Source organism: Oreochromis niloticus, linkage group LG17 (genome assembly GCF_001858045.2).
Source record: "Oreochromis niloticus isolate F11D_XX linkage group LG17, O_niloticus_UMD_NMBU, whole genome shotgun sequence".
Lineage (NCBI taxonomy): Eukaryota > Metazoa > Chordata > Actinopteri > Cichliformes > Cichlidae > Oreochromis > Oreochromis niloticus.
Window position 1 is genome coordinate 2483177 of NC_031981.2, and position 144179 is coordinate 2627355.

A 144179-nucleotide genomic window follows, 5' to 3' on the forward strand; every position below is an offset into this window, starting at 1 on the left:
AGAATTTTAATGAATGATGAGTTTGTAGCTCATTGTTAGAAATTATAAATATTCCACTGCTCAAAGCAAAATAAAATAAAATAAAATAGCTACAGAATTCTATTTTATTTTGCAATGTCATAATACACGGTGACAAAAGGTGATACAAATTAATTAAATACTAAAGTTGAAAATATTAACTAACCTAGTAGGCTGCTTAGTTATGTTGACCGCGGAACTATTTCTTTGGTTTGATCGCCATCTGGCGGCCAGAACACAAACTGCAGCCACGGGGCGGCATTGAGTCAGCGGAAGTCAAAGTAACGGCGAGGGAGGAAAGAAGGAGGAAGCCAGGAAGCCGCCTGTCTGCCAGTGACAGCCCACATCAGAGAAAAGCGCTGCAGAAATAATTTTAAAAAAGGATTTGAGCGCGAACGCTTCTGCTTTTCCGTTTAATATAAATCACCCGAATAGCCGCAGACATGTCGAAGAATACCGTGTCCGCACGCTTCAGGCGAGTGGACGTGGACGAATACGACGAGAACAAATTTGTGGACGAGGAGGACGGAGGAGAAAATCAGCTGGGTCCTGACGAGGCAGAGGTGGACTCGCTCATCAGACAATATCCTTTACGAGACTAGCTAGCCTGCCCGTTAGCCTACACGACGTGCAGAACGAAAGTGCCGCGGTGGCCCGAGCAGTGTGCCCGTAAGGCTCAGATTTATCCGCACACTTCAATTAGCTTTCGGGGATGCTAGCTGCATGGATGGGCGTTTAGCTAGCAGGCCAGTCACTGCCCCGACTTGCCTGACAGTCACATTCCAGGGATTGCGCTCCAAGATGGAACAAGCGGGTGTGCATCACTATTACTGAGTTCACCCTCCTGCGGAGGTCTACTTCCTCCCTGATGCAGCAAGTACATTTTAGGGTGTGGTGAACTCGGCATCTCGCAGAGGGTCGTCACAGCTTTGTAGGCCATATACGGCTCGAAGGCGCTCCACTTCCCCATTGAGCAACGCCTCCCAGCGCGTGTTACAACAGAGAAAACTCAAAACATCAAAGCAAAACCCAATCAAGCAATCTTGAGCAATCGCTGTATAACAGAGGTGTGCCGGTACGGTAGCTCTTTATTTAGTCATACGAGAAATCTCCCCCTCTGTGTCCGGTAGGGATCAATATCCACATTCAAGTAAATGACTGGACCCTAAACAGCTTCACTGTGTAAGCAGTCAGGCTTCATTCACTTCGTGGCTCAAGAGTTGGCAGTTTGTCTTGTAATCGGAAGGTTGCCGGTTCGAGCCCCGGCTTGGACAGTCTCGGTCGTTGTGTCCTTGGGCAAGACACTTCACCCGTTGCCTACTGGTGGTGGTCAGAGGGCCCGGTGGCGCCAGTGTCCGGCAGCCTCGCCTCTGTCAGTGCGCCCCAGGGTGGCTGTAGCTACAATGTAGCTGCCATCACCAGTGTGTGAATGGGTGGATGACTGGATGTGTAAAGCGCTTTGGGGTCCTTAGGGACTAGTAAAGGCCATTTACCATTTATTCGTACAAGTGCCTTTTCCCCTATGCCTGAGCAATTTTTACTACCATGGACTGTAATAAGGTCGAGCGTCTTTATGAAGCATACTTATGGCTGATTAGTGTAGAAAACCTCTAATCAGGAGCCTAAGCAATACTGCAAAGAGAATTATTTGGGCAGGAAATGGAGCTGTGGAAGGTGTTTAATAAATTTATGATGATTTACAGGAGCTGCGGGGCTATCCATTTACTGACAGGAGGACACGCATGAATGCATCTGTATTACTGAGGGCAGTGAACTGATGCTAAAGCTGATTTCACTGAAAGACTTTGTGGTTCGCTTTTAAAATTGGACTGCACTGATTGTGCAGCTTGTTGTTCTTCATGAGAGAACAAGGCTAAGGCTAGTTTATAATTTTCTGTACATCGGTTGTGATGGAGGGGTGAGTCTTTGCTGTGCTGCTTCCTTAACCTTTCCCGCACAGGAAATCTCCTGGAGGCTTTACACGCAGTACTGAAGAACCCACCAATCAACACAAAGAACCAGAACGTCAAGGTGAGCTCGGTTTTCCTCGTCAGCAAAGCTTCAAGCGCCAGCACATTTTAATGCATCACTTTGAGAAACTTTATTATTCGTAGTATTAGCAGTAATATTTGGTTCTTCTTAAGCTCTCCAAAGTTAAACAATACAGCAGAAAGTAGCAGATCTTCAGCACCTTATAGCAGAGGTCCTTTCAGGGTGTGTGCAGCTCAAGGTCAAGGTCTCGCCTGGTAATCTGGCTGATGTGGCAGTGGTCGATGATTTTACAGCCAGATATACGAACTAAGTGAAATGTGTAGCGACTCTGGCCTTCAGCCGTCTGTTCTCTCCTGGCCAGGACCGTGCGGAGGGTCTGGTGCTGAAGGTGCTCAGCTCCTTCAAGAGTGGTGACATCGAGAAAGGCGTACAGTCTCTCGACAAAAATGGCGTGGACCTGCTGATGAAATACATCTACAAAGGCTTCGAGAGGCCGTCAGAAAACAGCAGCGCAGTCCTGCTGCAGTGGCACGAAAAGGTAAATATTCCCACCTCACTGTGGGATTTAATGAGAAATTCCACACAAGGAATTCCCCAGCATCATATTGCGCCGAAACAACAGACAAGGTCAACTTTTCCCACACGGATACTCGTTGCACACTGAAAACACCCAAAGGGTCTGATAACTGTTTCTCAACTTCTAAATTTCGACCACCACCTTTTTCAATGTTAAATATTATTGTGCTAAACCAGGCTATGAAAATCAGTTGTAGGCCTTGCATTGTGCTTTAAACTTCATGTTCTTAATCTTCTTAGGTTAAAAACATACAGATCGGGTCATTATTCGGTCTGATACAGCAGATTAGTGTTGACTCCTATTGACTTTAGCCTGTGCACATAAATTAGCTCGGGGTTAATAAATCGTCCAAGCCATCCAAGTCATTTTCACACATGCACTACAGCCTGAATGTAGTGGCAATAATAATTTTGTTTATAGAGCACGTTTCATTACATTGAAACTCAATGTTCAGAAGACAAACCTGTAGACGTTTACAATGCAGTGAAAGCAGCACAGTAAAATCAAACAAATCAAGAGTACTTGTTAAGTACGATTTTAGTTGGTTTATTATTATCAAAACCAGTTTTTCTCTTCCTGTGTTCTCAGGCCCTGGCAGCTGGAGGAGTGGGAAGCATCGTCAGGGTACTGACGGCGAGGAAGACGGTGTAGAAGACGAGCAGCTTACTCCACATCCCTGACAGAGAGACGGGGCGGTACTCTGTATTGCTCTGTTTATGTAACAGATGGCATAGGGACTAACAGGAAAACCAGATTTTTAACCCAATTACATGTTTTAAAGCCAAGACTTTGTTTTTTTCTTTTTTTCTTTTTTAAAAAGGAAATAAAGTACAGTCTGGCTCGTATTAAGTTAAAAATGGATTTTCCTGTGGAGTCCCGTGCATGGTCATAGCTTAAATCGTACTTCTCACAGGGTGCTACAGATCATTTTGTACCCATGTGTCTGCTGATTCCCCAACCTGTTAACCTTTATGTCGACATCATTCTTGTGCACTGTGTGCCCAGCGGTTCCCAACTTACGAGAGGTAAATGTTAGTAAAACTGCTCATAATCGAAATGCATAAAGCAGGGCTGTTGGTCAAAAGCAGCAGAAACCAGATTGCTCCCTGCTTGTCAGAAAGGCCACCGCTGCGCGCACACGTTCATAGGAACAAACATGTTTTTCCATCCTCCGCCAAAGGTTTCAGGAATTTTGTCTGTGAGGAAACACTCCGAGTGTTTGGTTTCCATCATCAGAGACTTCCTGATGGAATAAAAGCCAGGCTCCGCCCCTCTCGCTGTAACACTTGAGCAGCGAGAGCTGCTTGAAAAGCACAGTCACAGACAGAGGGTGGTGGATTTGCACTGGAGGAGGGGCCGGGGGGGATTCATCCATCTATCCCCTCGTGCTGCCCCAGTTAAGGATTATATTACCCACAATGCATCTCCACCGCCACTCTTTATTAATCCCACTTTGCTTGTGACCCCTCTGCTACTGAACAGGGCATTAATGTGGCTCTGCTGGTACTGTTCATCGGAGCGGCTGTTCTCTGGAAAACACGCCACCCAGAGAACGTGCGCTCACGCAGTTTTGTTTTTTTAAAGAACTTTTTCACTATTTAACAGAAAAACATTAATCTAGGATCAAACATTATCCTTTGTTTTCTTATTGTTCTGAGTGAGGTTATTTTCGCACCGCTCAGAGTTAAAAACACTGTTCGCAGACCTGACACGCCGATCGGTAAGATGTTTCTTCTTTTTTTGTGTGTGAACTGACGGGGAATGAATAATTTAAAAAACAGTATTTTCAGTATTCACTTGAACCTTTCATATCTTTCATTTTTTTTTCATTGTTTTTTTTTTTTAAGATTTCAGTAACTTTTCTGTTTATCCTGAGAGTTTGTCTTATAATAAGAAAACACATTTGTTACCACACAGACTGACTTTTCCCACACATTTTACATAATTTTCATCCGCCTTATCAGGTAGATGACATGTTGCCAAATGTTTTATTTTCGCTTTTATGGAATAACGTTGCTCACATCTGTGATTTAGTTCAGACCTCGTGTGTTTAAAGAGTAAGTGGTAGATTTTATTTAATTTTATTTTTAAACCACACAGTATATATGAGCATGAAAGAGACGCGTGTTGCGGTGAACTTGAGCAGCTTGAGCTTTGCTCCGAGTGCAGACGTGATGATAGTTCCAGCGTTCGGTTCCTTTCTGCTGGTTTTCAAACACAGAGTTAAAGTTACTCATAGATTTTTATTTATTTGTTCATTTTTTTAAATATAAAACACAAGTCACTACAGTTGTGTTTTTTTCATCACCAGTTGATATTTAGACATGGGCTGTCATGTTTGAATACTGTCATCAGCGATGATGCATCCTGACATCAGACACCTTCTCTAATGCAGTAATGACTAGATTTAAGAGCTTCATGTATTTCTAGTCGGCGATGCTCTTTTGGATGAGAAGATGATGGAGCGCACCAAACTGATGTACAAACTGCCTTACTCAAATGTTCCTTTTTTATGTTTGTGCTTTTGGAAGAAAAAAAACAATAAATAAAATGTGTGAATGCTGAGTCTTAGTTGTGTCGGGATTATTTTGAATTGTTTCACAACTAAGTGCCAAAAGTTCAATTTTTGAGTCAAAGATAAAGACAATGGTTGAACCGTACAGGTACAGAAGTGAGCGCGCAACGTCTGAGGCACACTTTGGGGTGACTGTCCATGATAGATGATGCTTTACAGCAGAATATACACTTAATCACATGGTAACAGCCCAGTGCATTTAGGCATGTACATGTGATCCTGCTGAGCATCAGAATAGGAAAGAAATGGGAATTAAGTGACTTTGAATGTGGCACAACGAAGAACAGGAAACTGGGATGACTGGAAAAATGGTCTGATGAGTTTCAGTTACTGTGGATGGAAGGCCTTGTATCAACTGCTCAGGCTGTTGGTCCTGTAATTATTTGGGGATATCTCCTTGGCACACTTTGGGCACCTTTGTACCAGCTGAGCATCATTTGAACACCAAAGCCCACCTGAGTATTGCTGCCGACCACGCTTTATCACCACAGTGCTCCCATCTTCTGATGGCTGCTTCCAGGAGGAAATGCTCCACGTGACAAAGCTCAAATTATGTGAAAGGTTTCCTGAACATGACGGTGAGTTCACTGCAGCCTGCACGGTCACCAGATCTCAATCCAATAGAGCGCTTTTGGGATGGGGGGGACGGGAGAGTCGCATCGTGGGCGTGCAGCCGACAATTTAGCAACTATATGATGCTCTCATGTCAACCAAAACCTCTGAGGAATATTTCCAGGGCAGTTCTGAATCTGTGCCATGAAGAATTAAGACAGTTATGAAAGCAAAAGCAGGTCCAACCTATTATCAACAAGGTGTGGGTGTATAATCAACAACAGCATAGCTTCAAAATGATTTACGCTATTAAACATTTTTAAATTTAATAATTCGGACATTACTTTTATTTGATATTGCACATGATTATCATTAATCTACTTTAACTGATAAGATTAATACGTATCTCTGAATGGCCTTCGAGTGTATCTGTGATTCGAAGCTTTGCATACGGCGCTCGGATCTACACGTGGCACACTCCGTCAAGATCGGGGATGTTTTGTGCAGCAGTGCTGTACTTGCATATATAATTCGTAAAGTCAGCGTTTATCTATTCATATTCGATTTTTATTACAAAATGGATACGGTACGTACAAGTGTGGCATTACATTATGAGAAAAACGTATGTACAAATCGTAAAAAAATACATCTTGGCACCAGCTGCTGGGTGGATCATTGCACTGATGATGTAGAGGAGCAGCTGATGTGAGTTTCTGCCTGAGGCATTCGTGCGCCAGTACCTGAGCACCAAACCCGAACAGTGACGCCTCCGCTTTGGCAACTGATGGCGCAAAGGTGGGACCCGTCTTCCATTTTTCATGTTTGAGTTAATAATAGGTTGATGTAAATGAAAGAGAAGCTAGGATGTTGTACTCTCTGAACCGGTGGTGTTTCGGTTTGGAAGAGTTGAATCTAACGTGTCTTTTAAATAAGTCTGAAGAGTCAGGAGATGATTGGCTGAGAGGTTTGGGAGGTTTCTGGGGATTAGAACTGATAAATAGTTGGAAGTTTCCTCATGTAAACATCCAGCGGCCTACTTCCTTACATCTTTAGGGCCGTATGCACCGGCTGGCCTCTCTCACACACTCGATAATCTTTTTCCAGTCTGTTTACTGATGCGGTCGCATCCACTAACTCTCACCATGCCACTTTTTGCAGCACTGCACTCAGAGGACGTAGCCACTCGGATCATTTAAAGTGTTTTCAGTAGGGGTAGGCAGAGACAGCGATGTAGACGATGAAGGTCGTCTGGTACTCGATGCCTCCGTCTTCACTGTAGGACAGGGCTCGGACCTTCATGCGGTACGTGCGGGGCTCTCGTAGCGGCCGCGTGGTGAACAGCACTCCCTTTAGGTTCTCATCTCGCAGAGCAAACGGTAACGCGAAATCCTCGTCCACCACCAGGAAGCTGGTCCTGGGGTGCATCACTCCATCCTGTGTGTAGGCCACCAGCCTGATGAGGTCCTGGTTGGCTGCGATGCCAAAGGGAAGCGACAGCAGCTTGTACTCCAAGGCGTACGGGCTCAGTGCGCACTCCAGGTCATTTGGCTGGCAGTTTCTCAGACAGAACCTACAAAAAGAAAAAAGTTAACTTTGGTTGAATATGGTGCTGGTGGGCCCAGGAGGGGGAAAACAAAGGTTTGGTGTAAAGGCGATGTGAGAAGCCCAAAGAAGAAGGTTTTACGCAGAAATCTGCTACAATTTGAAGAAAAAACAAACCGCCACCCGTACTTATATCTGTAGGATATGATAAAATATGATCATTTTCTCTGAAAGTTCAGAATGATCACGTTTTATGTATCTGTGTGCAGGTTTACCCTGTGACTGGGTCCCTCTGGTAGTTTGGGGGACAGGGAGTGTCAATACACTGGTAACTTCCTCTCGTGTTGAAGCACATTCGATTCACTCCACACTGGATGTTCTGTTCCAGGCACTCGTCTGTGTCTGCGGCAGACGAGATACAGCAAACAGCTCGTCACATACACGCTACAGTAAGCACAGGTCACACCTTGCTTGAGGGTAAACTGCATGAGTTCCAGTGAACAGGTGGATTGCTGGTAGATAAAGCGAGCAGACCGAGGTTCTCACCTTGACAAGTCTTGCCGTTGGTCATGAGGCGGTAACCAGCGGGACAGAGACACCTGTAGCTTCCTGGTGTGTTCGTGCACTCGTGCTGACAGGTGTCCCTCACTTCACACTCATTGATGTCTTTTTGATGTCACGCACACACAAAAACAGCCACAGAAGGAACATCAGATTTCAAGACCCCACTCTGCATTTACAGCAAATTCTCAGGCAGTAATGAAATGCTGAACTTTCCTCGCCCTCATCTCAACCCTGCCTCTTCTCCATAGTTACCTAAGCAGCGGTGACCCCTGGGCTCAAACCCCTGCTGACAAGCGAGGACGCTCTGATGTGAGGAATGCACACGCATCTCCCTGCGGCTCCGACTCCTGTAGCGCCCCCTCACGGGGGCTGCGTAGGAGTGGTAGCTCTGGGAGGCCAAGTTGTGGTAGAGCATCTGGCTGGAGCCGCCGCCGGGAGCGGACTGAGAGGTGCGGAAACTGTACGAGTAACTTTCGTAGCTGGGCAGCCGCTCAAGCCCAGCGCAGGACTTGCCATCCCCCAGCAGGTGGCGCCCCGGAGGGCAGGCGCACTTGAAGCTGCCGGGAGTGTTGATGCACTGGTGGGCGCAAGGCTGAGGAAGCCGCTCACATTCATTTACATCTGCCCTCGGCACAGAGAAAGACCAGCACCAAGAAAAGGTGGAAGGACAAAGTGACAGAAAGGAAGGTTGGAAATTGTGCAGAAGTAAAGAAAAAAGAACAGAGTGATGAGAGGAGCACAGGAGGAGGTGCAGGCCATGAAAACAGAGGAGATGAGGGGAGAAAAGGGGATATGCAAGTTACCCCGCTGTATAACAATACATTTTCATGTCAGGGACACAGAAATGTATTGAAACTAATGCATACAGGTTTAATTTGAATGAGAGAATCGCTCCTTCTCATAAATAACAAATCATAATTTTCACATTTTATCTGAAGAAGTACATCAGATATGAATTATGTTAAAAAAAAACGTTCCCAGTTCATTTAGACTATCTGAATAAAGCAGACATCAGTGCTGAGTGTTAATGTCCCAGCAGCATCAGGGTACATATGCCATCACAAAGCGACGCCAGGAAACAGCCAGACCCAAACATAAAGGTGCTGGAAACACTTTGATAGATCCGAACTGGAGGAAATTAAAAGAAGGAAGTGACAGACAGAGCTGTGAGGTGATGGTGCTGGTCTTTTTACGGTTGGTGCAAAATAGGAAACCTTTTTTTTGTTTTATGTATTCCTTTCCCTCCTTCCTGTTTCCCTAACAGCTGTAACACAGTAGCATCATCTTAAACTGGTGAAGCCTCTGATATCATGCAGCACTGTTTCTTTGCAAAAAGCAAGATTTTTGTTTGTGTTTAATAGAAAGAGTTAATCGGCAGTTCTCACTGAAGCATTTGGTCATTTAAGCAAGCAGTGGCACGATATGATTGCAGCAGCTATTTTAGGCTTTCTGCAGAAGTGAGCCAATCAGCGTCAGAAAGAAGAAAGTGCATTTCTAGAAGCAAGCAAGCTGATGGGAAATGTAAGGAAAGAGCACTGCATTTTTATTTTACTGCTCTGGATATTCATGCTTGGCTAAGTAGCCCAAAGTAATCAGAACGACACAGCAGCAATGAAAACATCGCCTGCAAAGGGTTTGATGTTATAGCGTACTGGATTCAATTCAAGGGAGAGACACGTACCGACGCAGGGCCGTCCTACTCCCTGGGATCTGTAACCACGGGGACAGGTACAGTGGTAGCTGCCTCTGGTGTTCTCGCAGATCTGGTTGTATCTGCACTGATGGGTGCCGTCTCTGCACTCGTCAACGTCTGCAACAGGCAACAAGAGACCAAAGTGCATCACCTCATGAAACACAATATATATATACGCTAATCAAAAAAGTGAAAGAAACACTTCTTAATTAGTCAGTTAAACTTCTGGACTATTGATGTGGTCAGTTACGTAGCAGAGGGGGGTTGTTAATCAGTTTCGGCTGCTTTGGTGTTTATGAAATTAACAAGAGCCGCAAACAGGATTGATTTCACAGCTGGAAGCCTCTGACGTTTCCCCCTCCTCATATTTCCTGACTGTTTTTCACTAGTTTTGTGTTTGGCTAGGGTCAGGGTCACTGCTGTTAGCGTGATGTGATACCTGGACCCCACAGAGGCTGCATTGGTTGTCCAGCTCCTCCAGGACGACACAGAAGATGGCAGAAGATTTACAGTGTCTCCCAGCTCACTTTCAAGAGCATGGAGGAGAATCCAGGAGACACACAGTTACTCTGGACCCATCAGCGGGACAGGAAACTGCTACTTTGTGTGGAATTTTTTCCTTTTGATTTCCAGGGTTGAATTCAGCCCTCTACGTTGATCCGTTCACTCCTAACACATTACCCAGTCTGTATCAGTACAGATATGCTGCATCTTTTTTTTCCCCCACTGAGAATAGATGTTTCTTTACATTTTTTAAACAGCGTGTTAGTAACTACTCTACAGTTCTTCAGTAACACTCACCCACACATGTTCCATTGCCACCCTTGGTCATACCACTGGGGCAGAGGTCAATACAGATGTAACCACCGCGTGTGTTTTTACACTGCTGATCAGAGCGACAAACCCTCTGCCTGCACTCGTTTATATCTGCGGTGAGAAAAAAAGAGAAGTTTGTGGTTCCAGATTTTGTGATAAATTGTTTTATTTTATGTAGAACATTAATGGAGGGGAGCGCCTCTCTCACCTATGCAGCGTCTGCTCCTGAGAAGAAAGCCTGGCTCACAGGCACAGCGGTAACTACCGATGGTATTCAAACAACGCTGATTACAGGGATTTGACTCCTGGCACTCGTTCACATCTGAGCAACAAAAACATGTCCCGCTATTTTTAGAAAGTCAAATCAATTAAAAAGGAAAGGAATGCTCAGTTACAGTCAAACCTGTACAGCTGTAGCCGTCAGCTGTTCTCCTGAAGCCACGCCCACAGCGCATGACGCATCTGTAAGAGCCAATGGTATTCTCGCAGTCTTCTGCGTCGTGGCACACATTGTCACCTAGCGAACACTCGTCGATGTCTAGGAGAGAGGAGAGAAGAGGCTTAATGGTGATTTGCTGCCGCGTTGGGTCAGTAGGCGGCTGAGAGTTTTGTACCCTGACACGTCCTCCCGTCGGCTGAGATGGTGAGGCCTCGGGGACAGGAGCAGTAGTAGGTGCCCATTGTGTTGTGGCAGGCATGTGAACACGGGTTCCCAACCTCACATTCATTCTCATCTGCAGCACAAAGATAAACACGAATACGAACAATCAGAAACGATCAGATGTTATAATTATGAACCCATCAATATATCGTTTTCTTAGGTGCAGTTTTTCGGGGTTTGGGGGTAAGTACAAGTGTATTGTGATTAGCATTACCTGCACAATAAGGCCCGGCAGCCACCAAAGTGAAGCCACGAGGACACTGGTTACTGCGATCACCTGGAGTCACGTTAACGCAACTTTAACTTTAGCTTATGTTTGGTGAAAATGCAACAAAGTATTAGGCAATAGAAGTTGAAACATCTTTTGCGTTCACCTTTGGAGATACTAGCTTGTATGCTATACTCCAAGACTTCCTCCAGTGGGTGGTAGTGTGCACTGATGGCTGCGGCCCTCAGCGTCTCTACCAGGTAAGGCATCTTCCCCTTGGACGGATCATAGGAGACAGTGTGGTTCCAGGTGTAGGGCACGCTTTCTTTGTCGATGCTGAACATGCGAGTGGACAGAGCGTAGAGCTGACCTGGTCCCGTCTGGATGTAGTCCTCTGTGTAGTCCTGGGAAAAAACCCCAAACAGAAGAGTGTGCATTTTTATTATTCAGTTTAGTGTCTGTCAGATCGACCTTAGCTTTAGTTTCTTTCCTCGCAACGTGTGACATTAGACTTTAAATTGTTTTTATTGGGTTAAATTGAGTTTTTGTGCGTATATAAGAATCTGGTCATAAATCTATGAGTTATACAAGACGGGGGACTTGATTTGCTGGTGGGAAGTTTAGAGATGACATATGGCTAAAAAAAAAAAGAGAGAGAGAAACAAATAACGATAAATTGATGTTTTCTAAAATAGAGGCGTTCGCTGTATTAGATTTCCAGTGTTTTCTATGGTTTAAATTTCCAGAAATGTAATAAAACCGTTGTGTAAATATACATGAACTGATGTGTTTTAGTTGTACACAGGCCAATAAACATATGCATATTTCTTTCAGTCCCTATATTAGTTTATTAGCTGGCTTAGTAATATTCCCATTGCCTATTTGTGTACCTTGATGCTGATGAGAGCATGTGAAGGCAGCTGTAGGATGTGTCCGTTCACAACGATGTCCAAAAGCAAAGCGCCGTCAGAGTCCAGGCCCCTGACAATGTGGGTCATCCTCAGGATCTCGCCTGCCACACAGTCACATATCAATCTTTCCATATCACACAGCTGTTTCAAGGTTTTTTGACTCCGTATTGAACCCATGAAATCCCACCTGTGGCAAACTCCACCTGTGTCTCTCGCCTGAAGATACCCCCTGTTAGCGTGTAGCCATTGACTGCCTCTCCTACTTCATGCGCAGTGGTCCAGTAGACGGGGTTCAGGATGGAGATGAGCTTCCTCATTGCAGGACCTTGAAATGATTTTAAGGTCTTACATTTATTAGGAGTTAAAGAAAACAGCTGACTTTTGGATGGAGGCAGGAATTAGAGTGCATCATACAACATTTAAAAGCAGAAAAGTGATACAACCAAACAGCTAATGGAAAACTGACCTAACGTCCTTGGTACATTAGAGATTGTGGCTTTGATGATTCTGCTGCCATACTCGCTGTTGGTGATGGAGGCATTGAGGATGGAGACGCCAAACTCGATATCATTAATGTTCCCTATAATGCTTCCTCGGGCCTTCAGGGGCCCACCTGATCAAAAGAAACGTGCATTTAAATGTAGATACAGCAAATGAACACATGAACCACACATGAGCAACCTTTTTTTTTTAAAAGAGATACGTTACCTGGGCAGGCCTGAGTATTGCACCTGGACAGCTGAGTAGAGTCTCCTGGACACGGCCGGCCACCGTCGCTTGGAGACGGACTGTCACAGAGCCGAACACGTGTCCTCTGTCCTCCTCCGCAGGAAGCAGAACATTCTGCCCATGGCTGCCATGAACCCCAGGTACCATCAACTGCAAGGATACAAGTAGTACAAGTGTACACACCAGTACACAAATCACAGCAATGGAGCAGTCATAGGGGTAATTTAGTCTTACAAGAGAACCAATACCACACGCCTGACCGTGACACAGGCTGACTCACCGGGGCACTTGACGGTGCTGCATCTCTGTATCTGTGTATCAGCACCTGCACAAGCTCTCCCACCGTAGGCGGGTCTGGGGTTGTCACAGGTCCTGTAGCGCCTCATCTGACCTCCGTTACATGTCTTGCTGCAGCTGCCCCAGCTGCTCCATGGACCCCAGTTACCACTGACTAACACACAGTAGTGCAAAATGACAGATCCATAAAAGAAAAGACACAGATACACAGATGTGGAAATGAGCGTATCTAAGCAGTCATTAGCAGTTCAGTTATCTCACTGGGGCAGGGGTCGCTGTTGCAGAAGTCGATTTGCACATCGTTGCCCTCACACTGTCTGCCACCGTGCTGAGAGGCGGGGCTGGCACAGAGGCGTGTCCTCTGTCTAGTACCACCCCCACAGGAAATACTGCAGGCTCCCCAGCTCACCCAGGACGACCACTTTCCATCCACTAGAGGACACAAAGGGTATAAAACTGAAATCTGCTTCGTTTAACGAATCTTAAATCCAGGCCCGAGCTGAGATTTTTCCAAAGCATAATCCCGTCCTTACCGGGACAAGGTTTCTCCTTGCACATTTGTGTTTGGGTGTCTGTGCCCACGCACTGTGATCCATCAAATGCTGGAGGAGGGTTGTTGCAGAGGCGGATCCTGGACTGCACGCCCCTACCGCAGGTCTCGCTGCATGGGCTCCACGGTAGCCAAGAACCCCAGTTACCTCCCACTATAGGAGCATAAATCTACAGTTCATTATACATATTTATATATATACAGCAGAATAAAGCAACACAGTGCTGCTAGAAAAAACCCCAACAGATCTGCAGTTTAACAAGAGGAAAAAATGATGGAAATCAGAAAAGAAAGTTGAATTAAATTTGGAAATGATAATAATAATAATGATAATGCATTTTATTGGAGGGCACCTTTCTAAAACCCAAGGTCACCACACAAAGAGAAAAAGATATCAATAAAACAGTAGATTAAAATAAATTAAAATACAAAAACAACTAATAAAAACAAAAAACAAATAAACAAGAAATGACATAAAAAACATGGATGTTTGTTTCATGAATATTATTAGACCTGTTTGTCCACACAGGCTAACCTGCTGCCCAAAGAGCTGGAGTTTCATCAAAAACTAGAATATTAAGATATTTATACTGTAGCAAATACCCTCAAGTTAAAGTTCTCTTTAATGCCGGTGGTTCTCTTGTTTTTAACTGTTACAAATAGTGTTTAACAATTTCCCTGCATGTGTGCGCCTGCACATGCAAATGCATTTCCTCACCCGGACATGGTCTGACCCTGCACATGACCACGTCCACTGCCTTCCCCTCACACGGCCTGCCTCCATGCTGAGGCGGAGGACTGCTGCAGGTCCGGACCCTGGTTCTGTTGCCCTCACCACAGCTACGTGAACACTCCTCCCAGAGAGACCATTCTGACCAGTTGCCATCCACTGTGCAGGGAAGAGAGATTCGGTACCACATGTGACATTTGCACACGGCCTCCTTTGTAAACACTTAGTTCTAGGCCCTGTTTTAATCTCACCTGGGCAGGGTTTTCCTTGACAGCTGCGTGTCTCTGTGTCTGATCCTGCACAGTGGCGGCCTCCATTTGCAGGTAAAGGTTTGTTACACTGCCTGAGCCTCTTCTGGTTGCCAACACCACATGACACAGTGCAAGGACCCCACTCTGCCCACTCCGAGAAGCCGCCATGGACTGAATAGAACATTAATTAACTTTGGCACTTGGCTTTAGGTCCCTTTAGACACCAAAATATTGAAAGCATGTATATGAACTGATTTTGCTATTTCTGATTGCAGATGTAAGTATAAACTAAAAACTGCTCACCCCGTACGGTAAGAGTGACCTTGACCAGCACTGATCCAAGCAGGTTTCTTGCTACGCATTCATACTCCGCTGTGTCCTCCTTTTGTGCACTGATGATCCTGAGGGAGCCATTAGATAAGGCAGAGAAGCGGTTGTTGCCCAGAAGGGGGCGCCCCTGACGAGACCACTCTATCATGGGCGTAGGCTCACCCTCCGCCTGACAGTTGAGCACAGCCGTGGTTCCAGCATCCACTACGGTCTCCACGGGTTCTACAATGATTGCGGGTGCACCTGGAAGAGCAGCGTGCTTTATCAGATCTACCGCTGAAACAAAACGCTATAATTAAAAATACTGCAGCCTGACACGGTTAAACACTCACTGTGTAAGGTAAGTGTGACACTTCTCTCCACCACACCAGCATCATTTGTCGCCACACACATGTAGTTTCCCGCATCTTCACTCTGCCACACACATTGTAAATGAAATCACAGTGAACCACAAGAATCTTTTCCAAAGCTCACCTTTGTATTACACAAAAGAGCTCTTAGTCTCGTCTGCTTCCTACCACGGTGCCATAGATGGCCAAGGAGCCGTTGTCCAGTTGACGGATTCGGTTGCTGATCTGGATGTTTATTCCATTTTTGCTCCACTGGATGGTTGGCAGGGGGTCTCCTCGAACCTCACAGTTCAGGATTGCATTACCGCCCAGGGGTTCAATGCGGTTGGAGTGAAGGTCCCCATCGATGACAGGAGGCTCTGAAGAACAGGCAGATCAGGTCGAGTTTAGAGCAGCTTAGAGAGATGCAATAGCATCAAAATAGTTAATGAAAGCGTGCTTTTACCCTTGACATAGACAAAGGCCAGCGACTTGATGGTTCCCACATCATTTTCTGCCACACAGGTGTAGGTGCCGGCGTCGTCTTTGCTCACTCTCTCGATCACCAGCTCACTGTGACCGTTTGTTTGATCGTAGTGAACTAAAGCATCAATGGCAGAAAAGAAATAAAATGAAATTACAAAAATTAAGAAATAACGAAAGGAAACCTCTCCGTTTATCAATGATTCATACCTGGGATGATGTTGTTATTAAAGGCCCAAGTGATTCTGGGTAGGGGGATGCCACTGACTCCACAGAACAGCATGAGGCGCTCTCCTTTGTTCAGGGCCACGTCTCCAAGAAGCTCAGTGAAGATGGGATGTGTATGAACCAACAGGGTGACGGTCCAACTGTCCTGGCCGACTGAATTAGTGGCAACACAGGTGTAACTTCCTGCATCTTCAGGCTGGTTCACCAAAAGGAGGGGGCAGCATGAAGGGAAACTCGTGCATTAAATATGATCAAAACAAAAAACAATTCGGTGTTTCTATTTTTACCTGAGCACTGTCAATAACCAGCTCACCAGATGGCAGGATTGTATACTCCCCCACGCTTTCGCTGACAGGACTACCTTCCTTTTCCCAGGACAGTTTTGGCTGAGGGACACCCTCTGCCAAACACACAAGCTGGACCTGACTGTTTTCCACCACCACGACCTCCTGCTCTCCACCACGAATTAATGGAGGAACTGCAAGAGATGGAGGATAAAACCAAGTCATCCTTTTTATCTTTGCTTTGCTTTGTTATACAGTCCCGATTAAAAGTTTAAGACGAGTTTAATTGCATGCTCAAAAAATGTTTTATCTCACTCCCATTTCTTCTTGTTGCACGTTGAAGCTCTACGTGGAACCTTGTTAAGATCCAACCATGCAAAATAGGATTTTTTGCCATTTTTCAATGGTCTTAAACTTTTGATTGGGACAGTATGTCTAGGTGTGAGTATAAAATCTGAATAATGCTGTGTTGAAGAAGCAGAACTACTGGAACATGTAATGTTTTTATAGAACACCATCCATCCATCCATACATCATCCATCTACGCATCCATCCATCCATCCATCCATCCATCCATCCAATTCAGGGTTACAGGCCTATGGCAGCTGTCACAGAACTGTTGCAGGGCTTTATAGAAAACTTTAACACCACAAATGTAGTGTGATGTGATTGACTGGAACCTACTCTGCACAGTAAGGCTCATTTCCAAGCTGACAGTGCCCGCTGCATTGGCAGCAGTGCAAGTATATCTCCCGGCATCACTCGGCTGAATGAAGGCGATCTGCAGAGATCCTGAACTGAGGACCCTCAGGCGTACAGTTTCACTCAGCACGCGCCCGTCTTTGTGCCACGTGACCGAGGGGGGAGGGGAGCCGTCAGCTTGGCACTGCAGCATCACAGAGGAGTCCACAGGTGCCAAATATTCCCGAGTGTCTGAGCTGATCACTGGAGGGACTTCAGGTGCAAGGAGAAATATGTGGGGTTAGTACATTAGTATATTTGTTGGGAAACCTGAATTTCAGTGACTTTGGGTGCATTTTGTACACAACTGGTATTATGATCGTGAGGTTGAAATTTCAACATACAAGTACCTACCTTGCACTCTGAGTCTGGTCTTGCCGAGCGCAGTGCCAGCAGGGTTTTGAGCCACACATATGTACATTCCAGAGTCTGACAGTGTTGCCTTGGAGATCTGCAGACTTCCATTAGGGAGTATGGTGGACCTACCACCTAGCACGAAGCCAGAACCAAAATTTCATGACTGATTGCTTACACCAACTGACAAACACAGACAGAATTATTTACCTGTACTGGGTACGTTGATGCCCTCCTTCTGCCAGGTAATGGTAGGGCTGGGTGAGCCTGTGGCCCTGCAGGGCAGACTTACGGGGTTATTCAGGATCACATCCAGTGCTGATGGATGGGACTGAATTACTGGAAGCTCTGAGAAGAAAGAATAGAAAATAGTGATGTTCAAGAACAAAAGAATAAACCTCCAAACAAACCAAAAAATAAGCCTCTCAATCAGAATCAAGAGCTCTAAAATAAAAATCATTGAAGCTGTGAACCCTGAATAATTAGTTTTTTTACCCTGGACTGTGAGCTGCACGTGGCGGTGGGTGGAGCCTGCAGCGTTCTGAGCTGTACATGAGTAGCGTCCAGCATGAGTTAGCTCGGCTGAGGTGATCTCTATCGGGCCTGAATGTAGATCGACACAAAGAGCAGATAAAATATTTAAAGACAGGTATAGAAATCCTCATCGACATGTTATCTACAGCTAAAAATACATACAAAGTAACCTGTGGCATTTTCCCTTTAGCAGACTCTTATCTTAATTTTTGTGTTATTTGTAGTCAAATTTAAGGCCATTAAAAAGGGAATTTTACGTTTTAATCAAACTTTGGTTTGGTGATCTCGGGAAAAAAAGCGTCTGGACTTCTTTAAGTTTCTGACCTTTTCTGTGCATCTTTGCTGAGTTGAGGAAAGCCCAACTAGAATAATCACATGTTTTAAGAGCTTTCTTTACTCGCGTGTGTTCCTTTTGTTTCCCTTCTGGCTTAGAGGGAACATTTTCTGCCCAGTGATGTAGGATCCTGATTACTCCAAGTTTGTGTTCCATGGGGTGGTGGGAGTCGGAGAGGAGGTACTGGTCTGTGTGTGGGGGCTTCCGGTAAACTTCAATGTTGAGGTTTCCATTCCCTTCAATGCGCACGGCGCAGTCCAGGAAAGGCAAACTGCATCTTTGTGTCTTCACTGGTGAACTTTATGTTTTTATCCACTGAGCTGATGTGAGCAGTGAAGGATTCTACTTCCTGGATTTTGATTTTGACCCAGGTGTCATCAACATACCTGTATGGGAGGCTTTTTTCCCACTTCCTCCATGTTAAGTTTGGCTACAATAGGTGACACCAGGGAGCCCACTGCACATCATGTTTTTATCTAAAAATCCTTTTTGTAATTAAAATATGTGGTGGTAAGGCAGAGCTCTAACAGTGTGCAAATCTGAGTGGGTGGAGCTTGTTCTGTTTTTTCAACGAGCTGTCTTGTCTCAGTAAATCACATGATAGGGTGGAGCAAGGATTCACCCAAACCTTGGCTAATTGTGACCCACACCTGTTTTCACACCATGACTCGTGTGATTAGGCAAAGGATCAATAGGGGGTCCAGGACCCTCCTAGGGACACTCCCACAGGGCTTAAAATCTCGGACTCTCCACCAATTGCTCTCAGAACTAAAGAAGGTGAAACGTCTTCAAGAAACTTAAAGAAGTCCAGACGCTTTTCTTTCCGAGCTCCTTAGACTACGATGACCTGGATGACTGAGAACCTTCACAGACACTTTGGTTTGGTGGGTTTATCAGCAGTGGGTATATTTAAAACAAACAAAAATATGAGTCTGACCTGTTGCCAGGATGCTATATCCAAGACCCTCTTCGGGCAGCTTCATGCCATCTTTGCTCCAGTGGATTGTGGGCTCTGGGATGCCAGACGCAGTGCATGGAATGACCACCGGGGACAGCCTGGTCACGACTAACTCTGTGAGTTCATCTGCTATTGATGGAGGAACTAGAGGAACAGATGCAATATGAAAATCCACAATGTAGAATAAACTCGTCACAGATGAATGATCCATTACTTATTAGAAAGAAAAATAACTAAAATTAACACAATGCAAAAGGAATCTGTAAATAACTGTTGTGTTACCCACCGTTCACAGTGAGGTTGATGGATCTGGTGTCTTCACCTGCCTCATTAGAGGCAACACACTGGTACACAGCCGTGTCCTCCACTGTGGGCGCTATAACTACCAGCGAGCCCGATGACAGTAATCTGGAAACGATTAAGAGATGTCGTTAGTATTTGTATACACTTAAAATTTGCCAGTTTTGTTTTTTTCTGAGACAAATTTTAATATCTTTCACTAGGAAAGAGAAGGAGAAAACTTGGGATCGACCTGTATATGTTCTGGTTCTGGTCTGTGTTTATAAGTCGGCCATTTTTCCTCCAGCTGGCAGTGGGTTTAGGTATGCCTGTAGCCTCACAAGACAGAGTGGTCTGAACGTTGACTATAACTGTGACATTAGTGCGACCATCAGCGATGGAAGGAGGCACTAAAAGAAAGGAAGCAGTAGTAAATTAATTGTCATTTGAATGCATTCTTGTGTCTTCTGTGGTACATATTTGCCACCCACCATATACTTGCAGATCCACTCTCTTGCGTTGAGTTCCAGCCTGATTGGTTGCCATACAGAGGTAGCGACCGGTGTCGGTCACCTGAGCGGAGTTGATGCGCAAAGACCCATCCTCTGCAAACGTGTACCTGCACACGTGTTCACAACATGAGTGAAACGCTGAGTTTGGCAATGTGGAATATATGTGAAGGTAGAAGAACTATGACAAAAGTAGCTGTTCGAGACGAGGAACTTACCTGGGATTGTTTCCTGCCAATATTGCTCCATGTTTCCTCCAGGTGACCTGAGGTGGTGGGACTCCACTCACTACACATTCAAGCATTGCTGGCTTGTTGACGTGCACCGTCACTGACTGGGGTCCGTCCTTGATAGCTGGGGCCACTGAGGGGACAGGTGTTATTGGTTTTTGAATTTTTATTTAACTCCATAACTAATAAAAGAGGGATTATTTTTTATAAATACATAACCATACCATTGACAGTCAGGTTAAACTTGCGTGTGGTCTGGCCAGCGATGTTACTAGCCACGCAGGTGTACTGAGCTCTGTCGCTGAGCTCTGCCATGTTGATCTGCAAGTAGCGGCCACCAGACAGAACACGCACACGAGCAGAGGCCTGCACAACGGGGCGAATAAGGTTATTTACCTCACCAGGTATCATCATGTTGCTATTCTTCTTTTGTATGACTTCTGACCTGCAGTGGTTGGCCATCTTTGAGCCAGGTCAGCGTTGGAGGTGGAACAGCATCAGACTTGCACTCTAAAGTCACCTGTCTGTTCTGCAGCACTGACATATCCCGAGGTGTACTGTCTCCCACAATGTTAGGAGGAACTGAAAAGGCAGACAAAAGAGCTCTAACCGTCTGTAGCCCACTATCAATCAAACTGTGCACACATGTGCATGACAACGGGAAACAACAACAAGCAATTCAATAACTGTAACACTGTAACTTCCCTTTTGTATCTGTAATGAAAGCAATTTAATTGAAAGGCAGCAACCATTTTCATAAAGTTAAACAGTTTGCATATTGCAACGTCTATGTTACCCACCATGCACTCGAACTAGGAAGTCCTTGTCATCATCTCCCGCTGGATTGTTTGCTAAGCAGGTGTATCTGCCTGTGTCCTCCAGCTGAGTGTCAAAAAGTGTGAGAACAGTGGAAAAAAACACACAAAAATCATTCATGTACACTCTCTGGTCTCTTTTAGACACACCTGTTCAACTGGTATTTAATGCAAATATCTAGTTAGCCGATCACATGGCAGCAACACAGTGCATTTAGCCACAGTTAAGCTCAAACTGAGCATCAGATTAGGGAATACTGGGATTTTCCCACACAACCATCTCTAAGGTTTACAGAGAATGGTCAGAAAAAGAGAAAATATCCAGTGAGCATCGGGGCAAAGGAGACTGTCTGGTGAGAGAACTACATCATAGATCATCTGACAAATGTGTAGCAACTGCGTGACGCTATCATGTCAATATGGACCAAAATTTGAGGAATAATTCCATCGCCTTGTTGAATTTATGAAGAATTATTAAGGCAGAAGGGATCCAAACATCTAGCTCTAGCAAGGTGTACTAATAAAGTTTGCAGTGAGTGTTTATATAAAAATCACACGATGCTGTATGAGCAACACAATTTCACTTTAACAATCCCGAGTCTCTGACCTGTGCTGAGGCCACATGGAGCACCTTTCCTCCCTGGAGGAGGCGCAGGCTGTCTGTCTGTGGGAGCGGGCGTCCATCCTTGAGCCAGGTCAGAGAGGGTGTAGGTATACCTGCGGCCTCACAGTGGAGCTCCAGGACATTATTAACCACCACAGACACTTCTGCAGGTACACCAGAGCCCTCGATGCGCGGAGGATCTTAGAAAGTACAAGTAACGTTTCTTTAGTCGTCCATGAATCAGCAGCTGAAGCTGGATAATGGAGAGCTACAGTCTGATTGAACTCACCCATAACTTTAAGGTTGAAGTGACGTCTCGCTTCACCAGCAGTGTTGTTAGCCACGCAGGTGTAGCGTCCCGTGTCGCCAACCTGAGCCTGTCTAATACGAAGGTTGGTGTTCGAGTTTAGGAGAACGACGTGGCGGTCGGGGACTAGAGTTGCTCCATCTTTGAGCCAGGAAACGGTGGGTGTTGGGGTCCCATCAGCAATACACAGCAGAGAAACCAAGTTTCCTCCGACCACAGTCACATCCTCTGTGCTCCCTGCTCCATCCAGACCGGGAGGGACTGAGGAGGGTAATTTAACAACTCGTTAGCCTTTGTTTCTCAGTTTGCCTGGAGGATATCTGAAAAGTATGAATAAACATGAAAGCTATACAACTCTAGAACATGCAGTCGCTTACAATTTCTTGCTGACGTAGCAAGTTTTCAGACTCACCGTGCACCTGCAGGTTATAATGTTTGTTGTCCACTCCTGCCCTGTTTGATGCAACGCAGGTATATCGTCCACCATCAGACACCTGGATGCGTGCCATCCTGACAGGAAATTTGTACGATGTGTAAATTTCTTGACGTTTAAGATGTTTCATATTTAAACCAACCCCCCATTTTTAAATCTTTTCAATTTTCAATGAAGAAATTGTTTTGATGATTTGGAAGATTATAAAACTGGAGTCGAGATAAGAATGTTTCAGACTAATACATTCGCATATTTGCATTCAGAAGAAAGAAATTCATCCTCCGCGCACTGTCTGCAGACGTACCGAAGGACTTGCCCAGCAGAGAGGAGACGTATGTGTGAGGAGACTGGCAGAGGCAGGCCATTCCTCAGCCAGTTTAGCTGAGGCAGGGGGGAGCCTGTTGCGACGCACTCGATGCTCACAGAACTGTCCAGAACTGCTGCGAGCTCCTCAACAGCCCCACTGTTGCCTACGATCACAGGCGGCACTGGGAGACGGGAGGCAGTGTCCGTTATAGAGCGTTGAAAGAATATTTGCACCAAAGATATGCGTTGTATATGAATCCTGAATTAAACCCACCATACACGTTCAGATTAAATATCCTGTCCTCTTCTCCTGCAGCGTTAGTGGCCACACAGGTGTACTTGCCGCTGTCAGCAGTCTGAGCTCGTAGTACAGTGAGTTTGCTGCCATTTCCACTGATCCTGAACATACATACATACATTTGCCTCATTGTAAAATATGTCTTGTACATGTATTTTTTGTATATTGCACATTGTGCTATTCTTTACCTGAGCGCCTTGCTTCCCGTACTGTTGATGGCTTCCCCGTCCTTCAGCCACTGGATGGTCGGAGTTGGGGCTCCCTGAGCTTGACAGACCAACTGAATGGTTTGATTTAGCAGGACTCCCATTTCACTGGGTAGCTCTGATCCAGAGATACTGGGAGGAACTAAGAGCAAATTACCTGGGTTAGCATAGCTGTGTGTAACATAGCTAGAAAAAAGTGGGCAAATGTCATATTAAACCCTATGGATTAAGAATGGGATGCCGCTCAAGGTCATATTCATAAAGGGAGATGAGCGAATATGTTTGGCAATATAGTGCATCTTCTAGAAAGGCATAGCAGGGTTTTAAAGATAAAGATGTTCATCTACCTTGTATGGTTAGGCGGTACCTCTTGTAGGCCTTGCCCTCCACGTTGGAGGCCACACATGTGTAAGTGCCGCTGTCAGCGAGCTGCGACCGTGCGATCTGCAGTTTGCTGCCCCCTGAGAAGATGTGCATCTCCAAAGACTCTGAGTTCTCTAAAGGAAATATGAAGTTCGTGTGTTTTTTTTAATAAAAAAAGGATAACATTAACGGATGAAAAACTTTTTTTGTGGTTCAGTTAAACCTGCACACAGGCTTACCTATGGTGCGCCCGTTTTTCAGCCAAGTGAGCGTGGGTGGAGGGATTCCACTCGCGTCACAGTTAAAGATGACCGGATTACTGATGGTTTCTACAACTGTCTCCTCTGCTGGGCCATCGATACTGGGAGGTACTGAAGAGAGAAGAAATTTAAAGAAATATCTTTAATATTATTCTGCAGGTGGACACTGGTTGAAATAGGTTCCTGGTGGATTTTCAGATTTGTAAAAATGTATATATTTAGGAAAGACTACCATAGATGTTCAAGTGGAAGTGCTTATCCACTTGCCCGGCAACATTGGTGGCCATGCAAACGTACTGTCCTGTATCAGACACCTGAAAATTACAGACAGATGCAAAACACATAAAAAACATAAATAGTTAATTCAACACTTTGGCTAGGTGCTTTTTTTTAATCCAGCAAACACATCGCTGGTTTCCATTCGTCTCTCACCTCTGAACCTTTGATCTGGAGGATCTGTCCCTCAGCCAAAACGCGCAGGTTGGCTGATTCTGTCACCACTCTGCCGTTCTTATACCACGTGATGACGGGAGGAGGGACAGCATTGGATTCACACTCCAGAGTTACAGATTTCCCAACGAGCACATTCACCACCACAGGAGAGTCCCCGCTATTGTCTCGGATGCTGGGAGGAACTGGAGGAGGAGGTAAATCAGCGTCAATTAAAGGAAACGCACAGAGCGTACACTGTGCAATAAAACCATCGTAGAAACAATCTGACCGAAAACAGTGAGGTAGATGTGTTTGTGAGCCTCTCCTGCTGCGTTCAGGGCCACACAGCTGTACTTTCCTCCGTCGGACACTTTTGCTTTCAGGATTTGTAAAGTACGTCCACCTGCAGGCACACGCAGACACAGAGAAACAGTGTTTTTATGTCATTTTATCGTCTGCATAAAGGTATTTTTTATATCGTGAGTCTATAGGTGAAAGTAACTACTACACAGTACCCGGCATGATGAGTGCATTGGTGTTAGCTTGAATTGGGCCCCTGTCATTGAGCCAGCCCAGTGTTGGAGGAGGGAAGCCAGTAGCTTCACAGGAGAGAGCCACAAAGTTGTTCGCGACCACTGTCACATTCTCAGAACTCAGGCCGATAATGGTGGGAGGCACTTAACGAAAAAAAACGAGGAACATTCAATAAAGCAGAAAGAAGACAAAAATATTTAATTTGCCGTGATCACATGACGGAAAAGTATTTTACTACATTTTACATTTGTTTATGTTGTGACACATTTAAGCTGAAAAGGAAAAGGGAGTAACTCACCATGAACATTGAGATTAAATATTTTTTCTGCACTTCCAGCCACATTTTCAGCTGCACACACATAACGCCCTGTATCCGATACCTGAGCCGTCAATATCTGATGGAGAAAAAATGTTGTAAAAATTACCCAAGGTGCATTGATACTGACATGTTTACATAAACATAGCAAGTAAAAGAAGTAAAAAGAAAAATTACAGTTATTTGCATTGTTTTCAAGATATCGAACCTTGTGTGGGGTATGGGAGGTTTAAAAGTACAAATCTAATCTGTCTGTGTTTCCTGGTTGTTACCTGAAGTGCTCGCCCATTGGACAGAATTCTGTGCAAGCTGTTGGAGGTGATTGGCTGGTTGTCCTTAAACCAGCTAATTTTGGGGGCCGGGTTTCCATCCACATGACACTCCAGTTGGGCAGTTTTATTGACCAGCACTGTGACTTCATCAGGCAAGTCGCTGTCTGTTCCACGTATGGTTGGAGGCACTAGTGCAGAACATATACATACATGTGAACTGTTCTCTGTTAAACTGATCGATACTTGTACCACAGAAAAAAACAGTGTTTTTACTCACATAGCACTCTAACATCATACTGGATGGAGTCCTCGCCTGCTTCATTGACAGCCACACATGTGTACCTGCCTGAGTCCTCAATCTGGGCCCTGGGAATCTGTAGCACGCGCCCTCCTGAGGATAAAGCAGTAGAAAATGTGTATGGAATAAATATCATTCACATTTCATCTCTTTCTTACAGTTTTCGTCATCTGTCTCACCTGGCAGGATCAGAACTTTGTCATTCGATCTCAGCAGATGTCCGTCTTTGTACCAAGTGAGGGTCGGAGGGGGGACGGCGTTGGTCTCACAGTACAGGGAGATGGGATTGTTGAGTATCACGTCTCGTGCATCAACTCCAAAGCCCGAGGAAGATGTGGTATCACCATCTGCACCAGGCCTGTTAAAATTAGGTGGAACTGAGCAGCGGGGAAAAAAGAGGACAGTTGTTAAAACCTTACTTTATGCATTACATTACTAACAGGAGGAAACACCATCAGGTGCATGGTTGTGCATTTATGTAGTGTCTTTATTAAATAATAGTCGCAGTTAACACATCTGCATTAGTCAACCCAGTTCACCTTGTATATTTACATCAAAGTCCTTCTCATCCTCTCCAGCTATATTAGTGGCTACACAGGTGTAGCGGCCAGTGTCTGACACCTGAGCATGTTTGATCTGAACGATCCGACCGTTGGCTGTAACAGACACGTGGTCATCTGACTGCAGGATCTGTGCAGAGAAAAAACTTTTTTTTTTTTAAACCTTTAATCCCACAGCTTTAAAAACTGTGAAAATATCCCAGATGTTACCTGCCCATCTTTATACCACTGCAGTGCGGGGGTAGGAAAGGCCTGAGCGACACACTCCAAAGTCAGGGTGCTGTTAACCTTGATCTTGACCTCTTTAGGGGCCAGTCCTTCCCCGGGAATGTCATTCTTATTAATCTGTGGAGGAACTGGAGACAAAAACAAGTTAAAATATTTTTAATATAAATCTGATTACTGGTAACTCTTATCAGTAATTTACATATTCAATCTGTCCTTGGCCCACGCTGTGGTACCGGCCTGCTTCAAATCCACCTCCATCGTCCCGATACCCAAAAACTCCAACCTAGCCTCAATGACTACCGCCCAGTAGCACTCACCCCCATCATCACTAAGTGCTTAGAGCAGCTGGTCTTAGCACACTTCAAATCCTGTCTCCCCCCCACCCTGGACCCCCACCAATTCGCATACCGCCAGAACAGGAGCACAGAGGATGCAGTCTCCATCGCACTGCACTCTGTCCTCTCACACCTGGACAACAACAACACAGAGAATGATGCGTCGTGTTGGTTCGTCACCTTTGCTCCTCCAAACATAACCATTGTCGTTGCGGACAGATAGCTGACTCTTTGTCTCGCCTGACTATAAGCTTTTCTCCAGAAAGCATTTGGCTCATTCATGTGGACAGCTGCAAATTTCCATCAACTTTGAAGGTGTCTATTTTGGAGCTTGGCCTTCTTTCGTGGTCCCTCTCAGTCTGTGGTGATGTAAAACTTGCTTGCCTGTGGACGGTGACGCTGGTGTTCAGCAGTTTCCAGTTCATACCAGACCAGACTAGTGTTTCCTCTGTTGTTCCTGATCAACCTAACTTTCTCTCATCTGAGGGTAACAGTTTGGATCTTCTTCCAGACCTTGGCAAAGTGGTGACACATCTGAATGAGTTGTATTTACGTACAGTTGTTTGAACTGATGATCCTGGGATTTGCAGTTGTTTAGAAATCTTTCACAACTCGTATAACTCTACAATTCTCCTTCTTGAATCTTCACTGAGTTCCTTGGACTTTCCCATTGTTCTGAGCATTGGTCAATCCAGTGATTACTGTCATACAAATCCTTTTTATGCTGAGAACGACCGGTTGTAGTCAATCATGACCAATAATGAGAAATTAAATCGATCCTGTCAAGTTAAAAGGCATTGTAGAAGATTCAGCACCACTTATTAAGTGCATGTAGATACTTTTGAGCCCATGTGGGTTAATCCAACATAAATTCAAACTTGTGCACTCTGTTCTTGTTTTTTAAAGTCAATAAAGATGTATGCTTTATAATCCTGGTTCCCTGGAAAAATGAACAGTTCTAATAAATCACCGAAAACCCCAAATTACCACGACATTTATGTCCATGATGAGTGGATGTAAACTTCTGACAAGGAGCTGTAAATTATATTTACTTGTACAAGAAAGCATGTGCAATAGATTATGCTAGAACTGAACACACATAAAAAACACACATAAAACAGTTTATGCTGGGCTTTGTTTTCTTTTGTAGTAAAGAAAGATGCAGCATGCTCCCAGAGATGAAGGGGTCTCACCATAAACCTTGACCTCATAGTGCTTCAGTGTCTCTCCAGCCTCATTAGTGGCCACGCATGTATACCTCCCAGCATCCTCTTGTTTAGCATTGAGAATCTGCAGCGTTCGCCCACCTGTAACAGCCACGGAGTCACAATGCACCACATGATTCTAACACATTTTTCTTCTGTCCCTTTATTGCCTCTTTATTTCCATTGTGCACATCATTGCAAACCTGGAAGGACTCTGACGTTGCGACTGGATTCAAATGGAGTGCCATCTTTGAGCCACATGATCAGAGCAGGAGGGTAAGACTGGACTTCACACACCAGTGAGGTAGGGCTGCTCAGGGTTACTGTAACCTCCTCTGCAGAAATGTCAGGGCCTGACCCAGCAATGGTGGGAGAAACTGGTCAAGAAAAGAGGGGAAAAAACAGACAAATAAGGAATATGATTTCATTCTACTTGTAATGAACTCAAAGTCTCCAAAATGGAAAAAGGAGTTGTCTTTGTACCCAGGACATTAAGATTGTAATGCCGACTGCGGTCTCCTGCACTGTTAGATGCCAGGCAGCTGTACCTGCCAGTGTCTGCAACTTGGGCACCAGAGATTTGGAGGAAACGGCCATGAGACAGAACTTGGTAATGCCCGTCAGGCACCAGCAGCTGTCCATCCTTCAGCCATTTAATCTCAGGTACAGGATTACCTGGGAAATTGTAAAGGGGGTTTAAGAAAATTGTTCCAAAGCATAGAGATTATCTTGAATGGACTGCTCCAAACAGATTATCTCATCTACCTGATGCTTCACAAGTGAGAGTGATGTTGTGTTTCTCCTTAACTTTAGTATCCACCACAGTTCCCTCCTCCACAATGCTCGGGGGAACTGTCAGAAAAATCAGTTAAATATTTATTATTTTCTATCTAAGCCCATTTTATCATTAAGTGGAAAATAAACATCCATCCATCCATCCATCCGTCTTCAGCCACCTCCTCCACCTTTTCAAGCATGGTACAATTTATGTAAATGCAGTCACTTTAATTAGACAATATTATGGCATAAAGCTAATCCCCCCACCCACCCACCCATACAATAAATTTTCTATTTTCTCACCAAGGATGTCAAGGTCAAAGGTCTTCCTCTCCTCCCCAGCGCTGTTAGACACGATGCAAGTGTATCTCCCAGCATCCGCTGCTGCAGCATGCATCAGACGCAGGCTGCGGCCACCTATAAGTTAAACAAGTCCATTATTATTATGTTTCTATAACCATGTGTAATGTATTTAAAAGCTAGGTCAGAAGAAAAGTAATTTTTTTCCAGAAATAAAACATGACAAGAACACGTAAACAGGCTTTTAAACATGTTGAAATGACATTAGCTCTCTCTGAGCATTGACATTAATCAACACAGAGAGGCTGAACTCACAGCTGTTCAAACATTTAGGGCATAGTTTAATGATATTTCAGACTAATGTCAGTCCCAACAGCCAACAGCTTAGCTTTACCACAGTTAATGAGAAAATAATTGACAAATAATGACATATTAACTCTGCGGTTTATTGAAACAACCCCAGGTTTGACAACATGAGTGTCATTAGGATTCACTCGACACTTTGTTACAGTTTCCATTTCCAACTTTTCAAATTAATAATAACATTCTTTTGCTTCCAAATTCATTTTTCTGCCCAGCACCCAACAAATCTTGAGATGTGAATAAAAACACAATTTACAGGAGTTTTTATGCTGTTTGTTTCACAGAACTGGCTTCTGCATTTGGCTGTGGTCGCAGTGATTCCATAATATTATTATTGGCGATGCATTGCAACTGTTGAAACCTCTGAGACCTAGCTGGGAAGTAAAAAAATCAGGACTAAGAACTCGAAAAGTCATGAAAAGCCAGACAGGAACCGACCTGAAAGGATGCGCGCTGAACTAGTCGTTTTAATTGGCTGACCGTCCTTCAACCAGGAGATGGTAGGAAGAGGGATGCCAGAGGCCTCACAGATCAGAGCAACTGGGTTCCTCATGACAACACTCACATTTTCTGGAAACTGAACCTGCCCAGTTATACTCGGTGGGACTGAAGATGAGAGAAAAGGAGGTAAATGGACACAAAGATTATTTCTTTGATCATTATGATAACACAAAAGGATCGACAAAACTTTAATCTCTGAAAGCAATTCCTATTTCATACCGTGCACGCTGATGTCATGCTTGCTGTCAGCCTGTCCTGCCACGTTAACAGCGATGCACGTGTAGCGTCCCGTGTCTGACACTTTGGCATCTTTAATCTGCAGTAACCTCCCCTCATTCAGGACCTTTGCACCATGGTGGCCTGTGATCGGCCGTCCGTCTTTCAGCCACGTGACGGCAGGTCGCGGCACACCTTCTGCATCACATTGCAGCGTCACATCGCCTCCCTTTATCACAATGACCTCATCAGCGTCGCTTTCGGTGCGTCTGATGGAAGGACGGACTGAAGTGAGAAAAGTGGGTGAGTGGTGTGTCATTAAAAAGATGAGATAAGAGAACTTTTCTACTGTCTTTATTACCTTAACTCTTTCCCCCATAAAGACAACATTTAACCCCCGCCCCCGAAATCTTAACGCAGTTTTGAGAACTTAGTATGAATAAATAAAGACTTGGTTTCACAACCTTTAGAATAGGGCAGCCCTACTTATCTCTCTAAGCAAAGAGATCCCCATTACTAACTTCTGATGCACATTTAGGAAGCAGGCCCGAAATAAGGCAGAAACTGCTCAGTACCCCCAGTAGGCTTCCAAGAGGAAAAGACTAGATTAGTACATTTCTATATTTAAAACACATCTTTCTAGATTCCCATTCAAAGCAGTAACTTACCATATTTTAACTAAGCTGATTTTTTCATGGTTTACAGCCTGTATCCTTTATAGGCAAAAAGGCAATTGAAAAAAAAATGGATGCACTGGTGGTGTTTACACACCATAAACCTGCAGGCTGTACTCCTTGGAGATGGTGCCAGCTGCACTGGAGGCTGTGCAGGTGTAAGAAGCAGCATCTGTCTTCTCAGCGCTGGAGATCTGCAGCTGACGACCTCCTGACAAAATCCTGACCCGCTGGTCAGATTTCACTTCAGAACCTGGAATATAAACAAAACACAGGATAGGTGAGGCGTTCCAGCACGCCACCCACACGTATAGCTTTTGCTTTTGGGCTGCGTCCCCACGTTTGATCAAAGCAGAAACTCGCTTACCATCCTTCGTCCATGTGAGACTGGGAGGCGGTATGCCACTGGACTCACACACAAGAGTGATGAGACTGCCTTCAACTACCGTCAGAGGAGACACCTCCTCAGAGCCTCGGATACTGGGGGACACTGTAATAGCAAAGGGACGCCAAAAGGAGGCAGTCACGCTGCATGCATTAATACTAGTAAATGAGCGACGCATAAACAGTGATGATGGGCTGCAAAGAAAGTTCAAAATCTACTAAAAAAAAGCTTTTTGTTCCTATTTTGTCTAACAGTCCAAGAAAGACTGAAAAATCTCTTCAGGTCAGTCCACATGCATGACAGTGACACAAGATCAACTTACCCCACACATTGAGGTTATAGTTCTTCTCTGTTTTGCCAGCAACGTTTGTGGCTTCACAGGTATATCTGCCTGAATCCTGCACATGCACCCTGCTGATCTACCAGTTCGTAGACAGAGAACAGAGTTTTGGCAAAAACTTCAGGCCAAAGAAAAAATGCAAATAACAGCAGGAGAGACACCGTCATCATTAAAAGGGACCTCTTAAGATTAAAGTTAGCCCTTCCAGTTGTCTTTTAGCTATATTATGGTTGTATGATGAACTGTACCTTAAGCAGACTGACATCTGCTGACACAGTCAGACCAGGCTTCCTAAAGAGTGGGCGGCCATCTTTGAGCCAGGACAGGGTGGGTGGAGGGACTGCATCGCTCTGGCAGTGCAGCTCCACGGGCTGACCAAGCATCACTGTAGCATTCACCTCCTCGCCCTGGATGTTAGGTGGCACTGTGGCAAAACATGAAGACGAGCTCCTGAAAAGGCTTCTGTCATCGAATGAATACTTTCTGGGATGAAATCATTTAAATGACATGATTCTGAGTAGGTCTTTTGTATTAAGGGTGCGTTATTGTGAAAGTTAGCCTGCTTTGTCCCACAAAGCACACTAAACTCGTTAGATTACCTCATGAGTAAACAATATAATTGCTTCCTGAGCAGCACAGGCGCTGTTTGTTGTGCATCTGGTGCTCTTTAAGCTCCAATTCCATCCTGGGTTATGACGGCATCATTAAACCAGTTCAACATATTTTAGTGACATTAAAAATCTGAGTATCTGCCTTTCCCAGAAGGTTATGAAAGCTAATCTCACTGGGAATTGCTAACATGCACTGAGATGGAAAATGAGTGGAGATTAAAAAAATACCCAAACAAGCCCCACCCCCCACAATTATCAACAAAACCAAAGATGGCCGTGTCTTTGATTTCTAGCAATTTCAAGAAGTTCTGGACACGATGTGTATTTGCCACTGAGCATCTGTGCAACAAAAGCACACGCCTATGAAATGAACTGACTTTGAAGTAGCTTAGGAAATCATTACTCTGGGAATAATAACGTAATTATTTTAACAGGAGGCAGAAATCCCAGAATATATGAGATGAAAGGCGTTTTGTTTAAGCCTCTGCTACAAGTTTTTCAGAAGACAGTCTGCTCTTATTTAGAAAATGACAGCAGGCCAATGTCCCTTCAACTGTGGTCGCTGTTCAGACAGAGCCCAAGTCATCGGAGAAGGACGGGAATAGGCTATCAGCTTGGTATTTGGCCAGACGCAGGAAGCTGCTGAAGAATGGTACCAATTACCACAACAAATCTGCCTTCATTTCAGTGGACAAGTTCTTTTTCCTCCTTTCTTTCTGATCTCTGCGAGGAAACTCGCATCATGTGGATGTTTGCATTCTGCATGCATATACGAACAAAGATCCAAACACAGACTCTACAATCCCATATATGTAAGATGACTTGTTTCCTATTACCTCAGTGACATTAGCTTTGATTAGACTTGTATAACAGCTGAGTCCCAATCAAGCTCAGCTCTGTTCAGGAGGCTGACAGCGTTTATTGAAATGCTAAACTCAGTTAAGCTGCACTTCCTCTACACGCACATGTTTTGCTCAAGGCTCTTGCCAGATATTGTTTCTGTATTATAATTCACAGCCTGGTGCTCAGTCTGGTTCTCTGGTGAAAGACATTTGACAGTCAGTCATAACCATTAGTTAGCAAAACAAAGCGGCTGAGAAGGAGCAGCCGTAACATGCATGAATACGATTAAGCTCTAAAGAGAAGAACCAGGGCATGTAACGAGAGAGTGCACGATAATGTTAAAGCTTCTTAATATAAAAGGCAACATTAGTGATCCACAAGTAAACAGTTGAAAGTCAAAACCTTGGATGGATGGACAGATAAATCTGTTTCTAAAACTATTTTATATTTATATGGTAAAATACTGATACTTGTGTCTTTAGTATAAACAAGTTATTTGAATCGATTCATATTTCATGGATGTGCATTTATTTGAACCTAATAAACATGCATTCATCATGCATTATCTTCTGCTTATCCAATTCAGGTAAATGGTGGGACTGGAGCCATATGGCAAGAGGCAGTATGCACCCTGGACGGGTCATCAGTCTGTCACAAGGCTAACACAGACTGTTACACAAATACTCTCACATTCACACCTATGGCAGATTTAGAGCCACCAGTTAACCTAACCTGGGGACTGCAAATGATGTCAGACACAACGTTTCTAAAAAAAACAAATACAGGATTAAAAAAAATAATATACTCTACATGCTGTTTACCATACTATACTATATAGGTACATGTATGCAACAACAGCTGTTCATGTTCTCACCATAAACCTTCAGGTCATAGTCTCTGTGCTGTTCTCCTCCAGCGTTGACAGCCACACAGGTGTACCTGCCTGTGTCGCTAACCTGTGCGCTATCCAGGGACAGCACTCTGCCACCAGCAAACACCTGACAGGCGGACGGAAACAGATCACGTCACACAAACTCACAGCACACATTCGTTAAAAGGTCTGCAGAAGACTTTTATTATTATCTAACACAGAGCTTCCACACACCTGCAATGTTCAACATATCCTAACCTGAGGATAACGTCGCCTCGCATTTTTGCATCACAACAGATCTCTGGAATGATTGTTATACAAGCCCGACACAAACACGTCTCATAATTAAGCATGAATTTAATGACGTCACCTGTATGCCATGTGAAAGACTTGCCACAGGGCTGCCGTCTTTGAGCCATGTGATACTGGGAGCAGGAACCCCTGTAGCCTCACACTCCAACCTGACGGCTTCATTCACGACAACAGTTACCGTACCGCCTCGGCTGGAGATGACCGGAGGCACTGCAAGGCACGAGGATAAAGCACTCAGTCAGTGCCGATCTGCAGCGCCACTGGAGGGTTTTGTTTTTCAGCTATCCACATATTGTCATCATTTGTCAGCGACTAATCTCTGACTTATAGAGATAGTATTACTCGTGAATAACCAAAAAGTTTATTATACTTCTGCTTAATTACTAAAAACGCCACCCACCAAGGACCTGAAGTCTGTGCGATATCTCAGCAGCTCCAGCCAGGTTTACAGCGACACATCTGTATATGCCAGCATCAGACAGCTGTGCTCGTTCAATCTCCAGCATCTGGCCACGCTTCCGTAACGTCACACCAGCTGCACTGGTCAGAGGTCGGCCATCTTTGTACCAAGTGATAGCTAAGGCATGAAGGATATCAAAAATACTTTACTTTTAGCAAAATAACTATTAAACAGAAAACTAGGCTTAAAAGAGATTAATGAGGGTTTTAGTTTATTTAAAAACTGAAGACAATGGCAAATAAAATAAATGTTGGACTAAAATGAATTAAAGTCAAAGTTTATTACAAAGAATTTTAATTTTTTTTTAAATTTAGAATTTTTAAAGTTTATAAAGAATTTCTGTTGCCGAGTTACGGTTACTTATAACATATATCATGGTTACATAGATACTAAATTGTTGTACTGCAACACTTGCTGTAACAATGAAGAAAGTGATTTTACAATAAGAACCTAGTTACACATGAATTTATATTTAGCAAATGTTTTGAGTGTTTAGATCATCCAAATGGAAAAAGAAGAAGTGGGAAGAAACTGGAGCTGTTTGTAGGAAAACTGCACTTTATAGGCTTTGAGTGGGACTGAGGAGGTTGTTAGTGAACAGTCTTACCAGGTAATGGGCTGCCCGCGGCCTTGCACTCGAGCTCAGTGGAAAAGCCTGACAGAATGGTCTGGTTAATGGTCTCTCCAGAGGACGGGATACTGGGAGGCTCTGAGGAACACAAACAGAATTACACCCAGAAACAACAGCTTATTATTATAAACTCTGGATATGGGAGGAGGAAGATAAGCGAGACAAACATGCAGAGCGAGTGAGTTGTATATCCAAAAGTAAGTTACCGTGGACGCTGAGTCTTATGTGCTGCTGAGCTTCCCCAGCTGTGTTAGTGGCCAGGCAAGTGAATTTCCCAGAATCCTCCAGTCTTGCCTCTGTAATCTTTAGTGTCCTGCCTGCTGACTCCAGCTGTGGCAGATACAGAGAATTCAGTTTGGTAATTACTGAGCAGAATAACAATGAATCAGTTTCTGCTGCTTCTGCTGTAACTATAAAGTCTTGTATAACCTGTTAGTACTCTTAAGCCTCACGCCACGCATCCTTTCTTTTTGCTAGGAAATTTGGGAAATAGGTGATTTATTGAAATGTGCAAACATACATGGAAATGCAGTCTCCCACCCACATCCATTTCTGACTGTTTAAGTGAAATCAAGGTCTGGTTTACTTTAACTTTCTTAAACTTAATGGCAATAAAACAGAATTCATTTTAATAGGCATCAGATCAAAAGTGACTACAGTTCCAACCAGTCTTTCATTATCCATTGATAACTCTGATGTCACACCCTGCCCTCAGGTTAAGAGTCTTGGTGTCATCCTCGACAGCACTGTGTCCTTCACAGCACATATGAATAATATCACTCGGTCTTCCTACTCTCATCTACTTTCATCTATTAACCGCCTTCGTCCCTCACTCACTTCAAACAGTACCGCCATACTTATCAATGCTCTTGTCACATCTCATTTAGATCACTGTAATTCTCTTCTCTGTGGTCTACCTCATAAATCCCTCCATAAATTGCAGTTAGTTCAAAATACAGCTGCTCGTATTATTTCCAGAACTAGATCCATTGAACATATAACACCTGTTCTTAAACAGCTCCATTGGCTTCCAGTTCACCTCCGTGTCAATTTCAAGATCCTGCTTCTCACTTTCAAAACACTTTATAACCTCGCTCCTCCATATTTATCCGATCTTCTCCATACATACTCACCCCTTCGTACACTCCGCTCTTCTTCAGCTTCCCTTCTGTCTGTTCCACCTGCTCGCCTGACTACCACGGGACTCAGAGCCTTTACTTGTCCTGCCCCGAGACTTTGGACGCACTTCCACTTGTTCTCCGGACCACACACTGTCTCACCACTTTTAAATCACGTCTCAAAACTCATCTATTTAGAATTGCACACACCTGATCTGTCTTAGTCCATTTTTACCTTGCTCAGTTTTTATATTTGCTTCTATACTTTTATGACTGTCTATGTCTAAATTTTATTTTACCATGTTTAATATATTTTTTGCTGCTATTGGTCATGTGTTTTTGTAAGGTGACCTTGAGGGTTTGAAAGGCACCTATAAATAAAATGTATTATTATTATTATTATTATTATTATTATTATTATTATTATTATTATTATGATATGAAGCAAAAGCAGGCTAATGAGTGTGAAAGTCAATATTTGGTATGACCAGCTTTATTCTTCAACATAGCCTGAACTCTCTTCGGGAATAATAGTCCAGCTTCTTGAAAGCTCTTCTTTGGATGTTGGCTGCCTTTTGTCTGTCAACATGATCCCACACGGCTTCAGTAATGTCGAGGTCCGGGCTCTGGGGAGGCCAATCCATAACTCATAATCTCCCGCTGTGTGTTTTTCTGTCCAGGTATGCTTTTACTGCACTGACAATGTGCTCAGGATCATTGTCAGATGAAAATGTTGCCAATCACATGTTTTCGAGAAGGTATGTCAGTTTTGACAAGATCCCCAACACCAGCACCCCAAAGATGAAGGCAGATGGATCACCTGAAGAGCCAGATGCATCTCTCAGGTCCTGCGTCGGCTCTTTGTGGGATTTTTTCCTGTTTCTTAAGGACAAAACTTTCAGATACTGTTCATCTGTTCTGGATAGTTTATAAGCCTGACAGTTCTTCTGTCTTCTGCTTGTCTAGTTTCCAAACATTTTTAAGGACACACTTAACACCATGCTGAGATATGTCCAGTTTTCAGATTAGAACTCTTTGGTAATGATGTTGCTTTTGCAAAAATACTTTTTTATGCCTGCCAAACTTATTTTTGACATTTGTTGCAGATTCGGTTAAAGAATCAATGACAGGCTGCTTGTAACAAAGTTATAAAGATACATTTTAAAAGTGGTTGTTTGCTACTTTGTTTGTTACATATAGATACAAAATTACAAGAAAGTCTGGCTCCTTGAGAGCAAAATATAAAGAAATGAGCGGTGTTTCCACACTGAATGCACTGTTTATAAAAATAAGTAATAATTTGAATTATGGGAGGAGAGAGGGAGAATTTAGGTTTGGCTGCAGATATACAGCATGTATGGATCTGTGGTTCACCTGAAGAAGTTCATACTTCAGTGATGACTGATTTTAAAGTGAATAGCTTGAAAATGTCAGACAATTAGGGGACCAACCTGCAGGTGCTCACTAGTTGCGTCGACTGGTCGTCCATTTTTAAGCCAGGTAATGGTGGGAGGAGGAATTCCACTGGAGATACAGTCTAGACTCATGGGCTTGTGGAGAATCACTGAACGTTCAGTAGGTCCATTGGTACGGATGGATGGAGGAACTGCAGAGGTACAGAGGGCAGGTTTTTATCCTTAAATACATTTTACAACTGAAACTGATGAACAAGGAAATTTAAAAAAGGTAAAGCGAGATTTTGCTGCAGCTTGCAATTAGAGTTTAAGTAAAGCCATTTACATTTAAAAGATACTCAGATGGGTCTTTTTCATTTTAAAGTAAGTTTGTTTGTTTTACCTTGGACAATCACACTGAAGTCCTTATTATGGTTTCCTGCCTCACTGGTGGCCACACACTGAAAGAGAGCTGTGTCAGAGACCTGAGCGCGAGAAATGACTAGGCGTCGCCCACCGGCTGCAATCCACAATCCTTCACCTTGTCGCAATAGTTTTCCATCCTTATGCCATCTGGGAAGGAATTAACTTTACAGTGACTTTCAATAAGGCCTGTTTGCATTTGTTTAACTGTGTGCAATAGACGAGCTCTTACGTTATTACAGGTGCAGGTGTTCCCGCGGTGTGACACTCGAGCTCCAAAGGGGTGTTAAGTATAACTGTGGTGACCGTCACATTATCAGCTCCATCGATGAAAGGAGGAACTAGGAGTGAAAACCATCATTGTTTTTTATTTCGTTTTCCTGACATTTCAGTTTATGCTCAATAAAATAAACTCAGACAAAGATTTCTAGCATATGTGAGGCCAGATAGATGAAAGCACAGTGAAGTGACAGGACACTGCAGATAGCAGAGTCAGCAGAACACAAGAGCATCGGCTCAGCTTTCACATGAGTTGTCGTGGCCGAGTGGTTAAGGCGATGGACTAGAAATCCATTGGGGTCTCCCCGCGCAGGTTCGAGTCCTGCCGACAGCGACGTAACGCTTTTCTCAGCTGTCAGACAGTTAAAGAGCAAACTGACAGGCTATAGTCGCTGATTTTCTGATAGCAAGTACAAATTCAGAAAATATGCTTCCTGTCAGCAGTGTGTTGAAATAATGCATTTCTAATAAAGCACAGCTATGCAATGACGCTTGTTTTGTACCCAGAGGAGATGAATGTCTTTCTCACAGGCATTTACATTTACTCCATAAATGACAGCATCACGTCGGTAAGTCGGATGTACTTAGCCCTCGTTCTTACCAGTTATGAAACACATGCAGCTGAGCGGCCTCTTTAGATCACACTTTTCTTCCTGTGATGTTTTTACTTGGCAGAATTAAATGTTCAATTCTATTAGCAATAAACGTTAAGTAGATTAAATTTTCTCAGAGCAAAAATACTAATTTAGATACAGTAAAGAAATTGGTGTTGAACGAACAACAAAGCCAGACCAAACACTTCCTGGGATAACAAGCAGCAAACAAGCAGGTCAACTTTCTACAAACAGTACAATGTACACGACTTAAAAATGCATTGTGTGCATTTTGGATGGATAGAAATAGCCCAGGTGTTTGCCCATCAGCTGTTGGTAGGCTGATCTGTGAAAAATCACTATAATGACAGTTGGGATAGGACTCTAAGAAGAAAATGGACAGTGATGTAGTTATACCAGAAATCAGCGATTTTCTGTGTGTTTATACCTAAAACTCTGACGTCATATTTGACCTCTTTCTCCCCGGCGATGCTCGTAGCCACGCAGATGTAGTGTCCCGAGTCTGAGACGGCGGCCGAGGGGATTTCTAGTTTCTTTCCCTGCTCGAGCACACGGACACTTGCCCCATCGCGCACAGGGACTCCATCCTTCAGCCACGTAAGAGAGGGTGGAGGGTGTCCTCCAGCCTCACACTCCAGGATCAGAGATTTACTGAGAACCACCTTCCTTTTGATGGGCCCTTTATCCCCGCCTGTGATTGTGGGAGGCACTGTACAAGAGAGGTCCATAAAAGGACGCCACGGAAAGAAGAGAACGTGACAAAGGTTTAAAATCTTATTTGCATTTGACACATTTCAGGCTTTTATCAGGTAGAACTTAAATCTGGTTTATGCTAAATCGCAAAATTAAGCTTCAGAGCCAACAAAGGGGTTTTTAAACACAGAGATGATGGCAGTTTTAATTTCCAGGACTTGTTCTGGACCTTGTAAATAACATCGTTTAAATTAATTTCTAACAGCTGTTACTTTAAGCTGACACAAAACACAGTGAACACAAAAATGTGCGTTGATATCATTTCTGGCTCTTACAGTAGACGTCCAGTGTGTAGCTTTTCTCAGCGCTCCCAGCCACGCTGGTCACCTTACACGTGTACTGTCCAGCATCAGAGGCCTGTGCACGAAGGATCTTCAAGTAGCGGCCTCGCTCTGCATATTGAGCCTGACGGCTGGACAGGATGATTTGTCCTTTTCGGTGCCAGGTTATGGAAGGAAGCGGCACCCCACGTGCCTCACACTCCAGAGTTACCGCAGTATCCAGCAGTGCTGTCACCTCTGTGGTGACGTTACCTCCTTTGATGGAGGGGGGCACTGAAATAAACGTATAAACATACTGAAATGTGTAATTCAGCTACATTTGTCCACGTTAATTGTGCTAACAGATTTATGCACTGTATACAGTAGTGTGCAAAAGTCTTGAGCCACCACTCATTTTCTTATGTTTTGCTGCTGCGGAGCCTGATTTTCCTGAGCAGCAGTTCTCCAGGATTTCTGAAGGTCTTTCAAAGTTTTACTTTGGAAATTGGCTGTTTTTTCACTCATTTTCAGTCAAGTCCTTGTACACGACCAAAGTACATGACCCTGAATTATACACATATTTCTACACATGACAGACAGCTTAGCAACAAAACTATTTTAAAAAAATACCACAGTTTGACAGCATAAAATTGTATTTTTGAAGCGGCAGGGTGATTCCTGAAGCTCGTTCTTGCCTTACATACTATACTTCCATGTATGTTTGCACACTTTTCCATAAATAACTGCATCTATCCATCTATTTTCTATTTCTCTGGCAAACTGAGGAAATGATGGGTGGCTCAAGACAAGACACGGTGCTGTATTTACATTACAAAATTTACTTTGCACACTGCTTAGGATTACACACTTACCATAGACACTAAGGTTAAAGTCCTTGGACTGTTTCCCAGCTGTATTCATGGCACTACACTGGTAGCGGGCCTGGTCTCCAAGACGGGCACTTTTTATTCTCAGAACCTGACCCCTGTTTGTGACCTCCAGATTGGGATCACCAAGAAACACCGGCCTGGAAAGGATTAAGAATAAGAAACAGAACAGGAAGTACTGACCAATGAATGTTCAGCCAGCTTCACTTCTTTTAATTTCAGAGCACGCTTACTTCCTGTCCTTGTACCACTGGATTTCAGGAAAGGGGATTCCCTGCACCTTGCACTCAAGAGAGACAGCTTGTCTGATAACTGCTGAAACATCTTGAGGAGAGCCCGAACCTATAATTGTTGGTGGGACTAAGAAACCAAGAGAGAAAAAATGGCTTTAATAGTACAACTGCACATTCATATTTAAACAAGTTTCTCATTGTGCTGCAGTAATGTTGCCAATATCTCACAAATTCTGCAAGGTCTGCTCGTCCACAAGCTGAGCAGCTCTTATTTTAACGTTTAAAAACACCATAGATTAATCAGTTAATCAAACTTTATTCATAAAACAATAAAAAAGATTTTTTTAAGTATATTAAAAGTCAGAAAGTAACAATCAGGAAGCGAGCACTGTAAAATTTATGTAATATGTTCTCTCGTTTTTGGTCTAAATACTTGTTTAACGCAGCTCTGAATTACTTGTACCTAACTGAGAATTGTGGGTAAATCTAGGAGACAGGATTGCATTAACCTGCAGCACAGAATAGGAGTCTTTGTGTGTCGCCACTGACTGTCTTTACTCACCAAGCACATCCAAGAAAAAGCTTTTTTCAGTGTTTCCTGCGACGTTGATGGCTTTACAGCTGTAGCTGCCTGCATCTGCCGTTTCTGCCTCCAGCAGTCTCAGAGTTTTTCCCATATCAACAATCTGGACGTTGCTACTTGCAACTACCTGTCGATCAGCATAAATAAAATCACAGCGTAACTGAAAGTTTAGGAAATACTGTCTGACAAATTCGAAGACGTCGCTGTAATAGGATCTAAACAAAAACACAAAAAACGAGCTGCTGATACATTTCCAGCAGATTTGAAAAAAAAAAAGTTGCTGCGGTCTACAGAGAGACAAACCTAATTTAAAATGTATACAAAACACAAAAAGTGTGCAGTTCTTGCTTAGAGCCAAGAAAACATTCGGAGAGAAGAGCATAGATTTAGATTACTCGTAATTAGCGGATTAAAGTATGATTTCACCATCTGTGCCTGGCAGGGGAAAAAATACAGCAGCCAAGGGAACAAAAAGCAGCCAACTAACTGGGATGTTACAGCAGAGTGTGTGATAATGCTCTGTTCTCCCCTCAATTTATCATTATTATTCTGTCATTACAGCTTTGAGCATATTGAAACCAAGGCTTCTTTGGCAGGTCTTACACACACACATGGATGCACACAGGCTCCACACACATTTACAGTCTGTTCTCTTGGACAGCGCACCCTGTGATCACAGCCCATTAAGTCTTTCAAGGCTTAGGCTTCCATAATTGAATAGAAGGAAGGGTCATTATAATTTCTCATTACTTTTTCTGATGTAAAAAGAGACCACGGTCTCATGACCGCAGGTTAAATATGGCTTATGCAATTTATACCGCTCAGTATTTCTATTTGATTTATGTACCTGTCTTTTAAAGGTGTAACCTTTACACACATGGAAAAATAATATATGTCTTTGTTTCCATTCAATATAATCAACTAGATTTCACATACAGGGGCTCCATCCTTGTACCAGGTGATGACAGGTGTTGGAGTTCCTGTGACGTCACACACCAAGCTGGTGGGCTGGCTCAGGACCACTGACAGGTTGCCGAATGTTTCTCTGTCACGGAAATCTGGGGGTACTGTGGAGGTGTCAAAGGTAATGAATATATCATGAAATGCAGGAATTTTATTTTTGAACTAGAGGTGCAAAATACTTAAAGAACGGGTCAGTCACCGTTGACTTTGAGCTGGTACTTCCTCTCAGTGGATCCAGCGTCGTTGGCAGCGGTACAGACGTACTCTCCATTATCCAGCGGTGAAACAGAGGCCAGAATCAGCAGTGTACCGTCCTCTAGGATGGACACGCCAGGCTCATTACCTGTCAGCTCCTGGCCATTACGCAACCAGCGAATCACTGGCTTGGGAAGACCTGAAGGAGGGATGGAGACAGGAACACTAGCAAAAGAATTCCGAGGCAGAAAAACAAAGTTGTTCTGTGTTTGCGCTCTTGCAACAGAAAATCTGCACTGTGCTCTTTTTAATAAATGCACCAAACTGTAATTAAGCACCTAGTTAGAATGATGGCATGAGCTGTTACACCCCAACACGCCAACTCATGTTCTCATTTCCCTGCCTCAACCTCTCTTCCCTTTTTCTCCAATTGTCATTCGCTCTCAGAGGTATCAGGGCGAGGTGCCGGGCTCAGGAGCTGGCATGGGCCCTCAGCTTTCGGGGTGGCTGTAGCTCAGGTGGTAGAGCCGGTCAGCTATTAACCGGAAGGTTGGTGGTTCGGTCCCAGGCTCCTCCAATCTGCATGCCAAATATCCTTGGGCAAGATACTAACCCCATGTTGCTCTCCGATGCATCCATCGGAGTATGAATGTTAGATAGAAAGCACGTAACAGCTTAGAAGAAGTGTTTGTGTGAATGAATCAGTTGTATAAAGCGCTTTGAGTGCTCAGAAAGAGTAGAAAAGCGCTATTTAAGGACCAGTTCAATTTACTTATTTTTATAGCAGCAAATCACAACAATATTCACCTTCATATTGTAAGTCAAAGACCCGACAATAATAGGGAGAAAGGTTGACAGATCCCTATGAGCAATCACTTGGGGAAAGTGGGAAGAAAAAACATCCTTTTAACAGGAAGAAACAAGAACCACAGCCCCTTGCCTTTCTTGTTGCTTCATTATGAATAGACATGCTTTCATTTGCATTTGGTTGTGATCCTTGTTTGCGAACTGAAAGCTAAGAGATGATAACACAGCACCTTTGGCAGGGCAGGGGAAGGCGATACGCTGATTGGCAACCCTCTCCTGCAGAGGACTGTTGAAGGGGGGCTCCAGTACTTCAACAACGGGGGGCACTGAGGAGATGCAAACACACAATCTAACATATCACACACACTCCAAAGCATCTATAACAGTTTGAGTATGGAGCATTTTAAAACTGAGCGGTAGAGTAATACTGTAAGTTCTCAACCTTGAACTACAAGCTGAACTCGAGCCTCATCTCTGCCTGCAGTGTTGGTCGCTGTGCAAGTGTAGGTTCCTTCATCATCCAGTCCCACATTGGTCAAGGCCAGACTGCCATCAGGTGACACCGGGTATCTTTTACCATCCTTGGTCCAGATTAGCACGGGCTTTGGGAATCCCTTCACCACACATGGCAGCTCCACAGGGTGACCCACCTGCACCTTCATTACCCTGGGGCCAGCATGAATACTCGGGGGCACTGCAGTAGAAAGGACACGATTTACCAAGCTTTTCTTCTGCCTCACCTGAAGCTGCATGATATTTAGTGCAGGAATTTCAGCCCAGGAGTTACTATAGATTATGTGTGTGGCTGTGAACTATGTAATCCCAGGTGATATTATGTCTGAGCTGCACCTCTCATTTAGGTAATTGTGAGTACTGAATGAGTAGTTTGACTGTCTGAAATCTGAGAAATGGATAGCACAAACTGTATATGTTCAGTTATCTATTTTCATGCAGGTGGTTGCATATTTCACTGTGATATTTTGACAGATTTTACATTAGACGTCAGGAATCTTTACATTCATCATAGATTTTTAATCTTCTAAACTTACCCAAAATGCTCAGCTCAATGGATTGCGTTAAGTTTCCAGCAATATTGGAAGCAACACACACATAAAGTCCACTGTCTGACAGCCTGGTCTCTAAGATCTTCATAGATCCAGAGGGAAGCTTTGCATGTCTGGAAGAAACGAGAACATACTTAAAAACCAAACAGGAACAAATCAAAGTCCGGGTGAAACGCATGGCTGCAAATTTCTAAATATTAAAGAAAAGAAACCTCAAACACACTCACACACTTATAGTTTCCACTCAGTGACTTATTCGGTTATTACATAAAAAAAGACACTATGGTAATTCTTACTAATCCACCATCAACCATAATTATAGTCAGTTTGCCGGGCGCATAGTAGGAGCAACAGATCACAGGGAGGAGTATGATTACTCAGTCATCTTAGAAAACCACAAACTATGCCCTGAGGTCATAAACGCTTGACAAAGCACTCCATTGTAGATTACAGTTATGTAGGTTCTCTTTTAAACAACAAATCAAGCTCTCTCATTGAGCTTAAAACCAAGATAATGTGATTTTAGCCAAACTTAAGCAAATGTGTCACTGACACGGGGGTGTTGTATGGCAGCAAGGTGATTTTGTCTGGTGTGGCAGAATAAAGTAGTGTACAAGGGCTTATCAGTTAGCAACCTCTGCGTTGTGTGTGTGTGTGTTTTACCTGGGAGAGTGCGGAGAGATTAGTTGCCTCTCTTTGGCCCAACTGATGATGGGAGGCGGGACACTGTGGATGTCGCATGGCAAAACGGCATCCTCGCCCTCGATCACCGACATCTTCGTCGGACCTGCTGAGTGTCCGTCATCGCCAACTTTGGACCTCGGTCGGACTGGGCGGTCAAACACAGACATTTAATTCATTTCAGTTGCTCATCCTTCCTCCGCTGCTAGCATTTAGGCATGTAGGCATCACACGAGGAGGAAAGGAGATTTAACTTTGAATGTGGGTGATTTGTTGGTTACTATTTCTTTAGGGTTTGCACAGAATGTAGACTTGGTAAAAAATGATCAGTGTAATCCCAAAAACCTTAATTCAGCAATAATGTCTTGAAGTAAAATGCTACATTTAGCCCCCGTGTTTCTGTACAGACTATGTGTAGCCTTCAGCTGGTGATGAGGTTTACCATAGACCGTGAGCTGGACCTTCCTGGAAGCATGGCCAGCAGCATTAGCAGCAGTACAGATGAACTCTCCAGTCTCATTTCCAGAAGGGGAAGTAATAAGGAGGCTGCCGTCGGGATTCAACGAGAAGGCCGAACCACCCAAGTTCACTAGCTCCCCACCCTAGAAAACAAATCACAGCAGGGGCTGGATTTTACTTCATCAGCTCAGCTTTAACACTTGATTTGTTGTCCAAGACAAAGAAGTGTGGTTTGACCTACTAAATACTTAAATATAAAAGCAGATTCTTTGCCCGCTTCTTAAGCAACAGGGCTGTGAAGTAATTATTACGAATGTACAAACTGCATAAACCCAAAGCCAGCGTGATGTTAGTGCAGCGGGAGTGTGTCATATTTCAGCCCTGCAGTCACTAACATGCCATCATCTGACTGATGTTATAGAAAACAGCAAAGGAATCAGAGGGAATCACGTTTTAACAGCTGGTGCAGAACTTAGTAGGCTCTAGTTTCATATGTCCCTGTAGCCCTGTTCACTTTAACAGCAAGGCCTTTACAACTCTGAGGAACGAGTGTAAAAGACTGAAAAGAGGGAGGGACTGTCCACATGCATAGACTAGCTCAAAATGTGAGCGCTCGAAGGCTGAAGACACCGTGCAAGCTAATGGACGCAGGTAGATTCCATGGTGCAGCACAACAAACATGCACATGTACCCTCACAGAGGCATTTTCCATTCGAGCGCTATTGTCTCGTTAGAGCTTATCAGTAAAGGAAACACTGTGCAATCCTGACCTCTGACACCAAACAATGCAGGAACCTGTTCCTTTGTAATGGAAAACAATGCATCCACATCTGGAAGGTTTCAACTTGAGCTCATCGTTGTTCAAAACCGCACAACCAAATCGCATAAACACAACGCTCTCTGTGTTTCCACTCCAAATTAGCCGTAAAACAGGCAACAGGAGAATAAATAGGTTCATCTGTGCACGGGTACGCGAGTCAACTGATCCTTTAAGTGTGGGGGAATTAAAGGGAAATGACTATTAAGGAAAAAGGGGAATTATTTACTCCTTCCAAATCATCAGGTGAGAAATTGCGATGCAACCTGAGCAATATTAAGTGTTATATACAGCTACAGTTAACTATTAGTTGTGTCTTTCATCCCTCTGTCATATGGTTTCTGTGTGTGTGGCACTGATAATTATTTGGCAGCATTTAAAGAGACCTGGCATTTTTTTTGGCTGTTCAAGTGAGGAGATGCACACCTTTGTCCAGGTGATATCAGGAGCTGGTACTCCAGCGGCGCGGCAGGGCAGAGAGATGGGCGTTCCTTCGATTGTGCTGAATACCTGAGGGCCATGCTGAATGGTGGGAATCACTGGAAAAATGAAAGCAAAAGAAGATACGGAAGAATTTCATCATCGGGCATTTACAGAATCTACTCCATGCATTTTGTCCTCTGCGTTGAATCTGTGCCTGGATGTCTCCACATCAGTGCCACCACTGATTTCCTGTGTGTCTCACGAGCATCTGGAAAGAAGCTGTTCATGCACTGCTCAGTACAGATGTTCCTATTTTACTTTTGTGCTTTTTTTCCCTCTCACTCTCTTGTTTTGTGACTCTGTGACTCCAAGGACTCTGCAGAAGAGATCATCACTCGGAGGCTTGTAACATTTTTTTGGAAATATGATTTAGCTAAACAACTGCATCACGTGCAGTGTACACAATACAAGACACAACATGGTGGTGTTCTGGCTGCACTGTTAAAACGGTTTCTCATGACTTACTGCAAAATCAATACACCGCTGCACAAGTGATTTGTGCATGTCTACATGAAAATGACCTAACCCCACTAATTTAAAGGAGCCGCTGCTTTAATATACATGCTGCAAACTGTTCCTGTTTATGTCGGTAGAATCGGCCAGCATCTGATTTTAGTAGAAATGGAGAACACGTTTTACTCTCTCACACACTTTGCTTCAAAGTCTACAATTCCTTCAGCAGCTCCTGGGTTTAAGGCGACCTTTAGATATTCTTATTCCTGAGCACAAGAGCCTTCACAGTGGAAAGGAGACATTAAATTAAATTATATTTAGAGACATCAATGCAGAAACTGCCCAGGTGTGCTTAATGATATCAACCCAGGCTCGGTTCGGTTAATTGCATTTCTTCAAGTCTCGTTACATATCCATGTCTGTCCTCGTCAGTGTGCTAACATAAGAGTGACAACATTGGTCAACTATCTTTAAAAAAGTGTTAGTGTGGATAGGTCACAAAAGTCAGCTCGCAATCACAGTAAAACAGCTGATCTCAATGCTGACACCTAATAGATATCTGATTGGTGGGGGGACTATGGGCTCATGCACTTGTCTGTGTAGAGATTTTATGCGTTCTAATGTTTGCTACCGTAAACGTTGACAGCGGTTGTGTGGTTGGCGGCCCCAACAGCGTTCTCAGCCAGGCAGGTGTAGTCACCCGCATCATCCAGCCGAACTCTCTCAATATGCAGACTGCCATCCCTCCTCACTGACACATACTGGTCTGAGGTCACCTGACAGAATGCAAGTTTGAGTCTTTATTCAACCCAGGGCAAGAATCAAGGTGTGCAAGATGTGGAAAAAAATTTAAAAATCAAATTCCTCTCTGTGTCCTCACCAGGCCGTAGTTGTGCAGCCACTGCCTCTCGGGCAGCGGATTCCCAGCAAGCAGCACGCAAGGAAGAGTCATCGGCTGGTCCTCGATCACGCTCAGCACAGCCGGACTCATCGCGATGACGGGTGAAACTGTGGACAGCATTTGGACAAGTATACAGACGTTATGAGAAGAAGTAAGTAAATCAAGGACGCCGATGGCAAGAAAGTTTTTATAAAGTGTGCATCCAGTATGATGGACAGGGAATGACTGTTCCTACACTTTATACAGCTGACAGAACAACGCAAACACGCCTTTGTATGTATATAAATACAAACTTGTAACATCACATTTGTGGAAATAGTTTGGGGTGTTAACACAATCAGGGGTGACGTCATCTGTAGGAGATGGACAACAGGGTGTTGGTGAGGGGAATTTGACGACCACCCTGATGAGCCTGGGAATGCGTACATGCAGTGGACACACCAAGTTCCCAAAAGAAACTGCCGTACATCTGCATTTGGTATACAGTCGAGCAAAAAACAAGGTTTTCAGGACTGTATGCATTTCTGAGAAAAACTGAATGCACGCCACGAGTCAGTAGCTTAAAGAATCACTTTTAGCAGCAATAATTTGAAGTAAGTGTTTTCTGTCTGACTTTATCAGTGTCTCACATGGTTGTGGAGGAATTCTGGAACATGCAGTGTTCAGTTCAGGCATTTGTTTAGGCACAGCTGCCTTAAAATCCAACAGCATTTCAGCCAGGTTGATGTCTGGACTTACGGTCATTGCAACACGTGATTTCCCTGCCACTAAAACGCAAATCTGTGAGTCCTCTGAGGAGTTTACTAGATTGTTTGGATAATGTTAAGGCATGGATGACTTTGAACTTTAATTTAAATGAACAGAAAACAGAGGTCATTGCAACACCTGGATTCTTTTCTTTTTCAGCCATTCTGTTGTAGCTGCTGTGCTTGGGATCACTGTCTTGTTGCACAGCCCACTTTCACCTGGTAAGAGGTGTTTGTGCTGTTATGCTGCTGGGTTTACATCAAACATGGCACTGTGCATTATGACCATCTCCACTTTGGCCATGTCTGTCCAGAGGACATTGTTCCAGAAGTCTTGTGGTTTGTTCAGATGCAACTTTGCAAACCTAAGATGTGCTGCCAGGTTCTTTGTTAGAGAAAAGAGGCTTTCTCCGGGTTAGGGTTAGGATTTTCTAAATGTGCTGTCATGAACTTTAACATTTAACATACAGACTGTAGAGTCTGAAATGTTGCTTTGGGGTTTTTTACAATTTCTCTGAATTTTGCAGAGTTTGACCTCAAGATGAATTTTCTGGGATGTCCACTCCTCAGAAGAACACACACCTGAACGCAGCAGACCAGCAAACTGCCAAGACTTCTGATTTTACAGAGGTGCTCAGACTTACTTATAGGATCAGGTAATAAAGTGCTACCTATCCCCTCACATTCCGTGGAAGCATTAAGAATGTACTTTCTTTTATCCCATGAATGTTGTGAAGCATGTTGTCAGTAGGGAAAAGCTGTGGTCTAACATCTGGGTGGGTCTTTGCCTTCTAACCTTTGGCCTACATATAAGAGCTCAGTGTGTTTTCCACTAAAGAGAAGCTGTGAAACAGAAGTAGAGAGTTAACAAGGTTCATGTGTTCGAACACACTTACTCAAAGGTGATAACAAACTCCGTACACATGCACCCAAGATACACAGGCACGTGCAGGAACTCATTGCTTCAGCAGCCATGAAACCGATATGCGTGTGTTTTGAGAGTGATGGGGCTAACTGAGCAATTTGGAGGTTACGGTGCTAGAGCAGAAAAATATAATAGTATCAAAGAAATGAGAAATTTAATAAGCTTTTCTTACCTAATCCAGTCACAGCGATGCTGGCCTGGGTTTGGATCTTGCCAAACTGATTCTGGGCCTCACAAATATAAACCCCCTCATCCCCCACCCATAGGTCTAAAGGAAAGAGGGACATTAAGGTATAAAATAACTGTATTTGTATCAATCATCTGTAAATTCATATACAGCTTAAAAAATCTTACTGGTGATCTGTAGATGCCCTTTGCTCTGTGAGATCGTGCCATGTGTGCGAGGCCTGTTGAAAAGTGGCGAGCCGTCCTCTCTCCGCCAGGCGATCTCTGGTTCAGGGTAACCTTGGGCATAGCAGCGCAGGGTCACGTTGAAGCCGATGTCCACAGCCACATCCGACGGCTCTACAGTGAACTTAGGTGCAGCTAGAGCGGTGAAAAGAAGATGGGTAGAAGGGTAGAAGATGATGCACTTTAAAGACAGTCTCTCCGTCCTTTTCACATGTTTTGGGTTGTTAGTTACTGATTCTCGCGTACAGCTACTGTGGACAGTTTGCACAATTAACCTTACAAGCATGTGAATACACCCCTGTATGACCTTCTTCACTGTAGGTGTAAACCAAACACTTTTTGTTCTTGGTCTGGCAAAGAGCGCATTCATATATAGCACATAAAGACGATGTTTCAAGGCTCCAAATAAAGTGTTGCCAGGATTCAATCAGTGCTTCTATTGTTCTCTTTGGCATGAAGATATGTCACATTCAGGTCATCTAAGTAAAGCGTGTGTATAGTGTAAAACATGTGTGAAGGTACCAGTATTTTAACAACACCATCTTCAGGGAACATGTGCTTATGTCATTTATACATCTGGCCCCTGAAAAAGGTTTCACAGTTCTGGACGAGTTCACCGAGGGGATAAAGTCCCAAACAGAGACGACTACCCACAATACCTCTGAGTTAGCTTCTGTTTAACAGCTTTGGATTTCAATTTACTTTTGCAGGGAAGGATTTGTTAGTCTTCCTGAAAAGAAAGTATGAGCTGTAGCTGTCCAATAGGACTGGATGGTAAAAACGATTCTTTCATTTTCTCTAAAGCAAATATTAAAGCTGAAAACAGAAGCAAAGACAGAAAACCTCAGTCGCACGACATTAGCAACTTGCAGCACAGGAAACAAACAGAGTAATTAGCACTGCTTTTTAGAGAATGAACTAAACTTGGTCCCGCTCGCACCTCCAACGCTCAGAGAGATCCGTCCTGATGCGGTGCCAGCAGCGTTGACAGCCAAGCAGGTGTAATCTCCAGCATCGGCATTCTGGGTCTTCTTGATGGTCAGCGTCCCCCCCGATGTGTCCACCTCCAAGAGGGACGATGGGCGGAGCTTTGCGTGGCCTACAAAACAGAGCAAGTACAGCAGTGTAATAAAAAATATGTGCTTTGGTGTGGCGTGAGCAAATAATGGAAAAATCAACATCTTTTTCTGTGCACTGAACTTATACGTAATCCAAACTGATTGTGGGAATATGTTGACAGTTTCCATCTGTCTTTATTGTCTAAACCTGTCCCGTCCTCTGAGATGCTACCTTTGTACCACCAGATCTCAGGCTGGGGGATTCCAGATGCTGAACAGGCCATCACAGTGGCTTCTCCAACACCAATAAGAATCTCGCTGAATGCCACAGACACTACAGGAGACTCTAGAAAAACAAAAAATACCATAAAGAGAATCAATGGCAATGCAGTGCACGTGATACATAAAATATATTAGTAAATGTTGTGTTTGCTTCCAGTGTCTGTGAATGTGTGTGCTCACCAATGTAAGTGAGGATGGAGGTCACTGAGTCGGTCCCAGCCTGGTTGCTGGCCAGGCAGCCATACGCTCCTCCATCCTTTTTCTCTGTATTTTTTATAACCAGAGAGCCACCGGGAATCATCCTGTGTCTGAAAAGATCGACATTTATTCTATGCGCTGAAAAATCCGAGTTGTATAATTAATATAAAGGAGAATGATTGATTCTGTTCGTGTGAAAGGAAATCGGTTTACCTGCTGGACGCCGTAATGAACATGCCGTTGTGGGTCCAGACCAGGCGAGGTGGAGGATAGCCGCTAGCCGAGCAGCTGATCTGCACATCGTTTCCTGCGATATAGGTCTGATTGCGCGGCTCTACTGACACCCTGGGCACCTCTAGAAGAAAAGACAAGTTATTAAAATGAATCGCCATCTCATTCAGTTGCACATGTTACTGGAGATCGATTGGCTGCACTATCTTCAGTGAGATACAGTCCTGGACAGATTCAAGGAAAGCAGTTTGTGCTCTGAATGAGTCCAGCTTCAGTCAGACGTTGTAACAGTGCATAAACTTTTATTGTCACCGTAGCAGAAAGAGTGACGGCTGATATGACAACCATTAATGTTTCACAGGACATCTTTCACCCTCACATTTTCTTTTTTATTGGTAACACAGGAAGGAATATTGAATCCAGTCCCAGAGAAGCTGGCTATACGGAGATTTTCCAACTGATTTACGATGTGTAACTCTTCTCTTTAAGGGTGTGTTTTCTCTACTCTATTCCCGCTGCTTCAATCACGTCCAGTTTCGCCGACCTTTCCAACTTCAGGAAAATCCGTCTAAGACTCTTCCTAATGTAGAGACTTTTCTGAAACATCAAATCTGCGTCGCTGTAAGAGGCCAGACAGAAATCCCGAGGAAACTTGCTCTGGCTTGTGCGCCATCTATAAATTACTTTATGAAAGGTTAGCTGAGGGAATACGCTTAAAGAAAATGAAGGCACACACACACACACACACACACACACACACACACACACACACAGTGTGAAAGAAAGTATGAGTCGGATGCTTCAATCACCACATTTTGAAAGATATACAGCACATTTACCAAATGCTGTCAAGTTTTGACATATTAGAACTTTGACTTGAAAACAATTTGACTTTTCATTGTGAAAAAATCTTAAGGACTGGAAAACACACAAGATCAAAAGAAAGAGTGCCAGAACAACTACAAGGCCCCTCTTCTCTGTCTCTTCTCTCTCTACACTTTCCTCTCGTTCTCACAATGTCACCGTACCCCGACGGGGACAGCAGAGAAACTTGGGCAACCATATCGGCGTTCTTCCACCCCGACCCAGCAACAGATGTAATATGTCTGGGAGAGGCTTGTCTCCAGCAGTCCCTTGATCCTCTCCCACCTCTGCGTCATTCATCTGCCTTCGCTCCCTCTCACATGTATTTATCCTGAGTCTCCTCTTTACACTTCTTCCTCTGACCCCTCTGTCAGACTACATCTACTATGACTACATCTGTGGCTGTCTAATTTTGAAAAGGCCATGTATGCTAATGACTCACTGGCAGTATACAAACTGTAGACATCCAACACTTGGCAAAGAGTAGTATTGTAAGTCACAACTCATAAAACTGGACACACACACACCTCGCCCACATATTTCTTTATCTCTGTCCTTCAACCACAAAGTGACGACTGCTACACAGCTGTGGCAAGAAGTCACTAAAAGCCCTATTTTTAGCTGGAAACTTCGCCTGACAAAAACCATTTAAATAAAACAACAACATTCGGATGGTGTGACATGTTGCCATTTAAACAGGTAATTTGTGGAGACACAACAGAAAAAAAAGAAAGAAAAAAAGCAATTTTAAATTAAGGCAGACAGCAGAGACACACTCCCAAGTTCCACTGTGTAGCTTCTAAGTGTTGTAAGCTGTCAGCAGACTTGGCTTACTTCAAAGTGAGACTAATCACTAGGATGGGTCTATACAGGGAGTAATTAGGAAACCCCCAGGGCTTGCTAACAGCTGTTTCACAGAGAGAATAATATGCAAAAAAAAGAAAGATTGAAAAAAAATAGCAATAAACAGGTTAAAATAAATTAGTGACAAAAAACAAGCAGGTGGAGATATAAAAAAAAAAGAGAGAGAAAAGCATCCAGTTAAAGAGTTTTTGGGTCAACTGTGCAACTCGTCACTCAGTGAGATGAGCCAAATGACAGAGTTCCTCTCAAACCTGCCTGAAGCGCCGGCTTCAAATATTCAGTCTCCGTCACTGAGGTTGAACTTAAAAAGACAACAATTTGCTCTGAGGTAAGATCACAAGAACACTTTAAATTCAGGTCTAGAAAATAAAAGCCACTTTAAGTAAATGGCTCTCCTTCTCATTTAAAAAGAGAGGAATGCAATATGCAACCACTAGTTATTCTGGAGTGCCCCAAGCTCCACAGTGACCAACTGACTATCCCTCCTAGAGGACGAAGGCACGCGTCCGCACCCTCGGCAAGCGTTACCTCTGGACAATGCGCTTCTTAACAGACGCCGCTGTCGTTCTAGAAAAATTTAGAATAATTTGAACCAACAATCTACACTCCCAGACAGGAGTAAGATTCCGGCAGACCTATCCTTGTGGACGTAGGGGACTCTAACCCACAAAATGACCATCACAGAATAGGGCCAGTGACCAATGGGACTCTAACCAACAAAATCACCAAATTCCCTACTTTCTACGTGAGACTCTAACTCACTTTAACTCTTTTTCCTTTTCCTTTGGGACTTTAACCCGGTACCTTTACTTATAACTTATCATTACTTCAACCGGTAAACCTCATGAAAACTTCACCAAAATCAAAGCAGACATTTATCAGTAATTTCAGTAATTGGACTTTAATTTCTCATGTCCAATCTGGCACATTTTGGAAATAATTCAACAGGTAGTGCCTTACCTTTGAATAAGCCGGCTTATGTCCACTCACTTCGACCACTGACTCGTGTCTGCCTGTTTGAGCACCTTGGACCCTCTCAGTCTCAACCTCCAACTCTCTCTACTCAACCCAGGCCAAATGCACCAAATGTTAAGGGTCCGAAATTGAGGACGAGAGTAAAACAATCATGGTCCAGAAAAGGTCAATCAAACAATTGATTTTTAATGAATACACGCAGCGTGGAGAGGTGCAAACTGCAAAACAGTTGTACATCTCTGCCCAAAATACACTCTAGATTGCTTTTATAACATCGGGGTATTATGACGCCCCCTCATGCGTTTACAAGCACATTATTTGCATGTTCAAAACATTATTTGCCTCTTCTACAGACACTGATCAATCTTAAGAGATAACTGCAGAGACAGGAGTTCCCCTTTCTGGCATCCATCCAAATATGGTGGTGAGGTCCCCATGGACTTGTCCTCCTCTCTGCGTCACCTGTTGCTAGGCAGACTCAAATGCAACAAGAAGCTGAATACATTCAGGCCTTTGCTCAGCTACCATTTTACTATAACAATATACTCAGCATATAAGCTTTTAAGATTATAGATTTAACTCAACGATTTAAAGTGGTTATAACTGCACCTGTAATAAATATGTTAATATTTGATTATGATAACCCCTGTAATACCAATTATGACATAATGCCAGCAACTTCAATAAACACTTGAATAAAATGATAATTAATGCAATGATAAAGATGATGGTTATGTAAAATAATCCCTGTAATTCCACACCTTCTTTTAAAACCACTGAAACCCAAGAAGTAAAGCATGCAGAGAGATTTAGGCTAACAACGTGCAGCATATGGATTTTGAATTTTCTTCTTCTGGGACTCGTGGTTGTATAGCCAAGCAAACACAGGATGTTCATTTGGACAGATTGAATTAAGGAAAAAAAATAAAGAAAAATTCTTCACTCATTCATACTTCCTCAATTCCTTCCTAAAATGTTTCTGGCTGAGATCATGTGCTAATAAGTGGATTTTAGCAGCTGTACCGCATCACTGTTTGCTGCCCAGGTGCTGGCAGACGCTCTGTGGAGCTGGCCAGATAGATAGCAGCACTCTTTCATCCATGCAACAGTGTTCCCGACTCATGTCAGTGAAGCGTTAGGAACGTTACTATAAGAGCTGTCCGGAGATGGAAAACTCTACTTCAGTGTTGACTGAGAGTCAAGCATAAATAATTTTCACACATCTCATAAAGCGAAAGAGTGAAATATGGGGATCAGGGGAGGGAAGGGAGGCAGGGGCACTTAAGAGACTGTCATATAGTTTAGGAAAGTGGTTGTGTTTGCTAAGAGAATTGCAGGTACAAAGCCACACAGACCATCAGCAGATTAAAACCTAAGAACACATAAAGACATAAACACACGCTCCTCACCTTGTACAATGAGGTAGATCCGCTCTGCAGTCACCCCTCCCTCATTTACAGCGTGACATTCGTACCAGCCAGAATGATCTGGGGTTACGGCGGACACCTGCAGTGAAAGGTTGGCGAGGATGTTCACGCGTGGGTCCAGACGGGCATCTTGGCCTCCTCTCAGCCAGGTGAGGTTGAAGCTGACGGTGCTAACGACGTGGCAAGTGAGGACAGCCCGGGAGCTCGGGGAGGCAGTTACGTTACCCTGGACTGTGACGGCTGGAGGGGGCTCTGTGTGAGTGTGAGAGCAGAATGAACGAAGGTTGTTGGCAGCAATCGAAAAAACGTGACATCATAGAATAAACAGCAGTTCAGAGCAAGTGGTTACTTACTTTGTGACACTTACGTAAGTAGTGACAAAAAGTATCCAATCATGGAAACCGCACTGACTTTTTTGGAGTCAAGTTTTTTAACCTAAATTTTCTGCACGTGCACAAACTATGAGTTATTGGTCGACTGGTCAGAAGCTGTGAAACGACTTTGAGGCGTCACACAAATATTTGCAAACTTTAAAATTACAGATCAGACAGATAGACCAAAACTACAGAAATTCATATATTTCTAACCCTCAAATAATACAGGATGTACAGGTGTATTGTTCTTAGCCTCTGGAAATATATTCCTTGATGTCCTCACACGCCTGAGCAATAATTTATTGTTTGCCTGTTTACAACACTTGCTCACGCTGTTCTTCTTCTGAAATAATGTGCAAAGGTTTTTTGTTCTCTTTTGAAGCACTCGCACATCAAATGATGTCCAACATTTGTCAGATCTTATATCCACCAAACTTGCTTGTTGTCCGTCTTTTCTCGCGTGATCATGTCAAAAAAAAATAATCTTGTGAGCCTTGCCGTGTCATCAATCATTTTCTCAGAGTGGAACCATAGCTAAGTAGAGAAAAGGGTATTAAAAGGAAAAGTAGAAAAGAAATGGAAGATGTGGCGGTGGAAGCTTTGGCTCTGATAAAGGGAGGATGCTGGGGATTTCAGAATAGCTCTCTGGGATTAGGATGACATAAGCTTGGCAGCAGGGGCGGTATTATGTGTTTGCATGTGTATAAAAAACAGGGCCCTGTCATCCTGTTCAGAGTGTAGCTGGCTCACTAACAAAGGTTGGACTTGTGGCTGAGAGGGGATTCATTTCATGAAATTTTAGGGACATCTTAAAAGGCAACAGTTAGCCACACTGAGCTACCTCCGCAACTTTGAACTGTAAACACAGCAGGTCGTTCAGCGCAATGAGTTACGCTCATATATTACACAGGACCCTGTCTGGCTTCTTCTTTTGCTCTTCTGTTTTACAAAGCGCCTTTCAACCTTCTCCACCCAGCTTGGCAATAATCATGCCGATGAAGCTCTGTGAATTCCACAGAGCTGAAAGTTTCTTGGAAAGAAAAAACTGGACAAAAAAGATGGAATGAATTCAGACTCATGCGTGTTGTTTCTGGTCTCTTACGACAGGACAGGTTGTGTCTGAAAAATAAAAACTCTGCAGAGAATTTTGGAAACATAATTTTTATTTTACCCAGTGGTGAGACTAAACATATAAATCACTATATGATCCCTTCTGGTTCTGTCCTTGCTCAGGGCTTAGAGTGATAAAATTATCATCCAAAAAACGATTTACGTGATCTTTTTTCTCGTTGTGGAGAACAGTCGGTATCTGTGGTTAAGCTCAGCTGCTTTATCAAAACTGTGCATCCAAGTCAGTGACTATCAACCAAACCATCAGTGGGATGTTTTTTTTCCTTGAACATCCTGCAGCTTAATTGCAGCTTTATGTTTTCTCATCTTACACTGTAGCCACAGCCCATGACTCACAAAAACCATACCATAGGCTCCATTACAAAACTGCACCGAGGCATGGATTACAGCATCATGTTTTACGCTCCATTAAGTTACATTAATTTTGCCATCGCGCAGTGTCTCTGCATGGGGATCGACTGCAGGAGAAACTATAAACTTTAGCCGACGTTGACTGCGACATAGATTCCAGCCATACCTCCATAGTTTGTGTGTGTGTGTGTGTGTGTGTGTGTGTGTATTCATATCTTTGTAGGGACCAAAATCCCAGTCCCAATAAGTTTGAAGGCATTTTTGTGACTCAAAACGTGGTTTTAGTGTCAGGGTTACAATTATGTTATGATTAGGAGTAGGGTTATGGTTTGGGTTAGGCATTCATTTTTCATGGTTAGGGTTAGGGCATGGGGCTAGGGCAGGGGTGGGCAATCTCAGTCCACGAGGGCCGGTGTCCCTGCAGGTTTTAGATGTGTCCTCGAACCAACACAGCTGATTTAAATGGATAAATTAGCTCCTCAACATGTCCTGAAGTTCTCCAGAGGCCTGGTAACGAACTAATCATGTGATTCAGGTGTGTTGACCCAAGGTGAGATCTAAAACCTGCAGGGACACCGGCCCTCATGGACTGAGATTGCCCACCCCTAGGCTAGAGAAAGCATTATGTCAATTAGATGTCCCCACAAGATATGAATACCCAACATGTGTGTGTGTGTGTGTGTAAACCTGCTAAGCATGACATATACCTACTGCTCCATTTCACTCAGTAATTTTAGCCTTTATTTATCTTTTATCTTTTAAGTGTTGTTTTCTAAACATTGTACGGGACATTAAATGCAATCATTCTTTGAATTGCTCATTGCCCTGCCAGCAGATCGATCAGATTTCATTTACATCTGTTGACAGTCTAATGCTCCCCAGCCTGTAAGCATTCCTGGCCAACAGCCGTGGCTCATTTAATGTAGTGATGGAGGATAGCTCACTGTTAATTACAATAACAATAACACAGCAACACAAATTCTGAGAATTACTTTAACTTAGTTTATCATTTTGTTGTATTGTGATGCCTCTCCCACACTGCTAGAGGTAGTTTATACTTGCATTAGACAACAACTAGCTTACAGGCAATAAAAGCTGGCCCGGATTAACCATCTCTCGCTTCCACCTTGGTTCAACTCTCTTTTGTGTTTGTGTTGTGAATTCTCTTTTATTTAAACAAAAATCTTGTAGGTTCTCATTATTTGTCACACATCTAAAGCAAATTTGTGAAAAGTGGAGGCTTGTCCGTGATTTGTGCCTGAGATCTCTGACGGTGAGCCCAAAAGATCCCGGACGAGCCCCCATTTATGTTACTTACATAATTTGTAATCCATAACATAAAGTAGAGACTCAGATCATAGTTTTTAAAAACACAAGTCTTATTTAAACAACTAGAAAAGGTTAAATGTTTTGGAACTGGTGTTTCATGATTTTTGTGCAATAAACTTTCAGTGACAGTTTTGTTTACCTGATACATCCAGAAAGGTCAGAGCTCGTCCTGTTCCAGCACTGCTGATGGCAATGCACTCGAAGTAACCCTCGTCCTTTAGAGTTACCTCGGCTATTTCCCATGATGCACTGTCAGACTCACTAGAATGAAAGAGTCACAGGAATTTTGTGAAAAAGTGTTAACAACCAGCACATTTACTTTCTTTTTTGCTTTTTAAGAATCCTTTTGGTACTCTACCAACTCATCTCTGTAAAATTTAACTGAATTTAATGTTGAGATGGAAACAAAATACAATAGTTTTACATCCTCCAGCATGTCCATTATAATACATCTGTTGAGGACGTTATACCTTTTCTTACAAAGTCTGGAAATGTAGTAACAATTAAACATTAACAATAACCACTGAACTTTGAACTTTTAATGAAATACATATGGATTGTGATATTTTGACAGCTGCTGCTCACCTGAAAAGTTGGTCTACCCCAAGTCGTCCTCCATCCCTGCTGAAGCGCAGTGTGAAAGGGATGAAACTCTCTACCTGGCATTTGATTATCCCTCTCTGGAGGTAGTAACCATGAGTTTTGGCTGGCATCAGCACCTTAGGAGCATCTAACGGGAAGATAAAGAAGCAAATGAAGTCACTGATTCAGGAAAATAATCAAGCAAATTGGTAGGGAAACTTTTATATATCCATTTAAATATGGTAATAATATGCATCACTGACCAGGTACAATATTGGAGAAGGAAACACTTGAGACTCTCTGGAACAGGAAACCGTCGCGGTCATATCCTGTCACTCGCAGGAAGAAGGCCTCGTTGGGTGGTACGAACTCTGTGATGTTCCAGAGGTTGTATGGTTGGCGGTCCGGGTAGTACCGGATTGGCAAAGTTTTGATCACTGTGCCAGAGATAGACAGGAGCTCCAGCCTGTCAGGTCGAGCAGGAGGAGAGAGTCCAGTGGTGTTCAGAAGGATATGGGTGGGAATACCTGGAAAATCAATATGTGTTGTATCCTTATGTGGAATATTCTGACGTCTCAAAAGATGGAAGCAAAAAAAAAAAAAAAAAATCAGCAAGTACAAAGAAACAAACATAGCATCTTGTTGTTTCCAAAGTTTTTAAAAGCTGACTTTACCAACCTTGAACCGGCCTACTGGACGTCTTTTTAAAGTCCATGGTGGCTTTCCTGGAAAACCCAGCTCGGAAGTCAATGGTACTGAGACCTGAGATACGGACTGAGTGCCTTCCTTCACTTGTGGTCTGTATTAAAAAGGTAGAAGTGTTTTAGGTCCATATTTTACCAAATACTGTCTTTGAGGTATCAAGTATTCTTGGATAAATGGATAAACCTTTATTCTTAAATTTCAGATGTTTCATCCAAGCTGATGCTTAATGGCGATATGATTTATAGCAGCGGTCCCCAACCCCCAGGCCACGGATCGGTACTGGTCCGTGAGTCCTTTGGTACCGGCCCAGAGAGTTGAAGCTCGGATGTGAAATTTACGGTTTTCAGGGATTTTATCATTTTTTATTGTTATTTTTCTGTCGTTTTTATCTTTAACTCGGTTTCCCTGGGTCTTTTCCCGTGTTACATATAAATCTTCCTTTTTTTGGTACCGGTACTGTTTTTATTTTGTTGTATTTATCCGCGACACCTTAAAAGCCGGTCCGTGAAATGTTATTGGACATAAACCGGTCCGTGGCGCAAACAAGGTTGGGGAGCGCTGATTTATAGTATTCACCAAAAGGCTACTTTAGTTAACTAAAATGAAACTAAAACATTTTAGGCTTTTGAAAAATATTGAAACGACTAAAACTAATGATTGAATTTGGAAAACCTGATCAGCTGATCAGAACTCATGAAACTATAATAGCTCAGATTCAGAAAACAAATGAAGAGGGCGTGGGTCATCAAAGGCGGCGCTGAGTGGTCTAAATGACAGACACAGCTTTGGGAAGAGTCTTTTGTATGCCAACAATCCCCCACATGTACAGACATGCCACTTTGACAAAGTCACTGCTAACAGCCTAATATCTTACATCTCAATCGGGAGATGACCTATTTGGTCTAAGAATCACTTTAAACACAACGACTATAATAAGAGAGCGGGTAATTGCTCATGTGGTCCTCATCATGTGGAGGTGATTTGAAGCTTTGAAAAATAGAGACAGAGTAATTACAATGAAGTATATGTTGGTGAGAGGTGGAAACCCCTCACCTAAAGGTAAAACACGTCGGTGGTGTCACAGACACTGAGTCACAATGCAAAACGAAGCACGCAAACCTAAGCTGTCATTTGCAATTGCCTGAAATGAAAGAGAGTTTATGAATTTGCTGCATTTATTAATGACTACGTTCTATCTAATGTACAGTAAAGAGAAAACTACCAAATAGGATAGTGCAGAGCCTGCAGGCAAAGATGAGCACAATTATTAAACTATGGATGAAATTGCTCAGATAATGAGGGGATTTGGTTCAGCCTCAAAGGCTAATGCCTGCATTAAACCCACCCTACTGGCTGCCACAGCATTACACTCGGTCTTTAGTTGGTTGTAACTGAGGGGATAATTAGGAGAGAGGTTCTTCAAAGGTCACTCCTTTAGAAAAGGCAAAGAACAGTACCTGCAATTAAAACCACTCCCATTTCCCAATTTCACGCCCACCCATACAGACTGACCTGTCCAGGCCTGAATACACCAGCTCTTAGCTGAATCAGATCTGTGCTGAGAATGTGACTTACATTTATTTGCTTTCTGGAAAATAACTGATTGGATTCCTACGCAGAGCTGTAATGGGGTTTTTTATTGGTTACGAATTTAATTCATTAAAAAACTAAAGCAAATGTGCAGAGACTGAAGAAGTCGTTGGGTGAGTGACATTAAAAACAACGTTCACATGAACAGAATCAACTTTCCGGGATTTCCTTACCTTAAGCGTGCATCTATACAAACAACAGTATAATTTGAGCAAATACCTTTGTTACATCCTATAATTTGTATCTGGTTATAATTTCTGGTTATAATTTCAGTTTATTTTCTTTGTGCGAGTCCTGTGATATACTGCAAGCAAATGAGTCAGAATGACTTTAATGAAACACCAATTTAGGAAAAAAGTGCCTGGGGAAGTTTTAAGCTATTTGCACGCTTTTCAAATTAAAACTTTATCATTCCTATCATGGAATACAAAATTCTGTAAACACACTCTTCAAAGTAAGCATATGGAAAGTCTGCACTGTAATTCATATCCCTAGATCCTTTTTTGTGCAGTAGATGTGTTTCTGACCGACAGCTGTACCACAGAGCTCAAATGCTGGAGCTCCTTACTGCTGGTAAAATATATAAATTCTTATAACAGAGGCGTGATGGCTTTAGATATATCTCTAGATATATATAAATTAAAGCATTTTAGCTTAGGGTTAGCCACTTGTGAATGACAGAGACCTCACAGTTTGATTACCTTATGTGCGTACAGAGGATGCGAAGTTTGCTTTTAGTGCAAACTGAAAAGTCACATTGATTTTTTATAGTATGTGTACATGAACTACCCTTATAGTGAAATAAATTAAACTAAAGTGAGATTAATGTAGCAAGAATTATGTGAAAAAGCAGGTGCTGATAATTGGGTGAACCTGGCTTCAACACATCACTACTTTATCCAATTAAAGTCAGATTAAAATGGATCAAATTCCTTTTCACACAAAAATCTGTGGTCTGGGCGTTACACTGGGATGTCGTGGGCCATTAGTGTTACAGAAACCCAGCATGGTAGAATAGTTAAATCCCCCTCAAGTATTTATTCACATTTCTTTGGGTGCCCTGGGAAATACAGCTACAGATGACAAGGAGATATTTAAGTCTAAAAGCCTGTTAGAGTGATGTGGGGAACTGAGTCTGGAAAAGCCACTTTCCGAAAGGAAAAACAAGATGTTTTGGGAGTTTAAGCTGAGCAGCGGATCCCTGAGTCTCTGAGGGAGAGAATTAGAGGACTAAATGTGTTGGGGAGGGGAGATGCACAAGGACGGAAAGAGAAAGGAATATTCAGTAAGTGACAGAAAGGAAGGGGGCAGCAGCAGAGGCGACTGGATGACATGATTAAGACAGAAAGTTGCTGTGTCTCTCTTTTTTTTTGGTGTCTGTTTATATCCATCAGCACTTCTATAAACTTCTATGGAACAGATCACATTGGATGACTTAAGTCAGCACAGAACTTAAAGCCTCCTGAGAGCTTTTTAAGCAGATATAAAACAGAACACTACAGACGATTCACCTTAGCGCATATTTCAATCTCAGAGTTTCACTTACCAGTACCCCCAGTAGAGAAAAACAAATATAAACAACATATTAAAACCTGGAAAGGTCCACGAGAGGTAATTCTGTGTATCAGGGAGTGTTTTCTCTGTCACACAGGAGGAATAAGGAAACAATTTGAAAAGAGACAGACCCCAGCAGTGGCTTAACCTGTGGGTTAGCAGCAGATACAGCTGGAAAGTGCTTGTTTTAATTTCTATTTTGCCTGAAAAAACAAATGAAAGGATTACAAAATACAAGCATTGTATATACTGCGGAATATCATGTAATATAAAAGCCAGAGAGAGAGTAATATCGCACCAACGTGTAGAATAACCTACAGCAATACACTAATATTTCACCCATTAATGCTCTCTTATCGCTCATATGAGAATGCACCTCCCAGAGTTTGATGCACACTTTTTTATTAGAGGAAGAGCTGTGTCGACATTTTTTTCCCCACACACAACAAAAAAATCTAACTGTATGCAGAGATGAGTGCACCACCAGGGGCCTCAGAGGCAACACCGAGACAACGCCGACAAATCGCTCAGGTTAAAAAAATCCAAAACATCTGGCTTTGACAGTAGCAGTGAAAACGTGTGACAGCTGGGTGCCAAGATTTGACAGGAGCGGAGCTTTGAATGTTAAACATACTTTGTCTCGATCCCCCAGTGTTACTTTAAAATCCATCTCAGGGCTCACGTGTGTTTTTCTGATCATGCTTTGATTCACTGGGAATCTGAGATGCCTTCACCAGACAGCGTGCATGTTAAATTGATTACATATCATTGTATCTCAACATGCTGATATATTACTGCAGTAATTCAAGTTTTGAACCTTCTTCAAGGCCACGGCTCCCTCCCGGGGTGTACGTTGTTACCTCGTTTCAAGGCTACACCACTCAACTATTTGCAGTAAGCGGTCTTAAAAGCAGTCCAGCGATGGTAGTTGTTAGTAGGCTGTTATTTTGCACACATTTTCTGCTAAAGAATGAATTGTTTACCTTGATAGACCACATCCCAGGCTGTGGATCCTTGATGTTGACAACTTTGGCAGAGTTGGGAATGTGCAAAAGCTCAGTGAGGCCATCACTCTTCCCCACAAGCTTCCCTGGAGGAACATAGACATGGACCGTGAGATAATTATTTACCTTTTCTACGGCTTTGAATTATACAGCCTAATTCTTAACTCTTGCTGCTGGATGGATGTATGTTATAAATCATCCATGATGTCTTTGATACATTAGCCAAGATACTGTAATTAAAACATGTATGCATCCCAGATGTTGCTGCAGTCTTTACTATGGCAGACAGAAAAGAAGAGGCTTCGAAAACTGTAGTTAAGTTCCTATATTATATGTTCCTATATCTTAGTATCGTCTAGTTGCTGTTTTCGATAATTAATCCTTTTTTTAAATTGTTGTTTTCAATTTAGGATTTCTGTTTTGATTCATTTATTACTCTAGCATCATGTGACTGGTTTCTATATTTACTCTGTTCTAGCTTTTAGTCCTGGTTTATTACTACCAGTAGGTGTAGTTGTAGTCTTCCCAGATCTCAGTGGGATCTGAAACCGTTACGTCCAGATGAACAAAATCAGCTTTTTGAAATTCCCTTACCTGGATGATTGAACATGCATTAAGACGTAATTCTTCCCACCTTTTATGCTTTGGTCCCTCAGTTAGTGTTGATATTTGCAGTATTCTCTTTTGATTATGTTATTATCCCTTCTCAGAAAATCAGCCACTACAGCCTGTGAGGGTTAGTTTGCTCTTTAACTGTCTGACGGCTGAGAAAAGTATTACGCCGTTGTCGGCAGGATTCGAACCTGCGCGGGGAGACCCCAATGGATTTCTAGTCCATCGCCTTAACCACTCGGCCACGACAACTCGTGTGAAATCTGAGCTGATGCTCGTCTGTTCTGCTGACTCTGTTATCTGCACCGTGTGTGCATGCCACACCGACACCTGTCACTTCACTGTGGCTTCTCTCTGGCTTCTGACAAAGCTAGAAAACAGCGTGTGTATTTTACACACTGCACATAGAGAAATCACCTCTAAGTTCCAGAGAAACTAAAAAAAACAAAGATGATTTTGGAGGCTCTGTCATGGTTTCATTTCAGACTGTGGTTTTGGGTCTTGTCAAAATTGACACAATTATGAACATGGATAGGGATAACTGATAAGAATTTAGTGACTCCGAGTTTCTTATCGATATCACAACCATCCCTAACCGGCAGTAAAGAAATTACATTCAGGCAACTTAATAGCATGCTGTGGGTCAAATGTTTTGCTGTGATCACGGTTGGAGTCGTTAATTTTGATCCACCATGCAATAACATCTGGAAAACTTCTGATTGCCTTCATTTTTCTGCATGACAGTGACCCCAAACACACTACCAAAGCAGTTACAGCATCCCTGGATAGAGAGAAAAAAACCACACACACTATGGAAAACTAACAGTCATGGACGGGTCTCCCCAGAACCCAGATCTCAACATACTGGAGCACTGTGGGATCAGACAGGCAAAGGAAGAAAGGCAGTCAACATGCAAAGAACTCTGAATGTGCTTTAAGAAGCCTGAACTATTCCTGAAGACTACTTAAAGAAACAAGAGCGCTTGCCTATGAGAGTTCAGCCTGTGTTGAAGAACAAGTGGCCATAGAAAATATTTGTTTTCGAGTTCATCAGAATTGTATAAACTCTAGTTTTGCTTTCTATATTGTATTTCCATATATGGCTGCACATGTTACAATAGCTCTGCACTTATTTCCCTTGCTCTTATATAAGAAATGAGCAATGACTCAGTACTTTTGCACAATATTGAATGCTGCACAAATTTAGCTATTATTCATTATTCATAATTTCAAATTAATGAATACATAATTTATACAGATTTTAGTGAATTATATAAACAATGCAAAAAATACATCAAAAATGAAGCTTTTTAGGAAACATGTTGACATGTGGTTAACATTTATCATACCCTGGGGGTTCTTGATCTCAATGTCAGGTGCCGGGCCACTGAGTGCCACAGTGACTTCCTTGAGACTGGGGTCAAAGGGCATCTGCCACGTGTTGCTGACTCCAGTGAAATGATCAGTGGACAACAGGTGGACCTTTGAGGACTGCACTGCCTCCTCCACCCATTTAAGAACCTACAGCGATGGAAAGGAAATGTGAAGAATGCATAAGTTACACATATATGGTGTATAGTTTTGGGACCCTGAATCTGTATTCAAACACCTGACAAACTATAATGTTAAATGAAGTTCATGCACTTATATAAATGGAGACTTAAGTGATATAGAAAACTAACACACAAAGTGCATACAAGGTCAGCTTCCTAACACGTGAACGCTTTGATCCGGAAGTTTCTAACGTTGCTCCGTGGCCTGCCTGCCTCCTTCCTCTGAGTCTCTGTGGAGAACTCAAGCCATACTGTGTGTGACCCACATGTCTCGCTATCCAGGACATGCGACGGAATCTGCGCTTGTGACAAGAGGGCGTTCATCTCAAAAAGGCCTTAGGAAAATGATGACTGCATGGGGAAGCATTATCTGATTGAAATGTAGTCTTGTTGCCTCATTTTTGCCTCTCCAGTGAGCATGTTGTCATTTCTTTTTGCACCACAGCAGGTGAAACTGATTTACAATGGTTTATGTTTCCTAACTGGGCGGATTGAGATGCCTGAAGTTTAACTGACACCTGGTGAAATATGTATATATTTCACCAGGTGTCATCGTTGTAAATAAACCACCTTTTGACTTTTACCCAGCGTGAGTCCTGTGACTGAGTCCTGCCCTCGAAACTGTGACAGCTAGTTACAAAACCACTTTACTCGTTCATTCCTCTGCACACTTCCAGACCAGAATGCATTTTATGTTGGAAAAAAATCTGAAGCATTTCTGAATTTTAATATGAAACTGCTTAAAATCTATACGTCTCAGTTCCCTAGCAGGGGTTCTTATCTTACAGTAGTAAAACAGCAATACCATTTAAACCTCAGGCTTCGAGTCGTTTCTCGGTCCAAGAATGATGATTTACATTTCTTGGAAAAGTTAAAAAGAGCTACGGTACACATCAATCAACTAAATGTTTCCTGCACACTTGATCTGGAGACCAGACTCGAGCGTGGGCACAGCGAAATACACGAGGAGGCTGTAAAACCTTCTGCTGCCATTTTATTTACAGTACACAGCTTAGGAGCAAAACCTGTAACGAGTTTAAATGATTCGATCACTGCGACCAAATTACCTCTTGAAACCACAAATGGTTTGAAACCTGAACGCTTGTACGTGCTAAAAAGCTAAAAGAAGGTTTTCTCTCACCTCGTTGACCTGTCTCTTGTCTAGATGGAAGACCTGCCCAGAGCTTGTAGAGGCAATCTCCTCGTATACCTTGTAACCAATGTGAGTCCTGTCGTCACAGTCTCCGGTCAGCACAAACACCACCTACAGACAAGATAAGAAAAACGTGGTCACTTTGAATCTGAGCTCGTTGATATTACTGAGTGTAGAAAGAAAAAGAAAATCCAAACCTGTGACTGTTTCTGCTGAATGAGCTGCAGGACCTCATGGGTGAGCTTATAATCTTTAGAGCGCGCGTCAGTGAAGACATAGATATACGATCCGGGCAAGGAGATCTCCAAGGCAATCTTAATGGCACCAATGCTCATCTCCGGACAGTCTCCTCCTCCCTGAGAGAAAAAAGGCAGTCATCAAAAACTAGTTTATCAGTTTAGGTATCGTAAGTGTGAGTGAGTGAACCACCAACAAGCTTTAAATGAGTTTAAATGAGATTTTATGGCAAAACGTTAGGTTGACTTGGACTCTATATGCAGTGAAACTGGGCACTAGCCACATTGTGTGTAATATATGTCTTGAAAAAAATCCAAAGCACTGATAAAATCTAGTAAATTTAGCTCTACAATGTAGAATATAGTGAAAGGCACATCAAATAGAAAATATGCAGGAGAATGTATGAATCCTCATTCTTTCCTTTCCACTCTTCTCTCTGGCTTGTCGGTGGGGTCAAAGATAAATATTCTCTGCTGCATTCCAGCAGACACATTACTGCCTGTCTGTCTGTCTGTCCGCAGGGTTCAGTACCAAGCTAGGATGGATAACCCCCAGGAGTAACATCTGGAACAGAGTGACCCACAGTGGGGGGATTTGGGTGGTAGGTAAAGAGACAGGACTCCTCTTACTCGCCTGAACTCCACCATCTCCCCTCTGGACAATGTTGCACTCCCCCATTCTGACTGTCCCAAACACGAAGGCTAAGCCAACCCCCAACACACTTCGGTTCTTGAAGTGTTGCCTGACTTTTTCTCCCTTCTGAAACACAACTGCCTTTGTGACAGACATTTTTCAATTTTAAGAAAAATATCAATTCCAAAGAGTATATTTTCCACGCTCTTTGGCCAAAGCCTCTTCAGGAGTTGTGCAGGTGAAGAGGTGAGGGGAAGAAAAACAGACTCAGGAATGAAACAGCAAGAGAGAGGAAACTGGATCCCTTCCATGCTACACACAACGCACTCGCACACCAGATTAACAATAGGACATGCCAAGGATGCACAGACACTCGCCAAAGTCTTTCTTCAAAGGGCCTCTGAATGGTACTCGTCTTTGTCTGTCTCGCTTTCATCGTATGTGAATGCATCTCGCTTTGCAGCTTCTCTGGTTTGCTTCAAATCATATATCAGAAACCTCTGGTACAACTTCCATTTTGTACCAAACTAATTACAGAAATATGCAGAGCTGGCAGTAATGCGTTTAGCTGTCCATCCATTGTATGTTTTTGTTTATGCATTTCTTTGTATTGACAGGGGAGGTAAAAATGGGGTGAAGTTTTGGGGCTTTTGTGCATCAAAGTCAGCAAACGATCATTTAATTTAATAGGTGCATGACCCTAGTTACATGAAGGATAGGCATCCGCTTCAGATGAAAACACTAATTGAAGCTCTTTCATCATCTGATGTTGTATGAATGATAAAACTTCTTAATAAGCTCAGAAATGCTTCTACCAGCAGATCAGACATGAGCAAAGCCTGCTGCCTTTATCAAAGCCAGATGACCTGAGCATCCAGGCTTCAGCCTCGGTTTCCTTAGTCTGATAGATGTGAACTCTGAACCCACCTGAACGTACAGCTCTCTCAGCTCATACTGGAACTTCTTTGGGTCTGTTGTGATTGTAACGGGTCCAATCTCTGCAAACACAAAAGAAGCTGTGTGATTAATAGGGCCACAGGCTCGAGTTTGATGATTAGCTGAAAGCATTTTTATTTCATAAACTCTGCTCTGGGGCCAAATGTTAGCTTTGGCAAGAGCTTGCGGATGTCCAGATAAAAATGTCACAATTTAAACTGCAGTGAGGAAATAAGAGCTATTTAACTAACAGAGGAAGAGAAAGTGAAGAAGATACAGATCGATAATAGAAAAGGTAAATGAAGATCGAACGAACTGTGTTTCAAAACACAGATCAGATTCATACAGTGACACAGGGGGTCAAAGGTTTTACTGTGAACTGTGAATAACCAGATATTAAAGAAAAGAGGCTTGCTCATCATATTTGGACTCTATTAACAGTTGTGGTCAGACGTTTACAAACACCCATTGACCATTTTAAATGATTTCTTTGAATGATGGGCTGTGAGGTCAATTTGCATATTAATGATCAAGGAACTGACCTCACAGCCCATTGTTCATTCGGTGGGCTAGGTTCAGTTATTTTGCAAATGTACTGTTTATAAGGTTGGGGAAACCTGCAGTCAGCTGAGACTGAAGAAGTCACCTGGATGAGTGATGAAACGTTTCTCCCACTGAAAACATCCAGATGAACAGATTCAACTTTTGGGATTTACTTACCTGGATGATTGAGTGTGCATCAAGACATTTCTTTGAACTGTTCTTCTTCTAGGAGGAAATGATTGTACAGCATGCATCTTTAATGTCTTTACAAAAGAAAAATAATTTATTTTGGGTTTGCTTTAGCCCTCACAGGGTCAAGTATAAACATACACACCCACTAACATTTGGTTAAATTTGGTTAAATTTTCCTGCAGCACGTTTCTCTTCGACCCAATGCTTTAGATAGCCAGCGAGAAGCTTCTGGTGTAATTCTGAATGGATATTTGACCAGAAATATTTGTTTATTTAAATTGATTAATTTCCTGGCTTTTAAACATGGTTGACAAATTTTCAATAGTGCTGAGGTCGGGGCTTGAGAAGGGCATCCCAGACGCTTAATGTTAACCTGCGTTATCAATTCCAAAAGCAGTTCTGATGTGTGTTGGGGATCATCGTCCTGCTGCAACATAAAACTGTGTCCTATTTTCAGCCATCTGACAGCCCAAGAACATGATGCTGCCACCACCATGCTTGGCAGGTGGCGAAATGTTCTTAGGTTTGAAGTCCTGTAAACATACGCCTTGTCATTGCGTCCAAACAGCTCAGATAGTCTTCTCTGACCATAAAGCAAGCTTTCAAACTCGAAAGTGGAAGAGGGGCTTCTTTCTGAGGATGTAAAAATCACTGTGGACAACGACACTGACGTTCCAGCAGTTTCTAGTTCATGGCAAGCTTGAGCCTTCTCTTGAACATCTCCACATGTTTTTGCTTGACAGAGTTTTACATTCCCAAAGTGTTATGGCTCCAGCTGGAGTTGAACCAGGAACCTTCTGCTTGTTGAGTGGAGTTGTTCAACACTAGCCTACATTTAACCACAACAAGCAAAAGTGTTTTCAAGGAAAGGGTGTCCAGAGATGGTTCTTCCTGGGAGCTATACAAATGAAGAATAAGAGCCAGATACGCACAAGGAGACACATCTGAAGGGAAGTGTGCTCGACTTGAGATCAGATAAGAGTTTTTTTCTTTCAATGGACAAAATCGCAGAAACTTGGCAAAACTGTATAAAGTATACACGTCCTGTAAACTGTCATTTACGGAGGAGTTTATGATCAACTCAATGACTGCAAGCTGCTCGGTGCTGTGGTAATAGAACAAGCCCTAATCATCACTCTCCATTGTGATGCTTGACAGTTGGCATGAGGTGTTTGTGCTGATATGCTGTGTCTGATTTTCATCAAATGTGGTGCTGTGGATTATGGCCAAACATCTCCACTTTGGTCTCATCTGTCCAAAGGACATCGTTCCAGGAGTCTTGTGGTTTGTTTTTGCAAACATAAGCTTTTCTTTGTTCAGTGTTGCTTTCTCTTGGCAAATCTTCCAGATGTGCCATGCTTGCTCAGTATTTTTCTAATTGTACTTTCATGAACATTAACATTTAAAATGCTAACTGAGGCCTGTAGAGTCTGAGATGTAGCTCCTTGGGTTTTTGCATTGCATGGTCTGACATTAGGTAGAATTTGCTGGGACGTCCACTTTTGGAAAGACCGTGGCACCGTGTTAACTCACACCAAAACATGCTTTTACAGAGTCGGTCACAATTGCTGATGATTGGTTCATAAAATGTACTATACCTGGCTGCTATTTACCCTCTGAATTCTTCTGGAAGCAGTTTTTACCAGTTTTTTTGTGTCACTGTTCACACAAGATTTGTCTGTTAAATGACATAAGAGGCCTGTATCATAAAAACTGGAGCTTTGCCACATAGTGACAACATGACCTGCTATTTGTCTTTATCTCAGATTACTTTGTTGTATCCATTAATAAGCTGCTAAGCCTCTTCTTGATCTTCTCAAGTCAAATTGTGTGACTTCAGCCATTGCAACTGTGCTGTGGAAAGCGACTGATGACAGACACGCACACACACACACACACACACACACACACACACACACACACACACGTTACTGTGTTTTCATATCTTTGTCGGGACATCTCATTGACATAATGCTTTCCCTAGCCCCTTGCACTAACCCTAACCATCAAAATGAATGCCTGACCTTTAACCTAAACCTAACCATAACCTAATTGCAACTCTGTCACTAAAACCACACTTTGAATCTCAAAAATGCCTTCAAACTCATGGGGACCAGGATTTTGTCCCCATAAGGACAAAAAAAAGTAAATGTCCAATGTTTGGGCCCCACAAAGATATGTAAACACAGTCACTCTCACACACACACACACACACGCAAGCAGACTGGAAAACAAGGGTCCCCTTGTTGAAGAGGGACAATTACAAAAGACTTTTGAAAAAAGATACAGTTTGAACTGTTTTGCAACAGTCCTCAACTCTGCTGAATGGGACTTGTAGCAGCTTAGCAGAGTCACACTCCCTGCTCAGTTCTTCTACTCTCCCAGATGAGTTCAAATTTAAATATTCATATTTTGCCTGAGATGAAGATCGATTTTCTACTCTGTATTTACAGCTGCCATCACCTTGCACTCCTTGTCGAAACACAACCCACAGGCACTTTCAATTTCAATAACAATATTCACAAAGAAGCAAGAAGTAATTTTTCCAAAAGACTCAGATTTTGGCATCACTGTAACTCCTGAAGGTGGAGTGAAGGAACATTTGCGGTGATCAGAGACGCTTTTTAAAACTAACATGGAAATGTGTCTGGCTGCTCTGAACGGAACATGGATCTCCAGCCAAACTTTTCATAGAAGGAAAAGTTGACATCTCTTTCCTTATGGGAGAAGTTCCTGTAGCTGTTGTAAGTATTCCTTAGTATTGAATATGGTGCCCTTTAGCACCGCCTCTTTGCCGTCGCTGTAGTATGGAAAACCATGATACGCATGACATCTAAGCAACATGAGACAAAAAAGATTCAACTCTTCAAACTCTTCTAGTTTAATTAGCTCTGAATTTTACATGTCAGGATGATGCTGCCACGTCTGTTTGTCTTTACTTTTCTCCTTAAATATGTGTTTGTCTAAATTTGGAAGCCTGAAAGAGAATCTGTGTGCTTTTCCAATATATGTAGCCAAATGCTTTCTTTGTTGCAAATGCACACATGTTAGGGGTCAAGTGCTTTGCCCAGGGGCATCCTTAAGAGGAGTAGAGAAAAGACATATTATTAGCTCCATTATTTCAAAAAGACATTTTTCTTGGGGGTCCAGGGAGTCATAGAAATAGTTTCATATGTGAAACGTCCTACTTATTTAGCATTTTATGAATTTTAAATAAAATTGGACAACAAAAGGAATCCCAGTAATCCCAGTTCTATAGCTACATGTGCAAGGGAAACATAACCTTTGGCTTCCACCGAGGAAATAGCTTCTCAGTGATGAACCCATAAAGGCTGTGGATACAGCCACCAACCGAATGAGCTCAAAGTGAAAGAAAGTCTGACAAAAAGGCAACAAAAGAGAAAAACTGACCGCCAAAAACTAAACAAAAAGGTGTTTTTTGGGGGGGTTAATGTGGTAGTTGTGCTCACTGTTGACAAAAGGGAACTCGAGATAAATAACTAAAACTTAACACTCCAGCCTTCATATGAGCATTTTGGAGCACTGACCTGTATTGCCTGCTCTAAAAAGCATCCATCTGCAAACCACATGCAAGCTCGAACACTTACAGAAGTCTTAATGGGATGGGCAACTGTCCAAAGGCAAACTCACTTTTACCTCCTCTGACATTCAGGCTTGAAGTAATTTGCAAGGAATCACAGAAGCATTTACTGTGCAGTGAGCTTATCTCGCTGTACACCATCAGCAACAAGGAATTTCAAAGCCAGCGCATGGGGAATTCTGGGGAAAGCTGCTATATGACTGAAAATTGTCATAACTGTATAATTTAGTGCTAACTGCTGATGAGTTATGTCCATTATGTCATATAATTGGTTGGTTCAAAGGTTTAAAGTTCTCTGTTTGCTCTCTGCCACAGTGAGGAGACTTTATGCAGCTTTATGCACTTTTACAGTCCACACTGGTTTTCATTTTTTCTTCTCCTGAGGTCAAAGAAGTGGATGTTAGCTCACAATCGTACTGCTTATAAAAGCTTAACAACAACGCCCTTAGAAATGCAGCTTCCTAACAATAAAAGACACAATATTAAGTGTATCTTCTGTTCAGGAATGCCATTAAAGCTTCTGTTTACTTGGTAAACAGAACCTTGGAGATTTCAAGATTTATATTAACAACTCATTAGCACTGAACCTATTGTTTCAAAATGAATTAGCGAGCCACAGTGTGCAGTACATGCAAAGTACTGTACAAAAGTCTTGAGCCGTCCATCATTTATTTATATTTTCATTCCAAGGAGCCAGATTTCTCTTCAATTTTAAAGTTGTCTTGAGCATCCGTTCTCCAGGTTTTTCTTTGGACATCGGCTGCTTTTTCACTCATTTTCACAGAAATGTTTTTGTTTGCTAAACGACTTAATTGCAGGCATAAAATAGTACCAACACAGTGATTCCCAAAAAGCTATTAGTTAAAAAACTGTCATATCTTTATCAGCAAGTAATCCAGCAAAGACCAGACGCACGGCCTGAGAGATGCATCTGGCCCTTCAGTTGATCCATCTACTGTTTCCTCAAGCAGCATCAGAATTGGCCTGAATGGAAGGGTAGCTGTCAAGAAGCCATTCTTAAGGAAGGAAAATGGGGGAAAAAAGAGAGTGAGCTTTGCCAAATTATACAAGAAGTGGACTGAAAATCAGTGGCAAGAGATCTTATGGAGTAATGAATCCAAATTAGAAATGTTTGGTTCAGTTGCTGTCAGTGAGCATCCCCACAAGCATTGGCTGATGTCGGGGATTTTGTCAAAACAGGCTGAATTATAAATGCAGAAAAGTACAGTCAAGTTTTGATCCACAATGCAATGTCATCTGGAAAGCATCTGACTGGCAACAGCTTTGTTTTTCAGCATAACAATGACCCCAAACACACTTCCAGTGCAGTGAAAGCACACACGGATAGAAAAACATGCAGTGGAACCCTATCAGTCATGGATTGGCCTCCCCAGAGCCTGGAGGTCAACAATACTGAAGCAGTGTGGGATCATCTTGACAGAGAACAGTACAAAAGGCAGAAACTATTCCTGAAGACTACTTAGCTGACTAAGAGAGTTCAGACTGTGTTGAAGAATAAAGGTGGTCACACCACATTCTGACTCTAAAACCTGTTAGGCTAAATCATTTTTGCCTTTGTATACTGTATTTCAATGTAAATCCCAACTATTTTCCATTTTCCTAGCAGAATAAAGAGAAATGAGGGTTGGCTCCAGACCTTCACACAGTACTGTATATGTTATTTTCTTAAATAATGGTCATGCAGGAGACTCTCTGTGGCTTTCCAATCCAACAAAAATCCAACAGGTTACACAACATGTAGCTGTTATAGCACTTAACAGCAGCAGAGGCTGTAAACAAACACAAATGTCTGCCATTCTGCTGACTCAAAGCAAAATCTGCCAGAATAAGAGTGTCTGTCATCTTCACAGTCAGGTTTGGAGTTTAATTCACCTAATCAGCCCCACTAAGCAAACAATCGTACAGGGAAACGCACAACATGAGGCAATAACAGTGTGTCGGTGAGGAGAGTGTCCGGAAATGATACTATATACTATACACATAACAGCAAACAGGTTTGCAGATACACGAGGTAACAAATCATTTACACTGTACATGGTGCATATAATGTTCCAGCAATGTTTTCTGCAACAACCGCAACGTGCACCGATCACTTCCAATAGGCATCACTAGTGCACACATGCAAACAGGACAAAACAAATGAAAAAGAAGACTAACATCCAAAAAAGAAGAAAAAAACAGAAGCGTCAAATTGTTTTCCTTCTTTGTTGCTCAAATTGGCGATACTGAGACACCAGGCGTGATATCAGCCTGAAAGACTTTACCAAACAGGAAACTGCAATCTTGAGAAAGATGAATTCCTACATTTTACTAACTTCATGTGTGTCTGTTTTAAATGGGGGGAAAGTATTGTGGAGAGGAAGTGGTTAGTTAGTCTGACAGGATAATAATGTCCATTTATTCCAAATAACATTTCATTACTTCTGGTGTTGACAGTCACGCAACTCTTTCCCTCACTGCTGCAGAGCAATAACCACACTTCAAGCACAAGTGCTAACACTTCTACTTGGTAGGAGAAGAAAAGAATAGTAAGCATAACTAAATAAAATATGACGTCCGAATTAAAAGGGACACGACTCTATCCATAAAAAGGAAACACCTCTTCCGATAAATTTGGCTTGTCAGGTTTTTTAGGGTCAGATTCAATTCTAAGCAGCTCCTGCTATCTTTGAGTGATTCCCTAGAAGCCTCCTTCTGACGTCTCACCGTGCTCAATTTTATTTCCATCATGCATCCGTGACGTTTGCAGAGGGCAAACATTAACCTGGCACAATCCAGTGTCCGAGCAGTGTTTTTCTGCAGACCATTTCACACACTCTACATCCAAAGACGACGCATTAGGTGAAGATACTGAGCAGAAGACCGCTTGTTGTTTGGCCCAGAGTTTTGCTGTAACATCCTGACGCGTTAGCAGCACGAGCACGCCTTTTGAAACCTTTTGATCAGACTTTCTGTTTCTTTTCTAATCTCTTAATCTATATCCTGTTATTCTGCATACCATCCCCAATTTACATCTGATGACTGAGGGTTACCCTGAAGCAACAAAGCTGTCAACACGCTGGATTTCAAAGCACCAAACCCCAAACTTGTGACGTAAACTAAGAGAGAAGAAGCACCAGACAGTTGTGGCCCTGCCTCTCCTGGTGATCGTTAGTCTTGTAATTGAATGTGACTGGGGACAATGGGCCCCGAAACCACAGATATCTATTAATGGAACTGAATGATCAGACGACGCTACGCACAAATAAAAACAGAGCCACAATGATGCTCACTGTGTAATCCCTCCCAGATGCACAGACCGACGAGAAGCCTGATCCAGAGTCAGTTATCCATCTGACAGGAAAACTGGTGCAGGAGACACAGCACAGAGGAGGATGAGACCTGAGGGTACGGCGCACAGTAATTAAACGTGTCCCGTGTGCATGAGCGTCTATGTAAATTTATCACTGTCATTTATGGGAACGTGTGGTTCCATGATGTAATTCAAATATGATGTCTTATTTTTTAAGAATTACTCAGATGAGTTGCAAACATCTGGATCGTTCCCTAAAGACAGCTGATGTTCTCAGAGCCTGCCCTGACCCGATCTTCAACACTGACTTTTGACCCCTACAGTTTGTCAGCTGTGTTCAGCAACGGTCTACAAAGCATAAACAGCAAGCTCCATCTGGAGCGCATTTACCTTTCTAAACTATTCCGGAATTTAATTTTGTTTTTCACTGTGCAATATAAAAGACATTTCGAGCCACGTATGCCACAGCGCTTTTTGAAACCAGATGTTACCATAACAGACTTTTTAAACTCAGTAAATAATGTTGCCGTCGCTCTATCCTCTGACTATCTGACTAAACTGACTTTGTGGAAGCACAAATCTGCAGTTTAGGGGTGTTTTAGATTGACTGCAGTTTTATTCTTTTGTTTTCAGAATCTGGTTTGGCTTTAAAACATTCACACTTCAAGGCAAATCGTATACATGTGAATAACTCTGCAGAGGGAAAATACTAAGCCCATATGCAGTCACTTTGTGTGGTCCTCTTAAAAATTAAACAGACTCTTACTATTCCACAACAATTAAGAAGGTAAGTAGCAGTCATTCATTAGCTGCTATTCAAATGCACATGATTAATTCATCATCAGTAAGTGTGATCACATCTTTAAAAGCAGAAACAATTTGCAGATCTGGAGCATTCAGATTTGTGCTAACACAATCTTCTAAAGAGTGGATGAAAAGGGCAGACCTTGGGGTAAATTTCCAACAGGACAAAGATGCTACACCAGCTAATCTACAACAGAATGGCTGAAAAAGCATCAAAGTGCTGCCTTGGTGGGACTTTAGAAGAGCTCTTCAAACATAAATGAACTAAAGCAACATTGAAGAGGCGACCGAAATTCCTCCAGAGTGGTGTGAAAGACTAAGTGACACAGGAAACGATTACTTCACTGTATTGCTGCTAAGCTACTGGATGTTGGAGCGTACTCAGTTTTTTTTACAGCCTTTCACACACATGACTTCATACTGACAGAGTTCTGATCTGATTTATGATCAAATGGTTGGTGCTCTGTACGTTTTCACTTACAAAGTGCCTGTGACTTAATCAGATCAACAGTAACTGACATAGAAGTCTCTGGATCAGGCTCTGATGACTGTTCCATCTATCGGCTTCACCTATGAAAAACTGAAGATATAAAAAAAACTTGTGGTCATGACTCCCATGGATGCTTTTTATGGTCATAACAGGATCTTACAAAACCACACTGCTAACGTGTAACCATGTTGCTCTGACAACAAAGAAGCAGCGTTCATGAGAAGGATAAAAAAGACAAATGTGCAGACTTGATGAGCTAGTGCAGCATATCTGCCTCTGTTAAGTGTCAGGGACTTGGTCTGTGACCCAGCGTTTTGAACTTATTCTGTATTTTTGAGTTTCTTCTGTGAGGTTTAATTAAAAGTTCTTGCGTTATTCTTATTCAGGGTCTAGTTAAGTTTCATCTGTCTCCTTGGTTTTTGTGTCTTGTTTCTTGTCTAGTCCGTCATGTGTTTTATAAATGTCATATTGTCAAGCTCGCTTTCTCCATATTTCCTGTTTTATTTTGAAAGTCTTGGTTTCTGTGTTCAATGTGTTTAATTTTACTTTTCCCTGTGACATCATTCTGTTCATTCTAATCAGCTGTGTCACCAGGTGTTTCCACTTCCCCTGGTCACCTCCTGTTTGCATTTAGTCTGTGTTTTCATTTGTTCCTTGTCCAGTCGTCTGCTGTGTTCATGTCATATTTCCAGGTTTTTCTATGTATCCATGCCAGGTCTCCATGTTCAAGGTTTTTTCATGTTTTAATCTTAGTTTACCCAGTTCAGGTTGTTGTTTAGTTTCGCCTTTGCCTTTTGTTTTGTAATGTTTTCCAGCCTTAAATGAACGGCTTTCTTCACGTGTCTGCACTGTGACAGTTAAGGCTCTAAATGCCTTTTAAGAAAGGGTGAAAACTGGCACAGGCCACAAACACATTGCTGTTTGTGATGTTTCTTGGTCTCCGTTATAGAAAAGTCAAAGCACTCACAGCTGGTTGGCCTGATTTTAAAATTTACTCTCTCTTTTTTTTAATTAAATGCAGCTTTTTAATTGCAGTAACTGCATTCAGTTTCTTTAAAAAAAACAAAAAAAGTAGAAGGCTTGAGAATAAATGGCAACAACTTCAATATTAAAACCACAGAACTGCATAGCTCATGAATAAGTATTTTATGACAGACTGTAATTAAGTCTGCTCATAAGGGACCGGCGGTGTTTTCAGTTCACTATGGCTCTTTTGTTTAACGGAGGAAATTCTAATTGTGCATGCTGAAGCAGACAGAGAAACCTCAGATGCAGCAGCGCTGTCGACCACACACAGATGCACACTCAGATGTTTGCAGCGGTGATTTCCAAACGGTGCGCCATGGCATAAAGGTTTGTCCAGCTGTGTTGCTGAAAATTTAAAGCTGACCATGAGCTCAACATGTGCTTCTCATCAGCTTGACGTAGGAAACCGTGTACCAAGCCATCAAATTAAGCTCAGGCTTCACCCTAAATCCTTAATTGTGAGGTAGTAACACAACGTAGATGCATTACTTTATAAAGGGAGAGGTCTTTAAACACAACTAGTGCTTGGCTAAGGTGGTCTTTGTGATACATGACTTCCCCCAGCACAGGCTGCCTCGGAGCAGATTGTCTAAATGCTGATGTTGAGATATATTTGTAGCAAAAATCCGCACAGTTACAAATGTTCAAATCTTCTGGCTTTTGGTAAATGGTAAATGGCCTGCATTTGTATAGCGCTTTACTCAGTCCCTAAGGACCCCAAAGCGCTTTACACTACATTCAGTCAATTCACCCATTCACGCACACATTCACACACTGGCAATGGCAAGCTACGCTGTAGCCACAGCCACCCTGGGGCGCACTGACAGAGGCGAGGCTGCCGGACACTGGCGCCACCGGGCCCTCTGACCACCACCAGTAGGCAAACATGGGGTTAGTATCTTAGTATCTAAATCTTCTGGCTTTTCTTCTTGTAGTGAATGAGGCGTCAGCTGTGGAGCTTGTGAAATACTTTAGCACTACAACACACACCATAGTTCTCTGGTAAAGAACAGTTATACCGTGATCAGCCTTCATTGACACAAAATAAACCACAAAACTCAGCTCTCGTGTTTCTGTCCGTGCTCATATACTGACACTGACTAAACAGCTTCATGGTCCCACTATTATGCCATCAGCAACCTTTTACAAGCATGTAAAGACTCTTTTTAAGGAAATTTAAATCTGGCAAGGTAAACAAATTTTAAATAAAGCAGGAAGACCATATTTTTGGCCACTGTGGGGTAAGTTAACAAGCTATAAACATAATACTGACATATTATCACTTTATAAAGTGGCTGTGGTGAGTTACTGTTCCTAATTACACATCCTGTCGATACAGAACATTTGGAGACTGTAAGTGGTTTTGGTTTGGTCTCCGCGATCCACAGTACTGTGCAAAAGTCTTCAGCCAGCCCTCATTTCTTTATCTCTTGCTGAGAAAATGGGAAATACAGTAGGTGCAGTGATTCATGGAAACACACGATACAGCATATACGGCAAAAGCAGAAATTGGAAGTCAGTATTTGCTGTGACCATTGTTATTTGCGAACCACATCTCTTAGGCAAGCTGTCGCGGCGTTCCTTTGGGCAGTCTTCAGGAATAGTTCTCCAGGATTTTCGAAGGACATCATCTTTGGATGTTGTCCCATTCTCTGTCGTGTAATGTTCGGGTCTGGGCTCTGGGGAGGCTTCTTGACAGCCAAATCCAATGAGACCATTTCTGATGAGACTTCAGTGAACAGTAGATGGATCAACTGAGCGGCCAGATTTATCTCTCGTGTCCTGTCCCAGGTCTTTGCTGGATTTTTTTCCTATTTCCTAAGGACATGATTTTCGATACTGTTCATCTGTTGTAGGTGACTTTGTTCAACTTCCTGGTGCAGAATGACGATTTCACGCCTGTCGAAACTGTTCTGTTCTGTGATTTTGTGTGTGTGAAAGATTCAACTAAGAAATTGGAACAAATGATGTGATTGTGCACCAGGCTGCCAGTAACAAAGTGCCTAAAGACACAATTTAAAATCTTTGCTAAGTTGTCTGGTGACCCCAGATTCATTTCTTGAGTTAGGCATCTTTTTCATGCTTGAGCGATTCACAGGTCAGCGTTTAGTGGCTAAACAAACAAACAAAGAAATAAATCCCTCTGAAAGTGGCCAGGTCCAAGGACTGAACTGAAAATGAGTGTAAAAACTCTGAAAGACCTTCAGAAGGTCTGGTGAGTTCATTTACTTTACATTTACTTATTCTGATAACCTGATTACCTGTATTAAATAAATAGACCTCACTATACCCTAACGGTATGTATACTGTCTGCATCAGAGGGATGCAACGTTAAATTTGATATGAAACGCTGCACGTGAGGTGTATAAGAAATCTCAGAGGAATTTGCCCATTCTGTTCAGCATGTGAATAAAAGCTGCATTGTGTGTCACAAACTTTTGCTGCACGTCTAAGATTACGGTTTTCCTGTTCTGGGTCAGAAATATTTATCTGACCTGTCCCTAACTCTTACCATGTGTCTGAGCAGCAAGCCATCTAACTTCATTTAGGAGAGCCGAGTCCTTGAGGATATCAGGTGATTTTGATAACAGCTGCCACTGGCTGCCTTTTCTTGGTTGGGGGCAGCTTTTAAAGGCTTCTTTCATTTTAGCTGGCCCCCTTGCTGTAGTAGTGTTCTGACTACATTCGTTTTTTGGTCCAAACCACACTTTCAAACGCCCCACTACACAGTCCAAATGGATAGTTTCCAGCTGCTTGTTGCCAGCTATACCAGCTGCAGGCATACATGTATGATGTTGTATATTGAGTATTTGCCATTCTGCATTTTTACTGCTTTATTACTCATAATAATAAGCCCAGCCTCAGCACTTTTACTGTTGCCCCTTTTATTGAGGGTTTCTTTAAAACAGCATAATCAGTTGATGTCTAGACGACATTATTGAGGAAATTACTTTTCTAAGGATTTTTTTAGCGAACAAATTCATCTGATTTCAATGTTTTGCATCATACGTTTAGAGTCTGGAGGACTCATTTGGAACACGTTAGATTTACTTTCATGTAGACCTGACGCCAAAGTTGAACATTCCCATGGTTTGCAATGGCATGATCTCATGTTGGCTGTGACTTCCAAGGCGGTGATTTATTACTCTTTAGTGTGTAAATTGTACACGGTACTACTGAGTGTTAGTACATTTTAGGTGTAACATCTGTAAGATTTCAGTAGCGGACCAAGTGAGACATTACAAGAGCAATGCGCGTCTTCCAAAATGATCAAGGTTACCATATTGTCTGCAGTTGAACAGTTCTCTCAAACATGCACAGGAGGACATGTTTGAGACACGAGTGGTATAATTTAGCTTAATACGTGATTACATAGATCTGAATCCTTAAAACCAAACTACTCGTGTGTTTAATTTGCAACAGTAACGTATTTCTAACTCGCAGGAGAGAAACAGCAGAAAAGGTGAGCTCACAGAGAATCACCAGTCAACTATGCAGTTCATTTCAGCACTGCATTTTTTAATAGCAAGGCTTTTTGGGAGGCTAATCTCAGCCTCAGCATTGTTTCCAGCTGTGATAAGCACTCTGTGTACTACCATTACGTCCACTAAATTGCACAAAGACAGAGAAAGACATGAACAGCCAGTTGCTGTTTTTAGCTGGTGAAGTGTCCTGGACAAACTGGGCCACACATTTTAATTTTTAAATTCAGGCGTCTTTGGGCCCATTGCCACAGGTGTACAAAATCAAGTCTTCCCTCTTAGATATTTCACAATCAGGAAACGTTTAGGCACCGCAACAACTTGGACACAAGTATAGATAACTTGTTATTAATCTCTGTCTCTCTTCCACAGCATTTATCCCGTCTTCCTTCTCTCACCCCAACCGGTCGCAGCAGATGGCCCCGCCCCTCCCTGAGCCTGGTTCTTCTCAATACCACTATCCATATACAGTAACGTGCAAAAGTCTTGAGCCACCTCATTTTTTAATATTTTGCTTTCAAGGAGCCGTACGCTCTGCTAATTTTAAAGTTGTCTGGAGCAATTGTTCTTCAGGTTTTCTGAAGGTGTTTCTTTGGCTGCTTTTTCAATCATTTTCATTCCTTGTACCTGGCTGCTTTCAGAGGAATATTTTTTGTGTTTGTTAAGCCATTTACCACTGACCTATGAATTATTCAAATTTGTTTCCCATTTCTTTAGTTGAATCTACAAAAATATCACACAGTTCGACAGCATATTCAGTATTTTACATCAACATGGTGATTCTCAAAAGCTGTTAGCTGAAAACTTGATGTATCTGGGTGTGTTGCTGGGTCCTGGGAGATGCATCTGGGCTTCGAGCTCATCCATTTACTGTCCACCAAGGCATCATCAGAAATGGTTTCATTAAGGAGGGTAGCTTTTAAGAAGCCGATCTTAATGAAGGGAAAAAAGGCTGTGATGTGCCAAGAAAAAGGCAAGAACAAGAACTGGACTGAAAATCAATACTAAAGAAACATCGAAAGAGGAAAAAAGGTGAAAGTCTTCAGCCATGGAGGCACGGTGGAGGCTCCGTCATGTTTGGCACTGCTTCATTCATGCTGGTGAGGATTTAGTCAAAAGGGTTGCAGTGAGATTTTTAATCACTGTGCGATACCATCTGAATAGCGTCTGAGTGACAGCACCTTCATTTTTCAGCATGATAATGATCCCAAACTCAGCATCAAACACGATCAGCCCCTGATCTGCCCTCCCCAGAGCCCAGATCGAAACATTACTGAAACCGTGTGGGATCATCTTGACACGAGCAGAACAAAAGGCAGCCAACAGCCAAAGAAGAGCTTTGTCCTTCAAGAAGCCTGGAGCACCTTTCCTAAAGACTACTTGAAGAAATGACAATTATTAGCCCACCTCTCAATTTTAAATACACGTAGACATTGAGGGCTAGCAGGAGGGGCTATACGCTTACCTGCTGCTCTGGCAGGTAGCTCCATGCCCTCCTGGGTTTTAAATGCACCTTAGAACACACATACATCAACACTACATATGAGCGGGCGGAGGGAGGTTTGGAGTCTTCCTACACCCCCGTTCTCTGCGGCCTGTTGGAGCGGGGGGGCTAGGAGGAGGAGTTGGCCGTCCGACTGGGGTCTGGAATGTGGGGCCTCCCTGCTGCTGCGGAGTCGGGGCGGTCTGCTTCTCCCCACCGCAGGGAAAAGGGTAACACCACCTGGGTCTGGGCGCAGTTTCCCCCTCCAGGGGCAAGGGTACCTAGACCCGGGGCTTAGAGTACGCTTGGGGAGTGTGATTGTGTGTACAGTGTCTCTCTATGTCTGTCTCCACGTTGGGTGAGTGTTGAGAGCATGAGGGTGGGAATAGATGTTTGTATCTGTGTGTGCCTGTATGTCTGTGTCTATATGTCAGGTTGGGTATCAGACCCCACCTCTCTGGGGACATCTCAGGCCCTCCAAGGTTTGGAGGCCCATCTCCCCCCACCACTTCCCCTGCCGGTGGCAGACGCCCTCAGACATCGGTGCGTTGGTGGTTCTTTGTGTCCGGGGGTGGGCGCCCAGGTACCCACCGGCTCACTCCTTGGAGGCTGCTTATCGGGGCCTGGAGCCTGGGGCTCGCTCGGGCCACTTCGGGGATGGGGTGCCCTCGGCCTCTCGGCCCGGGGCTCGGTCACTCAGGCACAGCTGGCTGCCGGTGGAGCTCACGGGCACGTCACTGCAACCCCCCCTGGCTTCTGCTCCGCGGCTGCTGAGTGACCCCTCATCTGGGACTCTCCTCAGCTCTTTCTGGGATAGTGGCGCGGCTGCCCCTCTGTTGGTCTTCCTTGGTCTCTTGTGTTCTGGGGGCCTCTGGATGTCTGGAGTTTTGATCTCCTCCATACCTGCTTCATGCCCTGGAGGACGGGGCAGTGGCCCCCCCACACCCTCTAGCAGATCATTACATGAAGGAACCTTTTAAAAACAAGCGCGTTCATGCTCACAGGTGTACACACGGGTGATCACACACACAAACTACACCCTTTTTGGCTCCTACCTCAAAGCACACTGTGCGCTGTCGATCTCACGTGCTGCACAATAATGTTTAATATTTAGTATTTACTGTCATATTCCCATATATCATTGTGATCTTGTTTATTACTCTTGTCTTCTTCTGCTTGCTTTCTTTTTTCTTTCTCAACAGGTGATCCAGGTGATCGATATGTATTTTTTTTTTTTTTTGTCTGCTTATTCTGTTGGTCTTTGTTTTTTGCCCTTTTTCCCCGTCCCTCTTCTCAGGTTTTTTTTTTTTTTCTTTCCCTCTTTCTTTCTCCCCTTTCTTTCCACCAGTCAAGTCTGTCCCGTATTCAGCAAGTGAAAATAAAATAAACAATAAAAAGTGAATCAGATGGACCATTACGGCAAGGCTGGGATGGTCCATTTGGTAAAGTAAATCCGTTGGGCATCTTTCTTCGCCTTTAGACAATAATTCTGATGGCAAAAGAACCAAACGGGACAGGTTAAAAAAGAAAAAAGAAAAAAAAAAAAAGAAGAAATGACAAGAAAGCTTTCCTAAGAGCGTTCAGACTGTCTTTAAGAATAAACGTGATCATACCAAATATTGACCTTCAAGCTTTCTAGACTTGTGCAAACTCTGTTTTTTCCTTATATGCTGTAATTCTACGTATGTTTGAGCATTTCAGTAAAGCGCCTATTTCTCATTTTACTGGAAAAAGAAAAAGAAAAAGGATGGCTCAAGACTTTTACACAATATTGTACATCTGGTCATGATAGTCACAAGCTAACCCGTGGACCAAGTCAATCAACTTACTTAACAATGTAATTATACAGAAGTTCAAGCTCACACATTTTTCACTGTCCAGCACCGCTCCTTCCCAGATGATGATGATGTGTGTGGAAAATCTTTCATATGAAATTGCTTCTCAGTTTCACTGGGTTTTTTTCACCACTGCTTTCTGTTTCAGGTTCATGTCTTGACAGCCAGACACTTATCCAAAAAACACAAACAAGAGCACAGCTACAAAAGGTCAAAGGGATACTGGCAGGAGCCCAGACAGTGATGTCAAAGAGTCTAGAAGGTCACAAGCACATTGAACCTCAGGATGAGCCTCCAGTGGAGATTAGAAAACAAGTTTTTGAAACAAACCTCACACAGCAGAGAGAGAAAAACCTCACGAATGGGCCACTTACTACACATGGGGTTTATATGGGCCTGTGGATCCGAAGGTCATCTAGATGTGACTGTTTTTTAAAAGGCAAGAACATCCTTGATCCTTGGGATCTGTAAAGCTGTCAAACTTTTAAACATGAAACATAAAGGATAAAGTGTGACGCTGTTTTCTGTAGCAGTCTTCAGGTATGAGTGTCCACCATGAAAGAAGTCCCTGAGTGACAACTGGAAACCTTCCACTCATGTGTCGTGAGTTGAACCCACTGAACTACGAGCACCTCGGGCCACGTCAGGAGGTGCAGCCCTAAAAGTTAATACCTATTTTAATACTCCACATCCATTAAAACGCACTGACACAGTTTCAGTCTGCCACACTTTTCTCTCCTCCTCTATTTTCTCCCGAACCTCCACCTCTCTCTTTTGGCATTCCTGCCTAATAGCATCATTACTGACTCTGTCCAGCTAAACGCAGGCTGCGCGTAATCTCACACGGGCGGGGCAGTTCAGACAAAAAAAAGCTACTCTGGAAGGAAGGAAACAAGGGGACGAAGGGTAGAAAAGGACGCCGAACGCCAGCTTAGAGAACTCTGTGATAATGGCCTTCGATCTTGCAGAGAAGGCAGAAGCTATTCCACCATCTCCTCCCATCACTCCAAACTCCTTCTAACTTAGATAACTAAGTGGACAGAAAAGGTTTAGCAAGGAAGGCCAACAACTTACTGGAACTAACCTGACATCACGCAGCTGAAACACAAAGAAGAACATGCAGAATAAAACAAGCAAAACACCAAGAAACATGTCGGTGGTTTGTTCCATTTTCAAAACCTTCACACTGATGTCATGCACGCATGAGTCAGTAAATCTGTCCATCTTTCATCCTTTCTCTGTTTGGACTTTAGCTTCCACAAACACATTCATTGTAGGGAGACAAAAGACATTACGGTGATTAATGATACTCTCTGCCTTACAAAGATCTTTTTAAGTCTTTATCATATATTTTGAGAGTAGATCAAAGAACCCTGAGTCACAATGGCAACCCTACTCTAGCTCAACTATCTTTAAAATAGAAAAGTGTTAGTGTTAACTATTGGTTTTAAGGATAACGGTGTTTCATCCATACTCGATGAAAGCGTAATCATTTTCACTTTACCCTCAGTCCTACTGGAAGTGTGTCGACACCATCAAAACCAGCAACAATGCAAGATAGGACTGGCAGAGCATTACCGCAGATCATAGACGTCACTGACCGCAAAGGGTTTGCAACCAAATATTAAACACGATTATGCTGTTATGTACATTTTTGCAAGTTTATTTTAAGTCCTCTAAAGTGGAAGACGGTGCTACCCCCAAATGCCTTAGACACCCTCCACTAAGCTGGAGTGTGCACTACAACATAGTGACATGGTTTATAGGCTCTCTGACTTTCCTGTGCACGTTAGGTCCCAGGTGCTGGGTTTGGATCCATCTTAACCTTGGACCATTAAACATTAACACGAGCAGCGACGTAGTAGCTACAAGGATGTGTGTGTACGTAAGGATGCCCACAGGGCCATGCAGACAGATAAGATATCATATCATCTATCGTCCACCTGGGCCTTACACAGAGTTTCTCTCTGATTTCTCAGACTTTTTATCTGATTTAGTGCTCAGCTCAGATAAAATAATTATTGTGGGTGATTTTAACATCCATGTAGATGCTAAAAATGACAGCCTCAACATGGCATTTAATCTGTTATTAGACTCAATTGGCTTCTCCCAAAATGTAAAAGAACCCACCCACCACTTTAATCACACTCTAGATCTTGTTTTAACATATGGCATAGAAACTGAACATTTAACAGTGTTTCCTGAAAACCCTCTGCTGTCTGATCATTTCCTGATAACATTTACATTTACAATAATTGATTACACAGCAGTGGAGAGTAGACTTTATCACAGTAGATGTCTTTCTGAAAGCGCTGTAACTAAGTTTAAGAATATAATCCACCCACTGTTATCATCTTCAATGCCCTGTACCAACATAGAGCAGAGCAGCTATCTGAACGCTACTCCAACAGAGGTCGATTATCTGGTTAATAATTTTACCTCCTCACTACGTACGACTCTGGATACTGTAGCTCCTGTGAAAACTAAGGTCTCAAATCAGAAGTACCTGACTCCGTGGTATAATTCTCAAACACGTAGCCTAAAGCAGATAACTCGTAAGCTGGAGAGGAAATGGCGTGTCACAAATTTAGAGGATCATCATTTAGCTTGGAGAAATAGTTTGCTGCTTTATAAGAAAGCCCTCCGCAAAGCCAGAACATCTTACTATTCGTCACTGATTGAAGAAAATAAGAACAACCCCAGGTTTCTCTTCAGCACTGTAGCCAGGCTGACAAACAGTCAGAGCTCTACTGAGCCAACAATCCCTTTAATGTTAACTAGTAATGACTTCATGAACTTCTTCACAAATAAAATTTTTATCATTAGAGAAAAAATTACCAATAATCATCCCACAGATGTAATATTATCTACAGCTACTTTTAGTACCATCGATGTTAAGTTAGACTCTTTTTCTCCAATTGATCTTTCTGAGTTAACTTCAATAATTACTTCCTCCAAACCATCAACGTGTCTTTTAGACCCCATTCCTACAAAACTGCTCAAAGAAGTCCTGCCATTAATTAATGCTTCAATCTTAAATATGATCAACCTATCTCTAATAATCGGCTATGTACCACAGGCCGTCAAGGTGGCTGTAGTTAAACCTTTACTTAAAAAGCATCTCTAGACCCAGCAGTCTTAGCTAATTATAGGCCAATCTCCAACCTTCCTTTCATATCAAACATCCTTGAAAGAGTAGTTGTCAAACAGCTAACAGATCATCTGCAGAGGAATGGCTTATTTGAAGAGTTTCAGTCAGGTTTCAGAGCTCAGCACAGCACAGAAACAGCTTTAATGAAGGTTACAAATGATCTTCTTATGGCCTCTGACAGTGGACTCATCTCTGTGCTTGTCCTGCTAGACCTCAGTGCAGTGTTCGATACTGTTGACCATAATATCCTATTAGAGCGATTAGAACATGCTGTAGGTATTACAGGTACTGTACTGCAGTGGTTTGTATCATATCTATCTAATAGACTCCAATTTGTACATGTAAATGGAGAGTCCTCTTCACACACTAAGGTCAATTATGGTGTTCCACAGGGTTCAGTGCTAGGACCAATTCTATTTACATTGTACATGCTTCCCTTAGGCAGCATCATTAGAAGACATAGCATACATTTTCACTGCTATGCAGATGACACGCAGCTCTATCTATCCATGAAGCCAGGTAACACACACCAATTAGTTAAACTGCAGGAATGTCTTAAAGACATAAAGACCTGGATGGCCGCTAACTTTCTGCTTCTTAATTCAGATCAAACTGAGGTTATTGTACTCGGCCCTGAAAATCTTAGAAATATGGTATCTAAGCAGATTCTTACTCTGGATGGCATTACCTTGGCCTCCAGTAACACTGTGAGAAACCTTGGAGTCATTTTTGACCAGGACATGTCCTTCAATGCACATATTAAACAAATATGTAAGACTGCTTTCTCCCATTTGTGCAACATCTCTAATGTTAGAAATATCCTGTCTCAGAGTGACGCTGAAAAACTAGTTCATGCATTCATTACTTCCAGGCTGGACTACTGTAATTCTTTATTATCAGGATGTCCTAAAAACTCCCTGAAAAGCCTTCAGCTGATCCAAAATGCTGCAGCAAGGGTACTGACAGGGACTAGAAAGAGAGAGCAGATTTCTCCTGTTTTGGCTTCCCTTCATTGGCTTCCTGTTAAATCCAGAATTCAAAATCCTGCTCCTCACATACAAGGTCTTAAATAATCAGGCCCCATCTTATCTTAATGACCTTGTAGTACCATATCACCCTATTAGAGCACTTCGCTCTTGCACTGCAGGCTTACTTGTTGTTCCTAGAGTATTTAAAAGTAGAATGGGAGGCAGAGCCTTCAGTTTTCAGGCCCCTCTTCTGTGGAACCAGCTTCCAGTTTGGATTCAGGAGACAGACACTATCTCTGCTTTCAAGATTAGGCTTCAAACTTTCCTTTTTGCTAAAGCATATTATTGCATCCCTTAGTTATGCTGCAATAGACGTAGGCTGCCGGGGATTCCCATGATGCATTGAGTTTTTCCTTTCCAGTCACCTTTCTCACTCACTGTGTTAATAGACCTCTCTGCACTGAATCACTCTTGTTATTAATCTCTTTCTCTCTTCCACAGCATGACTTTCATCCTGTTTTCCTTCTCTCACCCCAACCGGTCACAGCAGATGGCCCCGCCCCTCCCTGAGCCTGGTTCTGCCGGAGGTTTCTTCCTGTTAAAAGGGAGTTTGTCCTTCCCACTGTCGCCAAAGTGCTTGCTCATAGGGGGTCATATGATTGTTGGGTTTTTCTCTGTACCTATGAAGCGCCTTGAGGCGACTTTTGTTGTGATTTGGCGCTACATAAATAAAATTGAATTGAATTGAATAAGTGTCTACCATTTTATTTCCTGTCATTGTCATGCAATGTTTATTTTTTTAATTGAAACACTGCACAAACTGGCATTAGTCTTGGGCTAGAGGCCACGTTTCCTAGCTCGGGAAGAACGGAAGCGTCGTGAAATGAGTTTAATTGTCTGTAAACTCTGAAATAAATGTTCCAGGAGTGGAGAGAGTCTGTTTGCAACGCACCTTTGACTTCTCTGCATGAGCCTGAATTCCTTATTGACAGATTGATCATCAGACTGCAGCTAGAGAAGCGAGATGTTTGGGTCTGTAGCTGTCCAGGACTCTTCTGTACAGCCACTTCTCTCATTAAGCAAATGCCCATTTCAAGAGTAATGACATATTGTATTGTTAAGAACACAGACAGACTTTAGCAGTAAACACACAGCCCTTGCACTTTGGTAAAATGACTTGTGAAGGATCCTGTGCCTTTCTTTCTTTCTCTGCCTGCAGGATGGAGGAAAGGGGGAGGCTTCCTGACTGATCTTCCCACACAGGCCTGACCCCAATATCCAGGCATCCTCCTGACTCTTTTGCTTCACACACGTTCAGGCAAGCACGCACAGACACAAAGCACAGATTGCAAACACACTCTCTTGTTTACAGTGTCGGATTGCAGTGTAAATAAAAAGGGAAGCTCTGATTTAAAAGCAGCCAAGTCAAACAGGAGGGACAGCGTTATCGCACCACGTTGGATGCAAAGCAGAGAAAATGGATCCACGGCACAATGAAGCAAGCCCTTAATAAAACAAAACCGACTCTCTCCGAGGAGCCGGGATTTTGTTGGAAAAGGACAAAAAGTGGGGCGGAGAGACGGGGTCAGAACATTTGGCAAAATGCTCAGCTACCCCTGCTTGCAGTGCGCTGCGCTAATCATTCCTCTATTCCCCCGGGGGTGTCGGAGAACACATCCTGACATCCTCGTAAACACTTTAAGAAGCAGACAAACGTCACAAACACAGAGAGGAGTCAAGGCTGGAGCGCTCAATCGAGCTGCTGTGTTTCACTACCAAAGGATAATCTCATAATCACTTCTCAGTGAAGGCAACATTTCCTCTAAATTAAGCCCTTCAGTTACACAAACAGGTTAAAACCGCAGCATTCTTTCACTACTGTCTCTCTGTCCAAGAGCATCGCTAATCACCTAAGATTTACTTTCCCCACAGAGGCACGCAATAATGAATTCATCATTTGTAAGATTTGTGTATACTGTGCATTTTTTCCTCCTTGAATATAATTATTATTCTAGGCACAGAGCTCGCAGATTGAAACAATGATTGAAGAAATGTGCTTCATGAGAATTTGTGACATGCTGAAACTGAACAGAGAAAAAAACATCTGGAATAGGAATCTGTGTCTTCACCTCACAGATCACCTCCGTCTATTCATCTCTTTTTTTTCCATCCTTCAGATCCTGGAATGTTTGTTGCTCCGAGTGCTAGGTGCATTTAGAAAAAATGTAGGTACTCTACATACGACATTAAAATCGGAAAGCATTGTGTTTCTTGCACTTTGTGAAGTAATATTGACGAAGCACATTTTGCAGAATGTTACGTATGGAAACTAAACATTAAATGCATGCAACAGCATGTCTTTATCCTGTCTTCCTTCTCTCACCCCAACCGGTCACAGCAGATGGCCCCGCCCCTCCCTGAGCCTGGTTCTGCCGGAGGTTTCTTCCTGTTAAAAGGGAGTTTTTCCTTCCCACTGTCGCCAAAGTGCTTGCTCATAGGGGGTCATATGATTGTTGGGTTTTTCTCTGTATGTATTTCTGTAGGGTCTGCCTTACAATATAAAGCGCCTTGAGGTGACTGTTGTTGTGATTTGACGCTGTATAAATAAAGTTGAATTGAATCTTGGTACACTTAAATGCTGGTATAAAGTAACCATTGAGCCACCTTGTTTTGAATGAAATAATCACGAAAGGGGCTTTCACTAGCTGGGCCCACGTCCTCATGTTAGGTTTGACAGCGTTTCAGTAGGTAAAGGTGAATGCTTGGACATGAACTGAGCTGCGGTTTGGGGAAGGCCTCGAAGGGGACTGGCGACGGCTCCCGGGCCTGGCAGATACTAAACTGAAGTGAAGAAGTTAAAGAATTGAGAACAAGGAGGGACGGTGGGGCACGTAAACGAGAATGAACTGCTTGCAGAACTGGGGGAACCTATATAGATGACAACCGGAAGGGGCGTGTTTGGAAGCGTGGTCCCGCTCCTGAAATTCTGATACATAGTCTCCAATTAAAGAGACAAAGGTGAGTCAACATTATCACCCAAATATTCAAACCCTAAATGATGACTTTGTTCAATAAGACTCATAAGACTGATGTCTTCACTCTCACATTACTCTTCACAAGGACTCCATTCTTGTCAGTTGTTTTATCTTGTATGACTCCCCCCCCCCCATGCACCTCTGAAGACTAATACTAGCCAGGGATACTGTTTGACTGCCCAATAAAATACTGCCTAGGCATTACTTTTCAGAATGAGAGAGCACCCAAGAGTGATGATAATCATCAAGCTGCACTGCAAACCTAAAGCCACACAGTAACCCCGGCGGAATGCTAATGATACAGTGACCGCCAGGCTGAACATCTGTGCGAGATGAAATGCCCCAGAAGTGCCTCCCGTGGAGGTGTGAGGAGGTTTAGGCAGTCAGAGGGCGGCTTGTGAGCAAACTATCACATTTGTCACACCTCTGTCTGCTTTTGTTTAGACTGCAAAGAGTAAGCACCAAATCATCACATTTAAAGAGAAGGAAAACAAGAAAAAAGGAAGCAGAATTCACCTAATCAAACCATCTCTTTGTCTCTTATTACATTACCTGGGTCGTGAAAGGGCACCAGGGCAAAGTTATACAAAGGTCTCTTCGGTCTGCTCAGGGATGTCTCCAAAATCTTGGATGCGCCCTCTATCACTTGGACCAAGTCGTCGTACATGGAGCCGGTCACATCAAAGACGAACGCCAGGGTGGATGCGCCCTCCGGGATGTCCTCCTTTGTGGCCCCAGTGTTTGCGTCTTGCCCTGCGGCCAGCGCCACTGAGAGGACGAGCGGAAGCCACATCAGTGATCCAGGAGTCTTTTCTGTCATTGTTTCACGATATTTTGTTTTCGCCATTGGGAAACTCAGAGTGAGTCTCGAGATAAAGGCAGAGACATCTGGCTCTCACAAAAAAAGTTTTGAAAATTTATAAGAGTTGATCAAGTTCGCAGCATCAGCGAAAGAAACACAGGAATCTCCCGGTGCAGTTTTCGTGCGCCTATTTTTTTATTTATTTTTTGGTTCTCCTGCAGTCTGTTGTTTCCTCTCAACGCTCAAGCTTAACTTCTGTTCCCAGCAGCTGTGGCAGCCCCTGTTCCCTCAGATCTGCAGAGTCAGGAGCCCCTGTTCAGCTCTGTCATACAAAGACCACCTCTCAGCTGGCCAGAAAGTCTCCAAGGCGCAGACTACTTCCCATAGCAGCACTATGATTGGACAAGATGTTTTGGGTGAGTTCCTTTACTCCAGCAACGACACAAAAGTACCGCAGTACCATTATTTCTTAAAAGCTGTCGTTATAATTGATTTTTGTGTGATTTTTTTTTAATAATACTGGTGTAAGCTTTGACGCCGGGGCATGAACTGGACATGCCTGGAATGCTGACCTAAAGTGAAACGAGCTGAAATAAATGAAGGTCTGCAGTATTGGGGATTTTGAGCACTCTATTGCCATCTAGCGACTGCAACTTGGCTTTTACACTTAATTTCAAATGCAAATTTTGTGTTAACCCAGTTGTGTTAAAGGCTTTTAATAAAAGGCCTATTTTATTTAAAAATTAATAATAAAAAAAATAAACCTCATTGTCAGTATCAATGGAAGCATGAATACAACTGAAGAAAAAAATCGTTTTGCATGGAAAGAAAATCAAATGTTTATCAGACGTTTTTATTGTGACGTTAATGGCAGAAAAATGACTGCAAAAGTAATTTTAATGTGCTCTTATTTAAGATAAGAAGAACTTTATTTATCCCGAGGGGAAATTCTTTTGTCGTAAACACGCTCAATGCAGCAAGAGGAAAAATTAGTGCAGAAAAAATAAAATAACATAATTATCAGTAATTATGACAAGTGACATAATGTTAGTACAATGAATAAAAGAGTAGCAGCATATGATGGGGGAATGAAACAAACATTCAATAACATACAGATGAGTAATAATACTGCACAATCTGAGTGAGAATAAAATACATTCATATTAATCCTATAGGATTAATATAATAAAGTCATCTACAGAGCGACGAAGAGTTGTACAGTCTCATAGCCACCGGTAGGAAGGATTTCCTGTGGCGGTCAGTTCTTTATTTAGAGGCGATGAGTCTTTTGCTACGTGTGCTCCGATGGCCCGTCATGGAGGCGTACATGAGGTGAGAGGGGTTGTCTATGATACTGAGAAGCTATTTTAATATTCTCCTCTCAGACACCTCCACCAGGTTCTCCAGTCGGACACCCAGGACAGAACCAGCCTTTTCAACATCAGCTGTCTTCACCCCACTGCTGCAAAGAACACAGCACTCTCTACCACAGAGTGATAGAGCATGGTCAGCATTTTCCTACAAACATTGAAGGACCTGAGCCGCCTCAGTAGGAAAAGCCGGCTCTGCCCTTTTTTGAAGACGTCTGTGTTCTTGGACCAGTCCAGTTTACAGTCAGTGTGTACCCCCAGGTACCGTTAGTCCTCAACTACCTCCATGTCAGCCACTCTGATGATTTCTTCATGTACATCTGAAAAAACAAATGTGAGGAGTTTGGTGCTTCAGTGTAAAATAATAAGAGTTAGAGCTCGCTGTAAGGTTTTCTTTCTCAGGTGTTTGTGCTGTGATTGGTGAATTTCCACCGGTGTACCCGCGGCTGTGACATATGATGAAGACAAGTCATAACATGGGAACATTCATTTTTAGCAGACACATGATTCTCAGCTATAGTTACAGATACTGTCATTACGTCTAAATTAATGTGTCAGTCCTCCTGAGATGGCCGGGTTATCCTGTGACCATGTGAATATGTCCTGGTTTGAGAGATACTGGGCTAAACTACTTAAATATATAAAGAAGGTAGTATTATATAAATGCTAGATAATAACCCAGTTTTAATCAGAGACATGCTGCAGCGCTCTATAAACATGTGACAACAGATGAGTGAAGAAGAAGTGCTGCAGCAGTCTCAGCCTATAGCAGGATGATTCAGGGTCACCTGATCCAGCCAGATAAGCTTTATCAAAAAGAAAAGTTTGAAGTGTAATCTTAAGCGTAAAGAAATGGTAAATGTTCTGTATTTATATAGCGCTTTACTCAGTCCCTAAGGACCCCAAAGTGCTTTACACTACATTCAGTCATTCACCCATTCACACACACATTCACACACTGGTGATGGCAGCAGTTTTTTGAAATTTCAGTCAGAAGTATTTTTGAATGCCGGTCTTTCTGTGATAAAACCGTTCAAGTGTTCAACTTACTGTTTTTTTTCATTCACGTTTGAATTCATATCTTGTCAAATTGCCACCTGTACCACCTCCTGAAGTGTTGAAGCAGGTGATCAGTTATTACTTATTTCGGCCTCCACCTCAGGAGAGCAGGTGGGGGGGGGTCTAGCCAGGACCCTTACTGCATATTGGGAGGGAATTGAACTTCCAAACTTTAACACCCTGGATTTTGTTGAGAAGGTGAGAGATGTCATTATGGAGGCAGATGAAACCATGGTCTCGTACGACGTTACATCTCTCTTCACTTGCATCCCAGTCACGGAAGCGTTGGAGGTAGTCCGTAAGAGATTACAGGATGACACCAACCTCAGCAACAGGACCACTCTCAGCATCGACCAAGTGTGTTTGCTTTTGGAACTGTGTCTTCATTCCACCTACTTCACATACAAGGGTCAGTTCTACAGGCAGAAACATGGGTGTGCCATGGGCTCCCCAGTTTAATAATAATAATAATAATACATTTTATTTGAGGGCGCCTTTCAGAAACCCAGGGTCACCTTACAAAAAACACAATTAATAAAAGGAACAGTAGTCATAAAATACATAAAATAAGTTAAAATTACAAAACAGAGCGTGACAACAGATAAAATCAGCATTAAAGCGAATAAGCCAGTTTAAACAGATGTGTTTTGAGCTGTGTCTTAAATACGGAGAGGGAGTCAATATTTCTTAGTGCAGGGGGAAGAGAGTTCCAGAGCCGGGGAGCAGAGCGACTGAAAGCTCTGTTCCCCATAGTAATAAGGTGTGAGGATGGAACAGTAAGTTGAATAGCAGATGATGATCTGAGAGGGCGGGAAACAGTGGTGATATGGAGCAGGTCACACAAATATGAAGGAGCAGATTTATGGATACACTTGTATGTAAGAAGTAAGATTTTAAAATTTATCCTGGCTTCTATGGGCAACCAGTGAAGCTGCTGTAGAACTGGGGTAATATGAGCACTTAACGGAGTACGGGTTATGATCCGAGCTGCAGAATTTTGAAGAAGTTGGAGTTTATGAAGGGACCTTTTAGGGAGACCAAATAGGAGGGAATTACAGTAATCAATACGGGATGTAATAAGACTATGGACAAGGATGGCAGCAGCATGAGGGGTAAGGAAGGGACGGAGTCGGTTAATATTACATAAATGGAAGTAAGCAGACCGGGTTATGTAATTAATGTGAGACTGGAATGAAAGAGTATTATCAAGTATGACACCCAAACTGAACCAGTTTCACCCATCGTGGCCAATTTGTACATGGAAGAAGTGGAAAAGAGGGCTTTGCTATCCTACCCTGGAACACCACCAAGCCATCGGTTCAGATATGTGGATGACACCTGGGTGAAAATCAAATCTCAGGACGTTCCACAATTCACGGATCACATTAACTCGGTGGACCGACACATCAAATTCACCAGGGAGGATATGAAAAGTGGCAGGTTAGCCTTCTTAGACTGTGAGATTTCCATCAGTAATGGGGGACATCTAAAAGCTGACGTGTACCGTAAACCTACACATACGGATCAGTATTTAAGGTTTGACTCTCATCATCCACTGGAGCACAAACTGGGTGTCATCAGGATGCTACAACACAGAGCGAACACCATCCCCACTGACACAGCGGCCAGGGAGGCAGAAGAACAGCACATCAAGAAGGCCCTGAGTAAATGTGGTTATCCCAGCTGGACTTTTGTCAAAGCTGGGAAGGCATCTAAAGAAAGCTCCAGCCGATCCAGGAGAGAAGGACAACCGCTGCCCAGGCGAAAACCTGTAGTGATCCCATATGTGTCAGGAGGATCGGAACAGTTGAGACGCATTTTTTCTAAACACCGGGTCTCTGTGGCTTTTAAACCCCAAAATACGCTGCGCCAAAAACTGGTCCACCCCAAGGATCGGGTCCCCCGACACAAACAGAGTAACATAGTGTACGCTGTTAAGTGCAGGAGGATTGCCAGGATTTATACATCGGGGAAACCAAACAACCTCTGGCAAAGCGGATGGCACAACACAGAAGAGCAACCTCGTCAGGCCAGGACTCTGCAGTCTATTTACACCTACAGGCCAGTGGACACTCTTTCAATGATGAGGATGTACACATCCTGGACAGGGAGGAACGCTGGTTTGAGGGCGGAGTCAAGGAGGCCATTTACGTGAGAAGGGAAAGACCATCTCTGAATGGAGGAGGGGGCCTAAGGGTACATCTGTCACCATCTTACAATGCTGTGATTGCAGCCATTCCCCAACTCTCTGTGAATGGTACTCATGGCCATGGATCAGTGTTCTTTGATCAGTGGGTTTTGGTCAGTGATTGTTGATCAATGGTCATGGGAATTTGCATAATTAAGATGAAGGAACTGACCTCACAGCCCATTGTTCCTTCAGTGGGCGGGTTTAGGTCATTATGCAAATGTACTGTTTATAAGATTGAAACCTGCAGTCAGCTGAGACTGAAGAAGTCACTTGGATGAGTGACGAAACGTTTCTCCCACAAAACGCTACGTCCAGATGAACAGATTCAACTTTTGGAGGTTCCAAACTTTAATCAGTTTTGAGCGTTCACAGTGGGGAAAGCTCACATATTTCTAATCATTAAAACAATGAGTCAGATCAATACAACATCAAGACCCTGAAATAAAAACGATTACTACACTGTTTAATAGATTTCAGCCCACTACCCAAAGTAAGATTGATGCCACAGCCCCCCTAAATTAACACTGATGAAGATTACATTTTTAATATTAAAATATAATTATTGTTTTTCACCAAGTAATTTTATTATTATTATCATTATTATTATTGTTGTTTTGAAGGAAGGCTCAGAGGAGGCTGGAGATGAGCCTATGATGGGTTCATCTGGTCAGGGTGAGAATGAACAGTCACCAATCACTTGCAGGTTTCTCGTTTTATTGAATAATCAGTATTAAAGGAAAGACACATGGACTGCTATCTCTGAAAGGAAACAAAGTGGGATTTAAGTAACCCAGTAACTCAAAATAATGCATGAACTCAGGAGACTCAAATAGAAACTCAGCTGCGCCCCATGTGGGAGTGAAGAAAGAGTGAGCTGTAGGTGAGTGCAGTCCTTATATGACGGGTGACAGGTGAGTGCAATTAAAGGCAAGCACCACCCCCAATCGAAGGTGAGGAAAAGAAACAATGTGCATCTGGTGAAGTGAGTGTGCTGAAAGGTGAGTCTTTACAACAGTTATTATTATCATTATTATTATTTTTATTATTATTATTGGATTAAGATGCCAAACATCAGTTATTTACTTGCATTCTTAAACAGAAAAAAATGCTCAATTAATTACTGAGTTGTCAGAGAAGTCATGTAGTTAATTTTAAGTTTTAAAAGGTTTTTGGCAGATTTCTATAATGTTTGTGTTTTTTATGACAAGTGATCGAATAAATCTCTTAAGCACTAAATATCACTGCTTTCTTTCTAACATGTCAAATGTGTTTTGATGAATGTTTAGACAGTTTTGATTCATATCAAAATGAAACTAATTCATTTGTTTACTCTTGATGTTGAAGTTCTCGAGACCTTCAGATGGATCAAACTTCAATTGGTGCACTCATGATATTACTATCTGGAAACAAAGACCTCTGAGATTCTCCATTACACGTTTACATTTCTCAGGTTTATAAGCTCACCACTGCGATGCTCCTAAGTTTTATTTTAGTTTCTAGCTTCAGTCCCAAGCCAACAACCTTTAAACCATTTTGCCCATTAAGGGTCAGAACTGTGTGAGATATCAGGTGTAAAAGGATCACAATGTCTTTAAAAGTGGACATTTTTTTTTAAATCAACGGGAACAGTAAATAATTACCTTGTTTGGCCACTAGGTGGAGCTAGTCAGCCACTGACGTCCTGCCTTTTTTTTTCTTTCTTTTTTCTTTTTTGTAAATTTAACCCCCCAAAAAAGGGGGCGGGAGGGGGTGATTAGTACTGTAAACAGGGTCACTGATTACAAACAACAGCACGTTTATAGTATATATCAAAAATAAATGTAGCTCTTAAGATGATGGGAAACATCAATCGCCTGGCTTTTCCAAGGATAATTTCACGAGATCTTTAGCGGAGGATGTGGGTGGAAAGTTACATGGAAAAATTCAAATAAGAATCCAAACCTCTCTAACCAAGATTTGCTAAAACGATGTAGGAGGAGAGCAGATGCCTGTGAGAATTTTGCATGGCAAACAAACAGGGAGGCTAAAGCTATTTGAAAATGCACTGCGGTGTGTCTGCAAGGCAGTGATTACACAACACATTTCTCTGTATAAATAAATCACATCTTTGCTGTCTTAAAGGGGATCGTTAGCACACTCGCTCCACGCCCGCATTCCAATTTCACAGCTTTCTAGCAATATGATTAACCTATCACAAAACAATCTGCAGAAGTAGACGTGTTGGCACACTGTGAATTCACACTCCTTCATTCCCTGGAAACAGGAAGAAGTGAATAACAAGTGTATCTACTATTTAACACACAAGCGCTGTGTTGCAAGCACAGACTCAGGCACTGGCATGTGCTATGACTTGCTTTTAAGGTAAACACCACATCAAGTTAGCTGATTCACCATCAGGCCAGGACAAACAGCTGAACGTTGTTCAAGTTCTGTAGAAGTCGATGCACTTGTTTCCACATGACCGTCCAGTCCAGCGAGCAGATGTTTAAATGAGCCTTTCTGACCTTGAGACTGCAAAAGGGTAAAGAAAAGAATGAATCTTAATATTACAGATAAAGATAAAACCTTTTAAGTAAAGTATAAGAACAAAAACTGTATACATGCAAGTCAGTGCTTTCTTAAAGGTTAAATTAGATTCTTGGTAGGTTCTATACTGGAGCAAATCACAGCACACAGACGGACCTCACCAATATACGAAATGACCTCAGACTAACTTATCTCTCTAATAAGGTTGCTGTCCTCATTTTACTTCACCTAAGTATAGACAGGAAATTCTTCATCACCTGTGGAGATCAGTATCACCCTCTCATTGTTTTTCTTGTGGAGTTGCACTGGGTAGCCGTCTGGGTCCCTCAATTTTCTCCTTATGCATGCTGCTACTTGGCAATCTTATCAGACAACATGACATTTGTTACCATAGTTACACAGATGCTACACAGCTATGTGTTTCTATAGAGCCGGATGACTTTGCTGACATTCACAAATGAATGACTGCAAACTTTTTAAAACTTAAGACAAAATTGAAATTCTTTTATTGGGCCTTAAAATCAAACGAGATCTGTTCGTCCATAAGGTGGGGACACTAGCTGACAGAGTAAGAAGTTTTTAGAAAGAAAGTCCTGCTCCATCTCGGGAAATGCCAAGACACGAAACTTCCTGACCCGCCATGACTCTGAAAACTTCCATCGTGCATTTCCAGGAAGTTGAGTCTGTTCATTAAACATTGCGTCACTGATCCAGGTGACTTCTTCAAAAATGTTTCAGATGAACAGAACGAACTTCCTGGCATTTCCTTACCTGGATGATTAAACACGCATCAAGTCATTCATGCATGCATTCCAGTAGACTGAATTACTGCAGTGCCCTTTTTTGCTGGACTTCCCCCAAAAATCATCTGTACTGTGCAGCTTCTCTAGAATTCTGCTGCAAGGTTATTAACTGAACTGAGTAAGAGAGAGCACATTGGTGCTGTTTTAGCCGAGCTTCACTGGCTTCCAGAATCCTACAGAATCGGTTTCAAACACAGTTACTTGTAAAGGAAATCCTACATGGTTTTGGAGTTTCTTAATTTCTGAAAGTCTTCCACTTTACCTCTTGACTGACACTCTTATATCCTCCTCTGCTAACATGTTAGATACCGAATGCTCCACAGAGAGCCTCCCTTAAAAAATCAGCAAAGCAAACCTTACTGAGAATTTCAAGAAACTGTTAAAAGCTAAAAGCATTTGCTTCCACTTAACAATAAAACTACTATACAGCCGCACCTACTGAGCTCAGCTACATTTAGTAATCAGGCAGATAGAAAGCATACGCAGATCTTCTTCATCAGTGTTTACTTATGTATTATTTGTATCTTCCTGTGTGTTTCTATTCCCGATAGGTTGGTTGGTTATTTAAATATCTGCTTAATATTTAGGTGACCTTGTTTCTCATGTTTTTATGCCCGTGAAGCTTTTGAAAGCTCTATTGTGATGATGAGCTTTACAAAGAAACTGAATTGAACTGAACTGAGCTGTTTTTGTGATTGTTGTTTTAACGGTGACACAACTGCACAGATTTACTTAATAAACACAGCAGTGGAAGTAGGTGAGTTTGTACAACAACTGTCCCGAGCAAACAGCCACCACAGCTCTGTTCTAAATACAAAGAATTAATGATTTACTTTGTAAACCAGCAGGTGTGGAGCCCGTGTTGTCATTGTACCAGTTACACATCCTGCTTCACAGTGACGTCCCGTCTTTGGTGTGACTCACATCGGTTTTTGAGTTAAACATCACCTTGATAGCAAAAGCTTATTTTATTATGTTGAACAGAGTTCAGCTCACAAGTGTAGCACATTAAAAAAAAGAAGAAAAAAGCCAGAGGTACATTACAGCAAATACGTTTCTTTTATTGATACCCTCTCATCTAATGATTAAACATCTTCTGAAAACTGAAGCATTCCCTCCTTTGTCAGCCGTTGGTGGAAGAAAAATACATCACCTTCTTTTATCACTGTTTAAAACTTAACAGAACTCATTATGGCAACCAGTTTGTTTGTTTCAGGTTCTGTCAAGCTTTGGAGGTTTGGCAGGAGTACAGACGCCCGAGGCAGAGATTTACCAAATGTGCCAAAACCAAACAGTTCAATGGACTCCGAGTTAAAGTTGTGCAACTTCCTTTATAATTTCACAAGAAATCTAGAGCTAACACACGCACTGACTTTATACTACCGCTTTCAATTACTCTACCAACACTTCCCAGATAATATAGCAGTAAGACCTGGGAAAGGAAGTGAGAAAAGTGCAGTCACCTTGTAGCTGCAGTGTTTTTGTACTGTGCTGTGTTGTTGTTTCCCACCATTATATACAAAATCTTTTTTTAAATCTTGCTTTCTGTTTTCAGAATGATGCTAGAAAGAGATTTCTTATGACAAACAATGAGGCATGACTGGTATGTAAATCTGCACACATGCAGGTGAGCGGAGAGTACACACAATACCAGTGTCACGTTTTCCTGGCTGAGAGCAGGCCTTTGGAGCGTTACAAGACACATCGCAATGTTCTTCTATTAAGAACAGTAAACAACTCATCTTACCTCTGGATTTCATTGCTTTCCAGATTAGGGAGGGAAAAATATCTGATACTAGCCATTTGTGTCAACCAAATGTATCTTTTTAAACTTTTACTAAGATCACTGAACAAACTGAACAAACCTGACCCTGTTAATTACATATTGGATGAAACCGAGTATATAAAAGCAAGATACAGTCATGGTGTTAAGAGTAATACATGGAGTCCTTTGTTAGTAACTTTCAAACTTCTGTTGAGCACTGAGGTAACGACAGGAAGTAAAAAACCACATTGCCAAGGCACAGTACAGTTTCTCTCTGATAACTAATACCTGCCTGCACTGCTTCACTGCTAGAAGGTGCTAGAACGGATGACTATGATTGTTCTGTGAGGACATCAGTCAAAGCAAGTAAATGTTACTTTAGATAATACTTTGGAAAAATTCAGCGCGCACAAACCGGCTGAGCCACTGTCTCTCTGCACATGCTCGTGTCTGAATGCAGGCTGCTGGGACAAGTGTGACTTTAGCACACAAACATGTTTCGCATGACACATACGCTCCATCATTCCAGTAAACCAACCAGAAAGTCCGCCCTGAGGCCTGGTGCTCTGTTGCCCAACAGACCTAATCCCCGGGCTTACTCCCTCTCATCTCTCTAAAGTCCCCCCTTTGTAGTGAACACAACTCATCTGGCCAATGAGGCTCACTGGTTTTGCACACACACACACACAACATACCCCTTGTAATCCGTCCCTATTCTCTCTTTTATCTCTTTTTCCCACTCTGGGTTCATCCCTTTCATAAACATACACCGTGTGCAGTATAGACATGGGTAACCATGCGAGTGTAAGCATTTGGGAGCACAAACAATTGTCCTCATTCCCTCGTTCTAACCGCAGGCTTCAGTGTGCAGTGATAAAAATATATCCACCTCTTTCCTAGTTAGCTATTTTTTATTATAGTCAGTTCAAATCATGAGGAGAGATGACACGCAATAAAGGAATTTAGCTGAAATGTTACACTTAAAGGTACGGCAGACTTTACGCATGAGAACAAAAGACACTGATAGTTTTTTTTAAACAGTCTGCACTGGATTGTTTCATCTGGGAAGTCGGGCAGTGCTGGAACAGACAAACAAGCAAAGAAGAAGTTTCTCCCTCTGTCAGAGTCAGATCTAACTGGATCCCATTTGTTCCCTGGACCGCTCCGTTTCCCTGTTCAAGAATCTGGGCTCTGGCACTATTTGATCTGCACATTCTTCCCTTACAAAAACCCCACATTAAAAGCTGGTTGCATAATTAAATGCTCGTTCAGGCTTTGTTTTTCACAGGCCAGGAACTCGGAGACGCTTCGAGAACAGTGTGCGTACGTGTGTGCGTGCATGTGAATAAATGGGCGTGTCAGAAAGTGAAAGAGAGAGTACAACAACAACAAAAAGAAAGAAAAAAACAGACAAGGGTGAGAGAAGCGTGAGGAACAAGCGAGCGAGGCGGAACAAGCTGTAACTTAGTAAGGTCAAGTGACTTCTTATTTACACTGGAATATGTGCGTGTTTGTCCCAATTCACTGCAGCTCTCACTGTGTTGTCATGGACACAATTTAAGACCCGAGACAGGACCGGAAACAGGCCAAGCAAGTTGTGACATTAAAAGAAGCCCTCCAATAATATGAAAAAACGCAGTGGTACAGCTAAAACACTCAGTATTTTTGCAGCTTTTTGAACAAGTAGTCACTGATTGACATCATGAGTCACATTAAACAAAACTTTTGCTTTTTTCTATGAACTTCTCAACCACGTTTGTTGGAACTCGCTGTTTGGAAACTGTTGCAAGGTGTTTTATCACATGACTAACATGACGGGAGATTTTACACATTCTCATTATGCGCAAAATCTTTGCACAGCAGTACTAAAGCTGTTAGGGGGATATGAAACTGTGGATGTTAAAGGCTAATGTAACATTTAGGCCTGTAGATTTGGGTCAGTCATATGACTTGTCCGATCTGAGTAATTGCCAATTCCTCTCTACTTCTCTGATAAATGGACCAATCGATCATCGTCTGCGTTTCTGTCCTTTTTTTTTTTTTTTTTTTGCTGAGCGTGAATGTTTACAACCTTTTTTGTGGAAGTGAAGACATGGTGGGACAACAGTAACAAAATGTGTCATTAAAAAAGAGGACTAAGTGTAAGCACTGCTTTAGAGAAGCAGGGAGGAGGATGTGGGTGAAGAAATGAATGTCTTATGCAATGAAGACACAACGTCCATCATTCTCTTGATCACCAGTTGGTCTTTTCCTCCCTTCTTCATGCATAAACCTGTGCGCCGGTCAGTCGTTCCCATAGAAAAGACACAAGCAGGAATATTGTGAGAAAGAAGACCTCATCTCTTCTCAGACAAGCCCTTTCTCAAAACATTTCCCCGAACTTATTTTCTCGAAAGAATGTCTGCTATAACCGCAAAACGACTTTCTGACAATAAAGTCTTTCACGGCCCACGTATGCTTGACAGAAGGCGTCAATATTTGTGTGAGGCGTGCAGTGTTTTGTGCGAAGAGGGACATTTTGTCTTCGCGCAGGGATGCGTCAGTCAAGAAGCAGAAAGTCTCACTTCCCATAGCCTTGAGGAAGCTGAATTGTGGATGTTTGCCTTATAAGAACACGGGACAAAATGCTCAGACTGCATGTTGAAACACAGAAAAACACAAAACACCAATCGACGCAACATCTGCACATCTATCAGAGGCTTTGAGAAAAATCCAGATTTTAATGATCCAGTCATGAGTTTTCACCACATAGTTTCATACTTCCTCTGAACAGAAGGATCCTCTGTGCTAAACAAAATGATGGTGACATCCAACTCATCGTGTCTCCCATTTTGCTGGTTTTTGCATCAGTATTGTTATTTTTAAATGCCTCACCTATTATAACACACATACACTGGGATCTTGGCCCCATAATTGCTTCACATCCATCCTTTAGGCTGTTTTAATGCATGTTCAGCTACAGAGGAACTGGATCATTTCCAGGCAAAAAATACACAACTCATAATCACACACACACAAACTCAGGACACATCTTCACCACTGCATGCTGTTTTAAAAACAAATTTATGTTCCAGCCCTGCCTTCCTCTGTGGTACCAACAAAACTCACGTGGACATGCTTCAGATTACTAATATAATTCACCATGGAAACACAAACACACCAAGCGAAGGCTTCTGAGGCAGATTTAACTGTGGGCAGAGGTGGTCACAAGGTCACTGCAGGTTTTCCTATATGAGAGAAAGTGTGTGTGTGTTTGCTGTATGTGTGGCGTGGAGCAGGTGACCTTTTGTTGTTGCTTTTCTAAATGAAAAAATTTATTTAAGATACATAATAGTCCGCAAAGCGCTGACAACAATGCCAGCTCGGTGACCTTGGTAATCAGTGAAACACAAGCAGGCACTACAGAAATGTCTGAGCGTGTCGCACGTGTCCCAGATTGTAAGACATGTGACACGAGAAGCACTAAAGGTGTATTATGCTCATTTACATTTTGGGTATGTCTCCTCATTATAACACCATTATGGGTCAGGACATATTTGCCTTCCCCAAGGACATGATGTTGTCACAATTTATCTGACTGCAGGATTATGCAAAAACTACCATGACAATCTTCATGAAAGTCAGCTGAGAGGTGCAGCATGGACACAGGAAAAATCCACCGAATCATTCATTCGATTGAAGTTGAAAAAGTTTTCTCAAATGACGTATGAAAGACTCGAGCCCCCTTTGCAACCCTATACTGGAGGCCACACAGGCCTAGAAACTGGTCGCTAAAGTCCTGGCAACTCAAAATCTTTGCAACCTCTAACAACCACCAAACAGCTGTGATTCAAATTTTTATTTGCTCGGTTTGGCATGAAGGAATAAATATTTAGTAAACGGTGAAGACCAAGGAGTCTCTAGGACTGTGTGACTCGACTTAACTAAAATATGATGGTACCCGGACTCAGGACCCTGTGTTTTTGGAAAGCACAACTAATTTTGCGGCCAGCATTAGGAGACTCTACGATAAGCAAACCTGCCAATGGAGCTGCCTACAGCTGGCCAATAAAAATAACGCAATTTTAAGGCCTTTTTGTATCGGCTTAACTATTCAGACCCAGAAAAACATCTGTCTTTTATTTACAGTCTGTGCAAAACACACACTAACTGCATCCTTGCTTCTGTGTGTACATCAAACTAAGCTATTATTACTTTATCTGTCAACCGCAGTTGCTTGAGTTGGCGATCTGCTGCTATAGTAACCACTAACCAGTTTTGCAGTACAGTTTGCAGCTTTGACCAAACAAATGTTTCTAACAATCTAGATCTTTATCTTCTCCTCTGAGTGGAGCATTTCCTGCAGGCAATATTTTTACAGTGAAAGATATTTTGAGTTGTTAATTATTTATTTGCTTATAAATAAATAAATAAATAATGAAGCTAAAAGTTATCTAATTAAGTTTTCTGGTATAACAACTAAACATCATCATTCTATAGTATCTGTATGTCATAGTTTCCATTCCAGCTTTGAAGGTGACCCGCTGCCTTAATATTTGAATGTGTGCAGTGCAGAGTGTGTATCCACATGCTGGGTGAGGGCACAAGGTAGGAGCTTACCTGTCTCAATGTGAAATCCCTACCTCTTTGTGTTTGGGTTATGTAATGTGCATAAATACCTAGTTTACTGGGTTAAATATTATTAAAATAGCCTGCCCTGTATAGGCCCAGGAGAGCTGGTGTAGTCAGAAGGAAAACTCCAGTTTCAGTTCAGTGAACACAAGAAGTGTTACTTGATTTCTTCGATACTAACCAAAGTGGTCACAACGGAAAAACTGCTGCAATACTGTTTAGTTAAACTCCCTATTATTGAACTAAAGAAGGCAACGACCTCAGAAACTCGTCCTCAACCTTAAAGTGTTTTTATTTACAGTGTCATTTATTTAGCGTGAAAAGAGCAAGGTCACACCTTTAGGAAGGATTCTAGGAAGTGGGTGACTGGAGTTTTGGGCAAAACACAAACTCGTGGACAAAATACAAACGCTGTTCTTCACTTCTAATGTGTGACAGTGGCAATATAAACACAGAACTGGGTCACAATATGGCACTGAAAGAGCTACATTACTAACACACCCACACAAAGGGTCAGAGCTGATGTTAGGAAATGTAATGTTGAAATGTTTTGACAGAGGTTAAACTGGAAGAGGCAGCATTTGTTTAGTGTTACAATAAAGCTTTTACACTATAATACCCGAATGTTTTAGTAGTTATTTAAGCCAAAATGCTGTGATAATTATCAGTATTGTCACTATGTTTTCAATGTTGCCTTTTTTGTTGCTGTTTTATTTTCTATTTATTGCTCATTGGTTGGTTAATCTCTGCTGACTGTATAATGCATTGCCCCTGGGCAATAATAAAGATATCCCTTACACTTGATCCTCGATTAAAATATTTGTACCGACGTCGTATTTATTTTCACATTTAATGCTATCCACAGCAACTGTGATGAGTCAGTTCCCGACGTAAATATTATGGTCTGCCATGGCAGAACGCGCCTGCTTGCATCTGCTGCTGGCGCCATAACAAAACAAATCACGTGCAGCAATGATAAAACATAACAACAAGGAAGTGACAAGCAAATTTCCCACTACATGAGAACATTCCTTACTTTCCATGCGTAAGAGAAACGCAAACACAGCACCGCCACCGGTGCCTCGTGTTGTGTGTGGGCCGGATGAATTACATGAAAGATCAACGGTACTTTTTACCTATAAATAGTTAGGAGCAGGTTTCCAAGAAAATGCTGAAAGCTCTAGATGATAGAGCTCTAAATGCAGACTGTGTCTCTCCTTTAACGTACACATTAGTGAAAGCCAGAAAGAGAAGAAGGAGCACACATCCATGCATTAGCACCGCAGTCTCGCTCCATTAGTTTACCCTTTCGAGCCCGCACTCTGTATGTGCCACGGCCTCTCTTGTTACAGCACTCCTCAGCTGGATATGTAATTCAATATGATGTACTTGCCCAGTTAATCCCCCATTTATTTTAACAGATAAGGCTGTGAAAGAAGATTACAAGCACTTACTGCAAAAATCCATTTGACATCTGAGTCTCATTCATTCTGTCTGTTAACATGAAAAAACTCAACACTTTCCTGATAGAGTGAAACATCTGAACAAAACACCGAGATGGAGACTTTACAAGACATAGTCTAACCTAGATTTCCTGTCTCACTTTACTTGGTTTTGAGCTCGTGTTTGAACTCTTTGTCCGACGTTAATCGGTGCAGAATCTAAACCATTTATTTATTGGTTCTTTAAGCTGCTCGGCTCGCATAGATATGGTTCAATCTGAAGTGCAACAGCACTTAAAACCACTTTATGAATGCAATTAGACTGTAAAATGTAACAGTGCAAACAAGGCTTGAGCTTTTATTGCACTGGGTGCGCTGGATGCTTTGTGGACTCATGAGTGGCTTTCTGCAAATAATAAAGTACTGCAAGTACTGCGAGACGGGAAGTTTAAGCTGCCAAATAAACTCCGGTTATAACTGGATACATATTACTGGGGTCAAAATGATGTAAGATCTCTTCTTTGGAAGCAGACTGGTTAATAGTTGATTGATTACAAAGATTATAACTGATACCCTGCGGCCACTGTGCGTGTCTATGTGTGTACTCGGATGTGTCTGCGTTTTTTCAATGTTTGCCCACATGCCACGGCGCTTTTCGCCACTCGCTGAAGTTTGACCGATGATATTTGTAGGTCGCATTTTATGTCCGCCTGCTTTAGAGCTAACTGCCTTAATAGGTCTAACACAGAGACGTCTTATTGCAGCATCAGCAGCTCTGGTTGGGGGCTGGTTGACCTACTGCCCTAAGCAGCGGAAAATTCCCTTTCCTCAAGTGTGAACAGAATAATGATTAACTGCGTGCACGGTGCAATCCAGGTTCCCTCAATCGTCATAGTTATTCAGATTCATTTTCTGCTGCGGAAGGTAAACATGTCTCTGTGTTGCTACTTAAGCAGTTCATTTGTATGGAAATGTTTGAAGGGAACAAGATTAGAAAGTACTGATAAATGATGCTGAGGGGAGAGAGAGGGCTTTAAGGCGAAGGTGCCTTTCAAACGTTCACCTTGGCCTCAGAAACACCCCATCACAGGCATCACTGCTCTAATGTGTATCATCCTCAAAGGGGATATGCTGCTAACTAGCTCATTATGTAAACCACGGTGTGATGAGCTGACCACTGGTATGCAACTAATTGGCTTTTGCTGGCAGCTTCTCTCAACGCCCCACTGACAGTATGGGTGGGATGTGTTAAGAAGAAAGACTCATTTCTTATGATTTTAGAAGCTTTTGAGGACTGCTGTATTTTATAATGCACAATGGAGCTGTCATGTTTATATATTTTGGGTTTTGTGTGCTCACCTCATTCTGCTGTGTGTCCTTAAATAACAACAAAACCCGGATGAAACTACTGTGCATGTAGGACTTCAAAGAACTGTAGCCTTGTTACGTGAATTTCATAATAAATAGACATTAAAGCCAGATTTTCTTCTTTTTTTTTGGCTCCTCCAGTATTGACTACAGGTTTTCATGGTATGGCTCCAGTACTGATGTTTGTTGTAAAATTCCCTGAATCATAGCATGCTTGCTCCGAACTCTGTTTTTTTTTAAAATTTATTTATTTATTTATTTTAATAAAATATTGATGTTTTATGAGTTCAGCTGAGATAATCCCATCTTAACAGTCATGAGGAACAGACATGAGAGCTCTGTGAGAGACGGCACCGATTAAAAATACCAGCTAGAGGAATACAGAGTAGAAAGGATGACTGAGGTTATTTATGTGTTTCAAAGAAATGAGGATCTAAATGTCTGTGCCCTGGGCATGAGCTTTGTCACAGAAAGAGAGGAGGGGAAAATTTGTGGCTAAAATAAGATTTTTATTTTTATTTTTTTAAAAAGGGAGGAACAGAGGGGGAAGGAGCAGGCAGTGTTTGGAATGATCTAAAACAAACTGTCACATGTGAGTCTACAGATTTGCATGGTTTTAAACTGGTACCATATAAGGTCACAGGAGCCTTACAAGCAATCAAATGTTGACTCAGTCATTTATGTAACATTCAAATTGCTCTGCACACAGATTTCTGCCACAGTTGCACCAATCGAACCTCAGAGGTTGATGTGATTTTCTCCCAAGTCACCGACTATTTGAAGGGATCTCCTGACTGATGGTTTTTTGGGTCGTGAAGTCGAGTAGTTGGATTCTTGACTTCTTGACTTAAAAACAAAGCACACAAAAAAGGTGAGCAGAAGCACCTTTTCATGCATGCTATAGGACATCTTTTGATTGGACGGTTGCTGGTTCAATAGCTGCTCCAGTCTCCATTCCAAATATCCCTGAGCAAGATGCCAAGTTGCTCTCTGATAGACAGGTATGTTTTGTGTGACTCCAGAGAGAAATAAGAGTGATTTTAATGAATTAGATTAGAAAACACGGGCTAAAACGGTTGCTTCAGGGTTATATATTTATTTACAACCCATACAGTCTTTCATTCCCACAAAATCCTCCTTGTGCATGTTTGTTTTTGTATGTGGTTCTAATTTCACAAGACTGACTCACTTCCTTGTGTGGGAAATGTTGGAAGTGGAAAAGTGAGAGTCATGTTACTACACTGAAGCATGTGAGTTGTTTTGTATATATCCATGGGTCAAAAAGCCTGAGGCTCCTCCCCCTGTAAACAGTGGCTCATTTCAGTGGGTAAAAAAAAAAGTCGTTTACTACAACGATGCTTTGTGTGTCATCGTCAACAATACGTTTAATAAGTAAGAGCTGGATGGTGACTATGAGCTTCTGTTGATAATTATGAAGAAGTAGTTTCATGAGAGGCAGAAGAGACACTCACTGACTCACTTGCCACTGTTTCAACATAGAGGTCAAAGGGCAGGAGATGATGCCGCTCAGGTTCAAGGTTCATGACCGCTGTAACATAGCTAACATACCACAGTCATACATCAGTGTCTAAATATTTCTAATGTGGTGACTTTTGGTCAGTTGTGCCACTCACATAGTCACCGTGATTACATGGAAAGTACGGGAGGTTAAAATGAATTTCAGCTTTGTTATCTAACATACTGTTTGTCAGGGATGTCAAACTGGCCCAGACCGAGGAAACACCCCTATCTGTCGGTGTAAAGATGTTTAACTGCACAATTAATGTAAGAAAAACTGCTATTTCAATAGTACATCTATGTTTTTTCTAGATGGCAAAGAAATGCTGTTGTAGAAATGAGCTTAAATTGTAACATAGAGGTTAAATTCTTACATTTTAACAAATAAATGTGTAAAATTACAGAAAAGGTTCTGGTAGCCTCTTGTCCAGAAAGTCTTTTGTTAATTCACCTTTAAAATTTGCACAGCAGTGAAAAAAAGTAAGACGTTTCTGTCATTAAATTACTTTTAGATGCATGAAGGAGCGTTTCCGCAGGTCCTTCCTCCCTGCAGCTGTCAGACTGTACAATCAGAACTGCTCCCAACAATCACAGATGTTTACATCAGCGCTGTAACTGCAATAAGTTAATCAACCGATTCGCACTACAACCTGGTTTACCTCTTATCTGTAGTTATTTATATTTAATTTAATAACTGTACAGTACTCTGTTTATAGTAACCATTGTCCTTAATGTAAATATGTAAGAAAAAATTGTGTATGTTTCTGTTCTGTGTCCTGTGTACTGTTTGTTTGTATATGTGTCTTTCTGGCTGCTGTTACAACCAAATTTCCCCTTGTGGGACAATTAAAGGATTATTCTATTCTATTCTATTCTTCTATTCTATTCTATTCTATTCTATTCTATTCTATTCTATTCTATTCTATTCTACTTATTTACCTTGGTGTGGGGGAGGGGAGGTCTTTATCAGCAGGAAAAGATATAAAACGCCCTCCATTTACATTTTCCAGATCAGAGTCTTTGCTGATGCAAACGGTCCTCAGCTGTAGCAAAGCAAAACCTACCTGCAACGTCACCATCACAAACTGAGGTTTTAGTTCTTTCATTTGGAGAAAGCACAACATATCCAGCAAGTATTGGAAAACCTGTCACAGAAATATTCCATTGGATTTAATTGCATTACACTGAGTGTCTTCTTTGAGAGAACAACACTGCTTTAAAAAAAGAAAACTAAAATATCTGCATTAACACAAGATTACAGTGTGGAGTTTTAGGAAATGAATGCAGGTGACTCTCAACACAGAGGGACACAGAATGCACACAATCAAATCTAACCTTTGACCCACTGAAAACTCACTTTTTTTTGCCAATATCTTCAGCCCGTCATCAAATTTAAGCTGTTGAGTTTCGCAGTTTATCTACTTTATCAGAGGACTGTGTGACTCCAGCTCACGTGGCACTGTTCTCCTTTTCCAGTGCCCAGAGGGTGAAGGGTTAGGACGGTGTTAGCAACAAAACTCTACATTTTGCACAGTTTAATGACTCTGAAAGGCACACTTACTTTTGATGCTCCAACTACAATTTACCACAATGACAGAAGAACTGAAGCACGTTAAATCTGGGGGAATGATATAGTCGGTATACTAAGAAAAATAGAGAGCTCGCTATAATAAATGAGTCCGCATCATATTTTGCAAAATGAGACAGCAGCAAATGGTTGGTAAGACCACAGCTGGCACGAAGCTGTTTGCGTTCAAAAGAAGTTTTCACGTGGCAAATTTTGAAAGTTTCCAAACACTGCAGAGCCTCTCTAAACTCCTGACAGGACTTCATCTTCCTGCTTGTATTCAACTTCACACACGCAAGGATCAGACACGTGCTACAGCCGGGCTCAGATACCTAAAATATTCATAGTGTCCTTGTCAGAACACATTTATGCGGCTCCACTGAACAAATCTCTGTAGAAAGAACGGGCGCCAAGATGACTCAGTGAAATAAGGGCTGCGTCCGTTATGCTGGCATTGTAAAACAGGCAATAAATACTTAAAATTATTATTTTGGACTTGATTCAATAATTAATGATAACACATCAGAGATAAAATGCATCTTCACGACAAAGTAATATCTTTTTTATAAATGCCATATACACAAGACAAAGTAACACAAAATAAGAAATACTATTAGTAACAAGTACTGCTGCAAAAGAGAAGAGCAGTGACATTTGGAGATTAGCTGAGAGGAATTATACAGCACAGAGATGCAGCTTTATCTGTTTTACAGTGAAGAATGACAGATAACCACATAAATACATCTGGATTACATAAAGTCGTCATTGTTTCACTTGTGTTTTTGAAAATGTGCGCTTGCTTGCTACAGTAAAGCAACCACAGAAGGACCTTTCATGAAGTGGATGTATAGGATACAATCACTTTTTAAACGATCACATTTGCAACTGGTGTAATTACTGTCATGTAAAAAAGCTTTTGCAGGACTCTTTGCAGTCCTGTGAAAAACTAAGTACACCCCGTGATCCAATAACTGTTAGCAACCACTTTTTGCAGCAATAACATGAAGTAATCATTTTCTATGTGACTTCATCGGTCCGTCACATTATTGTTGAGGACTCTTGGCCCACTTTACTTTACAGCGTTGCTCTCTTACGTACAGCTGTCGAGGTCTCACCGCAGCATTTCAATCAAGTTGAAATCTGGACTTTGACATCTTGGTTCTTTTCCCCCTCCTGTCATTAGATTTGCTGTTGTGCTTCAGATCATTGTCCCGTTGCATGATCCAGTTCAGGCCAAGCTTTAGCTGTCAGACAGATGGCTTCACATGAGACTCTAACATACTTTGGTAAACAGAAGAGTTCATGGTCAGTGACTGCAAGGTGCTCCAGTCCTGTGACTGCAAAGCAAGCTCAGATCATCACTTCTCCATCTTCCCTTTTCAACCTCTTCTCTCTAAAAAAACATCTCATACTTGTTCAGGTTTATCTAATTTTGCTGTCATGAACTTGAACATTTAACATGCTAACTGAGGCCTACAGCCAAGAAATGTAGCTCTTGGCTGTTTTTGCTATTTCTGAACAGCTGTGCTAATATACACTTGAATGCTCCAGACCAGCAAGCTGCCAGAACGTCTGCTTTTATAGAGATGTCACTCGTGCTGAGGATCAGTTAATCAATGCATTTAATTAGCAGCATCCAGCTGCAACCTACAACCTTAATTCTTAATTGGAAGCTGTAAGGGTGCCCTTAGTTTTTCACAGGATGCTCTGCAGTGCTCATAAGGTGTTCTTTTATCTGTATTTCTTGACTGCCCTTGAGGCTGCACTGCTAACAGCTGGGATTTTAAGCTTTCCATCTGGTTAAAGTTTCATGTGCTGTTTGGGTTGATGTTGTAGCTTTGATCATTTATTTCTAGAGTCGATTTTATTTTGTTCATTCTGATAAAAGGCATTGTAATAATAAAGTGCCATGGACACTTAAAATATAAGTCACACTGCAAACTAACACTTCAGAAATGACTACAGCTTTTATACAGTCTTAACCAAAACAGAATATTTTAAATACAAGGTTTTGGGTTGTTTTTTTAATATCGGGGATGTTTTGGAAATGTATACCTCTGGCTACTCATTTTTCTTCTTTCAAGCCAGCTGCTAAAAACACCTCCTTAAGAAACTAACAAATTGTTTGGATTCTTTGGCTGCTTTCCAGTTATAATCGCTCTGTGTCTGAAGCTCCAGGCACTGTGTTGCCTGCCAAGGGATCTTCATTCTCTATTCCACACGGGCATGAAAGTGATTTTGCAAATAGAAAGCTTACAGTGAGCACAGCATGTGTCTTAATGCATGCTCAATCATCCAGGCAAGGAAATCCCAAAAAGTTGATTCTGTTCATCTGGACGTTGCGTTTTCAGTGGGAGAAACTGAAAACTGGCCATAGGTGTGAATGGTTGACTGTCTCTCTTTGTTAGGATGGAATTCAAACATTTAGGCTACTTTAACTTAAGTGTTTTAAGTGTTTTAACAGTGACAGGGAGAAATGTATCAGTGATGCATGAAGGTCACGTTGTTCTGTTAGATCTTTGGTGCTTTGATTTTGGATTTGCTTGGTTTCCTTAGCTGTCTGTGGAGAAGCGCTTCTTCTGCAGCCCAGAGAGACATCACTGCAAAAACATACAGAGGTCAAATATTATACAGGCTCCATCTTTGTCATTCACTCATTTATTTTCTTGAACATTAGCCAGCAATAACTTATCTCACCTTGTCAGGAATGTTAACCTACATGGATGGAAGTACCACGTGTTGTGGTAATAATACCAGTACAAGAGCTGTTATGAATAGACTATGCTGTGTTGATACCTTATATGTGATGGCTAAACCCTGAAAGTGGCTCTTATCGCTGCGGTTACCAACACATGCTCTGCAGACAAATAGACATGCTCACAGTGCAGATACTGACTGACTGACTGACACGTGGTTATGGAAGTGATTCCTATCCTCTAATCTAATTACTGACGCACTGAGTTTGTACTAAGCTCCATTCAGTCACAGCAGGTGAATGGGCTCTTCTACAATGACGTCCTTGCAGTAGCAGCCACGGTTTAGTTTGGATGTTCCTTTTTAATGGACATCACTTGTGGTAATTGTTAGAGCTTGCTGTCATGACTCATAGGATCAGTATATGAGTAATAGCAAGTACATTTTGGCAGGTGCATTCAAAAGACAGAGAAGATAAAAGACTATCCTATTCAAACAGGACACTATAAGGTCAATTTAATCTTGTTTCACTGTAGATATTTTACTACTTTCTCTGTTTTGCTGATATCGGGCTATCGGAAGTGCTTCCACTGGATGAAAGAGGTTTAGATAAAAGTAGGAAAAACCACTGGCGAATCAATGAAATGAACGAATTTTTTTCCATGATAATCATATGAGGAGTGGTATATACTGTAAGGTGATGCAATTTTCAGGAAATTTCATTAACAAAGGTCATCATCTCCATAGCAACCACACTGAAAAGTTGCTTAAAAATACCTTAAACGCAACAGTTAATTATAATCGAGGAATGAGCCTTTTTAAAAGAGTTTTTAGGACTAGTTATTAAAGAAATATTAAACTGAAAATGTTTCATGAATAAATTAATAATGAATAAATAAAATACAAATAAATAAAACCGTCTTTCTCAAAATGTTTCTAATAATCCACCGTGCTTTGCTACAACCTGGATTTCATCATTTTCAGAGTGGGCGATAAGGACCGCCCACTGTCGGTGACGCAGGGGGCGGAGTGGCGGTTCTCGGGAGCGCGCGTTCTCATTTTAGCGCTGCTCGGCCATTCTGGCACAGAGACAGTCGAAGTTTGACTGTGTGTCGACGGACCTTTACAGAGGAAGAAAAGACCTATCGTTGGCTCCATACGCCGTGCCTGTAGCCGCGTTGCGTTTTTTCTCCAGCTCGACTCCACCAAGTCTGAATTCGCATTAAATATGTCTCACATCATTTGTTATCAAACGCCTCAGGTAAGACTGTTCTCTCTCTTAAAAATATTTCAGAGATGAACTGATGTTGCTTGATGGCTTCGACGTGTAGTTAGCTGTTAACGCGTGGAGAAGCCGTTGTGTGGGTTATTGGGCGCTAGCACGGTCGTAAAACAACTGTTAGATGTGTATTTTGGAGCTTAAAATAAATGGTAATTTTCGCATTTATCGGGTTTGTGTGACAACCGCTGGAAATGCCGCGCAATGCTCCCTCGTAGCGGAGAGTCGCGGACAATTTACCCCAGCCGCAGCTTTCAGGTTAGCGTTACTGATGACTGCAATAGGCTAACACTGACCGGTAACAGAAGAGTATTATTATTTTAGATGTAATTACTGAATAAAACACAGTGTCTGAATTTATTGCTGGTGTAGCTGCCCCGTGGTTACCGAGCTAGGAAGCAGGTTGCTAGCTTAAAAAAGGGCTAACATAGGCTAACTTGCGCTTCCCTCGGATCCATCTCTCCATGACTTGCTAGCTGCTCATTCCACCTGCATGCCTGGGTCGCGTAAATGCAGAGGTATTTGTATCGTCTTCCTTTACAATCTTTGGCGAAAAAATCGATTTAAACTAATCTGGTACTTCGGGGCGGGGGGGTCGGTCCCTTTCCTGACTCAATTTCCGGTGGCGGGATTGTATTTAGAGTGGCTATAGGACTTCTGGATCATCGCCAGACATCATGGCCCTGGTGGTGGTTTCCTCTCGCCAGAGGAGAGAAGTAGGAGGGAAGGAGAGGGGGGTTATTGAATGGCACTGCATAATAGCGACGAGACAAACATACGTACTTTAAATGAAATTGCAAGATTTACCTGTCGAAAAATAGTAGGTAGGGTGGGACACGCTGTCCTTTACTGACCCTTCATGTAGTTTAGCCACATTTTGTGGGCTGTGACCAGTCTTGCCACAGTACTGATGCCCCGTGATTGCCACTGGGCCTTATTGATTACCCTTGATCGTTTTCTCTAGTTAAGGAAGTTAAAACGATTGGGTGTCTAGCGTCTCATTGGCTGCATGCTGCCTAACGCCATGGTAGTATTTGACCTACTGTGCTGTTAATCGGTTTCTGAAGCTAACAGTCACGTGGAAAATTCCCTAGTAACACACTGATTTAATGAAAGAGCTAAAAATAAACATTTAACGGGTTCCTTAATGTATGTCCGGTATGTGATGAGTGGAGTGTGTACTTATATATGCAGTCTGATCAGTTGTGCTCACACGCATTAGTGCTTTTATTTGCAGACATGTTATTTTAATGAGATGGCCAGTAGTTGACTTGGGGGTTGGTTTGCTCCTTACATGCATTTGACGGCCTCCTCACCTTGTAGCTTATTGGAATGGATTTCAACTACAGACATGTTCCAGCGTATGAATTACTGTGTTTTAATAAGCTACAGAGGCAGCTGGGTGTATACTGCTTTTTGTTATTGTTGTTCACCCTTATTAGATTCCCTTTGCGACGTGTTACAGGCGGTAAATTTCCACACGGTGAAAACTGGGTGTAATATTAAGCAGTGCCTCTCTTCACCACAAGAGGGCTGCCTAACAAGCATTGATTGTTCAGCTTTCCTACCAGCATTCTTTGTGCCTGTGTAATCAGATGGAAAAACGGAGAGAGGATTCATTCAGAGCTGTCCTCTGTGACAAAGTTGTGAACAGTGTCACTCTTTCTCTTCCAGGCTATTGTTCTCCCTCCTTTGTTTAGTGGCTTTCAAGCCTGCCTGTACATCAACATTTGAAGCTCATCAACCATGCGCCCCCAACCCCGCTTCTTATTTTACTGCTTGCTCAGTGTCTGATGTGATACAGGTTTTGATCATGACTTGTGCTCGCACAAGTGCCCCAAAGAACAGCCACAGGCAACAATTTCATACACAGTCTGTCAAGCCTGATACAATAAACATTGGCTGGTTCCCAGAATAACTGTGTCAGTGGTTTAAAATTATCCAAATACACCAGGTCCTTGTGTCAGGAAAGCTGGGTTTAAGATGGAAACTCTGTTAAAGAACTATCTGGAAAGTTGAAGGTGTGGTTTTGGCTGCCAGAGTTTTGGGTGAAGTGCTTGGTGGGAAAAAGGGAAGGGAAACGAGGCAATATGCCAGTGTGGTGGACCCGGGCCTGTGGAGGAGTTCACAGCATTTGTTCCTTCTCAGGGAGTCTTTTGCCAGATGTTGCGTAACGACTCAAAAATAGGTCAACGTACCCTCCGTCCACACGCAGACGGGCTGAATTATAGCTTTCTGTGCCAGTCTCGCTGTGCGTGCTGTTCATTGCATTGTAAAAAGCCTATTTTCTAGAATGTGCCACCGAGCTTTGCTTTCTTCAATGTGTGCTTTGGCACACATTATTGGCAGGTTCACACATTTGCCAATTAGCTGTCTTTCCCAAAAGCAAAACAGTTGTGCAACATGGCACATCTTGACGCTTTCTGGCTTTAATTTTTATACCGCACGCAAGTAGCATCACTGCAGCACTTGCAAAAAAAATAAAGCCAGTAGTGACTGACAAGTAGTGTAATGCTTTTTCAGAAAATGCATTGATTTTTAAATCATGATCATTTTCTCCCTCAGACTTGGAATTGTCCCAATCCTCTCCCTGTGCATTTATTCATGTCCCTTTGTGGACATGTGGAGGTAAAGAAACTGTTGGGTTCAGCCTGAAGCACAGTAATCCCATCTTAAAATAGATCCTTCTTCCGTTACTTGCTTATAAAACTGCTAACAGTATGGTTATGAGTTTAGTAGGTCACTGGATTTGAGTATTTTTACTTTGCTGATCTGGCACAGTACATGTGTGTACTTGGTCTGCGAGTGTGATTGTAAATGATATTGGATAGAAGTTTAAGATTGATTCATGTATTGATACTGTTTTTATTGATCCTTTTCTAATGTTGCAATAAAAACAGACATGCACTTCATTCAAAGTTTGCTTTTTTAAAAACATTTATTTTGCCAGCTGAGTACAAATGAATAGTTTGTCCTTCTTTTTTTTCCTTTATTACAAATGTGTCATTCACACATGACCTTGGCTTGGAAAGAATGTGTTTGTTTCCTCCGAACTATCTGACAGCGGATAACATGGTTGTTATTTCAGCAGCGGCTTACAAAGACCATGCTGTTTGTCTGCCTCATTGTCAGTCTGGTCTTTTGCTGCGTCTTTATCGGGTTAGCAGTGAAGTCAAACGTAGAACAGCTGTATTTTAGCTGGGTGTCTGAAAAGGGCACACGGTCCTAGAGTCGTGTGTGTCTTTTTTGAGAATAGGGCTGCAGTAATCTGCTACGGGGGGTTTGGAAGGTACAAAAAAAATCCACCCAATGAAAATGACAGGTGCATTGCATGTGTACCACTTGGTTAGGTCGACGGCTTTTTAAATGAGATAATTCTGCATGTAAGCTGGAGTCTTGTATAAACTGTGGGTGCCCACAAATGCCTTGCCATTTGGTGCACCTGCTGTGGTCCGTCTTGCCCTCTCTCCCCATGTGGTTTAGTAATAAAACACAATTTTATTTATTTTTACTGAGCTTCAGTCTGCAGGTGGCAGAATGGTGAGTTGGTTAGCCACAGGATTGGACCAGCTGTGTTTACTTCTGTTAAAATCTTTTTGGTAAACTGAGATAATCTTGTGTTTCGGGGTCAGTTTAGGAATCCGTCGGTTTACTGTTTGTTGAAATCTGAACTCGTTTTTAAATATTGGATCGAAATGTCTGACGGGGAGGATCTTTACTGGGTGTGATGAGATTTGTAGGTGGGGTTGTGCACTAGGGTTACATGGCATATGAAGCTCCACATGTCACAAGTTGTTTCCTCCTGCATTTTCCTTATAGGTCAGTGCCTGATTATAAAGGTTCCTACAGGGAGGAGCTAGGCGAGTAGGCCTGTCATATAACATAGAGCTGATGGAGCCTTGCCTCGGAGAGAAGGGGAGATGAAGCTGAAGGCATGAAATGGATTAAATGGTCTTGCTTGGCCTTATCAGCAGGTGTGGAGATTTAAAGAGCCAAATGGAGTGTTGCAAGGGAGGAGTATGTGGTGCTTGGCTGCCAGTGCTGCAGGCTTCATGCTTTACAGGATATTGAGATAAAATTCTGAATTCCAGTTTCTTAAATGTGATGGGATCAAGTGGTCTGATTTATCTCTTGTTGAATTTTGTAAGCAGTCTATTGAGGAAAACTGAGCTCTGCTGCATGCTTGTTTGTTTCCAAAGAGAAGGGAGTGGAGCGCTCACTTTCTTACCACGTGGAACTGACTCATGCTCACATTGCCTGAATGCCAAGAACATGCAGCATCCATTTAAAAACTAAGCAAGAACTTAACTCCCTGCTTTCCTTCTCCCTTTTTTCCCCATCCAGGTTATAATGTGCAACAAACACAGAATAAGTACTACTCTATAGCCAACGGGATACCAAGGACTCGATTGCAGTCGCTTCAAGCCTGATAGTTTGTCCTTGTGGCTGCTTCCCCTCTCCATTCTGCTCAGTGGTCAGCTGGCAGTTCTTCTGACAACTTCCCGTCCCTCTCCTTGGGTGAAGAAGACTTAGTTCTCCCAGCGATCTTAGTCTGCTTTGCCTGGTGCCTACGTTTGTTTCCTGTTCTGCTCTCAGCAGTGGTGCTTCCCTGGATTTGTATTATTCTCTATTAGGTAAGACGACGACTAATGCAAGGATTATAATTGACAGTGCACGTTGCAGACGCCTAATCCTAATCCTGTGTAGTCGTCAATGAAATAAGCCAGCGTTTATGATCCTGCATATCTGAAAGCATGTCTCACACTGCAGAAGATATTTATTAGTGCTTGACTAAATGCATATTTTTTTGTGTTCTCTTTTTCCTTAGATAATTTGTCAAAATTTTCCAAGATGATTCAAAACGGTTATTTGATCTTTGAGGATGAAAGTTTCCTGGACTCTACCGTGGCCAAAATGAATGCCCTGAGGAAAAACGGGCAGTTCTGTGATGTTAGGCTGCAGGTATGGTTTATTGCAGAAACACTTGCATGGTCCAATGCACATTCTCAGAAAAGCCACAGAGTTATTCTGTGAACTAATAAGAGCTGAGGTGCAGCAGGGTGTACTATAGAGGACAAATGACCATTTACTCCACGGATTAACCTTTAAATACATGTAGTAAAAAAACTTAATTGTTTCTCATTTTTAACTTTATTAGTTTTGACCCACTGATCTTTTATGCATTGAGTGACCTTTCTCTTTATTGCCCAGGTGTGTGGTCACGAACTCATGGCCCACCGTGCAGTTCTGGCTTGCTGCAGTCCCTACCTGTTTGAGATCTTTAACAGTGACATCGAGTCTCACGGAGTCTCGCATGTCACTTTTGAGGACTTGGACCCAGAGGCTGTGGAGATCTTGCTAAACTACGCCTATACTGCCCAGTCAGTAGCAACTCTGACCTTTGACCCTTATTCCCATCTCTTTATGATTCTTAGCCTTTGGTTGATAACCGTTTTGTGTGTTCTGTGTACTAGACTCAAGGCAGACAAGGAGCTGGTCAAGGAAGTTTACTCTGCAGCCAAAAGGTTCAAAATGGAGCGAGTCAAACAGGTATGTTTTTCCTCATTGGCCTGATTCATCACAATTTTCTCCCCCATCATCCTTAAAAGGGTTATTTCCTCAGTTATTAATCCCAATATGTTCCGCTCACTTCAGATTTGTGGCGACTACCTGCTGTCTAAATTGGATTCCCAGAATGCCATCTCCTTTCGAAACTTTGCCAGCTCCATGGGAGATGCTAGATTTTTGTCCCAGGTAGATGCCTTCATCCAAGACCATCTACTGGACGTGTCTGAACAGGAGGACTTCCTTAAACTTCCCCGCCTTAAGGTACTGTCATAAAGGATCACACATGTAGTTAAATATTAGTTAAGTATTTATTTATTGACTGTTTATAAAGTGCATTTGAGCCATTCTGTAACGAAGAAGTGATGCATTGTCAGCTTCCATTAACAGTCTTATATCTCTGTAGCTATAGTTAGTGCTGGAGGTCTTAGTGAAATAACTCAGGATTAAGGTTTACATTTGAACCTTTCTGACTCTAACGCAAGATTAACAATACTTATGGTATGAGCGTGTGCCCTTTAATCGTTACACTCAAATCCTGTTGAGTGTGGGGGACTTGAAGCACAGCAGGCTAACGTGAGGCTTTTGTTCATACTGCACTGAATGAACCCCGTGGTTGAGAGTCAAAGTGAGCCTCTCCATTTTTGTAAGGTGGGAATATAAACCTGTATGTGATTTCCTTTGTAGGATTGCATTATGCTGAGAGAAGAGCTGAAATTGACATTTTAGTTTGACAAAGCCTTAAAGAAACATGAATGTCTTATCCTAAGAAAAGCCACATTATTCTTCTTAGTCACAATTATTGGACTTCTTATTTAGCTTCAACCACAAGCTTCAATGGTTTTATAATTGATGAGGTGATTCCCAAACATCTTAATATCCTGTGATTTCACCGTGATGGCAAATTATGGCAAGGTAAAATGCTAATCATTCAGTAAGACGAGGTTCCCAACTATGCAGTAAAGGTCGTGGTATTCATTTTCTGTTACGCGCTCACTTTATTTCTGCCGTGCACACCTCCTGTTTCACCTCCTCGCTCTGTGTTTACAGTTGGAGGTAATGCTAGAAGACAACCTGACCCTGCCCAGCAATGGCAAGCTCTACTCGAAGGTTCTCAACTGGGTGCAGCGTAGCCTGTGGGAGAACGGTGACCAACTGGAACGACTGATGGAGGAGGTCAGTATCCGGGTGTGCCGTCTCAGCTCTCATACTAATCTGCATTCTTGCCTTCCCCCTTCCCCTCCCTCTTAACTCCTCCTGTTTTTGACATTAAGAAGTCATTAAGGAGGCTGAAGTAGAAATGGCATGCCATTTTCATGCTGTTCTATCAGCATTGTTCTTTTTTTGTTCCCTCTGATTTGTTGAAGTGTTTGCAGTAAGAAACTCTGTACCCCTGAACCCTACTACAAATTAGAGGTGAGCCCAAAAGAGCTGCTGTCTGCTCTTGTCTTTATATTTTTGGTTTGTTTGTTTTTCCAATATTCTCTTTTGGGTATGTGGTTGGTTTACATTCAACCCCATCTGAGTATTACAGTGCTCCTCTCCTCCTATGAACACACACGCACACAAAGGTCTGACCCTTGATTCTGCTTTTTCACTTTTTGCTATCTGAACAGGTGCACGTTTGTTGCTGCAGCACTAACAGGCACTCCTCCCCGTTGATTTATATCTCCTGTAGGTTTATTAGCAGCAGCAGGAGACCAGACTGAGGAGCCAGGACTGAGCCACCAGGGTAATGAGTCAGAGAAAAGGGAGGAGAGGAGCACAACTGCCCCTCAGCAGCTTCTCTTTGCAGCCAAACAACACTGTGTCCCCATCTGTCCATGGCATACATGCACATGAATCCCATTTCCACATTTATCAGAACACATGGTTCATCATCTCCCTTGCAAGCGATACATGCAATTGAATACCCCGTTACTGCACAGTAAATTCCATCTATCCACTGACACAAACCGCTCAAACTGCACATAAATTAACGTTAAACTTTTCTAAAATACACACATCTCACATCAGTCCTTTGCCATTTTTAATTTGCCCTAAAGATGGGCGGCTGAGTGACTCCAGCAGCTTCAACAGAATACATCTGACTGCTTGCGTCTCCTGGTGGATTTAATCTGTTATGTCCCAGCAAAGTTGTTTTCCCTACACTGTTGTTAGGCATCTGGATTTGCCTTCCCGTTGTGGCTGCTGTCACAGTAACAACTTCAACTAGAGGCTGAATTTTGAAGTAGCCGATGTGGGAAGTGTGCCACATGCAGCTCCTCTTCTTCATTCTTCACAGAAGATCTTTCCAGATGGAGCTTCGCATTTTATTATTTTTTTTTTTTTTACCAACTCCCTTTGTTCATAGATGGAAATTAAGGAGACGCACTGTCACGTTCGGCTTATATCTTCTTGAGCTTGAACGCCTAACACACTCTGTGCAGTGCTGGTGGTATGTGTGTCTTTAAAGGAAGCCTTTCTATTCAAACAGCAGAAGATCCAGGTCTCTGTCCCTCCCCCCTCTCCTCTTTACAGCACTGCCTCTCCTCCCCCTTCTTTTTTTTTTTTTTTCCCCCTCCCCCTTATAAGGGGCTCTCAGTGTGTTGCCATGGAGACAGCCACATGGGTGTGTTGTTCCTGTTTGTCTTTCAGGTGCAAACGCTGTACTACTCACCTGACCATAAGCTGGTGGATGGAGGGCTGGTGATTGAGGGGCACAGTGAGGTGTTTGGTGGCGAGGAGGACCACCTTCAGTTTGTGCAGGTACTCAACAGCTTGTGCCTGGCTTCACCGCCTCTACCACACTTTGCTTGGCAGCGTGCGGCATACAGCTTGTGCCTGACCATGCATAAAAGAACTACATGGTCCCTTTCTGGCTAAAAGTATATATGGCTCATTTGTACCATAATTTAGCCACAGTGTAAGAGCTAATGTAACGTAGAACATGACCAACGATGCCGGCTGGCAGTGCTGTTGAGCATATGTTAAAACCGCATTTTGTTTAGTAAGCTAATCTCAGCCAGCTGAGCGTGGACAGTTGCTGTTTGAGGTTTTTTTTTATCAGCCTCCTTTAAATCGTGTTGTGTTCTGACACTGCTGTAGTAGCTGCTGTAGCTGGCTTCAGATATGGGGGGGTGAGATTTTGGTACTTGTTCAGGCAAGATCATGCTACGTCTACGTTAGAGCAGCTGGATCAAAGAGTAGGCTGGGATGGAATTGGCTGGCGTTGGCCACTGTTGGGGCCTGTGGTGCAAGCTTGGTTTCTGTAGCTGCAATATACTCTTGCAGAAGAAACCTGTACGGGAGAGCGACCAGCGACAGATGAGCTGCAGCTCTTCAGGAAGCCTGTCTCCCTCCAACCAAGCAGCAAACGCCCCAAAGCAGACAGCCAGGAGAGAGTGGAAATACATCGCCTCTGAGAAGACCGCAAGTAAGTCCATTAACCTGTGCAAGCAGAAAAAAACTTCCCTTTGGGTGGAATAAACACCACATGCTGTACATGGAAAACAAACTTTTTGTTGCCTAACCATCCCTAATCTTACTCCTAGACAACAACTACTTGTGTCTGGCTGTGCTGGACGGTGTGCTGTGTGTGATCTTCTTGCACGGTCGCAACAGCCCTCAGACATCTCCCTCTGCCACGCCCTGCTTGATGAAGAGCCTCAGCTTCGAGGCCCAGCCAGAAGAGCTTGAAGAGCAGCCGCTCTCACCCATGCATTATGCTCGCTCTGGCCTGGGCACCGCAGCCTTGAATGGAAAATTCATTGCAGCAGGTTGGCAAATCATCCATTAGCCTTACTGCTTTCTCTTTTGGTGGGGTGTGTATTTGTAGGTTATAGTGCAGCACAGACAGACGTACACACTTTGTTCTCACTGGACATGTGGGTTTTGCGCTGATTAATATTTTGGTTTATATAAGGGAGTTCTTGACCGTGGTGCCGCTTTGTGTTCCTGCAGGGGGCTACAACAGAGAGGAGTGTCTGAGGACTGTCGAGTGTTACGACCCCAAGGAGGACCGCTGGACTTTCATCGCACCCATGCGGACTCCGAGGGCTCGTTTCCAGATGGCCGTGCTCATGGTAGAGTTTTAGCATTTATCTTATGTTAGATTTATTTGTTCTGGATTACAGTGACATTTTAATATCCGCCCGGGAGTGTAGCTGCACCTGTTCAAACAGGTTTAGTTGTCCTGTTTAAGTATTTCTCTACTCCTCTTGTTCAAATATGTTTGTTACATTTCTGTTAGTAGGTACTTAATGTTGCAAAAATTAGAAGTGTGAAAGGGTCTATTGACCTCTTACAGGGTCAGCTTTACGTGATTGGAGGTTCAAACGGACATTCTGATGAGCTGAGCTCCGGGGAGAAATACGATCCACGCACTGATGAGTGGACTCAAGTACCAGAGCTGAGGACGAATCGCTGCAACGCAGGTCGGTCCACTGTGCATTCATGTCATTTTTCCTTGTCTAGAAAAAATGTCTCACGTCTTCAATGATGGTTCAACTCATCGCTGTCATCTCTTAGGTGTCTGCTCCTTGAACAACAAACTCTATGTTGTGGGAGGGTCTGATCCCTGCGGGCAGAAGGGTCTGAAGAACTGTGACGCTTTTGACCCTGTGGCCAAAACCTGGACCAACTGTGCCTCCCTCAACATCAGTGTGTATCCACAGTGGATTTTGTGACTCTTTTTGCAGCCTAAGTTGAGATGAAAAGCTGTATTCATTGAGCAAATATGATTTCAGGGAGGCACCAGGCAGCAGTGTGCGAGTTGGACGGCTTCATGTACGCGATCGGAGGGGCAGAGTCGTGGAATTGCCTGAATACCGTGGAGCGCTACAACCCCGAGAACAACACCTGGACTCTGATAGCCCCCATGAATGTGGCTCGCAGAGGGGCCGCCGTTGCTGTTCATGCAGGTGAGTCCACGGATACGAAAAGCTAGATTCCTTTCAGACTGAACCGTTCTTGGTCAGACTTCCCTGACCTTGGCATCTCTGGCTCTCGACAGGCAAACTGTTTGTTGTCGGTGGCTTCGACGGCACTCATGCTCTTCGCTGCGTGGAGATGTACGACCCTGCCCGCAACGATTGGAAGATGCTGGGCAGCATGACCTCGTCTCGCAGCAATGCAGGCGTGGCCATGCTGGGCGACACCATCTACGCCGTGGGCGGCTTCGACGGAAACGAGTTTCTTAACACGGTGGAGGTATACAACCCCGAGACGGACGAGTGGTACGACTGCGCCAAAGCCCCGTCTCCCCTCTCTGACTGAAGAGGGAAGACCGGGAGGAGGGAGAGCAGGGGATTGGAGTTTCACAGTGCTTCACCTATTATTATTTTCCCCCCAAACTAACAGGCTTAGTGACGTAATCGTGTTTCGTGATGATCTGTGTGTATGAGCGGATACGTGTGGGGGTGGGGGGACGTTGGGGCGAGGGGTCTTCAGTGAAGATCGACTTATATGTAGGTAGGGGTGGGGGGGTGGGGGGGTTGTTGCCCAAAGCAACATGACGCCTTTGCATATTGCATACAATGGTTTTTGTGCTGTATATATTTAGTTTCTTCCTCATTTCTGTCATATGCCAACACATTTAGTGCTTCTTTTTCCCCCTTACATTTCAAAGGTTTGTCACTTTTGAGGTTTTCACAGAAGCGTTCTACTTTTGGTTACTGAAAAGGTGGCTGTATGGAGTGGTGATGTTTTTATTTAAGAATATTTCTGTTGGGGGAAATGTAATTTTGCTCACACATTTAAAGGTCAGTAGTTTGAAGCCTTACTCAAAAGTGCGAGTAGATAAACACCTATCATGGCTTTTTGTGTCATTTTAAACCAGCTGGATTGCTTTTTGGATCTTAAACGATGGCCTTTTTTATATTTTTTTATACACTGCTGATTTACCAGTTTAAAGATAAAAAAAATAGTAGTAGTAGCAGACAGCTTCAGTCATTGAATCTAACCAGTGCCAGATTTAGTTGCATTCTCGTGCACACACCACACACGCACAAACCATGCTTCTGCTAACTACATTTGTTTTTGTGACTTAAGAAATTGATGTATGTAGACATGCAGTTTACTAAAAATCTTTTTTTTTTTTTTTTTTTCCGTCTTGGGTTTCAAAGTGTCAGGCATTGGCAGATTCTTCTGGAAGGATTGTTAGAGCAAGAAAATGACCACATTTGTAACATTTCTTAATAAATCATTTAAACCAGATTCTTTTGGCGTGGTGTGTCATGATTTGAGATGAAACATCAGTTTGCAAATTCTGACATTAATCAACTAATTAACACAAAGTATCACACCTGTATCGTTTTTAAGTGATGACTCGGCAGGTGACCCTAACTTTTGCTGCCACCTCATCTTCCTCTTGTTCTGCTCCTGAATAATTCCTGTGTCCTGTTCACTGCTTTCACTGCTACCATTTTCCACGGTGACTACCACACTAAGCCAGTTTTTCCCCCTCCCAAGTGTATTTTAGTGGAGATTATGCTAAGCTGGCTAGCAGACATCAGCAGGAAGGGATGACGACAGTCATTCTGGATAGTGGAAGTGTTGAAAGGGGACTGCGTGACCTCACATCACTGGCTGGCTGCCTGCCGGAGCTGGTTTAATCCCTGCCCTGCACTCAATTCACAACTTGGTCACTGATAAGCTGTATGGACATACCTGACAGTGTGGTGGGGGAAAAATGGGCCAGTATAAGTTTGTCTGGCCAAACATTTTGCCCTTGCGTTGTAAAGTGGGACCATGACTAAAGAGCTGAGAGCATCGACATGTGTTGAGGCATTTTAAATTCTTACCTGATCATTTACAATTATAACTTTGATACATACAAAATGAAAGAAACGAATTAGGTCACAGCGAGGTCCCTCGACAGCTACATGAGTTTAAGTTTAAATTAAAGAACACTAAAACAAATGCTCTGTACATTTTTCTAAATGACTGAGCTGAGACGGGAAGTTGGGATCCTCTGTGGTCCTCATTACCCGTCCTTTCGCCGTCTTCTTCCACCTCTCCCTGCATGACGTCTGATGCTTCAGCCTCTCCTTGTGTCACACTACCAGCAGGTGTATTCTAAGCCTGTCTGCTGGCATCACAGGCATATAATCCCCTTAGTCACCCTTCACACGCACGACCACGCTCGGGCTGACTATCACAGCAGCGCTCTGCATGGCCAAACACTACCTCGGTTAAAAAAAAAAAAAACGTGACTAGTGATTCAAATCCAAGCAACAGCAAACAAACTGCATATTAAGTTTAGATGTCAAAATGGGCTCTAAAAAAGCATGCATTGAACAATCTCAGCATTCATAAAAAGAATGTTGTTTTTTGGATGTAACCTGAGCTCTCTGAGCCTCGCGGTGAAAACAGTACTTTTCTATCTGTTCACTGACCTGCTGGTTTATCATGAAAGGGGTTTTTGTCCTGATCGCTGTGTCAGCCTAAAATCTACATTAAAGAATTATCTCCGGGCTCCAGCTTCATACTGAATGAGAGTGGCATCGATGTGAGTTAAACAACGTAACGTAAGAAGCTGTCAGGTAATCAGAAATGATTTAAAAACAAACCTCTAAATAAATACAGGCCTTTTAATAACAAATGGTACATATTTTATTTTTATTAAAAAAATATTTCAAGTAAAAATATGTTTTGTGATTTAATTAATCACTCTAAACAAAATAATACGCTTTTTAAAAATAATTTAAATATTTATAAACTAAATTTCACCTTAAATCCAAAACTCATTGAGGACAGAAGTGCAAAGCTATTGGAGAATGATGAAATCTGTACTTGCTGAATTAAACAAACCAGCTGTTACAGACAGTACAAAGCATTAAACAAACCTTCGGAAAACAGCGTTCTCTCTGTAACATGAACTTTATGGATGGAGAACAAAGGTGGAAACGGGTACAGCACGAGCAGATGTGCCTTTAACTCAACAGCTTCGAGTTCAAGTTAAGAATCTGTCATGTCGAGGAATCCGTTTGGTTGATGAGCAACGTTCCTGACACTGGTACGACGGTGCTACGTGGGGAACGTCGTGTATTGACCTGCAGCTTGAACACAGTGTTCCAAGAGCTCTTGAAGCTCCATTAACTTGGTCCCTCCCACCCTGAGCTTCTCCCTGGGAATACGAAAGAAAACAGAGAAAGACATGAGTACAGAGAAGGGAGTGGCATCAAGCTCTCTCTCACACCTTTGCCTGCATGGTTTAATTAGATCCACTAATAGGACCACTAAAGTGGACTTGTTTACTTTATAATCCTTTATAATCCGGAGGAACAAGAAAGTCATATATATATTTATATATACATATATTTATTTATTTATTTATTAACCCTTTAACTACACTTTCGTGTCGTTTGGCTTTTACACAAAGTACACAGAGACTGAAAGGCTGGGATGGAAAAACAAATCGATGAGTGAATGTTGAGTTATAAGATAAGTGTTCAGTGTTGTGAAACTGAAGGATGTGCAGAACGTCCACCAGGATCCTCCCTTAGTTATGCTGCATTAGGTGTAGGCTGCTGGGCGATTCCCATGATGCACTGGGTGTTTCTTCTTCACTCACTATGTGTTAACAGACCTCTCTGCACCGAATCATACTTGTTATTAATCTCTGTCTCTCTTCCACAGCATGTCTTTATCCCGTCTTCCTTCTCTCCCCCCAACGGGTCGCAGCAGATGGCCCCGCCCCTCCCTGAGCCTGGTTCTGTCGGAGGTTTCTTCCTGTTAAAAGGGAGTTTTTCCTTCCCACTGTCGCCAAAGGGCTTGCTCACAGGGGGTCATGTGATTGTTGGGTTTTTCTCTGTATGTATTATTGTAGGGTCTACTGTACAATATAAGGGCCTGTATAAATAAAATTGAGTTGAACATTTCAACAGAAAGGTGTCAAAAGTAAGGCACTTTACTTTGGTCACAGGAATGCACACTCCACCAGTAGACAGTGTTTAAGATGGGCTAAGCTTTACAAAAGGAACCTTGTGTGTGACACTGTTTCTCCCAGGAGAGATGTCATCCATCCCACTTTGGATGGAGCAGCTCTCATTTCTAGAAATCTGGCCAAATTTATGAAACCACCAAAATGTGACTATCCAGAGTTGGGACCAGGAAGCAGAGTTGCAGTCTTTAATGCCTCTCTGCAGCTTCCCTCCTCCTGTTATCTCCAATAAAAAAATAAAAAAAACATCTCCATAGAGACTGCGTCAGCTCCCAAACAGACAAAAAAACCAAACTAAAAACCATCAAAAAATGACTTACACATAAAATCCTGCGAACACCTGCTCCAGAAATGTCTCTTACTGTGCGACAAGGAGTTGAGAGCGAACAACGATCTAATCTCCAAAAAGCCTGTGACTAATGAAATGTTTTAAGCCTGATCGCGTCAATGGGAATGGAGGTCAAGTTGAGATCTGGAAGATCACAGCACTTTTCCAAGAGAACTGCTCATAGGATAGCAAGAAAGGTAAATCTGTTTCACTTAAAAAGACCTGGAAGCAGAGTCAGGAATGGCGTTGCACCGATCTTATCTGCAGCATAAATATGACCTTCATGGAAGAGTCATTGGGAAAAGTCTGTTCCTGTGACCTCCCCATAAAAATCTGCACTACAAGTCTGCAAATGAGCATTGAAACAAGCCTGTGGACTGATGAACTAAAAACAGGAGTTTCTAAGGGCCCTGAGTAAAGACGCTGCAGCAAGTGGCACGGGGAACATTTCAGTGGTGAGATAAAGAATGGTTTGTAGGCAAACAACGATAGTTTAACCACTTCTGATCACACTGCCGGTTCTCTCTAGAAACAAAAGCTAAAGGTTTAGACACGGTCCTCGCCGTCCACTGGCTGGACTGAGCATCAGCAGAAGTTTGTCCCAGAAAGTTGATTCTGTTCATCTGGAAGTTTTCAGTGGGAGAAACGTTTCATCATCATCCAGGTGACTCCTTCAGTCTCAGCTGACTGCAGGTTTCCTTATAACCAGTACATTTGCACAATGACTGACACTAGCACCACTGAATGAACAACAGGCTGTGAGGTCAGCTCCTTGATCATTAATATAAAAATTGTCATGATCATTGATCAATGCCCATGAGCACCATTCACATTGTTTATTCAGTGGGCTAGTTTCAGTCTTAGCACTGCAGCCCTCCACTCCAAAAAAACCCTACAAAAACCCCACATAACCAGAAGGGACTCAAAACCTTTAAAAGCTGTGACAGTTACCTAACAGAGTGGTACCACGCACGGACCATATGAGGTGCCCGAACATTTGCTTAAGGCTCTTTTTCCTATTTGTAATTTTGAAACTGTGAAAGACTGAAGTTAAAAAGTTTTTCCATCTTTTCTGAAATCATCACCACGTCGTCTCGAATGGATGCCTGAGAATGAAAGCTAACATGGCACCGTGTGGATGAATCCAGACTTTTCTACACTAACAGTTTGATAACTGATAACTGCTGATCGCACTCGGCACTCACAACAGACAATGCTGCTTCTGTGTACACGGCAGCTTCCAGAAGCTCTGGATTTCACTGGCAGCTATTTAAGCACATTTCCCTCAGCTGAGCAAATTTTTTTGGTAACACTACTACAGTACAGTACATCCAGGCAGTTAAAAATGCACATAACGAGGGTTCAGCACGCACAGGCACGCAAACTGGCTGCTGAAATCTTGGCAACAGCTGCTTAGCAGCGGAGACGCTGAGGGAGCTTGTTGCTCGTTTGACTTGTTTCTTTGTTTTACTGGATGATTGTGCAACTGCAGGAAGGAGAGAAGGAGAGGAATCTGCTGATTGCTATCCATCCACTTCCCGTCCATCACCCCAGGGTGCAGCTGTGTGTTTTTGGAGCCTGTGGAAATGGGTACAGACTGCTCCCAGGATGTGCTGATTGGTGGCAACTGGGCTGGTTTTGCATTCCAGAGTGCGCCACGGACAGAGAGGCTTCCCTCAAACTACTGCGACACATTTGTCACGTCAAAGAGCGTCCAAGTGTCAGTGACGCACATCGACAGTGTGTACACAGGGAAGGGCTGCTGTGCTGCTTCTCTGTGTTACGTAACAGCCTACATGTGTTTGACAGGTAGTTAATGCATGCCTCCGGGAGACACTAATGATTTGCACTCAACTGAAAATAGGACCACGTGATGATGTGCTGCACGGTGAGATGTTCTAAAGCAGAGTATCATGTGATTAGCTGGAGCAGAAAGCCTCCGATTGTATTCCCTCCCTAGCTGACTCTGATGGTGCTAAGAACATTTAGCAAAAAGAATAACAATAGTAACAATAAAGATGAAAATGGTTACATTTGTATTCATGTTTCCCTCACCAGTCCTGCCAATAAGCACAGAGAAATCTTTCTTTGTCACACTGATGCGGACAAAGAATTCAAATTACTGATCAATAAGAAGGTTTTTAAAGTGTCCAATAAACATAAAGAGCAAGTGAAGGTGGTGAGTTCAACGTAACGCAACGCATATAGACAAAAATTTGCATTTTAATAACATTAAGCACGAGAGGGAAAAATAAAAGCTTCTATTACTGAAGGAGACCGATCTGCCTTATCAGGCACAAAGCAGTTTCTCTTCAGCACTCGAGTATAATGAACAGAAAATTAACTAATGTAACGCCCGAGGCTTCCCTGTGCTGAACGATGTGTTGTTCCCCACAGGTTTACGAAACGGCAGAGCGGCGTTTCCCTCCGGATGCTCCGTGTGACCAAGTTACATAAAACTAATGTGTAAATTTCATTACCTGAGACGACGCCAGAAGGAGTGACCGCTAAATCTGTCGAGTGAGTCACCGAAATATGCGAGAAACGATATGAAAGTTAAACACGGACGTGGCTAATGTGTGAACAAGCATTCAGTGATAACTGAGTCATTCGATTATCAGCTGCGGTAACCAACAGCTATGCTGCTCTGCACTAAAAGCCATCAGGCATCAACCTGACGGCACGTCTGCAAGTGAAAAATAAGCAGGTGCACTATCATCATCAGACGGATGACTCCATAAAAACAAAACAGGTGTTTTCAAACAACTGCAGGGAAAATGAATGAAAGAGCAGAAGCAGGGCTTCGTGGATTTGAATGTTATGTTGCAGCTCTGTTTCCAAGCTGAGCTGCAGGACATCACATTCATTCAGTTAAAGGACCAGATGTTACAATCCCTGATAATGCATTGCTTCAAATGGACAAAGTCTTGAGGGATGGCTGTTATGAGGAAAGGCAGCCCAGAAACTTTACCAGTAGGACACATCGTTGTGTGCCTCAACTTCACAGGGTGTTTCGGTCTTTTACCCAAGATAATCTGCCATTTTTTTACCTTTCTTAGTTAGGTTTAGGGATTAGAGATCTGATCTAGATTATCATATTAAAATTTGGGACACATCGTCAGTAGTGGACCTTCACTAGACACCCTCATCCAAGGAGGCCCTGCCAGGGTTGATCAGGCCCCGGACTGTGTCACTGGTTTATGTTAAATTGTTTTTTCTCTTCTTCTTTCTTCTGTTTAGTTTTCTACAGTTTATTTTCTTCTATGTATTCACTGCAACTGAGAAGTAATACTAACCTCTTTAATACTTATGGAGCCTCAATTCTTCAAAGGGATAGAAAAGGTGATAGAGAGAAGTAAGACAAAAGAGACAAGATAGGAGAGAGCAGAGAGGAGAGCCGGAAGGGGGGCGCCTGATCTGGCTTCCCACACCTCCCCGCCAGATCGGGCTGTACGCTCTACCTCCCCACTGCCTCCCAGAAAAGGGAAGAAGAGCAGAGGGGAGAAGAGCGGAACATTTTTTATTCTTTCATTCCTGCTTTTAGTTTCACTACCATGAGGTTAACTGAACAGTCCCCAGGAGGCCCTGAGACAGCTGTATCAGTCAACCAGCAAAACTTCTAATGTTATCTTTTACCCTTTTGACGCCCCCTGTTGGGGCAGGCCCACCACGGTCGATCAATCCTGGGCGTGTGTCTCGTGGTTAGCTGACTGACTGACTGACTGCCCAAGTGATGTCAGCCCTCTTTAGCCACAGCCAGTGACTGGTCCTCTCAGCAGTGTTAGCTAATTCTCTTATAGCCTGCCGCTGCGTCTGTCCTCTGATCCCAATCTTTCTAAGCAGTTTTGCTGTTGTACTGGCTGCACCCCACTTCCACCAGGCGCACCTTGATCTTCCAGCCTCTGTCCTCTGCCTCAGCTGCCAAGTTGGCATATCACAGCTTCTTAAGCTCAAATGCTTCCTCAACTGCATCCTCCCACGGTACCGTCAGCTCAAAATATGACACAAATTTGTTCAAAATCTAGATGGCTTTCAGAAGCACATGTGCACATGTGACTGCCCACAAGCTTTGTGCTCGATTTGCACAATATCCTTTCTTACTAAACACAGAATGGCATTCCTGTATCAAATAACATTACTACAGTAAACCAGAAAGCAGTACCCTTATTCCTGGTTCTTCTATGCCAGTGCAGAGTAACAGCCCTATCACTGATTATCTTTAAATTTGTTTTATTATAGTATTATAAAAAGTATGTTATCGAGAATGATAAGCAACACAGAACACAACGCTCCTGGAGCGCGCCTCCCCGAGGCCTTATATAACTCGTGACATAATACCACTGCGCTCAGCAAAGAAATCAAATATTTAACACTGCCGGCAATGCGCTCGCTAAGTGAAGTCCTAGATTGGTTCACGGCGAATGTAACAAATAAAACATTTAGGATCAAAACAAAGAGCCTGTCAGTGGTGATCTGTGGCAACAAAAGCCGGAACGATGTGACTGCCGAGTGCCTGCACAGCTCTTCTGGGAAGTGACACGGCATATGCTGTCTTTAAACACTAAATAAAACATTTGACTTCACATCCAGGCAAGAAAGTCACTGAAATACAGGAAAGTCATCTGATAATGCTTTCAGCTCTGATGACACAATAAGCAAGATCGAGCACAAAACGAGTCATCTATACGAGGGGTGTCCAACTCCAGGCCTCGAGGGCCGGTGTCCTGCAGGTTTTAGATGTGTCCTTGAACCAACAGCTGATTTAAATGGCTAAATGACCTCCTCAACATGTCTTGAAGTTCTCCAGAGGCCTGGTAATGAACTCATCATCTCATTCAGGTGTGTTGACCCAGGGTGAGATCTAAAACCTGCAGGACACCGGCCCTCCCCTGATCTATATGAAATCATCCATAAATGTTTAATAGACTGAAGACAAAATCAATCCTAATAACAGTGATGGCTGGAGTGATGTCACGATCTGAGTCAGACAGCAGTGTTGGGAGAGAACAAATAACTGACGGTTGAATACGTAAAACTGTGGCTCGTTTCCATGGCAGCTGACATCACCATGAACTGATGGGTGTAGCAGTTCTGCTTGTTTCTGTGTGTGTGGCTGACTTTTCATGTAAGATTAAAGTCTGTTTATTAAAACTTTAAAAATAGAAGCAGAAATTGAATAAAACCATCTGACAGTGATAAAATAATGTATGCGTGTATAAGAAACATATAGGCCTGGTAGCTTAAACGCTCTCAACCACGTTGAGGTTACAAGCAGACAAAAACGGTCCAAAATCTGTGACGTAATAATGACATTTATATCCTATAATATGTTCACTTTATGACAGTTTATGACGGGTATTTAAGATTGATGAGATAATCTCAGAGGAAGTGTAAATGTAAAGCTCATGTGTTACGTTACACGATATATAACGAGGGCAGAGGTTGCTGTGGGCGTAGTCCTGAATTTAGCCCTTTGCTCAGCACTTCATCAGGCTCCTTGAAAGTCCGACCTACTTCAAATTTACATCTCAATAGATAATAGTGAGATAGAGCTCAGCTTAAAATAAGGTGTTGAATCCAAAGGCAGCTTAATGAGGTGACACAAAACTCAATTCACTCGTGACCCTTCTTTTACTTTATGAGACTGTACAGGAGTTCTGCTAAATCTCCAAGATTCAAATGAAGCTGCTGGGTTACTAAACACTGATCTGCTGTTTAGGCTTCATCCTGTGAGACGCATGTAGTTATGGCTCTGCAACTGACAAGGGCACGCTAACTGCACCTATAAGCTGGCAGCTTAGTGGTTGCTAAGGTATGGCTAACAGATTTTCCCCAAGGAAATATATTAACAATGAGTTGCACAACTGTTTGGAAATGTTGGCATGACACAGTCATTGTAACGGCTACTCGCCTGGACACGCCGCAACAAAGAGCGCAAGAATTTCAAGAACATGCTTGAGTACAATACCTGGTAAGAAGGAAGTTATAGCTAACGGCACGTATCACTGGGTATGTGCGCAGCCACATCCCACTTTTACCATGCTCCACAGCAGCCATTTACATTTACTCTTTCCAACAACAATAAAAATACAGTTATCGTGTTATGTAGATGAATATTTCCTACCTGTAGTCTGGTTGTGAAAAACAGTCGAGCAGGTCTTTGGCTGTTAACCTGGAATTCTCACTTACTATCTGAAACAGAAAGCAGTTTAAGTGAGCAAAAGCAAAACAGCACATTAAGAAGAGCTTAGCATGGCAAAGTCCAGTGCATCTAATTATGCACCAATAACTGTCATACGCCACTGACATTGTTGGAGTGGATGATGCTGAGCAGTGTCTGGACTTCTTCTAAGCCGGGAGCTGATAACAAGACACTGAAAACAGAAAAACACAATGTTAGAACTGATCTCTGTTACAAGAAAATCTCACTGGGATCGATACATTTCAATTTTTCTTGGCCAACTCAGGTTTGGGACCCTGGAGTCTGTCCCTTTTAAAACACAGTGACAGGTGAAGCCTGGACAGGTAACCGGTGCATCGCAGGGCTAACACAGAGGCAGCAGCACTGTCACATCAACACATACAGACAATTTAGTGTCACGAGTTAACCGTGCGTGCGTTCACATGGTTGTGAAAGGAAACCAGAGCACGCAGAGGAAACCACAGTAACAAAGATTACATTTACCTAAGAAGCCTCTACCCTGCTCTGCCTCAACCTTCCAATCACTCACAAGTCAGTTACAAAGATTACTTTACCTTCAGCAGTGAGTCCCTGGATCTGTACAGCGTGTTACATGATCTCGACAATGTAATAAAGGCTAAATATCAAAAGGAACAACATTCGCTCGGGTTCATGAACCATGACAAAGAGCCTCCCAGACACACTGATCAGTGCGCAACACAAAGGCCCGGACCCAGCGCTCGTCTCTGACTGGTTTGAACTGATTTTATGGACAAAGGGAGACCACCAAATATTTGGAAGATGGTTTTAACCGGTGTGTAAACGATTTCACTAATTTGCTCATATTAAAATTGTGCCAGACAAAATGAGTTTGTAGTTCCATGTTTTCTCCGCGCATTCATCCACAACCGTGCATCTGAATAAAATGCAAAAATGCAAACCCGCACTGTCATTAACTGCATTACTCTGACGCACACGGGGATAATGCAGAGCGACAAACAAAAAGACAGCAAGGAACGGCAGCAGAGCAATGAGGATGGAGGGATAGGAAATGGGAGAAAATGGTAGGAAATGACAGCGTCCTAAATTATCCATATCTAGTGTCCACAGAATGAGAAAAATGAAAAAGAGGAAGACGGAGCGATAGCGTGCATGGAATGACTCATAGCTCTGCTCAAACACATGAAAATGAGCCCGGCTGTCTCCTAGGCAACCGTGTTGTTCGTGCAGCCCAATACACACATGCATGCATACGGACTGGCGCAGATTTACACACAAACACACAGATTCCTGCTGATAATAATCCATAGGAATGTAAATCCTGCAGTGATTCATATTTATAATATTTGTTATGCTCTGAGCTGGCAGACATCAAGTTTAAGAGTCTTTAAGAGTCGTTAATCGTGACCTGACTCGACACGCTTCACACTAATGTGGAAATGCATTCACAGCAATATCACAGTTCACATTTTTGTTTCCAGCTTTTCACTTGACTCAAAGCACTCGTGTTATTCAGCCATTATATTCTGGTATGTACTTCTTAGATTTTTGTACAGACAGTATCCCAACTGATGAATTCACCTTGTGTTTACTTTACTAATCTATTTAAAGTGGCGCTTATTAGCCTCACACACGCCCACGGGTACGCACGGACGCAGCAGCTGCAAACTCGACAGAAAGCAGGATTATCAGAGTGTCCGAAAAGGACGCCGCTGTGGCACAGCGTGTCAGGAGGCTTTTGTACAGACAATATTATTTGCAGCTTCACCAGATCATATGTTAGATGTGATGTAATATCTTATGTAATAAGTTCCACCATTCAAAAACAATAAAAACAGACGAGCTCGGAGGGCTTAATGGTTTGAGTAACCATTGTGGGCTTTCAGGATATCGCACTGTGAGAAATTTGATATACTTTAAAACCACCACAGACTGTTTTATGTCACCACAAACATCGCGTCACTAGTAAAGCAAAAGCTTTTCTACACTGTTTTTGTAACTTGGAGTGTATCTGACACCAGGCTGAACATCAGGAGACACCTCGTCCTTTAGATGGCAGCGGTTTATTGCTACCTTCCCTCAAAGAGACCCAAATGTAACACTGAATGCTGTCCAGGAAATAAATAGTGAACAATAGTCACTTTTTGTGTCCCACGCACAGAAGCGAGGTGGGATTAACGAGGTTGACACCGAGCTCGATTCACAAGGAAACGGAAATGGAAGCGGTCAAATGGAAATCGACGATTCTTAACTTTGTTATGTCCACAAGCTCTTCCTGCTGCACCACGTGAAATGTCTTCCATGAAAAGAGCTGTTGTAGAATTTTCCTCACACCTGCTACAGCAGAATAAGTGGAATCGAGCGAATGGAAAACAAATTAAAAGCAGGTGACTGCAGCCGCATCGCTGCAGACGATTGTGATGATTCATGTTATGTAAACCTGAGAACAAACCAAAGACTGACTCGGCTCTTTCCCAGTGTGATAAGAACAGCTTTTTACATATGAACGTACCACACGCTGACAACGCAGGCACAAGTATTTTTCTGAGAGTTCCTACCAGAAACTTCCTGCTACACTGAAGCACAGACTGTTGCGTCATGGGAAAGGTGACCAGGCAAAGCTACAAGGTCAAGGAGATTACAGCCTGTGCTGCGGTGCCAAATGAAGCCCGAGAGCAACGACAGCACAAAACACATGCGCACAGGAAGGAGAGGGGTGGTGGTTTAAGGGACTTCTTCGAAAAGATACTTGTTGAGGCAAAGGTGAGACACACCTGTGAAAGCATAAGGAAAGCGTGACAGGTTAAGCAAGATCAAACTCCTCTGTGGAGGTTACCGAAGCACACGGATCCAGATGTACCTTTAAGATTTGTGAAACACTGACTGTGACGCACACACAGCTAAAATCTAAAGAAGCAACAGGAAGGGGCCTCCAGCAGTATTTTTTTAACTGACATGACATACCTGCTGAAAGCTTGGAGCAGCTGCGAGACCATGGAGGACAGTTTGTGCAAGCAGGCCAAGGCATCCTGTGGTGGTGGAGCAGCTCCCTCTGGCTGAAGGTACTGCCTGGTGTGAGGGTCAAAGCCCAGAGCTTTGAACACCTCCAAGCTAAAACAAAACAGAAAGCAAAAGATTTCAGGGGGTCAGCAGAACGGAAAGAAAAACAAGACACACTTCAAAATAAACTGCAAAGTGTGTTTTTGTCCTGGCAAATGATTTCACGTCAGTATGCACGGACTATTTTGTAATTCCTCCACATTTCGAAACACTTGGCTCTTATACTGTCATCACTGTACGGAGCTGCAGCTGAATGTGCTAACTTCTGAACTGATGGTGACATAGTTATTTACATAAATCCAAGCATATGTGCTAGTAAGTAATCCTAATATGGCATCTGCAGTATAATCCCAACACTCCAATAACAAACACGCCCACCTTAGTTGACACACGTGAGACCAGATGCTCTCAAACACGGCCCACACTTCCTGGTGAGAGTTTCCGTTATCGTCATCGTCATTCATCACAACGTCGGAGGCGGAAGATTCTCCCCCCGTTGGAAGATTTGGCTGAGAAACAATACGAAAAACAAACAAAAAAACTCAAATTGCTACATCTAATAAAAAAATGGGTAATGTTTAGCTCGTTATCCAACTTTTGAAATACTTACCTTACAATATACGTGACACAAACAGACACAACAACCACGATACATCATTGACTCTTCATGTGGCTGCAAACTGTCTCAACATACACATAAACCTATCAAGTCTTCAAATGCGCTCGAGCTGACCTGAGGCCGTAGCTTGTTCAAAATGTCGTCCAGTACAGCGACGGCTCGTGGAACATGCTTTGAA

General features: G+C 42.7%; 4 protein-coding genes, 1 long non-coding RNA gene and 2 other non-coding genes across 8 annotated transcripts in view; 3 read left to right on the forward strand and 4 right to left on the reverse strand.

Annotated features, from left to right (window-relative positions):
• The first annotated feature begins 275 nt into the window (after positions 1-275).
• Positions 276-5152, forward strand: arpc5b (actin related protein 2/3 complex, subunit 5B). Its single transcript, XM_003445051.4, has 4 exons — positions 276-601; positions 1977-2049; positions 2372-2548; positions 3176-5152. The coding sequence occupies exons 1-4, from the start codon at positions 462-464 to the stop codon at positions 3236-3238; spliced, it is 453 nt and encodes a 150-aa protein (XP_003445099.1). The 5' UTR covers positions 276-461; the 3' UTR covers positions 3239-5152.
• On the reverse strand, positions 3894-102627 carry hmcn1 (hemicentin 1). Its single transcript, XM_003445119.5, has 109 exons — positions 102536-102627; positions 102144-102263; positions 94883-95524; positions 70399-70469; positions 68799-68957; positions 68590-68712; positions 67245-67416; positions 65263-65369; positions 61109-61229; positions 60694-60957; positions 60434-60578; positions 59988-60109; positions 56646-56915; positions 52516-52657; positions 52285-52412; positions 52055-52168; positions 51705-51863; positions 50708-50899; positions 50526-50621; positions 48662-48789; positions 48413-48557; positions 47272-47384; positions 46012-46171; positions 45552-45717; positions 44874-45001; positions 44267-44518; positions 44055-44150; positions 43022-43216; positions 42796-42926; positions 41839-41986; positions 41277-41403; positions 41029-41183; positions 40172-40450; positions 39571-39852; positions 38483-38591; positions 38231-38400; positions 37885-38039; positions 35522-35645; positions 35292-35393; positions 34625-34801; positions 34283-34434; positions 33916-34039; positions 31836-32011; positions 31570-31666; positions 31230-31352; positions 30960-31115; positions 30192-30473; positions 29910-30077; positions 29112-29225; positions 28797-28883; positions 28515-28706; positions 28235-28408; positions 28020-28133; positions 26474-26619; positions 26243-26393; positions 25883-26080; positions 25683-25796; positions 25406-25593; positions 25116-25212; positions 24799-24960; positions 24573-24686; positions 24284-24486; positions 24084-24165; positions 23831-23962; positions 23576-23725; positions 23211-23370; positions 22999-23123; positions 22723-22906; positions 22398-22495; positions 21968-22246; positions 21682-21878; positions 21060-21141; positions 20705-20841; positions 20484-20625; positions 20248-20392; positions 20012-20139; positions 19774-19930; positions 19528-19649; positions 19221-19385; positions 17911-18018; positions 17626-17763; positions 17416-17550; positions 17005-17274; positions 16324-16514; positions 16019-16232; positions 15792-15926; positions 15515-15705; positions 15329-15410; positions 14970-15239; positions 14667-14837; positions 14404-14574; positions 13669-13839; positions 13397-13567; positions 13119-13289; positions 12818-12988; positions 12576-12722; positions 12297-12434; positions 12089-12210; positions 11365-11602; positions 11205-11267; positions 10944-11063; positions 10733-10867; positions 10538-10651; positions 10315-10440; positions 9502-9630; positions 8073-8441; positions 7803-7922; positions 7532-7658; positions 3894-7284 (listed from the first exon to the last, which is right to left on the reverse strand). The coding sequence occupies exons 3-109, from the start codon at positions 95175-95177 to the stop codon at positions 6918-6920; spliced, it is 16914 nt and encodes a 5637-aa protein (XP_003445167.2). The 5' UTR covers positions 95178-95524; positions 102144-102263; positions 102536-102627; the 3' UTR covers positions 3894-6917.
• trnas-aga (transfer RNA serine (anticodon AGA)) lies at positions 38782-38863 on the forward strand. The gene has a single exon. It is a non-coding gene; the product is annotated as a tRNA-Ser (tRNA).
• Positions 66066-66147, reverse strand: trnas-aga (transfer RNA serine (anticodon AGA)). The gene has a single exon. It is a non-coding gene; the product is annotated as a tRNA-Ser (tRNA).
• Positions 102628-115892: 13265 nt separating the features above from the next.
• On the reverse strand, positions 115893-118795 carry LOC112842711 (uncharacterized). The gene is made up of 2 exons (XR_003214686.1): positions 118050-118795; positions 115893-117952 (listed from the first exon to the last, which is right to left on the reverse strand). It is a non-coding gene; the product is annotated as an uncharacterized LOC112842711 (long non-coding RNA).
• Positions 118796-119108: 313 nt separating this feature from the next.
• On the forward strand, positions 119109-131085 carry ivns1abpa (influenza virus NS1A binding protein a). 2 transcript variants are annotated; one of them, XM_003445118.3, is made up of 15 exons: positions 119109-119307; positions 123670-123959; positions 124154-124287; positions 124537-124706; positions 124800-124875; positions 124981-125154; positions 125941-126066; positions 127528-127638; positions 128164-128305; positions 128424-128648; positions 128833-128954; positions 129179-129305; positions 129400-129531; positions 129618-129791; positions 129884-131085. In XM_003445118.3, exons 3-15 carry the CDS (start codon positions 124177-124179, stop codon positions 130144-130146), a joined length of 1953 nt encoding a protein of 650 aa, XP_003445166.1. In that variant the 5' UTR covers positions 119109-119307; positions 123670-123959; positions 124154-124176; the 3' UTR covers positions 130147-131085. The 2 variants fall into 2 exon arrangements, with proteins under 2 accessions (XP_003445166.1, XP_005451894.1); XM_005451837.4 differs by lacking the exon at positions 119109-119307 and adding an exon at positions 123170-123299.
• Positions 131086-132492: 1407 nt separating this feature from the next.
• Positions 132493-144179, reverse strand: part of swt1 (SWT1 RNA endoribonuclease homolog) — a 26408-nt gene continuing 14721 nt past the window's right edge. Inside the window, exons 12-17 of the mRNA XM_005451839.4 lie at positions 144116-144179; positions 143761-143891; positions 143287-143433; positions 140449-140515; positions 140266-140333; positions 132493-132997 (exon numbers count right to left, since the gene is read on the reverse strand). The exon at positions 144116-144179 is cut by the window's right edge and continues 76 nt beyond it. Of these exons, the coding sequence (XP_005451896.1) occupies positions 132898-132997; positions 140266-140333; positions 140449-140515; positions 143287-143433; positions 143761-143891; positions 144116-144179 (577 nt within the window). The 3' untranslated portion in view covers positions 132493-132897. The remainder of the gene's footprint in view (positions 132998-140265; positions 140334-140448; positions 140516-143286; positions 143434-143760; positions 143892-144115) is intronic.

What these genes read in the sequence shown, in the direction of transcription:
- arpc5b (XM_003445051.4), top strand. Translation starts at nt 462, where the DNA reads ATGTCGAAGAATACCGTGTCCGCACGCTTCAGGCGAGTGGACGTGGAC. An exon ending in CAAAGAACCAGAACGTCAAG is followed by an intron (nt 2,050 to 2,371) that starts GTGAGCTCGGTT and finishes TCTCCTGGCCAG; the next exon opens with GACCGTGCGGAGGGTCTGGT. An exon ending in TGCTGCAGTGGCACGAAAAG is followed by an intron (nt 2,549 to 3,175) that starts GTAAATATTCCC and finishes CTGTGTTCTCAG; the next exon opens with GCCCTGGCAGCTGGAGGAGT.
- hmcn1 (XM_003445119.5), bottom strand. Translation starts at nt 95,177, where the DNA reads ATGGCGAAAACAAAATATCGTGAAACAATGACAGAAAAGACTCCTGGA. An exon ending in TTCATTACGGCGTCCAGCAG is followed by an intron (nt 52,413 to 52,515) that starts GTAAACCGATTT and finishes CGATCTTTTCAG; the next exon opens with ACACAGGATGATTCCCGGTG. An exon ending in TGCCGGGCCTTATTGTGCAG is followed by an intron (nt 11,064 to 11,204) that starts GTAATGCTAATC and finishes TTTGTGCTGCAG; the next exon opens with ATGAGAATGAATGTGAGGTT.
- ivns1abpa (XM_003445118.3), top strand. Translation starts at nt 124,177, where the DNA reads ATGATTCAAAACGGTTATTTGATCTTTGAGGATGAAAGTTTCCTGGAC. An exon ending in ACCACCTTCAGTTTGTGCAG is followed by an intron (nt 127,639 to 128,163) that starts GTACTCAACAGC and finishes ATACTCTTGCAG; the next exon opens with AAGAAACCTGTACGGGAGAG. An exon ending in CTGTGCCTCCCTCAACATCA is followed by an intron (nt 129,532 to 129,617) that starts GTGTGTATCCAC and finishes ATATGATTTCAG; the next exon opens with GGAGGCACCAGGCAGCAGTG.